The 142,845-nt window shown below is 39.3% G+C and overlaps 8 protein-coding genes, 2 long non-coding RNA genes, 1 other non-coding gene and 3 pseudogenes across 26 annotated transcripts; 7 read left to right on the forward strand and 7 right to left on the reverse strand.

The window, feature by feature from the left end:
* The first annotated feature begins 20,943 nt into the window (after positions 1–20,943).
* Positions 20,944–26,060, forward strand: LOC104591529 (serine/threonine-protein kinase AFC2-like). Of its 7 annotated transcripts, none has more exons than XM_010250391.3 (12): positions 20,944–21,270; positions 22,181–22,373; positions 23,105–23,131; positions 23,417–23,570; positions 23,694–23,742; positions 23,842–23,956; positions 24,236–24,327; positions 24,414–24,570; positions 24,682–24,746; positions 24,862–24,959; positions 25,078–25,180; positions 25,765–26,060. In XM_010250391.3, exons 1-12 carry the CDS (start codon positions 21,172–21,174, stop codon positions 25,912–25,914), a joined length of 1,302 nt encoding a protein of 433 aa, XP_010248693.1. In that variant the 5' UTR covers positions 20,944–21,171; the 3' UTR covers positions 25,915–26,060. The 7 variants fall into 7 exon arrangements, with proteins under 7 accessions (XP_010248693.1, XP_088758638.1, XP_010248692.1 ...); XM_010250390.3 differs by having other exon boundaries at positions 20,945–21,270; positions 24,399–24,570; XM_088902513.1 differs by lacking the exon at positions 22,181–22,373 and having other exon boundaries at positions 20,995–21,270; positions 24,399–24,570.
* A 993-nt stretch (positions 26,061–27,053) lies between these two features.
* Positions 27,054–27,989, reverse strand: LOC104591528 (NDR1/HIN1-like protein 26). Its single transcript, XM_010250389.3, has one exon. The coding sequence runs from the start codon at positions 27,809–27,811 to the stop codon at positions 27,122–27,124; it is 690 nt and encodes a 229-aa protein (XP_010248691.1). The 5' UTR covers positions 27,812–27,989; the 3' UTR covers positions 27,054–27,121.
* A 1,238-nt stretch (positions 27,990–29,227) lies between these two features.
* Positions 29,228–29,656, reverse strand: LOC148792001 (ABC transporter B family member 1 pseudogene; annotated as a pseudogene).
* A 387-nt stretch (positions 29,657–30,043) lies between these two features.
* LOC104591527 (O-fucosyltransferase family protein) lies at positions 30,044–60,026 on the forward strand. Of its 2 annotated transcripts, none has more exons than XM_088902495.1 (11): positions 30,044–30,464; positions 31,227–31,277; positions 31,379–31,469; positions 33,309–33,385; positions 40,206–40,294; positions 54,626–54,745; positions 57,451–57,567; positions 57,697–57,840; positions 57,928–58,051; positions 58,157–58,348; positions 58,994–60,026. In XM_088902495.1, the coding sequence occupies exons 1-11, from the start codon at positions 30,168–30,170 to the stop codon at positions 59,063–59,065; spliced, it is 1,374 nt and encodes a 457-aa protein (XP_088758621.1). In that variant the 5' UTR covers positions 30,044–30,167; the 3' UTR covers positions 59,066–60,026. The 2 variants fall into 2 exon arrangements, with proteins under 2 accessions (XP_088758621.1, XP_010248690.1); XM_010250388.3 differs by having other exon boundaries at positions 59,322–60,026.
* Positions 60,027–61,623: 1,597 nt separating this feature from the next.
* Positions 61,624–72,631, forward strand: LOC104591526 (Melibiase family protein). Of its 6 annotated transcripts, XM_019196723.2 has the most exons (16): positions 61,629–61,939; positions 62,822–62,981; positions 63,275–63,532; positions 63,693–63,867; positions 64,186–64,247; positions 64,370–64,533; positions 64,660–64,757; positions 65,247–65,305; positions 65,396–65,530; positions 65,620–65,873; positions 65,983–66,142; positions 66,563–66,638; positions 66,743–66,793; positions 67,066–67,142; positions 67,693–67,771; positions 68,064–72,631. In XM_019196723.2, exons 1-15 carry the CDS (start codon positions 61,884–61,886, stop codon positions 67,723–67,725), a joined length of 1,818 nt encoding a protein of 605 aa, XP_019052268.1. In that variant the 5' UTR covers positions 61,629–61,883; the 3' UTR covers positions 67,726–67,771; positions 68,064–72,631. The 6 variants fall into 6 exon arrangements, 5 of the variants coding, with proteins under 5 accessions (XP_010248687.1, XP_010248686.1, XP_019052268.1 ...); XM_010250385.3 differs by having other exon boundaries at positions 61,624–61,777; positions 61,850–61,939; positions 67,066–72,631; XR_016085586.1 differs by having other exon boundaries at positions 61,628–61,939; positions 67,066–68,238; positions 68,398–72,631.
* On the forward strand, positions 71,777–77,085 carry LOC104591972 (quinolinate synthase, chloroplastic pseudogene; annotated as a pseudogene). The gene is made up of 3 exons (XR_016085477.1): positions 71,777–72,506; positions 74,251–74,528; positions 76,246–77,085. The product of XR_016085477.1 is annotated as a quinolinate synthase, chloroplastic pseudogene (transcript).
* Positions 77,086–87,127: 10,042 nt separating this feature from the next.
* Positions 87,128–90,412, reverse strand: LOC104591525 (putative serine/threonine-protein kinase WNK11; annotated as a pseudogene). The gene is made up of 7 exons (XR_016085587.1): positions 90,299–90,412; positions 90,043–90,080; positions 89,657–89,884; positions 89,353–89,576; positions 89,121–89,268; positions 88,432–88,616; positions 87,128–88,085 (listed from the first exon to the last, which is right to left on the reverse strand). The product of XR_016085587.1 is annotated as a putative serine/threonine-protein kinase WNK11 (transcript).
* Positions 90,413–92,956: 2,544 nt separating this feature from the next.
* Positions 92,957–101,805, forward strand: LOC104591523 (uncharacterized). Its single transcript, XM_010250382.3, has 6 exons — positions 92,957–93,648; positions 93,947–94,117; positions 95,513–95,683; positions 95,782–95,961; positions 97,289–97,755; positions 100,248–101,805. Exons 1-6 carry the CDS (start codon positions 93,241–93,243, stop codon positions 101,197–101,199), a joined length of 2,349 nt encoding a protein of 782 aa, XP_010248684.1. The 5' UTR covers positions 92,957–93,240; the 3' UTR covers positions 101,200–101,805.
* On the reverse strand, positions 99,601–100,250 carry LOC148792002 (uncharacterized). Its single transcript, XR_016085868.1, has 2 exons — positions 99,918–100,250; positions 99,601–99,753 (listed from the first exon to the last, which is right to left on the reverse strand). It is a non-coding gene; the product is annotated as an uncharacterized LOC148792002 (long non-coding RNA).
* A 5,553-nt stretch (positions 101,806–107,358) lies between the features above and the next one.
* Positions 107,359–110,774, reverse strand: LOC104591522 (GDSL-like Lipase/Acylhydrolase superfamily protein). Of its 2 annotated transcripts, none has more exons than XM_010250381.3 (5): positions 110,248–110,774; positions 108,477–108,686; positions 108,210–108,379; positions 107,837–108,107; positions 107,359–107,752 (listed from the first exon to the last, which is right to left on the reverse strand). In XM_010250381.3, exons 1-5 carry the CDS (start codon positions 110,486–110,488, stop codon positions 107,493–107,495), a joined length of 1,152 nt encoding a protein of 383 aa, XP_010248683.1. In that variant the 5' UTR covers positions 110,489–110,774; the 3' UTR covers positions 107,359–107,492. The 2 variants fall into 2 exon arrangements, with proteins under 2 accessions (XP_010248683.1, XP_088742668.1); XM_088886542.1 differs by having other exon boundaries at positions 108,210–108,376; positions 110,248–110,772.
* Positions 110,775–111,071: 297 nt separating this feature from the next.
* On the forward strand, positions 111,072–111,144 carry TRNAR-ACG (transfer RNA arginine (anticodon ACG)). The gene has a single exon. It is a non-coding gene; the product is annotated as a tRNA-Arg (tRNA).
* Positions 111,145–114,258: 3,114 nt separating this feature from the next.
* Positions 114,259–116,478, reverse strand: LOC104591521 (GDSL-like Lipase/Acylhydrolase superfamily protein). Its single transcript, XM_010250380.3, has 5 exons — positions 116,128–116,478; positions 115,710–115,907; positions 115,433–115,608; positions 114,651–114,924; positions 114,259–114,564 (listed from the first exon to the last, which is right to left on the reverse strand). Exons 1-5 carry the CDS (start codon positions 116,378–116,380, stop codon positions 114,308–114,310), a joined length of 1,158 nt encoding a protein of 385 aa, XP_010248682.1. The 5' UTR covers positions 116,381–116,478; the 3' UTR covers positions 114,259–114,307.
* Positions 116,479–129,648: 13,170 nt separating this feature from the next.
* LOC104591520 (uncharacterized) lies at positions 129,649–131,598 on the forward strand. Its single transcript, XR_016085629.1, has 2 exons — positions 129,649–130,480; positions 130,775–131,598. It is a non-coding gene; the product is annotated as an uncharacterized LOC104591520 (long non-coding RNA).
* Positions 131,599–132,331: 733 nt separating this feature from the next.
* LOC104591519 (eukaryotic translation initiation factor 4B2) lies at positions 132,332–141,247 on the reverse strand. Its single transcript, XM_010250376.3, has 3 exons — positions 139,824–141,247; positions 133,264–133,692; positions 132,332–132,664 (listed from the first exon to the last, which is right to left on the reverse strand). Exons 1-3 carry the CDS (start codon positions 140,975–140,977, stop codon positions 132,640–132,642), a joined length of 1,608 nt encoding a protein of 535 aa, XP_010248678.1. The 5' UTR covers positions 140,978–141,247; the 3' UTR covers positions 132,332–132,639.
* Positions 141,248–142,845: the final 1,598 nt, after the last annotated feature.

Here is a 142,845-nt window from a genome sequence, read left to right on the forward strand (position 1 = left end):
GTTATCAACAAAGCCATCAGCCATCTGTAATTGACTTTCTTCTGTCTTCGATTTCTTCCTTTTTTCGGTAATTGATTTCTTTTATGATGATGTGCGATCTGGAAGCTCCTAGCTGGAGAATTGTCTGAACATATTCGCATGGTGAGCTAGATCAATCTGCAAAACAGTGCTCAGAGGGACCGGGGTGGAAGACCCAGTGAGGTCGCTCTGATGCTTAAGTCAGTATTCTGTGTGTTTGCAAACTAAGTATGAATGCTAGAGATATTGAATGTGAGTAATCGTGTGTACCTTCGCCTTGAAAAGGAGAGCAATACGTCTAGTTGAATGCTAGATAAGATCCGTTCCATTTCCAAAGAAGAGCAATCCGCCAGTTGATAAGGTTTATCACTTTCCTCTGATTCAGACGGGGTGAGGATGAGCCATGTTACTAGACGTCGTGATCCCGGGAGATTCGGAGTCCGTTGGGGAAGTTTCTGGAGTCGCTTACGTGGCGCTTCTGTTCTTTGGTCCCAAACTAGCATCTCGGCTCTTTGGCTCCGAACTGGCACTTTAGTCCTTTGGCCCTGAACTGAATTAGGTGTCGAGGTGCTCAAGGTCCCGAGCTCCTGAGTTGCTGGTGAGGCTCCCTTGCTGAGTTGTCACCCTACTGGCTGATCGCATTCATGTGTACCTCGGTCGCTAGGTCAGGCCAAATTACCCCTCATCAATTGCCCCCCACTCCCTGTGCCAGGGGTCGCAACCTCGGTGTGGGGAGTTTACAGTCAGTACAAGCAGGTTGGCCTGATTTCTTCTTGGCTCACCTCCCGATTTTATGGTTGGACTGATGTAACCCATGTGGCTCAATGGAAAAACCAGGTCGCGTGTTGGGGACGCGCGGACGCCAAAAATCGTGCTCAGCTGAAATCTTTCCTCGAAGAGAGTGCGGTCGGTTTTCACGAGAGCCATAGGATCGCGTTGATCTGAACCGTCAGTTCCTGGATATGGTGGCTATAAATAGGGGGACCCAGGTTCCCTTTCCTTCGTCTTTCGAAGTGCATCCGAGAGTTGAGGTCGCGCATCCGTTCTTCAGCTCGCGTCTTGTATCCAAGGCAGTTCGCTTCCTCTTTTGTCTTTTGGTGAATTCGTCTGTTTCCTTTTAATTCATTATGTCTGACCTTAGTTTAGATAGCCTTCTAGATAGGAGTGGTGAGTCCGCTGGGGCTGAGGTGGGTACCTCGGTATAAACTATGGAGCCTCATCCTACCGAGGTGGGCACTTCGAAATAGGATGAGGACCCCAATCCGTCTGACGTAGACTCACCTCGGCGAGAGCGAGAAGCTTCTGGCAAATCGGCCTCCTCCTCACACCGAGGTCGCCTGCCAGACAGCTTCGGTCTGTCTACAATGACAGCGGACAAGCTCCTCTCCTTAGTTGATCGCTATAGACTTCCTAACGACCTCGCTTATGGTATCTACTTAGGAAATTTTCCTTGGGATCATGGTCACGACGAGATCGTGGTCTTCGAGGAATAGCTCATGGCTGGCCTTCGTTTTCAACTCTACCCTTTCATAATCGAGATCGTCAAATTTTTTGACATCGCCATAGACCAGCTCCACCCGAACTCCATTCGCAATATTGTAGGTACCATCTCCCTTTTTCACGACTATAATCGACCTCTTGACCTCGACATTTTTTCCTCGATCCTTTCCATCAAGAAGAATTTTGTCTGTGTTCTACCCGAGCATAGGCGTAGTTACTACATGTCTCCTCGTCTCGAGTACAAGTTGTTACACAAGCTCCCCAACAAAGTCCCAGCCTGGAAGAGGCGTTACTTCGTAGTTCGTAACGCAGAAGGGTTGCCTTTTCCAACCCACTAGAGACCCGCCATCCAGGATCCCGACGTTAGGCTAGATAAAAAGGTGCGGGAGGAAGTCTGGGCTTGGGCGAAGCTAGGCTTGAAGTTTGAGAACTTCGTGACTGAAGAGAAGCTTGCGCAGGCCGGCCTAAGTCCTCCCGGTAGGTCGCTAACTGTTGTACTCTTTTTCTTATTTTATTTTACTTTGATGTTGCAGCTGACTCTGCTCATTGCTTTCTTGTAGTCATCATGGCCGACTTCTCTACCGACGAGCTCTTCAAAGGCATGCAGAAGGGCAAGAAGAAGAAGAGGGCCTCCAAGAAGGCCTGCATTCAAGAGGAGGTTCCCACTTTTGGGCATTGGTGTCACCACCTCCAAACCCCTAGCCAGGACCGAACAACCCCTAGTAATTGACCTGGTCGAAAAGGACCGGGATAGGGCTTCCCCACACCAATTGCTTGAGGAAACTACATCTTCCGAGGCCCAGCAAGCTCAGGAGGCTGCCCCATCGGGCAGCGATATCCCATCTCAGAGCGTCTTGAGCCCGAAACTTGGTCTCCTCAACAACAATGATGCGGTCTTCCCTGAAGAGGTTACTCGGTGGGCTAAACTACCGGCCGCTCAGCTCGGGGGAAGAGAGACGATACACTACATGGTGGTATGTACCCAACCATCAATCCTTCTATACTTAGATTTTTTTCTCAATACTTATGTCTCGATTTTTCTCTTGTCAGGTGAATTCTTCGATCCACGCCCTGGTCTACCAGTCCGAAATGAACTTGAAGCAAGCTCTTGAGGCCGAGGAGTCATCTCACAAGGCTCACTCCGACCTGAACTTGGCTCACAGCGAGAACAACAAATTATTGAGGGATGCGCGAGCTCAGAAAGAATTGTTAACTATTCTGATGGCGAAGCAGGAGGAGCTGAAAAAGTGTGAGGCGACCCTTAAGAGAAAAGTCCAAAGCCTCGAGGAGTTGGTGAAGGAGCAGACTGACATCCTGCTTCGTTTAATGGAGGAGGCGAAGATCAAGGCTGTCAAGGAGTATAAGTCTTCGGCGGAACAATGCGAGCTGCTCTTTGAGACCGAAACAGCGGGCTACCGCAAAGGCTTCAAACTCAACAGGTGGTTGACCCAACGTAAGTTTCCTCACCTCGACATCAGCGCCATCACAACATCAAAGATCACCGAGGAGATGGCCCTCGAGGCAGCTAATGACCCCAACTCCGAGGAGGAGGAGAGCGACGACCTCCTCGGCGAAGAGACTGTGGAAGGGGAAGAGGGAGATGACGCCGCCGATGACCACATGGAGACCGATCAGCCTACCGACGCTGCTACTAGGGATGAAGGGCCCCAGATTAATTGATACCTCTTGCCTCTTTTCTTGGACCCCCCGTATATAGTGTATGTCTTGGGCTTCCGAGCTCAGCTGTAGTTGTTTTTTTTTTCGCCATGTACTCGGAACTTTTTGTTAATGAAGCATAGTGATTCAAAGAACCTTTTGTGTGCAAAAAAATTTCTAAGTGTTGGTTGTCCCGAAATTTTTTCTAAGTGTTGGTTATCCCGAAGTGCCAAGCTAACGAGCTGGACTCCAAGTAGGAATAACCCAGTATTGTTGTATGCCAAGGTAGATGGGCACTGTAGGGTATGTACCCGACCTGTCTATGCACGGGCTACTCTCTTGCCCAAGCCGAAGAGGCGATTGAGACTTGTCGCGCCTATGCCGAGGAGGCAACTAGGACTTATCTGCCCATGTCGAAGAGGCGATTGGGATTTGTCTACCTATGCCAAAGAGGCGACTAGGACTTATTGTAGTGCCGAGATCTTCTATCAGATCGGCATCGTGGCCCTTAGGCTTCTAGGAGTGACTCATAGTCCTCTCTCCAGCTCGTCATCTTTTTGACCAATTCGGTGGCCCCATGGACTTAGGGGAATTTTACCTTAGAGTCGTGGACTCATAAATAGTACCTTCTTAGGTTGTCGATGTTCCATGCTCGAGGTACCTGCTTCCCTTCCAAAGTCTCGAGCTCATATATGCCTTCCCCGAACACCCGTCTTATACGGTACGGACCTTTCCAGTTCGGTCCGAGCTTACCTATGCAGGCTCAGGTACCATAACTTTCCGGAGAACTAGGTCACTGACACGAAACTGTCGCTTCTTGACCCGGGCGTTATAATACCGAGCTACTCTCTGCTGGTATGCCGTAGTCTAGATGTAGGCCAGGTTTCGCACCTCCTCTACCAGGTCCAATTTGGTATGGAGCTCGTCGTCGTTTGCTTCCTCATCATAGGCCTCAAGTCGCAATGTGGGTACCTCGATCTCTGCCAGGATCACCGCCTCTGTACTATACGTGAGGTTGAAGGGAGTCTCACTCGTCGCGGTCTTGACAGTAGTTCGGTAGGCCCAAAGGACACTGGGTAGCTCATCCACCCATAATCCCTTTGCTCAGGCTAGGCGAGCTTTCAATCCGCGAAGTATCGCTCTGTTAGTTACTTCTGCTTGTCCGTTCGCTTGAGGGTGTGCCACCGAGGTGAAGTTTTGTTGAATCCCCATCTCTACACACCAGTTTTGGAACTTAATATCTTCGAACTACTTCCCATTGTCGGATATCAGCACCCGGGATAGTCTGAAGTGGCATACTATGCTCCTCCAGAATAAATTCTGTATGCTATGATCTGTGATGGTTACTAGAGGCTCGGCTTCCACCCACTTCGTAAAGTAGTCTACTACCACAACCAGGAACCTCCTTTGCCCGGTTACCGGCGGAAAAGGACCGAGGATGTCAATTCCCCACTGCACGAAGAGACACGAGCAGATAAGGTATTTCAAATCGGCAGCAAGTTAATGGTGAATATTGGCATGCCTTTGACATCTGTCACACTTTTTGACGAGTTCAAGTGTGTCTGCCTTCATTGTGGGCCAATAGTAACCCTGCCAAGTGTCCACCGCACAAGCCTTCATGGGTGTTGTGAAGTACGAACTCAGCTTCTGAGGATCGCAAGCAACGCAGGTAGGGGAACGTGAAGAATCTCCTATACAGCCATCCGTTTATGAGGACGTACTTGGTTGATTGGCGCTCTACCCTCTGAGCTGCATTGTGTTCTACAGGTAAGGTCCCATAGAGCAGGTAATCAACGAGCGGATTGATCTAGCTCGGTTCCGCTTGCAACACGGGAGCGACATCTTCTGCACCCCCGAGAATGCTGGACCGAGGTAGGTCCTCTATGTACACAATTTGCATAGTGTTGTCGCTCGTGCTCACTTGGCGTGATAAGGTGTCGGCCTTAGTGTTCTTCGACCTCGGAATTTGCTTCATGAAACAGGAGCTGAAGCTATGCAAGATCTCTCTGACTTTGGCCATGTAAGCTGCCATATTTGGGTTGCGGGCTTCATAGTCGCCAGTGACTTGGTTGACCACTACTTGTGAATCGCTGCATACGATAAGGTGTTTTGCTCTCATTTCCTTTGCTAAGTTCAGCCCGATGATCAGCGCTTCATACTCTACCTCGTTGTTCAACACCTCGAATCCAAACCGGAGAGCATACTCCAGCTTCACCACGCTTGGGCCGTACAATAGCAGTCCTGCACCACTTCCTCGCTGGTTGGATGAGCCGTCAACGTGGAGAATCCAAGGCTCCTCGTCCCAGGTCAGTACTACTTTGATCGGGTCCGGTGCCTCACTGGTTGATGCCTCCGATGTGTGAGCGAGCTCGATCAATTCAGGGGTCGGTGCATCGAACGTGCACTCTGCTACGAAGTTTGCCAAGGTATGGGCTTTGATTGCTGGTCATGGATCAAACCGAATGTCATATTTGTTGAGCTCGATGGACCACTTCGTTAATCTTCCAGACACCTCAGGCTTAAGCAGAGTCTGCCTCAGGGGTCTATTGGTGAGAACAACGATAGTGTGGGCCTATAAGTATGGGCGTAGTTTCCGGGCTGCTATGACCAGCGCGTATGCTAATTTCTCGATTTCCTGATACCTAGTCTTTGCATCCTACAAAACTTTACTAACATAGTAGATGGGTCATTGGACCCAATCTACTTCTTTGATCAGTACCAAACTAACTACTTCGTCACTCATGGGGAGGTATAGTTTTAACTCGTCCCCTTATTTAGGTCGAGTTAAAATCGGTGTGGTACTTAGGTACCTTTTCAGCTCGTCAAAGGCAAGCTGGCACTCTTCGGTCCATTTGAAATTCTTGCTCTTTTTTATTGCTTTAAAAAAGGGGAGGCATCGACCCACCGATTTAGACATGAAGCGGCTTAGGGCTGCTATCTGGCCAGTCAGCCTCTGGACTTCTTTTATTTTTTGAGGTGGTCTCATATCTAGGATTGCCTTTATTTTTTCTGGGTTGACTTCGATGCCACATCGGTTGACTATGTAACCTAGGAATTTACCCGAAGTGACTCCGAAGATACACTTATTCGGATTTAATTTCATATTATATCTTCTTAAAATTTGAAAAACATCATTTAAATCAATTAACAAAGATTTCGAAAACTAGTTCTTCATGACCATGTCATCAACATAACATTCTACTTTATTGCTGATCAACGGCTCAAAAACTTTATTTACAAGGTGTTGGAATGTTGCCCCATCGTTTTTCAATCCAAAGGGCATAGCCTTATAACAATATAGCCCGAGCTTAGTTACAAATGCGGTCTTGTCCTGGTTAGCAGGATCCATCCTAATCTAGTTGTAACTGGAATAGGCGTCTAGAAAACTCAGCAACTTGTGCCTTGAAGTCGCGTCCACTAGGCGGTCAATCTTGGGTAGTGGGAAGCAGTCTTTCGGGCAGACTCTATTTAGGTCGGTGTAGTCGACGCACATGCGCCACTTGCTGTTGGCCTTCTTCACCAGAACCGGGTTGGCCACCCAACTCGGGTAATGGACTTTCTTAATGAAGTCTGTCGCAAGGAGCTTCCCGACCTCCTCACCAGAACCGGGTTGTGAGTTCCCGGGCATCTCTACCGCATACCAAACAAAAATATCTAAATTTTTAAGTAAAAAACATACTAGTTGAGTTTGAAGTGGCTCGCTAATCAAGGCACCGATCTAAAGAGTTTTGGTCGGTTCGGCGTTAGAGACCGGTATGTGGACCATTTCTTCTGTCTTGGCAGCTCGCTCTTCGGTGTACTTTGTTGGTTGCTCGAGCTCAACGTCTTTCGCTAGCTTTGCTTTTCCTTTCCGAGTGGCCATGTAACATTTACGGGATTTGAGCCGATCACCTCGCACGACCCCCACGTCGTAGTCAGTTGGGAACTTCATCGCTAAGTAGTAATTGAGCACTATCGCACGTAAAACGTGTGTGATAGGCCGACCTACTATCGCATTGTAGGGGGATGGAGTCGTGACCACCAAGAATGTGTGCTCAAATCGTACAATGTTTGGCCATGTGCCTTTCTCCACGGGTACTATGACTCAACCAAGAGGCCTGACCTCTTCGCCGTTGAACCCTACAAAGGGTGTATCTGTCGGCTTCAGGTCGCTTTTCTACAATTGCAATTTGTCGAAGGTCTCCTTGAAGAGTATATTTGTTGAGCTGCCTGAGTCCACTAAAATGTGTTTCACCTCGAAGTCATCGATCCTTAGCTTCACTACTAAATCATCATCATGCAGGTATTGGATCCTGTGCGCATCGTCCTCAGTGAAGTAGATAGGTTCTTCAAGTCAATGTCGCTTTGGCGAGTTTTCGCCTTAATTCTCCAATTCGCGAACCAAAGTCCTCCCAGCTGCTGATGTACATCCCACGATGATGGACCTGCTGGTGATCATATTGATCACTCTGCGATCTGGCCTCCCCTCTGGTAGTTGCCGAGGTGGCTGCTCATTCTTCCTGTTAGTCTCGGGGGCATTCCTCCTCTGGTCCCCCTAATGATCCCCCTGTCAGTCTGCCTGCCCCTCTCTCCTCTCGCAGGATGTAATTCTTCAGGTACCCGCAGCGGATAAGCTCTTCGATCTCGTCGCGGAGATTCCTGCAATTTTCTGTGTTGTGTCCATGATTTCGGTGGAAATGGTAGTAGACATTCGGGTTTCTTGTTGTCGGGTCTCCCCTTAGCCTGGGCGACCATCTGAAAAAGGAGGAGTCCTTAATGGCCATTAAGATCTCTCCTTAGTATTCAGAGGTGTGTAGTTCGCTCTCTCTATTGGCAGAGTCCTGGAATGCCGACCTGACTTGTGGCCGCGCGAGGGGGACCTGTTTCTTGACTTGCTTCTTCCCCTGCTCGGGGACTTACTCTTCTTCCTTTTCTGCCCACTGTTGCTCGTCCCTTCATTCTCTCTCTTCCTCTTTTTAGCCGGTGGATTATCAGTCTTCTAGTTAATCTCCTCCTCGGTACCGATGAACTGGTCTGCCAATTTAAGAAATTCAGTGATATCTTTTGGTTTGTTGGCTACCACATGCCACTTGAACTCTCTGTGGCTGATTTCCTTTTTCGTTGCTGTGAGACGCACCGTTGGATCGAGGTTCGGTATTTGCAGGCAAGTATCGTTGAAGTGTTTGATGTAGCTTTTGCGACTTTGGACATTTCTTTATAGTAACTAAATGCACAGTGAACAGCTCGACAAACTGCACCCATCTCTTGATGGAGCCCGATGCGAGGTTCCTATACCAGGTTCGAACTACCCCCCTGAATGTGGTGGAGAAGGCCACACACATGCAGGCTTCGTCAGCCCCGTCTAGGTGCATCTGAGACTGGAAAGAATCCATGTGCTCATTGGGGTCGAATGACCTATCATAGTTGTCTAGTGGTGGAACCTTAAAATCTTTCGGCATTGGGGTTGCTAGAAGCTCGGGAGACAGAGGAGATGACCGGCTAAGCAAGGGAGGCGCAATCTTCATTGCCATCGAGCTCGCTTCTTCCTTTTCGTTAACTCTCTTTACTTGTTGGCTTGGCTTCGCTGGCGAACTGTTTCTGGCCGATGAGCGACGAGTCTTGCGGCGTCGCCGTTGTTGCTTCTTCACAGGCTTGGCGTTGGTGCTGCTGACCTCGGTCTAGTTTGGTATCTCGGCATTGTCACGAACATTGTTGCGAGGTGGGTCTTGGTTCCTTCTCGCTGAGTTCTCCTGGTTGTGGAGTTCGCATCGGCTATCACGAGGCACAGAAGGGACTGGCCTCGAGTTCGCGCCTCTGACTCTGGGCTGGTTGTTATCTCCCCATGATCCATTGTTCTTCTGCTGGGAGTGTCGTGGTGGGTTGGCCTTGTTGAGATGACTATCCTCAGGCCTATTTCTAAGGTTTCCTTGTAATACTGGGGGAGTGTGTTGACCGTCCCTCTTCCCACGAGGTGGAGTCTGACCCCTGGGAGGGACTAGCACCTACGAGGTCCCCTCACCCTGATGAGGGGATTGGCGGATGTTTTGATTGGTTCTGGACCGGTTTTGGTTCTAGCCCTGGCATAACCTTGGGTGCCGGGGTGGAATAGGCTGCTGGTTCGGCTGCAGTGGTGGGAAATGCTGTTGATACTGCTGGTACAGGTAGTACTGCTGATATTGTTGAATCCCCTTTCATTAAGTTACTTAAGGTATTAAATCCTATATTTTTAAGTTATTTTCACTAATAAATGCTACTAATTAGATCTATGTCAATATTTTTAACAATATAAACCCATATATTTTAAAACTGACTAAAAAACAAAACCATTCTTTATCCAATTGGTGGATAAACAATTCAACCATCTGAATCAAATTGATCAACCAATGAAATCATAGTTAGGTAATAAAATTATTAAAACAAAAATAAATATAAAATTTACAAAAATGTAGAAAAAAATTAGACAATTTATGATATTTTTTAATCAAATTAAAAAAATAAGTGTAATAAACAAAAATTATTTTTATTACTAATAAAAATGAAATACATAATTTAGAACTCACCAAAAATGAAATATAAAAATTAACAATAAATAGTTTAACTTTTGGGTTAAATGTGTTAACCTTTAATGTCATAAATAAATAATAAAAGTTAATAAAATATAAAAATATAAAAATGAAACAAATACATAAATTTTGCCCAAAAAAAAAGCATTCACGCACATGTATAATATCATGTATTTTATCATATTAAATAAAAATTAAGTGTGACGTATCAGAATTATTTTTACACACAGAAAATTATAAAAAAATATTAAATGCATCTATAATTCTATATTTACACTACTATTAGAAATATGAATAAGGTTGTGGAACTTTCTTTTAACTAAAATAAATGTTTTAAAAGCCAACCCAAAACAGAATCGCTTTGGCTTCCGATTTCCGGGTCAGTGGTTCAATCGTCGAGTTTGAGTGGGTCAAACTGATAAGATGTAAAATATAATGTAACTTTTTACTTTGATCGTTAGATTGGGGTTAGGTCAAAGACAACCATATATATATATATATTATTATGAGAGGGGAGTGTGAGACTTTGAGAAGGAGGCGACTAGACAAAGTTGAGAAATGAGAAAGAAGAAGAAGAAGAAAATGAAGCGTCGTCAGAGATGGTAGTCATCATGTTCATCGATCGTTGTTACAAAACTATTTTGCCCTAAGAAGGAGAAGGAGAAGGAACCACCGTCAGCGGCTATCTCTATGTTTATCATCACGACCACTATAGCATTGTTTGCCCTCTTCTTACATCTCTCTTATCTCTCTAAATCTCTCTCGAATCCTAGATCATTTGTTTTATTGGTGTATCTTAGATTTTAATATAAGTTAAATGTTTTATCATCTCTTATCATCTCTTACATTGATTTTTCAATTTATGCATTGGAGTTGCAATTTTTTTTGTTACAACTGAAAAGGAATCACATAAATGAGAAAACTCAAAATCGAAATAGAAAAACTAAAACCATAACTAATTTTGGCCATTAGGAATAATCAAAGAAGATTATGAGATATGAAAGTTTCTTTTTTTAATTATTTTTATTTTCTAATTTATATTTTAAAATAAATAAAAGATTTGGAATTAGTTTGAAAGCAACCTAAGAACCATTAACCGGGTCAAACATTTTAACGGTTAAATCGTCCGAGTCAGTGGTTCTTTGACCATTTCAACAGTTTTTTGTAAAAATAGCGGTTCAGGGCCAAAACGAAACCGATGAACTAACTGGTTCCCGAGCCAAAATGTTCGATTGTCCGGTCTAGTCCATCTTTTTAGAACATTGACTAAAATATTCAATTTTTAATTTAGTTCATATTTAATTGTAAGGTTTAAATTGTAAACTGAACTAATAATTTCCACCTCATTAAATTCCCTCTATTTAAATCTTACATTTTTTGTAAATGAACAAAAGAAAAAAAAAAGATACACCAAAAAGATAAAACACTACCAAAAACAGAGTCTGGCCAAGTAGGTAGGCCTGTCAATGATACTTGAAACTTCACAATTCATTTTGATTATCACATATTTGGATGATGTGTTTATGTAATCAGATTTGGATTTTGCAATATGCATCTGATTAATAATAAAAAACAAAAAATAAAAATACATAAAATTTATAAAAAAATTTGGATATATTATTACTATAATTGTCATCATCTAGAATTACCAGATGCAAAGCACATACACACTTACTAATCCTATTAGAAGTGGTATTAACTTCTTATTACACATAGAATTCATAAGATTTTGGTTTGGTTGGATTGTCAATTAAAAACCAATCTATTGACAGATCTGGTTTGCGGTTTGGGTTTGGCTTAGAAATAAAAACCCAATTCAAAGCTATTTCCATCCTACCAAAAAAAAAGAGAATGTTGAACCCTACCCTCTTGTCATATGAATAGCAGCATCCTTATACTTAATTACTTAAAAGACTACTTTTGCAAATATTCTCATGCGTCATATCTCAAATCTCAACGGGTCAGGTTTAGTATGATGGTAATTTAACCCTCAACCCTTGATGGGGGCAACTTTTTTTTGCTGTTGATCGGATTTGGTTTTGGTTTCAGAGAAACCCAGAACTTGGTAATTGTAGATGGGTGGGAGTCTATCCCACCCAAACCCAACCTTGAACCTATCTAATAGATAATATATGTCTAATTTGTTATTCTATATTATATTTTATAGTTTATATATAAATATTATATATAGCATGGCACCTATAATAATTTTATGTTGTATAATATATTAAATAAATTTTATACATATATTATATAACATATTATAACATATGTATATATGCTTATCTCAAAAAATAGGTTTGCACACAGGAGAGTAGCTGGGGTGGGGTGGGGCAAATTCTGGGATCCCCATTCCCTGCTATGACAAGGATGGAGACATGGAGCTGAGATTTTTAGCCCTGGCGGGGTATGGGGTGAGGACAGAGTGCAGTTCATATGTTAGGGGTTAGAGATAGGGTATGCAAAAAACTGGCCCCGCCCCAATGCGTTGGATCAGGTTCAACTCAAAACCCGATTAAGACTAACTTCACCCTTTTATCTTAGCTATTCAAATAAACATTAGCCATTCAAACAATATATCAAGATTTCAATTAATCTTACCCGTTCAAAAACAAGAAAAATGAACCACATCAAAATGGCCTCATGACTCATGAGAAAGCCTCAACCATGTAAATAATGTATCAAGTGTCAACTAATATGGTTTATTCAAACAAGGCTTAGTTTAGGAAGAGTATAGATAAAAATATGTATAGTGCAAAATAATGTATTTTGTATGTATTTATACTGTATATATTTGTATTTGCACTCTTTTCATACTGAGCCTAACTTGTGTTTGATTGCAGTGCAATTTTATTTGTAGTAGAAAAATGTGTGGGAGTGCAAATGTAAAAAATGCAAATTCTTTTTTTTTTATTTTGTTTTGAATTTTACTTTATTTTGTTTTATGCCTTAATTTACTTCATTTATACTGCAATCAAACAAAATAAACTAAAATTTGATAAAAAAATAGGTCAGAATTTACGCTCAAATCATTTGTAGTACTACCATGATTTTGCATCAGTGCAAATTTATTTACATTGCAACCAAACACAGCCTAAGGAACAAATCAAATAGGTTATTAAAATGGTCTCCTAATATTAGTGAATTAAACTCAACCATTTAAGTGATGTAAAAAGATTCTAATTAATCGAGATTGTCTAGCTAGTATATTGAAACAACCCAAAAACATATCCATCGATAAGTTGGGAGGGGGGAGTAATTAGTCAATGAGAAAATTGGCTAAAGTTTTTCACATTTGTTTTTTGGTTATTGTGGGACCCATGATAAATCAAATTTTCATTTGGGGGCGTTCTTTTTTTGGATTTTGAGAGTGAAGAAAGTTGGTTAATGGGATTTTGGTTCCCATTGACCAAGAATCCCATGTTCATTTTTCAGATTAATGTAGGGACCAGGGAAAGTTCATTTTCCTAGGTATACCCATCTCCTATGTGGAAAATTCCTACATAGGAGAAAAGTTGCTAATACTTGAATGGGATAAAAATGCCCCTTTTTAATAATGGATTTTTATGACTAAAATGGTCATTACCTTATTTACCTGGAACACGGGTAAATGCGCTTATCCAGGTAATTGCATTTACCTGGGTAAGTAATTTACTGAAAAGCAAACGGGGCCTTGCTATCATTTATTTGGGAATGTGATATCCATCTTCTAGGTGAGAGGAGAAAATGTTAAAATACAAATGGACAAATTTGCCTCTTGTAATAATAGATAGGTAAATTGCCTAATTTACCCAAGTAAATTTCATGATTAAAAATTGGTTAAATGCATTTACTCAGACAAGTCTTATTTAGGAAACATTACCCATGTCAATGCACTTAACTAGGTAAATAACTTATCAAAAAATGAATGGGGCCTATATGAGAAATAACTAAGGTAGGAGGAAGGTGGTGCAACTTTTGCATTTCTGTTTTTGGGATGCACAATTTGTATTGTCTCTAAGTGTAAATAAAACAAAATGTACATGTCTTGTATCAGGTAGGAGTGCACAATCATAACTATGAAGAACATATTGTAAAACTGAACCAAGTACAAAATTTATATCTAGTTCAAATTGGCATCACAAACAAATAGAGCTTTAGTGTCACGAAAGATAGTTGTTTTGAATATGAGCGAACAAGTCAGAAAATGTTGTAGAATGAAATCAATGTTTGCCATAGCAAAACATGACATCCTTCCATTTGTTTTACTTGAATCTTGGTCTCCACAAATGTTTTGGATAAGTTACCCATTCTAATTGGTTTTATTGGTATATCAGCATTTGTTACACCAACCGGTTTTCCAATTGATCCGAACTATGTGGTGACCATGATTTTGAAAACCGACTGGATCGGATGGTCGGACCAGTTGATCTGAGACTGGCCATGGATCTAAGTATAGTTTTGGGCCCTAAAACCGCCCAATGGCCAGATTAGTACCAGATGGTTGGACCGTTTGACCCGAAAACTGATGGCCACAATGGTTTCATTTCCGGTCTTCTTTTCAAAACCATGGTGGCTAGCATGCTCAAATGAAGACCTCACTATTAATTTTGCTTACAATTTTTTGCTCAATTAATGCCTATGGTATTGTTCAAACTAGCCCTTGGTGGCAATAGTTTAGGCATCTCTAGATTCCACCAAAGAATTATTTACGTATAAAGCAATAGCAATGGTTTCAACAAGAGCTTCCCATAACAGTGTACCTTCATCAAAGCTTCAAGGTTTGCTATCATTTGATTAGAGTCAACATGTATCGACTTTTGATAGTTTCAAACAGTCATACTACTTGTCCCACATTTGCACTCCTTTTTCTTAAGCTACGTTTGTTTTAAGTGTAAATTCAATTTTACACGAATGGAAAATATGATCCAGTTCAATGATGGATGAAAAATTAGAACCGATTGTTTTTTAATATTTACATTGATGATGTTTGGTTATCAAGGTGTAAATTTTGATAAAAATTTTTGTCGATATTCGAAATACACACCGATATTTGGAGCTGGAGATGCAATAATGGATTTGACTGACTTCGACTGATATCCTCACCCATGTGAATCCTTTTGTAGCTTTTACAATTAACCAAGTAACCAAGAGTAGCTGATGAGAAATCATATAGAAGAAGAGAGATATCTGCATCTTGACGGGTTGTTGTCGGCATCATCAAAAGAGCAACTGAATATCAATATATTAAGGAGGGGTGAGAGAGTAAAGTGAACAAACTTGGGGTGGAAGAAAAGTGAGATGGAATTTGACATGTGGCGGTTATGTCCGAAAGGGCTAAGCTCTTCATTGTCCAGTACATCCAACAACGGGTTCTTCTACAATGTTGGTACTAGCCAACAACAACCGTGTGATTGATTGTAAATCCAATGTTCCACATTAAGCCAGTGGTAGGCAAGTGATCCCAGTCGTAAATGCAGCTTCGGAGTGGGTTTCGCAAGGAGTGAAGAAACAAAAAAGATGAGATTAGAGTAAAAACAAAGAGAATAAAAGTTGAGTGGGAGAGAATGCGAAAATAGAGAAGGCGAGGAGAAGGTCGAGAGAATAAGCAAAAGCTGAAAATTTGTTTCTTCGACCTTTTTTTGTAAACCCGTTCGGAAGAGTTTGACAGTACAATTGTTTTTCTGGTCCGAGGAGGGCATGAATCTGAAGTTTTCTTCCACTGAATCCGACGACGAATGGATTGTCGAGAAGGAGACAAAGGAACAACAATATGAGGTATTTGCCTGGTTCAGATTTCTCTAATCTATCTTTGGTACTGCTTGTATGACCTTTTTATGTTTATTGGTTTGTTCGGAGAGAGAGTAGATTCTCATACCGGATATTCCACAGAGAAGCAGCGGGACCAACGAGAGATAAATCAAATGGAAAATTGGAGAAGGTATACGTTAGAGTGAGATGAGTTTTACTTGAATGGTAGAAACGAATAAGTTTTACATCAATAATTTTGATGTATTTTTTTTACATTGATTATCAATTTAAAGGATTTCAGAATGGAGTTTTACACTGATTTAAGGTATAAATATACACTCTATCCATTTGCTTGCAAAATCAAACCGGAATGTACAGTTTACCTTGGTTTGATTTACACCTGAAACAAGCGCAACCTTAGCAAATGCCAAGCCCATTTCTTTGAACAAATAAATCCAATCCATTATACATCCAAAACCTCTTAATGCATCTAAGGGTTGGGTTAGAGAATAAAAACTTATTCAGGGACCTCACTTAATAGGCACCGATATGTCTCAAAAATGAAAGAACCATTCAATCAAAAAGCTTATGCCAATCAAAACATCACACAATGAATTTTGATAAGTACTAATTGATTGCTTACCATTTCTATGAAACCGTCATAAATTTTCGGATATCACGTCTTTCCTACAGCCAAATACTAGAAACAAAGATTTCAAAGTTTAGATGTCGGTTAAATGTTACCAACCTTGGATGAGTGTGGCATCTACTGATCTACCCCAATGTAAAAGATCTTAAATTCAACTTAATCAAGACAAGATCAAGAAAACATTAAAAAATGAGTCATGATGCTTAGGCAGGTTCAATTTATATGATATATTCAGGTTTATGTGATCTGATTGGTTGTTCACCGATAAATTTGGTTTAAACCGTAGCGAGCAGAATCCCAGTGTGCTTGGTTATGGGTATGTACAAAAAGATTGGGTCTCAGATGGAACTGCGTCTAGCTGGGATTTGGGCCTACCTCGTTAAATACATTACATACTCATAGAGTGTTTATGGTTCAATTAATTAAATCATGAGTATTTTTCAGAAACCAAACCGATCCTATCAGATTTTATATTTTCCCGAATTAAAATCGAACTGGTATCACTGGTTAATTGGTTGATCGGTTTCAGTTTTTGATCAGTTCAGTTCTTTAATTTTTCAGTTTTTTTACATTTCTAACATATATTTTAAATAAATATATAATATAATATATTATAAATAATAAATGATATATAACATTTTATAAATACTATAAAAAGGGCTTTTTACAAAAAAAATAATAATAAAGTTAGTTGAATCAACAAAATCCGATATGTTTACAAACAAATAACAAAAACAATGAGTGAGAAAAAAAGGTTAACTTTTATTGACCAAATTACCCTCCTCGATTCAATTTTTTCTCTCTTTTTACTTATTATTTTTCTTTCCATCGACACTGTCAAACATGGTGTTGAAGGGAGATTCAAATTTTATTGAGTGCATGGGAAGAATCTTTGTTCCACATTGTTTGGGAAAGGAGTGGAAGTAGAGTATATTTGTAGTTTTGCTCTCTCTATGGGTAGAGACCCATAGGAGGAGAGCATTATAGATATTCTATGCATGTAAGAGGGGGTTGGGGGTGCTTTTAACACGTGCGCGTCGAGCCGGGTCAGGTCGGGATGTGAGTGTGAGCGTGGGCATGGGCTCGGGTGCGTGTACGTGTACACACGCGCAATATACCGAATTGTTTTTTGCTTTTAATCGGATTTGATTTTCGAATTAAATGGTTTTGTGTCCATTCAAACAGGTATCAAACTTAATGTTTTTAAAAAACTTTTTATCTTTCTTTCGTGTCTCTTCTTCCTCCCTGTGCCTCTTCGAACATGTGCACTGTTTTGAAGAGGCTCCTTTCTAAAATGACACATCTGTGTCCATTTGGGTCTGAGACCAATCTATAAAAGGGATGTTAGTCGACCTAGTTTATACACAACAATTTTCCTATCCTTTGTCTTCTTTGAAATATGAGCACCAATCTTCTGTGGTTCGTGGATGTCTGATAAGCAAATGCATGCCTACCGGTGGATTGTGGGTTATTTTATCTTGGCGACCGATTTGCGATCACCCGGCTGTACCGTAGGGAGCAAATGCGGTTTTAAGGAGAATAACCAAGTGGCATGACTTAGCACGACTTGGTCCTGCAATTCCCAGTTCCGAATTTCTACAACAACATCGCAGCATTGCAAATTCGATTTAAAAAGCAAGTATCGATAAGTTCCATTATGCCTCTTTATTATTTTTACCACACATGGTGACCACCACCAGTTTGGTGGTTGCCCCTTCTTCTTCTTCTACCTCTCTCTCTCTCCCCCTTTTTTTTCCTGTTCTTCTTCTTCCTTCCTCTTACGCTGTAACAAAATCGTAATCAGAATCTTGAACTAGAGTATTGACTCGCCATTGTTGAAAAAGCAACTTCTCTATTACCCATTATTTGAAAAAATCAGAAGAAATTTCCTCCCATCTTCTTCTTCCCCTTATTCCTCTATGAAATCCTACAAATTTCACCTTTGAAAGATGCCTAGAAAAAATCAAGCCTGTAATTCATGGGGAAATTAAATCTTTCCAAATGAGCAAGTTTATTCTGAATTTAAGAAATGGTAGGCGAACAATCATGTGTTGAATCATTAAAACATAGCATACTTCACATGGGATTTTGCCAAGTCCTGAATTGGGAATAATTGAAAATTCCTTCAATACTAATTCTAATGTGCTCCCATCCGTCAAATATATATTTTAAATCACGGTTTTAAAAAATGACTTCGAAATGGAATGTTCTGGCCATTGGTTTTCGGGTCGATGGTTCGATCGTTTGGTTCGAATGGAAGCTTATTTTGATAATAAAAATTTAAAAAATAATAAAAAAAGCAAAAAACCGTTGTATGATAGACAGTTTGACCGCCTAGGTCAACGGATTGTTAATCGATTCAACAATTTTTTGCTAATGACCAATTTTGGGATAAAACAAAACCAGTTGCCTAGACGGTTTCTGGGTCGAATTGTCCAACTGTCCAGATCAGCCACGGTTTGAAAACCATGTTCCAAATTTCTAATCATGAATCGGTGCAAGCAATATTCATTCACCACCATGAACCGGTTATAATAATACTTGTAAAACTCCATTTGAGTAGCTGAGCCCTAATGTCTTGGAAAGTTGCTTGCCTAGCTTACACCCATGGCTCTAGTGCTACCTTCACCTCAAGTTCGACTCTTCCACACAAGGTTTTCAAAATCGGACCGGACTGGACGGTCAGACCGAAAACTTGAGAACCAGTCAGATGATTGATTCCGTTTTTCTCCAAAACTGGATATTTGCAAAAATAAAAATGTTGATTTGGTCAACAAATTGTTGACCCGATTGGTTGAACCGTTTGAATCGTTCAACGATTTTGACATTTTAATTTTTTTATTAAAACGGATCGATCATTCGATTCAAGCGGTTGAACCCTTTGACCCAGCAACCAGACCCCTGACCGGTTCGTTCTCCGGGTCAATTTTAAAAACCTTGCTTCCACATATACTAAATGTGAAATTAGTCTGAATAGCCAAGCATGGTATGTCATCCACCCCACTCCCTTATCCTCACAGCACCTAAATTATCGAATAACGAAGACCCACAATGCATATATAGATAATTAGATACACTAAGTAACTGGACACCTGGTTTGGTGGTTACCGTATTAAATGGTAAAAAAATTTGGTGGAGTCAAGACGATAGTTCAAAATTCTGATGGCCGTTTTGCTATAGTGGAAGAAGAAATAGAATGAGTAAGGAAGATAAAAATTAGAATTGGGGAGGGTAATTTTGTCCATAAAAGTTATTTTTTTTTCTCGCTCACTATTTTTGTAATTTGTTTACAAACATGTCTGATTTTGTTGATTCAACCAACTTTATTTTTTGTAAAAAACCCTTATAAAAATATATAATATATAATATATTTATAAATATAATATATACATATATTTATATATAATATATAGATAATATATGATATATATTAAATATAATACATATAAATATATACCGCTTGATTTAGTTAACCATCATTTTTTTAGATTAATAAAAAATCAAACCGATCCTTTGATTTCTCATAAAATACCGAGTCAAAATTGAATCGATCGATTCAATTAACCACATTTCTGAATTGGTTTTTAGGTTTTTGTGAGCACCCCATTATATAGTGATCTCTGTAGTCTGGAATTTTTGGGTCGTGCTAGTCCGAACCAAAAATGATCTCCTATAGTACGTAGAACCAAGTGTGTCTAGCACCAAGGAGACATCGCATCAACTCGGATTATAGTCGTGCATTAGGAATGTCCTAGATAGGTGTAGAGAGTGCTCTCGTGGGTGTTAGGAATGTCAATGTACTGGTTTTTGGATTGGACCCTTGTTCAAATCAACATTATTTTGGATGGATCAATATGATATATTGAATTAGACCGGTCCAGATTTTATGGTCCAAAGAATTAATTAGATTGGATTGGACCTGGTTCATCTATAATGAATTAATATTGGATTGAGTTAGATTGAGCCAATATTGATCCATTGATAAAAGATAAGAATATAGGTGTCGGATTTGGGTATTTGAACAGATTGGAAAGTCCAAACATTGAATTGGACTGATCTATTCTGTTTCTCTTTCAATGAATCATGTTCTCTACCAAAAAAATTGGACGGATTCAAATTGGTCCAAAAATATTCATTAGATTGAATTCAACCTGATCCATTTATAATGAATTCACATTGGGCTGGATTGAATTGGACCAAATCCAGTCCAATTGACACTCCTACATGGGTAGTAGATCCGGATTTTATGACATATGGGTCTTGTGTGTTCGAGACCGGATCTGCTCCTCACACCTCGCGCCTCACACGCACATCGCATTGAGAACATCTGTGAGGAGCAGTGGACGTGCCTGTGAGGCGCCCATTTGTGAGGAGCAGATCCCGTCACCATGTGTCCTCCCAAACCTGTATATAGTGCACTTGCTAAAATGACATCAGTACCCTAACTTCATACATGACGACTTCGATATAAAACACAAAGTTTTGTAATAATGTGCGAATAAAGAAGGTATTCGTGTAATGTTATTTTTGTGAAAGGGTATTTATGTATTTTGAGTTTCGCTCCTTTCATATTAGGATGATAGTATGATACTTCTCCCTTAAGCGGGATATGCTCTTCACAAATAGGCGCGTCACAGAAACATTAACGTGCATTGGAAACATTTTTGATGAATAATAACTAATAAGTAGGGAGATATTTTCAATGTATGATAGAACGTGCGTGTGAGTAGCAAATCCGATGTGGGGGAGGAGATCCGGTCTCCCCTTTTATGCGTAGCCACGTGGGTGGGGCTAAAAGTCGAGGGAATCAATGCTATAAAGCTAGCTCATCTAACTATGGTTAAAACCATAACTAGGGTTAATTCCAACAAGGATGAGAGGGCTGAGGAGTGGTCGAGCGGTCAACATTAGGGTTTGAAACTAGTCGCGAGTCGCGAGTCGCGAGTCGCGAGTACGCCAATCTCAGGACTACCGCTGCCTTTGCTAGGGTTAGGGTTTCCTCCTCTCCCGAAAACATTCATCCCGTCATATTTTCTATATCTTCAATCATATTTTCTGTAATATTTTTTCGCGATCATGGAGATGGAGTTCTTGACGGAGTTTCCGCACACGCACATGGATCGACGCCCCCGAAAGAGGCCAAAGCTAGCTTGGGATGTCCCTCAGATGCCTAAGGTAGTTGCTAATTACATTTTGATTCTACTGGTTTTCTATCTTCTGGTTTTTCTTGATAGATCTGGTGGATTTCTTTTGGGTGCATCTTGTTTGATCCGGTAAGGTCCGTAATTTTGTTGTTTCTTAAATTTCGTGGAACTATTTGTCAGATTCTGCAAAGCTATTTGTATGTTTTGGGCGCATCTACTAATATTGTGTTTGGTCCTTCCAAGATCTGATACTCGTTAGCTTAGATCAGGCCATATGATTTTATGTGTTCGGATTTCTATTCGTTTTTTATTGTTTTTTTTGCATAAAATAATATTCCTTGCAAAGAGCAAGTTTTTTAACCTAATTAGTTATATTTCCTCCAGGATCTGACAACTCTAAATGTTTTACTTGCTTCGCCATTAGATCTATATGTATTCATTATTTGCTTCTTGGATTTGATTAACTTTTTCTCTGCTCCACTTTTGTCTCTTCATCTGCTTATGCAGTTTCATCATTTACTTTGTATTTTAATGAAAAAGAATTTTAAAGGTTAAAAATGTTTATATCTTTCTCGAGTATAACTTACTGGAGTTCCATATTTGTAAGACAGCAAGATAGATGCTCGTGTGCGTGTATTCACTTTTTATTAGATAGTTTCTTGCTAGAAGGGAACATCGTTGTAGTCTTTCAACTCTTGATTCTTTTCTACTGTTTTTAACTTCCTGTGAAACTGTACCTGTTTTTGTTTTTTGCTCTTCTATTTCTTGCAATGGATTCTCCGCGTGTTTGGTAAGCTTTCCTTATTTTCATCCTACAAAATTATTGTTTCTTTATTGGGTGTTCAGAATCACTTGGGGATTTTGTTGGGAGGGGATAGTAAAGTGAGGGAAAAAATTATTCTTATGTTTGTTGAGTGGTATGAATGGATGGCTGTGTGTAGGCTCAGCCAGGAAATTTTTGTGGGCAAGAGGTTGGAAACTTGACAAGCTTTGCACCTTCAAGGGCACCCTCAGACCATACTAGCTCTTCTCTGTTAATAAAGGGAGTGGCTCGAAATGGTTCTCCCCCATGGCGAGATGATGACAAAGATGGACATTACATGTTTGCGCTTGGAGAAAATTTAACTTCTCGCTGTAATTACACTTAATCACCATTAAAGAAATGCTCTTTACATTTATGTTACATGGTTTGATCTTCTGGTAGATTATATTTACTGTTTGTTGTTCACTTGTTCCTGTTTTTGTTTTTCCTATTCTCACCCTTTTAATGTATTTTCCCTTACTTTTTCTGTTTTGCAGTTTTCAAAGGTTTCTACATCCCTTATTTCTAGCTTTTTGTTTTTTTATCTCATCTTTACATGTTCAGTTGTTCACCATGGTTTTCATTCTTTTTTGGTTTATTAACAGAGTTGTGCTTAATTATTTTTGTTCAGTAGAGTTCCTTAAACCAATTTACAGTTGAAATTCCGTGTTCATGCCTTCATGGACATCCAATATTTTAAATTGGGCTTTAAGCTAGCTATAGTGTCAAGTTGGATTGGTTACAGAATTCTTATATATATATATATATATATATATATATATATATTAAATTGGGCATAGTGGGTTTGGTTTTCCAAAATTGCATGCATATGGTAATTTGATAGTTTTATTGAAAAATTGTTTTTTTTTTCAAGAAAAAAGGCTTATTCTGGGTTTTAAGTGCTTGCCATTTTGTTGGCTTCTGCTTAGATGTTTTTCATGTAAAGAACTCAAATGAGAATGTCTGTAGATAAAATCTTGAAAAATTTAATATTCATTCTGTATATTTGGATGCCACATTGCCTAACTTTTCTGTTTGTGTTTTTTTTGTGTGTGTGTTACAGATCGAATTCATAGCAAAATGGGTGAAGGTCTGTTCTCTTGTCTAAATAACATGCTAATTCAAAAAAAAAAATTCATGCCTTTTAGTTTTGTTGTTTCCAGTGCAATTAAGTGAGTCTGTTGTTTATACTCTTTGGTAGTGAATGCTGCAATCACGGGCCATTGCTAAGTTTTTATATTATTTCACCTTTCTTGTACTGTGATGTAGAATATCTTTACATGTATGTATAGACTTATTGCATATATGCACGTTCAGAAGCTTCATCATTTTTCCTCTCATATTAAGTGTCCTTTTATGTATTTCTGTTATCCAGGGACATTTGGACAGGTTTTGGAATGCTGGGACAGCGTAAGGAAGGAAATGGTTGCCATCAAAATTGTACGTGGTATTAAGAAATATCGTGAAGCTGCAATGATAGAAATTGAAGTCCTTCAACAACTGGCAAAACATGACAAAAGTGGCAGTCGGTTAGTTCTATTTCCATTAATATGACACAATTATCTTTATATTGTATGCTATTTTGCTGCTTGTTGGTGCTGTAGTAGTTTTAAGGTGAAGTTTGTGTGGTTAAGTGGGTTTGTTCCTTGCAGTTGTGTGCAAATACGGAACTGGTTTGACTATCGTAATCATATCTGTATTGTAAGTATATAATTGATTTGTGATGGCTTGATTTCCCCAATTTCACAAATGTTTTGGGGGTTAAGACTTGTCCATGGATCTAAATGATTTAACTAACAGGTATTTGAGAAGCTTGGACCAAGCTTATACGATTTTCTTCGGAAAAACAATTATCGCTCATTTCCCATTGATCTTGTTCGTGAGATTGGAAGACAACTGTTGGAATGTGTTGCATGTGTGTAGTCATCCTGCCAATTCCTTCTATTGATTTCAAGTTGTATTGCAACAATTATAGGAGATATATTACCTCTTCCCTTAAACTGGCTTGGGAATGAATAATCAACAACTAGTCTCTCTAGGTGTTCTTTTCTATATTTTTTTGGAAGTTACTACATGGTTAAATCGCTTGTCATTTTGTTTAATGGGCCTGATTATAGAGAGGGAAAGCTGAGTATCTGCAACTTTATTCCTCAGTATTATAAATGCTAATTCAGATTTCTGTTTGTATATTCAGTCATGCACGATTTGCGCCTCATTCATACTGACCTAAAGCCTGAAAATGTTCTACTTGTCTCTCCAGAATATGTTAAAATTCCTGACTACAAGGTATCTGCTTTCTTGCTTATATCTTTGCTGAAGTGTTTGACACGGAATTTTAGGTGTTAAAAATTTTCCAGTTTTTGCTATTGCAGGGTTCCTCTCGATCACCCAGGGATGGTTCCTATTTCAAAAGGTTGCCGAAGTCAAGTGCTATCAAGGTAATTGATTTTGGTAGCACCACATATGAGCATCAGGATCACAGCTATATAGTGTCAACACGACATTACCGTGCACCTGAGGTCATTCTTGGTATGTTTTTGTTTGTAGCATCATATTTTAAATTTTGACAAATTATTGATATTTATGATGAATTGATGATCAAAGGGGAATATTATTAGATCTGTCTTAATATTTGTGTAGGACTTGGGTGGAGTTTTCCATGTGATATATGGAGTGTTGGTTGCATGTTGGTGGAGTTATGCTCGGTACTGTATCTTCTTTTTGTAGGGAATTATTGGCATTTTAGCAAATCCTAATTGGGTTGTTAAGTTGGAACTTAGTCTGCAATTGTTAATCTCAAATCCCATGTATCATGTTCAGGGGGAAGCCTTGTTTCAGACCCATGAAAATTTGGAACATCTTGCCATGATGGAGCGCGTTTTAGGTCCATTGCCTCAACACATGTTGAAGCGAGTAGAGTAAGTGCTCTTGTTAGAAACATGTATATTTTGCGTTTGCCTTCCTCTATTTCAGTCTTTGTGGTTTACCTCGGTAACTACTAACCTCTTTTTTTGGGTCTTTGTTTGCAATTTTTAGTCGGCATGCGGAGAAGTACATTAGAAGGGGTAGACTTGATTGGCCCGAAGGCGCGACATCAAGGGAAAGCATTAAAGCTGTCATGAAGCTTCCCCGTCTTCAGGTAAATACTTTTATGTCCTGCTCTTGCATGTCACGAAGATGTCTAGTGCAACTTGGGCCGCGTCCCAACCTGATTTTTTGGGCTGTGGGCTGGGCTGATCCAAAAGAACTCGGGACTGTTTTAAACTTTGGTCGAGACCTTGTGTCGTCGGATTCAGGCCTAATCCAACCTGAGCCCGACTGAACAAGTAAATGCATAATAGTTGGGTTTGGATCGGGTAAATAGTGGGTAGTATAGTGTGGGAGATGGGGAGCATTTGCACCAAGGTAGACACAAGTTTCAAACTCGGTTTAATATTTTGTGTTACTTAACGAGGCCGACACCTGGCGCAAAATGTTGAGATTTCTTCCACTTGCGTATTTGATTTGATACTTCTTGGCCTCGCTACCAAAATTATAGATTCCTAGGCTGTTGCAGCAGTATAATGTTCGCAAACTCATTTGCTTCTCTCTATTTCTTAATTAATGCAGCAGTATAATGTTCGCAAGCCCATTTGCTTCTCTCTATTTCTTAATTAATCCATGCATCATTTCAATCTCCTCTAGCTCTTCCTAATCCCTTTTTTTTATCATTTGTTTTTGTAGAACCTAGTTATGCAGCATGTTGACCACTCTGCTGGGGATGTTATAGACTTGTTGCAAGGTTTGCTCAAGTATGACCCCATGGATCGGCTAACCGCACGCGAAGCCCTCAGACATCCTTTCTTTACAAGGGATTATCACAGGAGATTATAATGTACAGTAGTAGGTTGTATAGATAAACTTTGGCCCGTGAATGATTTTTATGATGCGGGGTGCCGAAGCTTTTTGGTTATCTCCCGAATGTATAGAAAACAGTTTCTGTTCTTATGATGTTCAAGAGGAGAGAATGTTTGAGTGAATTTTTTCATTTATCTTTCATTTGTCAGCGAAAGCTTTCACCCGTGCGCATTTGTTGATACAAGGTAACATTTGCGTATGAGCAGTAGGATCCCCCACTCAAACGAGAAAAAAAGCTCAATCAGCAGCATGCGACGAGTTGCATGCTATTTTTCTTGTGTTGCGGAGTCCCATGTTTGAATAGGATTCTCGGTTGTCTTTTCCGGTTCCTGATTATGCATTTTTCATTCGTAGAATGAGCACGCAATAGCCGTGGCAATGTTTTAAGCTTTTGTATTAGATTTTACATAAATGAATTAAAATGGATGATTTTCTTTTTTTTGTAATTCATATACAATAGGTAAAGAAACCTAGTTGCTTGTTTATACGGGTTTCTGAGCTGTCTTGCAAGGCTCAAGTGAGTTACTGAGGTGGTCAAGGATTAATACATGTTCAAAAGTGACAAGTGGAAAATTTATAATAATGTGAATTTAGAAAATCCAATTTAGTACTAGCAAAGAGGGTTTTTTTTGGAGTGTTCGGTATGAACTGTGGTCGTTTAATAGTTATGTTTATAAACGTATTGATTAAGGAGCTAGCATGAAATCACAGGTTATAGAATTCTGTCATTGTGTTCCTAAATATTGGGATTTAAGATTTATTGTATATTCGGTGAGATGTAACTGATCAATCCTTGGAGAGGCAAGATATGGTGGATTGGTGGTGTATTTATTATCTGATGCAAGTGGTGTGTTGCTGGGATGATTATAGATGCAACGTTTTGGAGATGATTATACACTTTAGCATATTCAAAAGCTTAAGTTATCTCAATTCTCAAGATTCCATCGCTAATCCTATATTCGCCCAAAATAACTTTTTAAGATGTACGCCGGTAACTCTTCGAATGAAGGCAACCTTAGATGTTAGATCCAGAACAAGATGAAACTAGCTCCCTGGAGGCCTGGATGCCTGGTTAAGTGTAAGTTTCAGCGTAGGAAGAGGGAGGCATACTGGGCTTTCCACAAAAAAATTCATCTGTCATTCTAATTTTACATTTTAGATACGACATTTTGTTGCTTAATTGCTAACGCTTTGTTCTGCATCTGTGGGACTGCAAGATCCCAGTGGGGGGGCCGTTGAGCACAATAGTACATCGACTATACAACCAATATGAATAATGAAATATAGTACCGAAATTAGAACGCGTTCTGAACAACCCTCGGACGTCCAGTACGACCCTATTCTCTTCCATCTGTTGCTTAAGTTGTCCACTGTCACCCGACGGGAGCCGAACCTGGCTAGACACCATATGAACATCCAGCAGCTTCGACTCTGCCCTCGTTGCGGAGAAGGGGTCGATGGCTTGGGTGGCAATCTGGGTTTCCCCATAGTAGAGATCAATGACCATGTAATGGAAGTCCACGTCGATCTTCCTGTTTGGGTTGGTGAAGTTTGCGAGGATGGTGAGGTCGGCATTCAGGAGATATCCCATGTCGATGTAGGCGGCATTCAGTGTTGCGCTCGATATGTCGAACCGGGGACTCCGAGGCCTGTAGACAAGGTAGACTATGAGGACCATTAGGCCACCCAGTATGATGATCATCCACAAGATTGCACAGAAGATTGCTGTGAACCATGTAATGGGCTTGGTTCTACGAGGTTGCGGGACCTTCAGTCCGTGCATCGGGTAGTAATTAGGGTCATGTTGTGGTTGCTGCTGGAAATAGGGATTGTTCTCATGGTGTTGGGGGTGGGGAGAGGAGTTTGGTGACATGGGGGCGCCTGACACGGAGGGATCTGAAATGGTTTGCGCGCGACCCGGCGGGGGAGATGGATGGGTGGGACTTGGGAGGAGTTGATGAAATTGATGATGAAGAAAAGGAAAAATTCGGGAGAACGAAAAGAATCGAACATTCTTTGAATTGCGAGTCAAGTTTGGGATATATAGCCTACTAGCCTACTTAATTAATTAGCCTCTATTCTAATGCTATACCAGTTCAATCCACATAAACAAGGATTGATTAAGGAAATAATATTCCTGGCCATTACCGGATCTCAATGCTTGAAAGACTTATATTAAAGTGGAGAAATAAAGCAGCCAAGAAAGGATTCCGTTACTGATCAACAGTGTAGCTCAGTGCCGAGTTCTCTAGAATAGTAGAAAGGGGTGGAGGGGGGGGGGGGGTTGTTTCTTCTTCACATTCTTTGAGATCTCCGGCTTGAGTATCACAGTATCAGATTGGCGTGGCCCCAAAATAATCCGATCATGCCGCTCACCGTAACTAGCGGTACCGTGTCACCGACACCGAACCAGAGCAACATTCAAGTACGCAAGTGACCAATCAGAAGTCAAAACCACCATTAACTGGATCCAAAATCACCCCAATCTCCATGATCAATGTCTACTTGGATGGTCACGATTGGCAATTCAGTGAATTAACTGCGGTATATAGTAAGTGCGAATGTTAAATAGTTCAACTACCAAAAAAAAGGATAAATTATAAATACCCCCTGTAATATAGGGTCTGTGACAAAAACCCTTTATATTTTATTTTGCAACAAAGACCCCTATACTAGGATCATGAGACAATAACCCCCTTTTATTGAAGTCTGTTGTTACAATATTTTTTAATTTCTATACTACCCTTCACTGTTCATCTTTCCTGACCTCACAAACACGAACAACAGCGGCGGCGGACTTCCGTTGAAGTCCTCCCTCTCTCTTCTTCCGCCACCTTCCCAGCCTTGCGAGGATTGCAGCAAGGCTGGCTCTTGAAGCCAAGCGCAATAACAGAGCTCTTGCCACACCCACTTGGACCAACAAGGGCGAGTGTTTTGCCCGCTTGGGCACGTAAGTTGAGGTCTCGGAAGACTTGCACGTCTGCTAAATCGACATGCTTGAATTCGACTTCCCTTTTTAGGTTGTCCGGTGCAGGTGTAGAATCAGGGACATCTGGTTCAATTTCTGTCTTCCAATCAAGGAGGTCGAAGACTGAGCTCATGGCACGACCACCCTTGATGAAGTCAGGAGCGAGAGTGAGCGTCTCAACCGCGCCATTGGCAGACACCATGAGGACCATGAACACTCTTGATTGTTTTTTGAGAAATCAGAGATATCCTGCTTCACCAGCCAGGACGCATACCACAATCCAAGGGCATACGAGGCATAGAGTAAGAACTGTGGTACTCCCTAGCAACTTCCAGAAGTCTGTCCCTTCCAAAAACAGCGTCTCAAGGGTGAATCGAGGCTGGAGGAGAAGAGGCAGACTATGTTTGCCTCTGAACTGAATGCGGCAACAGTTCTGACATTTGCCACAGCCTCGCCTACTAACTGCGTTGCCTTGGCATGGGCAACTTCCAAGTCACCCGAGAAACCTTTCATGAACATCTTCTGCGGCCATAAATAAACAGGTGGAACAGTTCATTCCATCTTTTGTTTTAATACAATGTAATTTGCAGCAGAACACGCCCAGGAAATCTATTTATTTGAATTTTCCATTACCTGCAAAACGGTGGCAGCAACGACAACATGGAATACAGCAATGAGGACGAGGGAAAGTTGCCACTGCAGAATGAACCCAGCTGTGCAAGCAACGAGCATGAGGGCTGAATTTTGCATGATGACAACAAGAGCCAGCCTTGCTGCAATCCTCGCAAGTCTGGGAAGGTGGCGGAAGAAGAGAGATTGGGAGAGAGGGAGGACTTCAACGGAAGTCCGCCGCCGCTGCAGCAGCTTGCCACTGCTGTTCGTGTATGAAGTCAGGGAAGATGAACAGTGAAGGATAATATGGAGATTAAAAAATATTGTAACGGCAGACTTTAACAGAAAACTAACGGAAAGGGGTTTTTGTCTCACGGTCATAATACATGGGGCCTTTATCGCAAAACAAAGTAAAGTACAGGGGTCTTACGGGGTTTTGTAATTTACCTAAAAAAACAAAAGTACTTAAATACCGAAAATACCCTCCCCTTGGCGAACAATTTTCGATCATGGCCTGAGGTGGGGTGGGGTGGGGAGAGAGAGAGAGAGAGTTGTGCCACTTGTGTGATCTGACCCGAAGAACTCAAAACTCAAGAACAGTAGCAGTAACATAACCACACAAAAGCAAGAATTCAGTCCAAAGCGAGAGATGGTGGAGTTACGGCATTCGAGCTCGATGGGAACCCGTGCATCGTCGTCTCCGATGAAGCGCGAAGAAGACACAACACCTCTGGTACTTAAAAACCAGGCGGACGATGACGAGGACGACCATGATCGTCACTCCAGAGATCGAGACAGACCATTCTGTCTCGGTCTTCAATCTCTCTTTCCGTATTTTAGTGATGAAACGAGGGTTTCTCTGCAACACTCCAAGATCTCACTTGCGGTGCTCCCATTAATTCTCATTGCTGGATTGATCTCCATCCCTTCCATCTGGAACCGATTGGTAGGTTTCTCCACTTTTCTTCTTTTATTTAACTTTCACACATTTAGGGTTGTACCGGCGTAATCATATTCTTTAGATTCCATATTCATTTTCCTCGTTAATCTTATTCTGTTTTCTCTATATAGTTGAGTTTTGTTCATCCACCCCTTGAATTGCAACTAATTGTTGTACGTATCCAGTAAATTGATGTTTTTCTTAGCTACATTTCTCCCTCAAACTCAATGCTGGTGGGCAATTTTCCATGGTAAAATGATTTGAACAATATATAAGCTCCGGCCAGAAAGAGTTTTTCCTTTGATGTCTTTTATTCATTTCCATGTGCTTCATTTACGTCAGTCTTCTTGGAATTAATATATCGGACGATGTGATCCAGTAGCTGAAACAGGTAGGAGTTTCGAGTGGCAACTGTCTATTAACATAATTTACTCGATGAGAACGTAGTTTGTATAACCTATTGCCATGTTCCACTTTAGAGTTTCCATGCTAGCAGATGGATGCTTAAAGCACTTAATGCCATTGAAGGTTTAACATTTGGCACTACAGAGTTTTGTGTAAGAACATCATTCAAGTTTATTTTTGATCAATAGGTCATCATTCAAACTTCAGGTTGTCATCAGTGTTCTTGTTTCAAATTGTGAAGAAATAGTTTTGTTCTATAGCTTCTGCAGTTACATGGTTTGGCATGTATGATGCCGATCACTGGATCACTTTGCAATTGCGGAAATTATTGGCGTTACTAATTTCCCATTTACTTAATTGTAGAATGCTCCATATTTGTGTAGAAAAGATGGTATCGTCCTCCACTGCCCACGTGTAAGTTTCAAAGGACCCTAATTTGGTTATATGATCTATCTTTGATCTTATGTTTATGTTTCCTATCATTGACTTCTGGACTTGCATTTCTTCTCTTTTAGGTAAAAGAGGCACCTTCACTTTGGGAGAATCCTTATTCAGCCACCACCTCCTGGAAACCATGTGCCGAGCGACGTGATGGTGGAATCTCAGGTAATCTTGTAACACTTTTGAATAAAGTTTCTTTTCACTTGTACTATTCTCCACAGTTTATGAAGACCCAGAGTTTTTTAGCATATCATAGGTGATTTTTTTAAGAGAAAATTCACTAAGTAGGTGCTGCTGAAAATTTGATACTATACATGAATAATTGATATGGGGGATTTCACTATGTCAATGGGAGGAACAAAAAAGTTCAAATTTCAAGCATGTTGATGTGGATTTGACCATTAATACCTAAGTAAATGTTGCTAAATGCCTAGGATAAATTGGAAGGTGATGATTTTTTGGGCATGGGACTTTTGCTTCTTCATCTTCTCTGTCTGTGATCAGGCCTGTACAGGATAACTATTGGTGTATTTTTCTGATAATACATGTAGTACTAAAAGGGGAGTTTCAGACCTTCCTGGTTGCTAGACATCTGTGTATCATAGAGATAAGCTGCTAGCACCAAAGAAAGGGGTCATGTGGCTCCCACCCCCTGTTTTATTTAATTTCTGGACTTCCTTGGAATGAATAATCTTGCTAACCTCTCTTTTCAAGCATTGCCACTCGTGGTCAAAATGCATCATGATGTATTCTTAGTGGGTACAGCATACTTTTTGTTCGTTTAGGAAGGATGAATCCTATTTTGAGAAAGGGGTCAAAATGCATCATGATGTATTCCAAATCATGCTTATTCTAAATCTTTCAAAAAATGCATTGAGGTTGATTGTGGTCATGCTTCTATTGGTTTCATGATTTATGGCTTTGAGTTCCCAAGATCATGCTATTGTATTCTAGGGTTCAAAAATTTTATTGGAAGATATTATTATACAATAGCTACCAATTTGTTTTGTTGCAATTGGGTGTTATGCTTATCCAAAAGGTCCATAGAAAAAGGATCCCCCTCCCCCCACCCTCAAATTTAGCTTGTTGTTTTGCATTCCTGCCCAAGTTCTGGCAATCTAATTTTGTATGGTTATTGAGAAGTCTAACTATGAATAAATAGGGTAGAAAAGGGTCTTCCAATGATTCAATCCACAGTTATTGATCAAAAAAAAAAAGAAAAGAAAAAAAAAAGAAAAGGGTCTTCCAATGAGAACATGCTTCATTTAACGTAGCTATTCATTTCTTGAGTATTTCAAGTAATGGCACAATTTTTTAATTAAAAAGAAGCAACTTAGAGTAATGACCTTTAAATTGTGAGTGTCCTGGGTGTTTCCAGAAATAGTGTAAAATTTTCAATTTAAAATTAGGGATTATTGACACAAGGCCTTGGACAGAAGACCTCTATTTGCAGTCTGTGTCCTTATCACAAGGGAAATATAAGAGCAGGAATGCAGGATCCATCACTGTATGAGTCACACCCAAGAGAGAGCCTACACCAAATTCAGCATGATCAGATGTCTCTATATTGTCTGGTCCATGTATTGTTTTCAGAACTTTCCAAGAGCTCAATTAGAAATTTGACATTATCCAAATATTTGCTTGAAAGCATGCATTTTGGATAAGAACTTATGCAGAATCTGACCCAGTCTATCTTCAAGGTGGAATTATTAAATGGTTGATCCTGATCATCCTAATCTAGGACCTGAGCTTTTGCCTTAAAAACAAGCAGGTTGAGAGTTGATGAGGAAATAATGTACATCTTATATAGAAATATGGTATATATATATGTATGTATGTGTATATATGATTTGTGCAAGCAAAATACTTCAAGTTATTGACTGAAGAAATCAAGACAAGGTTGTCAGGCTAATTTGGTAAATCTAATATACACATTTTGTCTTGAATCTCTAATTTGTTATGCTTCTTTTTTCAATCTAACAATTTTATTTTGGATCTGTGCAGATCTTCCTCCAGAGAATGAAACAACTGGTTATATTTTTATCCATGCAGAAGGTGGTCTAAATCAGCAAAGAATTGCGGTAAGGTTTTCTGTTCATGTTATTCATTTAGGTTATGTTTAGATAAGCTTTTCCAAAGTACTTTTGTGCTTCGACATCAAAAAAAAATCTCCAGAGTTTGGTAATGTGTGTTTTTCAAAGCAAAAACACCCAAAGCAGAAATACTTGTGCAACAAAAAGCATGAAATCATAATTTAACTAAACTAATTTATTGTAGTTATGCTTTAATGAACTTCCCCTAGTGTATGCTGTGTTGTGTTGGATCTACTTAAACACTATTTCCCAGGCTTTAGTGTTTGGCACACTAATTTATGATTTTATTATTTTATAAACATTACTTTTGCTAGCTCTAAAGGGAGGTATATTATATAGTTTATTATGTAGTACTATGCATAAATGCTTTTAATGGTTATCTTCTATTTGGTGAAAAGCCTTCTTTGTACAGGTTGTTGAGCTGGAACATTCTCAATTCATACTGCAAATGCAAATATACCAAGATTTATGTCCTTGACCTTGTGTAGTCCATCCATCTATCATAGACTTGAGGCCTACCTATGCCTTTGTCCTCCAAATACACTGTCATGCTTTTAGATTTGGGAGCGATGATATTTTCTTTCAGATCTTCCCATTGTTCTATCTAATCCATTTGCACTTGTGGTGGCAATTTTACTGTTCATAAGTTGTAGCATGAAGATTGATTCTTTGGCATTCCATTTGTTACTGTCTTCAACTATGTGTCTTGTGGGTTTTGCTTTCCCATTCTCAAATCTTCATCCCTAGGGGTGCAAGTCGGGCGGGTTGGGCTGGGTTTATGGTTAACCCAGGCCCGACCTTAAAATTTGGACTTAAGGCCCGAGCCTGGACCGAGCCCGAGGTCAAGCCCGACCTTCCCAACCCTAGCCCAGCCCGCATTATAATTTGATGCACTTGGGTTGGGCTTGGGCCCTGGTCGGGCTTGGGTTGGTCAATGAATCCACCCTAATATTATATATATATATATAATGCGGGCTATTATTTATGCAAACATGTATGCAAAACATATATGTACATATGTATGTATGAATGTGTATAGTTAAGCCGGGCTCGGGATATCTAAGGGCTAGGCCCGACCCGAAAAATTAAAAAGACTGACTTCTTGGGCCCGAGCTCGGCCCGAGGACCAAAAATCCATGCCCAGCTTGTGTAAAATTTCAGGCTGGGTTAGTTCAGGCTTGGGCTGGACCCGCCCAAGTTGCACCCCTACTTTCTGCTAACTTTTGTTTTGTTTTATTTTTTGCATAGGCTCAGTTTGGAAGGAGTAGAAATACAAATATGTAGAGTACAAAATGTTGTATTTCGTATGTATTTTTTTTGATCAATAATTGTGGATTGAATTAATATTAAAAGTATGAGAAAATTACAGGGCAAGGGGGCTAAACAATCTTAGCTCCGAAGAACAACCATTAAACATCAAAAGAACAAAAATTACAAGAGAGCCCAAAAAATAGAATGCCTGTTCACCCCTTGTCTAGCTAGACCATCTGCCAAAGAGTTCACACTTCTTTTTACCCATTTGTATTGAATTTCCATGTCCTTAGTCAACCACTTGAATTTCCTCTTTTCATTACTGTAATTCCAAAGTCTAAGACTATCCTCTTTCAGCCAGTTTACCACCACTTCAAAATCTCCTTCTATGATCAGCTTGTTAATATGCATATCCTTGATTCTTTGTACCCCTTAAAGAGCTGCAAGAATCTCAGCTCTCAAAGAATCTCCCACCCCAACTGGTCCAGAATACATAGCTAACAGATTTCCTTGTTCATCTCTTATTACTCCTATTTCGGATGGCCCCGGATTGCCCAAGCTGCTGCCATCAAAGTTCAGTTTAACAAAGTCATGGGGTGGGGGGATCCAACAAACATTTGAGGCCTTCCTCATTGGAACAAGTTCTGCTATCTCCTCCCACTTTCTTTGCAGCTCATCAACTGAGAATTATGTAAACAGAGCCAAGGTTTTCAGCCAGTGTATAACCCTAATGTGGATGACCTCCAGCATTGCTTCCAAACTTCTCTCCTTATCTGTAAATATTCATGAATTTCTCTCCTCACAAATAGTCCAACAAACTGCAGCCCTCATACACCTCCAGATAAAGTTGGCCCTTTTTGTTGGCCGAAACGGCATAAATGTGAATAGGCTTTGCACATTCGAAGGGGGGGTCCACTTGCATCCAAACAAAGAAGTACACCACTCCCAAATGATGTTAGTGAACCGACAAGAGATTAGTAAGTGATATCCAGACTCATCATCAGCTTTACAGAGGACACACCAGTGAGGACAAAAACAACTATTGGGTCTTTTTCTTTGAAGTAAATCTGCTATGTTAACTCTTTCCAAAAAGGCTTACCAACAGAAACTCCCAACCTTAGGAGGTATAGGATGACACTACACCTCTTTAACAGGGAAAGACAAGCCAGAAGAAGAAGAATGTGTGAGAGCACGAAAGAAAGAGGCACAAGTGAAAGAACTAGGGGGGTGAGAGTCCAAATTCCACTATCTGCCTTTGTTGGCTCTAGGAACACCCCTTCAAGAATGGATAACAGTGATGAGATACCATCAAGCTCTATGTCCCTAATATCTCTTTGTAGGCCCAAGTTCCAGCCGACCCCAGAAATAGATTTAGAAGGAACAACGAATGAAGACACCGGTTCATTTTTAAAAGTGGAAAGGGCAAAAAGGCTTGGGAGTTGGTCTTTTAGGGTGGAGTCCCCAATCCAAACATGTTCCCAAAAATTAATGAGATTGCTTGATCCATGGAGAAAACAAAGGTAGAATAGCTTGAATAGCTTTCCAAGGAGATGCTCTTGTACTCCTTGCCAGAATCCTAGAGTCCCTTCCATTTGCTGCAACCCCATGAATACTTCCCACTATCTTCACCCAAAGTTTGTCCTTCTCCAGTGAGAACCTCCAAAGCCATTTCCCTAGAAGAGCCAAGTTCCTATTCCTTATGTTCCCGATACCCAAACCTCCCTCCCTCTTACTCCTACAAACCATCTCCCACCCCACCCTATGGTCCTTCTTCTCCTCCCCCGGCTCCTAGAGAAAGTCTCTCATTAGTTTTTCTAATCTACTAGCCACCTTTGTCGGAATCTTGAAGATTGACAAAAAGTAAACAGGAAGGTTAGCTAAAGTAGACCTAATTAGAGTGGTTCTCCCTCCAAGAGAAATAATTTTTCTTCCAAGTTGCTAAATTCTTTTCAAACCTCTCCACAACCGGAACCCAAAACTCACCTTTATGAGGGTTATCACCCAATGGCAAACCGAGGTAATTAAGGGGCCAATTTGCTATTGCACGTTCTAAGATATCTGCAGCCTCAGAGATCTCCCCCGCGCCCATATTTACCCCAACTATACAACGCTTCTCAAAATTCACCTTAAGGTTTGACATTTGCTCAAAAAGTCATATAGTAAGCTTCAAATTTCTAATCCTGTTAAGGTTTGACATTTGCAAATGCGTGAGTGACACAAGCTCCCTCCCAACTCTCCAACCTCTGATTAAGCCCCTGGAATCTGCTCTATAAATTAGTCTCCCCAGAACTTCAGCTACCAAAGTAAATAAAAAGGGGGAGAGGGGGTCTCCTTGCTTAATCCCTCTCAAGGCTGTGAAGAAATCGACCACTGTCCCATTTACCAGTATGGAGTAATGGCAGTTCCTGATACAACCCAAGACCCATTTGCACCAATTATCCCCATAACCAAAATTGGTCATCACCTCCATCAAGAAAGACCAATCCACCAAATCCAATTTACAAATCACCCCTTTTTTCTTGGATCTCTTAAACTCCTCCAGGCTCTCATTTTCTATTAGAATCTGATCTGTTATCTGTCTCCCCTTCATAAAAGCTCCTTGAATATCTGCTATAATTGTTGGGAGCACTTTCCTTATTCTGATGGACAACACCTTGGTGATAATCTTGTAAAGGCTACTAGGCTGATCGGCCTGAAATCCTTTGGGTGACATGCATTCCTCTTCTTAGGAATCAGTGCAATAAAAGTGGAGTTCAGCCCTGGGTTGATCACCCCTCTAGAGTGGAATTCATCAAACACAGTCCACAGATCTTCCTTTAATATCTCTCAGCAATCTTGATAAAAAGCCATTATAAAACCATTTGGGCCTGGTGCCTTTTATCTATCCATAGAGAATATTGCCTCCCTTATCTCTTCCACTTCAAATTTCCTTTCCAACCAATCCCTATCTTCTATTTGCAAAGTTGGCCATTCCACACCCTCAATCCACACCCTACTATTTAGGGGTTTTCTAAAGATAGACCTAAAGTGATTTGCAAAAGCCCCTGTTATTTCTCTTTGGGTGGATTTTGTAACCCCTTCAATCTCCAGACTAGATACAAAATTCCTTCTTCTTCCACTTGCCACCGCATGAAAAAATTTGGTATTCCTATCCCCCTCCTTCAGCCATTTACACCTTGATTTTTGTCTCCAACTTATTTCCTCCTGAAGAAGATAATCCTCTAATTGTTTATGCAATTTCCATCTTAGCTCCTTATCTTCTTCTGTTAGTCAACCCCTTTCTTCCTTGCCATCTAGGTCCTCAATTTGTGCAGTCACTATTTGCTTTCTTTCCTCTAATCTCCCAAATTCTAATAGATTCCACTCCTTGATTTTGCCTTTCAAATACTGGAGCTTTTTATGAAACCTCATTCCACTCCATTTCACTGTTTGATTGCTTTCTAGCCACCACTCTTTGACTTTCTTTATTAACCCCGGGTGTCCTAGCCACATGTTTTCAAACCTAAAGGGAGCAGGACCAGCACTTCTCACTTCCTCCCTACAGATTACAATAGGCCAATGGTTAGAAGTCACCATTGGATATGCTCTAGAGTTTAGATTCCCCCAATGTTCTTCCCATTCATTTGAGAATAGAAATCTATCCAACTTAGAGCAAATCGGGTTCACTTGGAGATTGACCAAGTAAAACAGCCGTGTGATATTGGGATCTCTTTAAGCTCGTAAACATCCACAAATTGATTGAATTTCCTCATACTCAAGGTCGATCTCCGCTTTGGACTGTTTGTCTTTTCTAGGAATCTTATAACATTAAAGTCACCTCCAAGGCACCAAGGCCCTTCCCATAGTCCCCTTATATCGGCCAGTTCTTCCCACAACTTCCTTCTCTCTCTATAATCATTTGGACCATATACATTGGTAAGCACCCATTCAAACCCATCCTCCACTTGTTTAAACTTCAAGGAAATTGAAAATTGGCCTATTAACTCTTCCTGACCTATGAGTACTTCATTCTTCCACATTGTGACAACACCCCCCACAGACCCCCAAGAAGGCAGAGCCGCCCAGCTAATCCCCCTGCCACTCCTTGCCCACCTAATGTCAAAATCTGCTCTCTTGGTCTCCTGCAAAAGTACCACATCTGGGTCTGTTTTCTTGATGGCCTCTTTTATTACTTCTCTCTTCCTAGCACTTCCCAAACCTCTGATATTCCAGCTTAAGATCCTCATCTAACTATCTTCTTTCCCCTTAGACCCTCCTGCCCTCAGGTATTCCTCTTCCTTCTTTCTCCTTTGACCTTCAAACCTCTATCTCCTCCCACCTCCTTTAGCAGCCTTTCAACCTCACTCACTCTTCTCCTTTTAGATTTTGCTTCTTCTTTCTTTGTTTTCAAAAATACTTTGAGAGCATTTGGATCTTTCAATTTGCACCCCAATTTCTGTACAAAACCCACCACAGAATCCTCACTAATTACACCTCTTACACGACTTTCTACTTCCCTCCCCTGTTTTTGTCTCCCCCCTTCTATCTCTTTCCTCCTCAGAACCCTCTACTCTAACTCCCTCTAACCCTTCCTTTTGACTGTTTTCCACCACTGCTTTAACAGACACTCTAGGATTTCCAGGATTCTTTTCTTTTTTTCTATTTCTCCTTCATTCCCTACTTCTCTCCTGACCCTCCTTGTCGCTTCTATTTTCTCTCACCCCATCCCCTCCTTCAAGGACTGCAGCCTCTGGGTTGGGATCTGTATTTGGCACGGAAGTCAAAGAGCAACAGTTAGTATCACAAAATGAAAGGACACGGTTACCTGGGTTGTGGTGGGGAAGACTGGGAGTGCTGGAGTTGGATACAGAAACAGTCTGGCCCTGACAAGGAATGTGGGTTCCAAGGCTTGGTTCTGATTAGTTAGCCTTTCCGGTCACCTCTGTTAAATAGAGATCACATCTCTTACCCACCTGTTTATGCCTCCCCACTGAGCCTTTATGATTTCGTTGTGTATTTGCATGCCTTTCTTTTCTTCTTTTTTTTTCCCATTATTACTATGTCTTTCATATTTTAAATAAATCTAAAGCAGCCCTTTGCCCTCTGAAGTCTATATATTGCTTCTAGAAATGCGGAAGCAGTAGTCCTGGTTTTGTGGAAATCCTTGATATAATGCTTCTAAAATTCTTTTGTGGTTTTCTTTGCTAAAAAATGCTTCAAGTTGGTTGAGAATCCAGTCCTTAAGTGTATGTGTGTTTCTTTTGAAATGAGAAACTATCATAAATAAAGTCCTTTTAATAAATTTATGGTTGTTAAGTGGATAATTTGCGTGATTTTAACAGCTGTTTCTTGGACAAAACTTGTTATATTTCTTTTCTTTGGCACTGATATGAATCCTGTAAAATGCTTTTTCATGATGTGAATTATTCCACTGTTTTCATTTATTGCTTCCATATGCTTTTAACTGTATGTGAAAAAATAATATTCTATGAATGATAGTTATGAGAAACTGTTATGTTTCAATTTGACATGGTTAGCTATGCAACTAGCTTACTGCCTGTGCCTTTTTTTTTTGCAGATATGTAATGCTGTGGCTGTGGCTAAAATTATGAATGCCACCCTTATTTTGCCATTGCTAAAGCAGGACCAGATCTGGAAAGATCAAACGTGAGATGTCATGACTGCTCTTTGTTATGTTCCTAACTGCAGCTCCTAAATTAATGAATGTAGTATACAGGATACTGCATGGATACTTCTAGAATTTTTTTTGAAGGCCATGGATACTTCTAGATGTATTCCATAGCATTAACACTTTTAATTTGTGTAAAATGGTATGTTTTAACAAATCATAATATAAAAAATCTGCATATGTTATAATTTCATTTAAATTGGCAAGTTTTTTTTTTTTTTTTGATAGATTAAACTGGCAAGTATAAGTCTTGAGAAATGACATTAGCTTTAAAAAACTAGATATAAGCATATTACGTGGGATACCAATATCCTTACCCTTATCCCCATCCAAACTTCACCTCAAACTGGTGGTGTCAACATCAGTTGTCTACAAGAAACTCATACGAGCATGTGTCATAGATTTAGTGAAGAGATCAGCAAGTTGAAGTTCCGAGGAGAAATGCAGAAGGGTGTTAGTGCCTGTAAGAAGCTGATTGGGGATGAAGTTACAATCAACCTTAGTGTGTTTGGCGCATTCATGAAAAACAGGATTGGAGGCAATATGAATAGCACTCATGTTGTCTATATAAAGTGGAGGGTGAGAAGAAGATGAAGTTATTGAAGAAGGCACATTAGTCATAATCTCGCTACATGTAGCAGACATGGCACAATATTCAGCCTTTGCAGATGATTTTGAGACTGCTGGTTGTTTCTTACACTTCCATGAAATAAGAGATTGTCTAGAAAGATACATCAACCAGTTGTGGAGCAATATGTATCAGTGCAGCTAGCCCTATCAACATCTGAGTGTGCACAAAGATGAATTGTTAAGATGGAAAAAATAAGCATCACTCTGATGTTTCATGTGGATACCAAATAATCTGACGAATAGTTGTGAGATGTGGATGACGAGGAGAAGAGACCAACTGACTAACGACTTGAACAACATGAACAATGTTGGTGCAAATCATGGTGAGATAAATAAGACTTCTAACAAGATTTTTATGTGAGGAAGGATCTTGTAGAGGTTCTCCATCATCATGAGAAAGTTTGGCATTGAGTTCCACGGGGGTGTCAACTTGCTTGGAGTCCATGATATGAACAAGTTGAATGAGATCCATTGTATACTTCTGTTTATTGCCTAAATGACCATGGGAGGAAGAGTGTGCCTTCAAACTAAGGAAGTAAATCATGGGCCCAGGGTCTTTCCTTTTGAAGGATTGCTATAATAGTACTTTAAGCTGTTGAATACCATCAACATCATCCCCTGTGATGAGAATACCATCCACATAAACAAGCAAAGGGATTGAGGGCTCGGGAACAGTGAGGAATGAATAGAGAGGAGTCATAGCTGCTCTATTGATAGCCTACCTCCACAAGTACATGACAAAATTCTCAAACCAAGAATGAAGAGCCTGTTTTAAATCATAAAGTGATTTCTTCATATGACACACAAGGTGTTGATGTGTATAATACCTATGAGGAGGTTTCATGTAAACAGTTTCCTTTAGAGTACCATGAATGAAATCATCTTTTTTGACAAGTGCCAGGAAGGAAAGCATCTTTTTTGAAAAGTGCTATGAAGGAAAGCATCTTTTTTGACAAGTGCCATGAAGGAAAGCATTGGTGACATCCATTTGAAACAAAGCCATAGAGCAGATAAAGCAAGAATGAGATGGACAATGGTCATCTTCACAACTGGAGCAATGGTGTCTCTTCATAATCTATCCCAGATTCTTGAGTGTAACCTTGAACCACCAAGTGAGCTTTGCATGTATCAATACTTCCGTATAACTTGAGTTTGACAGAGAATACCCATCTGCTACCAATAGCAGTAGTATTGGAGGGAAAGGGACCATATCCCAACTATCATTTTCAATTGGAGCAAGCATCTCATAATCCATAGCCTTTATGGATATGGTTTCTTGGTGCTAGCTACTGCTGGTAGCTGGCTGATTTTCTATTGTATATAGCATTTTTTCATATTTAATGAAAGTTTCTCGCTACCCATAAAAAAAGGCCTTGCAGAATCACATAGCTTGGAATAACCCAGAAATTTTCAGGTGTCAAAATAGGGCAAAAGGAGATGCTAACAACCCCACTTAACAAAGCACAATCCCTTGTTGCATTCAATGGTCCAAAAGGTCTACAAAAAATGGTAAGGAATCTAAGTTCCCTTTTCCAAACACCATCAAACAAGTGAGATACATGAGAGAGATCAGAACTTCTGTTTGTGTATTTTCTGTTTTTAGCAGATCTGTAGATCTGATGTTTTACCCCAAAAGTGAGATCAGAAATTTCAGAAAAAAATGTCTAATAATCCTTTAAAAATACCTTTTATCAAAACCTAAACTGAAACTTGGATTCAAACACAACTTTAATCCTCTCTCAACAGTACCTGGTCCAGTGATTTAAAAGGTGCGCCTGAGGCGCGCCTAGGCACATTTTGGGGTATGCGCCTCGCCCAGGTCCTAGGCGCACCTCTTTCAAAAGGCGCGCGCCTAGGCGTGCACCCGATGCGCCTTGTGCCTTTTTAAAATTTTGCACTTTTTGCTGTTTTTTGAGTCTAACGGCTGGGCCGGGGGCTCCGCCCCCGGACCCCCGACCACACCCCTCAAGGCAAGCTCGAACAAGTCTATGTTAGGGTCTGAAATTCTTATTTCTCACATAAAAAATAATGATTTTACAACTTTCATTGCCTTTTAAGAAGATATTTTATTGCAATGAATGAATGAACAACATAAGCAAATAGGGGGTTCTCGAAGCTTCGGTGAGTGAGCGAACCTAACATAGACTTGTTCAGGCTTGCCTCGAGGGGCGTGCTACAAAGGCGACTCATAGAATCAAGAATGCAATTTTTAGATCACATTAACTACTTGAAGCAATGCACTTAAGGAAAAAAAGAGATTACGGGTTTTACATGCTTGAAAATGCTTTATATGTTTGCTTTTATTTTTAAATTTTCATTTGAATACACTTTACATGTTATGTTTATGTATTTTAATTTTAGATAATAGGTCTTTTAAATCATTTATTTTAAAATTTAAGTTTATATTTTTATTAACATTATGTTTAATATTTTTGCATTTTTTTTAAATTTTTGGCATGTTTTTGGAATTTTCTGACTTTTTTTTTTATTTTTAAGCTTTTTTTTTGGGAATTTTGCGCCTTTCTTAAAAAGGCGCGCGCCTCGCCTTGCACCTTGCGCCTCAGGCGCAAATTGGCCCTTGCGCTTTTTTTGCGCCTGTGCTTTTAAAACACTGACCTGGTCCTTACAGTCATTGCAATGCTAGCTGCTAGTTTATACTGAGAAAACCCTATTCTCAGTATAATCTAGAACCCTATTCCTGCTGCACATAGGTCGAACCATATTCTCTCATAGGATGCAAGCAAATAATCTAGAACCAACCAGACTCTGAGACCATATCAACATATCAACGTATATAGGGTTTCAGTAAGAAATGAAGAAAGGAGGTGTATTCAATGAATACCACACACCTCCAAAAAGGGTTGTTTTATTAGAAGGGCAAAACATGTATACATACAAAACTGCCCCTGAATCTGATAAGTCAAATACATATAGAAGCCAATATGTACAGGGTAATATCAATACATCAAGATAAAATAAAATGTTATTTACAATACTGTCTGCACAAATAAATGTTTTTAGTTAATTATCAAAAATATAAGGGTAAATTTCTGAAACCTCCCCTGAACTTTCTGACAGTTGCAAGCAGACCCCCTCTGGTAGAACCGTAGAATCTTCTAAAAAGAGGCATAAAAATGTCTAAAATACCCATGCAGTTGCTTTTGACAAAAATGTTTATTTTCCAAATTTTCTATTCATATGAATCACTACCCCAAACCCTTCCAATCTCTTTTCTGAAATTGATTTATTTTTCAAATTTGCCCATCATATCAATCACTCAAAGGGATGCAACTTTAAATTCTCTTTGTTTTTATTGTTCATAAAGTTTGTATTATTTTTTTGGTAAAAACCAGCTTCAATAGTAACTGAATGGATATTTTGCGCATTTTCATGCCCTTTTTAGAAGATTCTATCAGAGGGGGTCTAATTGCAACTATATCAGAAAATTCAGGGAGGTGATTGCAATAACTAAACTTCAGGGGAGGTTTCAGCAATTTACCCAAAAAATAAATTTATTTTGTTGCAATATCAGGAGGGCCCATTGGTGTTTTTTTTTTTTTTTATGTATAGGTAACGGTAACTTTCATTAGATAAAACCATAAGAAACAACTGTCACCTTCCAAAGTAAAAGGTGACCCCTGAATTGTTGGTTCGACTGTTATGAGTGTTTAAGTTGGTCTTATTTGTGTCTTATGTTCTTAGTTATTGGGCTTAAATCTGTTTAATGTTTTAATTGTTTATTTGTCTAGGTGTCCCATCACTAATCAGGGGCATTCTAGTCCGTTCATGTAATATTATTTTATAATCATCTATGTAAACTTGTTGGGTCGGCTGAAGAGTTTAAGCCGCCTCTCTCAGATCTTCTTCTCTTCTTCTTCCTCTCCCTCTTCTTCGACTGCTGTAATCCAGCAAACATGGTATCAGAGCAAGGTTCGTTTGTCTGATTACAGCCGTCACCTTTTGGTCCTTCTCTTTTTTTCCTTTCTTTTCCTTTCTCTCTTCTGTCTTGGTCGCTGTGAAGAAACCCTAGGGCTGACCGTAGAGCACAGCAAGGTCTGTATCTAGGGTTTCCCTTGGTTGTAGGGCCCAAGGGGAGTTTGTTCCAGAAATCGATGCCCTACTAGACACCTTACAGCAGGTAGTAGCCATTCGGCTGCTAAGAGAGATCTGTGTGGAACAGATCTAGGTGGAAGGGCCGACTTCGACAGTCCTAGTTCAGTTCATACAGTTGGTCACAGTCTACTACAGCAGAAATCAAAGTCCAGTCCAGTCCAGAAGAGTTCTGCACTGTACAGAAGTGGAATGTTCTTGGTTTCAGTTCTGTTACAAGGAGTTTTCAGGCCTGCAACAGCTTCGGTAAGTCTGAAACTGTGCTCTTTGCACTGAGTTTTTCAATTGTGATCACTGTAAGAGGAAGGAGATATCTTCAATATCGGGGGAAGTGTCTTCTAGGGATAATAGACCTGGTGGGAGGTCTCCTAATCTGGAAAATCCAAATCTGCACAGCTTGCAGATCACCATTGTACTGTTAGATGAATATAATTTCAGAGAATGGTCTGTTTCAGAGAATGGTCTGTTTCGGCTGAAGAGTTTAAGCCGCCTCTCTCAGATCTTCTTCTCTTCTTCTTCCTCTCCCTCTTCTTCGACTGCTGTAATCCAGCAAACATGAATAACAAAAATCTTACAACACTGCACAAAACAAAAACTCCGGATTCACCCCCTGTTTTGCTAGGTAGTCAGCTAAAGCATTTGCTGACCTCCTAGATCAATACACTTTTGCATCCAGCTCCCTTGTGAGGCTCAATAATTCCCTTACCTGTTGTCTAAGGGACCACATTCCCAAACTGCTTGATTGCAGCCCTCCTACTACTAATTTTGAATCCCCCTCCACTTCCAACTGTTGGAAACCCAATTGCTTGGCCCATCTGAGCCCCTAGAGGAGTGCCAAAACTTCAGCTCTAAGCGAGTCCCCCACACCTATTGGGCAAGAATACAAAGCTAGGATTTTTCCTTCCGTATCTCGAAACACACCCCCTATTTCAGAAGGTCCGGGGTTCCCAATAGAGCTGGCATCAAAGTTCAGTTTGACATGACACTGCAAAGGAGGGGATCAAACTGCTTGTATGGTAGGTGATGAAGTAGAAGATCTTGCTAAAATATTCCAGCCTCTAATCAAATCATCTGTGAGACATCCTTGAACAAGTCAAGAGTTCTCAGCCAATGTACAGCCTTGATGGCGATCCCTTCAATAACTTCAGGAGCTGATTTTTCTTTCCCTTGGAAAATCCTATTGTTTCTCTCTTCCCATACTGCCCACAAGATAGCTGCCCTCGTTGTTCTCCACATCACCCTTCCTTTCTTCTTTGGTTGTCGGAAAAAGCTAGGGTCAAATAAATCCGCTACACTTGTGGGAGGATTCCACCTACAATCAAAGAGAGAGGAGAACCAATCCCAAATTAGAGCACTAAAAGGACAAGAAATTAATAGGTGATTCACCGTCTCACCATTCCTCAAACAAAGGCTATAGACATGAGGTGACAAGCACCAATTTGGTCTCTTTCTTTGAAGCACCTCCAAGGTATTGATTTTTTGGAGAATCACTTCCCAACAAAAAGCCCTTACTTTTGGGGGGACCGGAGCGCTCCAAACTTCTTTAACAGGAAAAGAGGAAACCAGGTTAGAAGGAAGGACCAAAGCATTGAAAAACGAAGAACAAGAAAAACTACCTGTAGAAGTTTCTGCCCAAACTCTACTGTCCGGAGAGGAGTGGTCTAGAAAAACTGAACTTAGAAGAAAAAAAATTTCAATTGCTGACTCCACTTCTGAGTCCCTAATCCGCAAGTCCTCCCAAAAAAGAATTTTATTACCCACACAAACATCATACCTGATGAAAGGATAGAAGAAAGGTAAGATACCAACAATATCTTTCCACGGGGAAAAACACGAAGCCCTTGGGTCGAGTCCAGCATCCCATCCATTTGTTGCCATTCCATGAATACTTCTTGTCACCCTATGCCACAGACTCTCTTGCTCCTTAGGAAACCTCCATAACATTTGCCTAACAAAGCTGCATTTCTTATTCTAATATTTCCAATCCCTAAACCCCCTTTGTCTTTCTTTCTAGACATCACTTCCCATTTTACCCTATGATCCTTTTTGGTATCTCCAGTCTCCCACAGAAAATCTCTCATTATTTTTTCAATCTGGTTTGCAATCTTAACAGGCAATTTGAAGGTAGACAAAAAGTACACTGGCAAATTTGCTAGTGTTGACTTAATTAGAGTGATTCTACCCCCCAAAGAAATGTAGTTCCTTTTCCTACCCGCTAGTCTTTTTGAGAATCTTTCCAAGACTGGGTACCAAAAGCTAACAGACCTCGGATTTCCTCCCAAATGTAAGCCTAAATACTTAAAAGGGCCATTCACTTACCTCACAACCTAGAGATCTAGCGAACGATGCCCCCTGACCTTCTTGCCTATTAATTCCAGCTACACAACTTTTATTCCAATTTACTCTCAAGTTGGAGACCTTTTCAAAATTCTCTACCAAGACCTTTAAATTTTCCAACTCCTCCGGATCTCCTTCACAAAAGAGAATCAAGTCATCGACAAATTGAAGGTGGATTACAACTATTTCCTCCCTCCCTACTCTCCACCCTCTAATCAAATTTCTAGCATCAGCTCTAGTAATCCGGGCACTCAACACATCTACTATCAGGGACAAATACCTTAGAAATGAATATTCAAAATTAAGTTTATGGACAAATACCTTAGAAATAGGAGGTTTTAGAATAAGTTGGATTAAAACAGAATATATGATATCTAAATTAAATAACATGAAGAGTGAAAATCAGGGTATACTTAGGATTAGAGATCAAGGGATAACTCAGTGTGACCTTTTCCAGATTCCAGTAACTTGGTTTGATAATCCATAACAAGGGAGAGAGGTTTAGGAGGATGTCATCCATGGGATTATAGTAGGGTGGGAAAAATGGAGTGCATCTGGAATCTTATGTGATAGGTGAATATCACTTAGATTAAAAGGAAAATTCTAGAAAACTATTGTAATGCCTGCTTTGTTGTATGGAGTAGAGTGTTGGGCAGTCAAGAAACAACATGATCGAAAAATGTGTGGGGCAGAAATGCATATGCTGACTTGCTGAGATGGATGACTAGAAAAATCGGAAAGGATAGGGTGAAAAATGATGTCATTTGAAAGAACCTAGGAATAGCTCCAATAAGTGATAAAATGAGAGAAAGTAGACTAAGATGGTTTGGTCACATGCAATGAAGACCTTTATCTGTTGCAAGTTAAAGGGGCTAGAAGGGGTAGGGTTGACCAATGTTATGATTCGGCCTGCCTTAGAATTCTATCTGTTTGAGATCGGTTAGGTAGAAAGAGGTAGAAAGGTGGAAGAAAGAGAGAAAGAGAGAAGGGGAAATTCTGGTTCGAACTGGAAGTTTCAACATAACCTTCTCCCAATCGGCCAGACAGAACTTATATTATTAAAAATGATTGAAAAGACATATGTGCCCTTATTTAAGTTAGGAGCACTGGTTTCAACACAACATTACAGATCAGCAACATTAATCTAGGTATAAAGACAGAAATACCCCTACGCTAACACTCCCCTCAAGCTTGTTACATATGTAGTCCACTCTTCCCCGACTCAAGCCTTTTGTAAATAAATCAGCCCACTGATTTCCTGTATTAACATGTGTAGTGTCTAGTTCTCCATTCAGCACCTTCTCCCTCACAAAGTGGCAGTCAACTTCAATGTGCTTGGTTCTTTCATGAAACACCGAATTAGAGGAAATATGAACTGCAGCCTAATTATCACAATAGAGCTTCATTGGAGTGTTGATGTTGTACCCTACTTCCTGTCAAAGGTTCCTTAGCCACACTAATTCCTAATTCACAAGCGGTGTGCGCCATAGCCCTGTATTCTGCTTCTTACCACAACCGTCTGCTTCTTACTTTTCCATGTCACCAGGTTACCTCCCAGGAAAGTGCAATAGCCTGTAGTAGACCGCCTATCAGACATAGAACCGGCCTAGTCAGAATCAGAATACCCTTCTATTTCAAGTTTTCCGCCACTCTTGTATATCAGACTGCGACTCGGAGCCCCTTTTAGATACCTCACAATTCTCAAAACTGCATTCCAATGAGGAATCAAAGGTTTTTGCATGAACTGACTTACCACACTAACTGCAGATGAGATGTTTGGTCTAGTAATGGTTAGGTAGTTTAGTTTACCCACAAGTCGTCGGTATCTGCCAGGGTCTTCAAACACTTCACCCATATCACTACTTAGCTTGGTATTTGTGTCCATGGGTGTTTCAGCTGGTTTGGCAGCCAACAAGCCTGTTTCTTCCAGCAAATCAAGCACATATTTTCTCTGGCGTAGGTTAATACCATACTTGGATCATGCTACCTCTATCCCCAAGAAGTATTTCAGCTTACCAAGATCCTTTGTTTGAAAATGATCTTGCAGATAAGTCTTCAGCCTGTCAATACCCATGTTATCATTTCCAGTAATAACAATATCATCTACATACACCACCAACAGTATTTTTCCTCCCGGAGAGTCATGACTAAATACAGAATGGTCAACTTTGCACTGTTTCATACCAAACTTCTTTACCACCTCACTGAACCTACCAAACCATGCTTGAGGAGACTGTTTAAGCCCATATATAACCTTCCTTAGTCTGCACACCTTACCATCCTCCCCCTGAGCAACAAACCCTAGAGGTTGCTCCATGTAGACCTCCTCGAGTAAGTCACCATGCAAAAAGGCATTCTTGATATCAAGCTGATATAGTGGCCACTCATACATGGCTGCAAGAGAGATCACATCATGAACTGACCCTATCTTAGCAACCGGTGAGAAGGTCTCTGTGTAGTCAATACCATAGGTTTGGGAGTATCCTTTTGCAACCAATCACGCTTTCAGGCGTTCAACACTACCATCAGGCAAATACTTAACCGTATAAACCCATTTACAACCAACATCTTGCTTCTTAGGAGGAAGAGCAGTGAGGTCCCAAGTATGATTATGATGAAGGGCAGAGAGTTCTTCTTCCATGGCTCGACACCACCCTGGAGAGGCAAGGGCTTCCTGGACATCCTTAGGGACAACAACCGATGATAACAAGGTGACAAACTGGCGATGGGAAGCGGAAAGGTGAGTAAGTGAAACATAATTAGAAATAGGATGAAGGGTGCAAGTGCGTTTACCTTTCCGCAAAGCAATGGGGAGGTCAAGCTCAGATGCTGAGTGCGGGTCTGGTGCCGGATCCGTCGACGGAGATGTAGCCGGAGGAGTAGTAGCTGGTACGCGTGGGCGATGTGTATACACATGTATACACATGACAGATAGGTGGGCGTTCAATAGGTGGTGGTACCAGAGGCAAGGGTTTGGTCACAGCTAGAACCAAGGGAAGAGGGTCGACAACGGGAAGTGGAAGAGGAGGAGGTGATGAGGAGGAAGAAGCATCACCGGACCCCAAAAAGAACGGAGTAGACTCAAAGAAGGTGACATCAGCACACACAAAGGACCGTCGAGAACTAGGATGGTAACACCTATACCCTTTCTGGGTCCGAGAATAGCCAAGGAAGATGCACTTAAGAGAGCGGGCATCGAACTTGTCATTCCCGGGACCCAGATTATGGACGAAGTAGACACACCCAAACGGAGACAAAGTGAGAAATAAGACCTAAAATGGAGAATGACCATCAAGGATGAATGTGGGCATCCGATTAATCAAAAAGCACGAAGTAAGCACTGCATCACTCCAAAAGGGTTTGGGAACATGCATGTGATGCATGAGGGATCTTGCTGTTTCCAGGAGATGGCGATTCTTTCTCTCAGCCACCCTGTTTTGTTGTGGGGTGTAGGTACATGAGATCTGATGTATAATGTCGTGTTGGTCCAGGTATTCCTGAAATGATGAGGATAAATATTCGCGGCCATTATCAGAACGAAAAACTTTGATGTGGGTACCAAATTGGTTACGAATCTCAGCATAAAATTTCTGAAAAATGGTAAACAATTCACTTCTTTCTTTCATTAGATAGAGCCACGTCATCCTTGAAAAATCATCTACAAAAATGACAAAATATCTGTATCCATTATATGACATCACTTTATAAGGACCCCAAACATCTGAATGAATTAAAGAAAAAGGACTCGACACACGGTTATCAACCCTAGAACTAAAGGGAACACGATGGTGTTTCCCAAACTGACATGACTCACAATCCAAAACAGAAAGCTGACTCAAGGACGAAACCAAAGACTTCAAGACTTTTAGCGACGGATGACCAAATCAGCAGTGCCACTGGAGAGGAGAAAGGGATGATTGGAGAGCTGTTGAAGTTCTACCACCACCACCATCAAGATAGTACAGTCCACCAGCTTCATGCCCTCCACCAATCTTCATCCCCGTCTTGAGATCTTGAAAAACACACATAGAAGGATAAAAGGTAATGGAGCAGTTAAGTGATTTGGTCAGCTTACTAACAGACATAAGATTAAAAGGTAATTTAGGAACATACAAAACTGGGGAGAGGGATATAGGATCTAGGTCAACATTACCAACACCACAAATTGAGGATGTGGAACCATTAGCAAGGGTGACAGATTGTGATGTTGAGCAATGAGATAAGGAAGAAAACACACTTGGAGTTCCAGTCATGTGATCGGAGGCTCTAGAGTCAATGATCCAGGGATTGGGTGTGGATGCCAGACAAGCCATACCTGAGTGAGCGAAAGTCACCGTGTTCTGCTGTGATTGGATAAACCTCTCATATTCATCACAGGGAACACTCACCATCTCCTTCACGGGACCATCTATGGGTGTAGGAGGTATCTGATCAGATGAATGATTCTCCTGTCTAAAGCTGGAGCTTGAGTCACCGGTCGCGGCATGATTGGCCCAGGTTGAGGGTGGACCATGTAGATCATAACAATAGTTAATGGTATGTCCATCCATACCACAATGAGTGCACTTCCTCAGGTCTGAGCCACGTCCTCTACCACGGGCTCCCCCTGAATCTCTGCCCCCAGTACGACCACCACCACGATTATAAGTAGGCCCACCATTGCCACTTCGGCCATACATAGAACCACTACCACCACCACGGCCAGACTGAGCTCCCCTAGCTCCACCTCTAGTACCACGGCCTCTCGATACAACAAAGGCAGATCTATTTGAGATATTAGAGTTCTCAGTAGATCCGATAGAAATCCTCCGGAGTCGAGCAAATACCTCTTCTAAGGAGGGAAGAGCCGATCCTCCTAATATCTGAGCCCGTACTGGTTCATATTCAAACTTCAGTCCCACCAAAAATCTAGTCACATCAAGTTGTTCTCTCTGTTGTTGCTGAATCTTGACGTCAGAAGTGAGAGGGTGATAGACATTCAACTCATTACATATGTTTCTCATGTTGGCATAGTACTCCTCAAGACTCTGATTGCCCTGTTGCAGGTTAAAGTACTCTTGATACAGCTGATACACTCTGGTTGTATTGTCCTGACCCAAATACAATTTCTTCGCATGGTCCCACATATTCTTGGCAGTGTCAAGAAACATGAAGTTTACACTAATCCTGGGTTCCATACTATTCCACAACCATGTGATGATCTGAGCATCCTCTTGCTCCCAGTCTTCATACTCGTGAGAGTCAATGGAGGGTTTCTCCTCTCTTATGTGTTTTACCTTCTTCTTTGCCTTTAGAAAGACTTCGACGGATTTAGGCCAAGGCACATAATTCTCTTCATTTAGTTTAATGGAGGTCATCTGAACATTCAGGTAGTCTGTAGGCACCATCACACTAGGTTTACAATCACTGTTATCTCCCATTATGTTATCACCGATTCTGCACACTTGCTGAATTCTATTACCACTGAATTCTGCACACTGCACACAACTAGATCACACCTGTCACACTGGTTTCAGCACTTGTTGCTGAAAAGTGTGCTCTTTACACCACAAACCCTACTCCTACGACTACCTGAAATCTCACCACTATATGATCATAACTCTTCCTTCGAAATACACAAAAACCAGCATAAACCCTAGCACATTACTGTCTGAAACCCTAGCATATGGTCTGAAACACACTTCCTATTTGATCCATAACAGATATCATGCACTGAGATTTCTTACCTTATCACTGAAGTAACAACCACACGAGCAGGAAATCAGTCCACACATGACAGCCACTGCACCACATAGATCGGCCCTCTATTCTTCATCGATTAGGGGAGGGCGATCTTAGAAACCACAGCAACCGACCACACACGACCTGACTAGAGGCATAGAAACCTCCAAGGGAAGAGGGCGATCACTCCTTTTCAGCCCTTTCCCTTATCTCCAGTCGAATGCAGAAAAAAAAAGGAGAAACCCTAGAAGGGTGTGCAGAGAATAGAAATCTAGGCAGATTCAATCAGCTCTGATACCATGTTATGATTCGGCCTGCCTTAGAATTCTATCTGTCTGAGATCGGTTAGGTAGAAAGAGGTAGAAAGGTGGAAGAAAGAGAGAAAGAGAGAAGGGGGAATTCTGGTTCGAACTGGAAGTCTCAACATAACCTTCTCCCAGTCGGCCAGACAGAACTTATATTATTAAAAATGATTGAAAAGACATATGTGCCCTTATTTAAGTTAGGAGCACTGGTTTCAACACAACATTACAGATCAACAACATTAATCTAGGTATAAAGACAGAAATACCCCTACGCTAACAACCAAAAAGGACATATGTCGAAGTATTAAGAAATGATTTAAGTGCTAATAATTTAACAATAGATATGGCATTAAGCAGAATGGAATGGCGAAACAGGATTCATGTAGCCAACCCCATATAGTTGGGATAAGTCTTGGATGATGATGACATAACCTCAGTTTCCCTAGTCTTATACTGAATTGCTTGAAAAAAAACAACTTATTTTCTGTTTCAGGTCTTAACAATCTCTTGAGCTCCTGAAGTTGTGCAAAATATCCTTCTTGGTGTTTGAAGAAGTGAATAGCTGTAATTGTGCATATCACTTCTTTCACTTGAGAAACTCCTTTGGACATCTTGGGCTAGACCATATAATTTTGATACAGTTAAGTCTGCATAACTTCCCAACCTCATCACATCTCTCAATTCCCTATCCTCTTCCCCATCAATCCCACTTCTAGACTCTCCAGCCTCTCCATTCTCTGAAAATTTTGCAGTATCTTTTAGTTCTCTACTTCTCTTTGCCTGCTTTTGCTTTTTACTACATAAATATTTTTCTTGCAGATTTTTTCCAACTAGAAAAAGCTCAATTCCTTTCCAACTTAAACCTTTCTATCAACCACCATCTTCAAATCCATTTTCCTATTTAACTGAGTAGTTTCAGGCTTTCAGCAAGTGGAATAGCATCTTCATCACCTTCCTGCTTTGTTTCCTCATTTCCTACAATACATCCAAGTTTGAACAACTCATTTTCAGTTTTATTGTCATTCCATACAATATGTCCATTGGATTTCCTGGTTCACTTATGATCCTGTTTTTCAAATATTTGGCAAGATATGCTCAACTCATCAGTTTGGAGAATTGTATCAATAGTTTCTTATTCTTAATATTGTATGATTTCATGAAGTCTTATACGTGCTTTCCTTCATTTCTTTCATGATAATTCCACAGGAAATTTGAGGACATCTTTGATGTAGATCATTTCATTGACTATTTAAAGGATGACGTTCGAATTGTTCGTGACATCCCGGATTGGTTTCCTGACAAATCAGAGTTATTCACAAGTATAAGGTTTTATACCTTCTTATTTCTGGTGCTTATTCTATGTATGATTAGTAAACTAAGTAGTTGGAAACATCCTGTATGTTGAATATAGAATCTTTCTGCTATTTTTATCCCATATGAAGGAGTATCCTTTTCATTTGTTGTGTTGTGTGTGTGTTTGGGGGGGGGGGGGGGTCTTTTACTAGGTTTGGTCTTCTGCTTTGAAGACCACCTACTATACCTATAAAAAGAATTTACATGTTGCAAGTTGAAGGATCCAGAAGAACTAAGGATTTTCCAAAAACGACTTGGTTGGGGACCTTGGGGTAGTGGGAAATGAGTTCGAGAGCTCACTATTTAACAATGAATATGGCCCTTGATAGAGGGAATGGCATAATAGGATTTATGTTCTTTATAAATGGTGAAATTTATTGAAGAAAAAGCAGGGAAAACCCTAAAAGGAAGTACAACAATGGTTAATGAACTAGAACTATGATTGATAATTACAAAGCATTGAACAACATAGAACCCAGCATTAAGAAGTATATCCTCCCAATGATCCCCAATCTGATTATATGTACAGCCATGAAATTCCTTCAAAATGAGAAGCCATTGAACCATTGTACTCTTGATTTTCTGAATTAGGATCTCCCTGAATGCATTTTCAACTAAAAAATCCTTATGTTTCTTGCAAAACATATACCCCAGCATAGAGCAAAAGGAAGCAGATTCCATAGTTGGAACTTGGAACAGTTATTTGTTGAATTGAGTTGAGTGTGTTTCTTTCAGTAATGTTTTTGTTTTGTGCAGTGTGGTGAGACTCGGACCATTTACAAAACCAGAAAGGCCACTCACAGGTCAAATGGTCTGACCACTGAGTTGACCCTGTGATCTGTGATGCAATTTATATAAAACACAATATATTGTATATTCAACATGTGTACTAGTGGTGGTCTGATGGTTATTTTTCTTTTTATTATTCAAGCGATTCAGGTTCAAGTCTTTCAAATCATGTTTTTGCAAAAATATATACATATTCAGTCATATGCATTAAATAAACAAAAACAATAAAAAATGATGTCATGGTTAATGGTAAAACATGATTCTTCATAAGTGACAGGTCATAGGTTTGATTACTTTTATTGTTATTTTATAACTTATGATGAAGCAATGACCCATCCTGGTCATAGGAAACTGTTATGTTGCTCAAATGTGGGTGATTTTCAATGGTTTCGCTGGGTTAATAATAGTAAGCTTGACAGATTTTGGAAATAAAAGCTGGCATTCTAGAAACCGGAAATCCAACTGGCTCCTGAGTCTGACAGTTTTAGCATCTAGTCTGGTCCCAAGTCTAGCAACACTGATTTCATGAATTTAAATAACTTTTTTTTGAACCTTTTTTTTTTACATAGATAATGGGGTAATTTATTTAAAATAAAGGCCTAACCAAAAAAGAGAGGAAAATACAAAGCACAGGTCAATATTCAATACATTGGTGTGGTGGCTTTAGATCACTACATTCAAATTGCTTCATAATCACTAGAGGATAATTAATCCTTCTTTTGTCCTTATCTATCTAAGGAACCCAAAGGAAGTTAGCAGATCTAGGAGTTTTGAAAAATGAGATGTTTATCTTTGAAGCCAAAATTCTAATATGCTTATTACATAATTAATTTGGAAAAAAAAAAGAACCAGGTATGTTTGATAAATCCCACCATTGTCAGCCTAGCGCTGTGTTTTGTGATCCCCTTTTACCGATCTTAAAGGAAATGGGGTCTAATATCATTTTGTTGAAGCTTTGATAAAACTGTTTTGATTGCTGTTGATGATAAAGAAAGAAATATCACCATTGTTTCCTGCCTGAGAAGTTAATTTTGGAAGATGATGCATCAAAAGGTAATAGTAAAGAAGAAGAAATAAACAGTGCAACTTGGGTGGGTCTGGGTTAAGCATGTGTTAAATCTTGTAAGGGGCCTGGCTAAGGCCTGGACCCTGTGCAGTTGAAATTATTCAACTGGGTATGAATTTACATCACTAAATTGTTCATTTTACTAACTTTTGTTTTTCAGTTTCCTTGCTTACAATTTGACAATTACCTTCAGAAAATATCTGATTTTCTTCAGATTAAAAAATGTAAGGTCATGATACACAGAAGCTTGTAGAAGGCAACTAATGCAATCTTCAACAAGAGGGGATACTTAGAGGGATGCTAGCTCCTTCCTTTGTGAATACCAAATGGTGACCATGGACTCCAAGAAACACCTGTAGACAAAGAACCAACTAGTTTTTAAGAGCTAAAAAAGTAAAAAAGAAAAATATTTTGTTCAGAGTGTTCTAGTTTTCCTTCTTTCTTTTAAATGGTTCTTGGCTGGAGAGGTGCTGCTGGTGATCCAAGGGGACCACTGCAAACTTGCATGGTTCACCAGTCATTGCTTCATTGCCTGGGCAACAACTAGTTGATGTAGGCCTAGGGAGGGAAAAATGACTTGGCTGTTGGTAGTGCTTAGCTGCCTTCACTACAGGTGCAGATTCCAGTAACCGATATGTGGCGGGTACATGCTAAAGAAACTTGTCAACATATGCTCTGTCAAAGTGTAGCATGGTTTTTAAGAGAATTTGTGCTTTGTCAACAAATGCTCCCACCTTTTTGTTTTGTCCTTTTAAACTTTACATCTGGAATAACTATACACCAACTTTTTAATTTCTAAGAGAATTTGTGCCATTTGTGGCAGGCGTACAGTTAAAAACATACCAAAATATGCCTCAGCACAATTCTATATTGATAATGTTCTGCCCCGGATTAAGGAGAAGAAGATAATGGCTCTAAAACCTTTTGTTGATCGGCTTGGGTAAGTCATGGATGTTGCAACTCTTATACTTGCTCGCTTGATCAATTTTTGCTAATGTTGCTCAGTTGTGGAACTTTTTTTTTTCTTTTGCTCGCGAGCATACCACCAATATTAATTTGTTTCATTCAGGTATGATAATGTTCCACCAGAGATCAACAGGCTAAGGTGCAGAGTAAATTATCATGCTTTGAAGTTCCTACCAGAGATTGAGCAGATGGCTGATCAATTGGCCTCAAGAATGAGAAACCGTACAGGCAGTTCAAATCCTTACATGTGAGTGACATGGGGCTGCTATCTTCAACAACTCCTCACCATCTTACTTGTAGTTGTTATTTTTGATGTGATAGATCTCTTTAACAGGGCCCTTCATTTGAGGTTTGAGAAGGGGATGGTAGGTCTATCCTTCTGTGATTTTGTTGGAACAAGAGAGGAAAAGGCTAGGATGGCAGAATATAGAAAGAAAGAATGGCCTCGACGGTACAAGGTGACTTGGGATAGAATTAATTTGGCAGTATGGTCTTTGTCAAAATAGAAAGAACCATTGGTGGATAATATGATTTTCCTTTTCTGAAATTACTTTGTCATGCAGAATGGATCCCATCTTTGGCAGTTGGCACTGCAGAAACGGAAGGAAGGCCGATGCCCTCTTGAACCTGGGGAAGTGGCAGTTATTCTTCGAGCCATGGGCTACCCCAAAGAAACACAAATATATGTTGCTTCTGGACAGGTCTATGGTGGACAGAACCGGATGGCACCACTCAGGCACATGTTCCCGAATCTGGTAAGGTTCCATTTGCCAGTTGAAATTCTTTCTATGTGAAGTTGGCTACTTACACCAAAGCCTTAGTCCCAATGTTTTAAGACCCGGACCAGACTGGACAGTCAAAACTGTTAGACCCGGCAGAATTGTTGAAACCGATCCAACTGGTTTCAACGACCCACTCCAGTCAGTAAATTCTCAGAAACCACTAACTCATTTTGTTACTTGTGCTCAAATATTATATCTGTAATTATATATTTTATTAAATACATGTACATTTTTATGAAATGTTAATGGTGAGAATTGAGTTCTGGACATTTGGGACTGAAAATGATAAACTGACCATCGAATCAACATACTTAGACATGTTTTATATATATATATATTAAATATGTGACTCGCAGTCAAACCATTTGACCCATGACCTGGAAGCATTCTGGTTTTGTGTCCGGTCTGAGTCTTACAACATTGCTTAGTCCTGCATGAAAAACTGATTAATGATGGTGTCCTTTCCAATTGTGTTTAGTACCTGATAGGGAATCAACGACCCTATGATGGAATATTTTATGAGTTAGCTGGTGTCTTTCAGAAATTATGAGTCTTACTAACGATCTTATTAAGTTTAAAGAAAAATTCCAGAAATGTTCACATTACTTTTTTTATTAGGGCAAAGAATATTGTGTTACTATAAAAGAGAGCAAGGTGTGCCCGCAAATCTTTACAAAAGGCCATACATGAAAGATGTATCAGTATACAATATAGCAGTGCTCCAATTGGTCAGGTCGCTATTTGTAAATGTATCTTGCCATGGCTGAGTTGTGCAATAGCTTAGAACTGAGTTCAGTTTGCTGCATCAAGGCATTTTACAGAGCCTGATTGAGTAAGCTGATGTTCGTACAGATAGGTGGAGTTGACAGAGGCCAGGTCAAATGGATTCATTAAAATCTTCAATAAATGAAATTGTTAATTTATTCTATTTGGGGGATTATGACAGGTCACCAAAGAAGAATTGGCAAGCAAAGAGGAATTGGATGGTTTCAGAAAGCATGTGACAAGCCTGGCAGCCCTCGACTTCTTGGTCTGCTTGAAGTCAGACGTGTTTGTGATGACCCATGGAGGCAACTTTGCAAAGCTGATAATTGGGGCTCGCAGGTACATGGGGCACAGGCTGAAGTCCATCAAACCAGATAAGGGGCTCATGTCCAAATCTTTTGGGGACCCCTACATGGGCTGGGCCACTTTTGTGGAGGATGTGATTATCACCCACCAGACACGTACGGGATTGCCTGAGGAGACCTTCCCCAACTATGACCTGTGGGAGAACCCTCTTACTCCTTGCATGTGTAAAGCATGATCACATAAAGCATGCAATATTGTGGTTTCTGAGTTGAAGTTTCAGACAGTGACTTCATTAGAGGGAATATTTCTTCTCCAAGAATCACGAGGGATGATCGTAAAAAATTCAAAAGTTTTGTTCCGAGCAAGAAATCAACTAATGTACTTGAGGCGAAAAACTGATCATCATCTTTGTCTGAGACATGGTGCCTGAGGAGCAGGTGAGGTGCCGATTTTTTAATGACCATCTGATTGTGAACATGTTATTACGGATAATTTTGTTGCTCTCTGGAAAGCACTAAATGACTTTCTATGTATTATTTTGATGAATGGGTATCATGTATAAAATTAGGGTATTCAAAAATCGAAAGCAGTTGAGGTCTCTTTCATCCAGAGTGTCCTTGGTTTGATCACTTCATCTTAGTATCCAATTGATTTTTCACTACTTGTACCATCCAACTTTCTTGACTCTGCATTCTAACCGCGAGTGTCTTAAACCTTTTTCCTTTTGCCGTTCAAAGAAGGAAGCCATTCGATATTTGGATTCGAATTGGATGGTTTGATTATCTGGACTTGGAGATGGAGTAGGCCGATCCCAGTCATCTAGAGCCTAGAAGCCTAGAACTGAAAAATGTGCTACATGATGCTCCCCAAACTGTGTTACATCGATTCCTAAAAGCTTGTGATGGACAAAGCCACTTTAGGCATTGCCTTGCAGTTGCAGGTTGCAAACGTGCGACAAACAACCGCTCTTACTCTATGTTCTGTTAAAGAATGTGCAGACACACTTTTTGTCCTCGATGAAGCTTCAACTCTTAATGCCAGATGAAGATTGTGGAATATTTTATTATTTATTTACGCTTAACGCAACACAATTATCACATACCAAACTGTAATCAATGTTCGAATGTAAATTGTAAAGGTATCAACACAGTGGCTAAGAGCCTAGAACGCTGCGAATACAAAATGGATTTACTGCTGAAGCTTCAAAACACCTTGCTTATTGCTTACATATCTTTTCCTATGGATATTCTGCATTTTATTTTTTTTAGAAAAAAAAAAAGGATTGAAGGATTATTATCAATCAGTCGATAAGCAATGCGACGCAAAAGGGACACTGATACACATGAATAATTCTGAGGGTGAGGGTCCCTTGCCCAGTGGATGTCTGGTTTGGCTACACCCGGCTGTAGAGATTAGAGACTACAGGCGCGTATTTATAGGATTAATTACTTACACTACCTATATGATTTAGCAAATGAACAATAACTTATTCCACTATTTGAACAAGTACTTGACAATGAGTCAATGAACAAAATTCTCCCAGTCGCATTAAATTAATCAATCATCTAATTAAAAATTAGAAAAGACATAATATAATAGAGAATAGAATGAAGTGCAGGGAGAATAGGGGATGGTGTGTTTTCACTTTTCACTGCTTCTTTTTTCTTCACGGTTCACACACTTGTGAGCAACTGCATGAGAAGAGGGACCACCGACCACGAAATGTGGAAAAGAGAATAGGACCGATGAACCATTACCATTTACCAGCCGACAAATAAAACTTAAAGGTGTGTTTGGATCTGCTCCTGCAGAGCGTGCCTTACACCAACCTCACAGCAAATCCCATGGAGTTCGACTTCAGTCGGTGCAAGTCCATATTCATACCTTTCCAATACTCTCTTGACTCTTGTAGTTTTGCTGATTCAGTCACTGTAAAGCCTGTTCGAACAGAGACCGGATCTGCTCCTCACACAAGCGCCTCACATCGACCACACATGCACATCCTATCATATATTGAGAATATCTCCCGTACTTAAAGATTATTATTGAGGAGAGATGTTTCCAATGCACAGTGGATGTGCCTGTGAGGCGCCCATATGTGAGGAGCAGATCCCGTTCCGTTTGAACAACCATTATAGCCTTACATATATCTCCTCCAGAAGTGCGGACAAGGCTGTAAAGGCTGTTACTGAAGCCGATCCGTGCGAGGAGCAGATCGCATAGCGTAGCCCTGCCCGTAGCCCGTAGAACGTGCTTTATGAAATATGAATGAGCGTCGTCAACACTAACATTAACGCCGTTCATTCTCGCTCTTTTACACAACTTACTGCTGTAAGTAAAGCAAGAATGGGTTTATAGAAAAACAAAAGTAAAGCAAGACTGATCCCTGTCTACTCTTGTCAGTGTCTGAATTTCGAAACAGCTAATACCAGAAGCCATGAAAATCTTCGCTTTCACCTCTCTCTTCTTCTTCACTCTTGTTGTTTCTCACAGGTGCTTCTGTTCTTCTTCCTTCTCTATCTATATATGCTTTTGATGTTGCAAACAGTTGGAGCTTTTTGGAGAAATTATTATACCCCTATTCTCTCTCTAAAATGTTTTTTAGTTTAGATGGTTCCTTGTGAAATGATTAATAGCTCAACTTATCAGTTGCATGAAATTAGAAGCATAGGTGACACCCATTCCAAGCAATTGTTTGCAGCAGCTTTGCTTTTCTATTTGTAAATAAATAAACACATTTACCAAATTCTTTGCAGTTCCTATTTGACTACATGGATTAATGCGTTAGAATGCATTCTCAACAAAATTTTTGCAGCATTTGTTTATGTGTATATACTGTACTGCACTAATTCGTTGTATATGGTCCTATATGGATGAAGCTGAATTTGTTACTTTCATGAAACCTTGGGGAATCAAAACAAACTCAATCATTTTCATGAATTTTTTTGAGGCATTAAGCTCCTGCTTCTGGAAATTATCTTGGGGGAATCAAAACAAACTCCATCATTTTCATGAATTTTTTGAGGCATTAAGCTCCTGCTTCTGGAAATTTTTTGCAATGATAGTTCGCTCATGCGTAAGCTAAGTTTGAAAAATTATTTTTGAATTAACCTGCAGGAATAAAGATCTGCCAAATGTCCAGTAAAATAAATACAAAAAAGTTCACTTAGAGTTTGCTATGGTGTAGGAGTAACATTGGCCCATTAAACTCGGTTTATTAAATGACAAACAAATAGCTGCATACCACATTTTCTGCGGTATTTACTTATATAATATATTATATATATTTGCTTGGGCTCCTGGAGTTTAGCAGTTATCATTCGTCAATTTTGATATTTCATGAAGTAATAAGGAATTAAAAGTTATCCATTTCAGGGGATTAACTGAAGCTTTGTCAACAAGACAACAAGAGCAAGCCCACCTCCCTCCGAGAGGTTGGAACTCATATGATTCCTTTTCATGGACCATCTCAGAGGAGGAGTTCCTGCAAAATGCAGAAATCATCTCTCAGAAGTTACTAAGTCACGGATATAAGGTCAGAATTACAGATAATAAACTCATTTAGGGAATATTTTTTAAGCTAGATAGAATGAAACCATTTTCTATTTTTCTATAGCATTTGAATGCAGAAGCGTATAATCTGATATTAGTGTATTTTGATTTTTGTTAGCATCCCAATAATAGTACCATCTTTAGATGTTGGTTTTATGCTTTCAACTAATTAAGTGAATTGATGTTATTTTACTTAGTTATTGGACGCCAGGATTGTTGTCCAAGTAGATGGAATCCTTTTACATGAAACTTAATCTGCTTTTTCTTTCTTTGTAGTACGTTGTGGTGGATTACCTCTGGTATAGGAGAAAGGTGGAAGGTGCTTACACAAATTCACTTGGATATGATGTGATAGATGAATGGGGAAGGGTAATCCCTGATCCCAATAGATGGCCTTCCTCCAGAGGTGGTAAAGGATTCACTGAAGTAGCCAAGAGAGTACATGATATGGGATTGAAGTTTGGGATTCATGTTATGAGAGGAATAAGCACACAGGCAGTCAATGCAAACTCTCCCATCTTAGATGTTTTCAAGGTATGGGTCTTTTTTCCCCTTATATATTAACAAAGAACTGAAAGTAAATGCTCCTTGGCAGGTAAGAATGCTATTGGAGATTGTTTTTTACCAACAAATGAGAAGGGGAAACCTGAATATATGAATCCTCATTATACATAATGACAAGTTTTTCTGTTAGGGAGCTGCATATGAGGAGTCTGGACGTCAGTGGCAGGCAAAAGATATAGGACTGAGAGAGAGGGCTTGCGCATGGATGTCACAGGGTTTCATGAGTGTGGATACCAAGTTGGGAGCTGGAAGAGCCTTCTTGAGGTCATTGTATTACCAGTATGCAGAATGGGGTGTTGATTTTGGTATCAAATTAACAACTAAAATTCTTCCTGTTATTTATTTATTTATTTATTTTGTATTTTCAATGGACATGGAGCATGATAAAATTATGATTCCATACAGATGAACATAAGGAACAGAAATCATTCCCTTTTAATACTTATTGGTAAATATACTAGTGATTGTTGTACAGAAACAACTACATCTGTTATTAAGTACTGTGATATGGAAGTATATGGAATTTGACAAGAACCAAGCATTTGACTAAAGTGATTATGTATTTTGTTAGGTAATTTTTGAGTCCTGAATAGTTTAGTAAATAGATGTTGGTCTTGTTCCAGTAAAGCATGATTGCATATTTGGTGATGACTTGGATGTAGATGAAATAAGTGCTGTTTCAGAGGTAAGCAATAACCTTCTCCTTGTTCCACTGCATTCTTTCTTTCTTTTCCCTTATCATTTTGTCAGGTTATAAATTTCTATTTTGAAGGAGTTATGAATTCATGAGGTGAAACTTCTTGTCAGATCTTGGAGAAGCTTGACCGCCCTATGTTGTATTCTCTCTCTCCTGGAACTAGTGTAACACCTACCATGGCGAAGGATATAAGCAGTCTTGTGAACATGTACAGAATAACAGGGGATGATTGGGATTCATGGGGCGATGTGGCAGCTCACTTTAACATATCAAGGCAAACTGTTGTTCTTTAATTCCGTTTGATTTTTTTTTTATTTGGGTTGAAATTTCCAACTTAAGCTCCGTGTTCCATCTCTCTCTCTCTCTCTCTCTCAGCATCTTATATTTACTGTTCTAACAGGGACTTTGCTGCCACCAATATGATAGGAGCAAATGGCTTGAAAGGGAAGTCTTGGCCAGACCTAGACATGCTACCACTAGGATGGCTTACAGATCCAGGTGATTAATTTTGCAGATATCGGGTATGGAACATTTGTCCTTTCTATGTCAACACCGACCCAGATGACATTTTCCTTCTGGGCTGTGTTTGGTTTGAAAGAAAAGGTAGGGAAAGGTACCTTGTAAAGGTTTCCCTACCTTTTTCCTTCAAACCAAACACAGCCTTGAGGAATGAGTAGGTCGGGTTCAACCCAAAATCTCAAATATGCATGTGCTATTGTCTTCTTGCCAAGATACCATCAAGCAGGTCTTGGATCATTGGAACAGAAGTAAAGATGACCTAGTTACTTTATATTAAGGAGAACTAAATTTCTTTGAACCACTATGCAGCAATTATTGTTTAATCCTTTTTTTTTAGCTATCTAATATGTCATGCCTTGATCTGAACTGTCTAAGCATGCCAAACTTTAAGAGGTTCACAAGTGAGGCATACCTTTTGGTAACATCTGAAGAAAACACTAATTAATTCAGATATTTTCTTACTACTAGGTTCAAATCTAGGTCCCCACAGGAAATGCAATCTCACTCTTGATGAGCAAAGAACTCAGGTATGTAGATGTATTATTTAGTCAACTTGGTGTCCCTTTTAACCATTTGGCTTTGTTTCTTAACCGTGGTAAATTTTATTTCATCAACAGATGACTTTGTGGTCTATAGCCAAGTCCCCTCTCATGTTTGGAGGTGATATGAGGAAGCTAGACAAGAAAACATATGATCTCATCACCAATCCTACCCTATTGGAAATAAACTGGTTTAGTGCAAACAATATGGAGGTATACTCCCTATTTTGCTCAATTAGTGATTTCCATGTAAACCAAATAAGAGGTGCATTATTGGCTCATTTCCCTGTTCTACTTTTCAGTTTCCTTACATCAGAGGTACAGAAGATCTCAGAAATAGCAAAGGAGTCCTGATTCCTCAATCTAAAAGTCTCAAGGATACAGACACATTACATAAACACGTTTTCAATCTTATAAGCTGTAAGGAACATAGAGCAAAAGGTTGGGTCATTGAAGCACTCAATCAAGATATTGAAAGAATTTGCTGGCAAGATTACTTCCTGAAAAGACACAAGCTACCAGTTTGCCTAAACAAGAGAAAACCTCTCCTGACATCGTATGAAAGTTAGCTATTGCCTTTTCTAATCTTTCCATGTAAAAACTAAATATTGTTTATATTATTATTTTATTATTCCTTAAGTTATTCTCATTTGCTGATTATACAGAGATTCAGAGATAATTTACAAAGAGAACCATCAAGGAAAGCTCCATTTACTAGCAACAGGCACCACAGATATATGCTTGGATGCTTCTACAAACAGGAAACTTGCTTCACATGAACTGAGGAGTTGTTCATTGTCCCCTTGCAGATGGGATGCTAATCAGGTAATTCTCCAGTTCTGTCCAAGGTGTGAAATTTCAATTTTGGAGATCCCTTTGAGATATAATTTGCTAAAGTCTAGTGAAAATGTTGGACAAGTGTAACAAAAAAAAAATCCATGCTGACAATAATTTTATTGGCAGTTAAGTTGCATAGTTTGTATTCTTCCAGTAAATTTCATAGTTTCCATTTGGGGTCATATTGAGTCAATGAATCTAATCCAGTTTCAAACAGAACTAAATTAATCGAATAGCTATACATATAGTGGCATTTATTATGTAAGGCAAAAAATGCAATAAATCTGGAAGTCTGAAGTAAAAAAATAACGCATACCTAGTGGATAAAAAAAGGTAAGGAAATGACTTTCTAAGAAGAGGAAATTGTATGACATATTAGATGCAACTAACATTGCCTGTGTTCAACAGATGTGGGAGTTAAACTTTAATGGGACACTTGTGAACAGCTATTCTGGTCTTTGTGCAACAGTAAAGATGGTTGAAGGTGATATATTTAATTGTGTTTGATTCCCTTTTGTGTATATATTTTTCATAGATGGTGCATTTGAAAGCTAATGTTTTGGAATAATTAACTGATCATTCAAGCAGGTAATGATATTTATAATGGAATCCGCTCTTGGGTTGCAACTGGAAGACAAGGTCTGATTGCTTAACATCATCCACCCATTTTCCCTTAATTTTTGTGAGTTTTGTTGGGTGGAGACGCCCTTAAAAAGCTATCCTTTAGCTTTGACATTAATTGTATTTTACGTAGATCCTTGGCATCAACATCACTTTAGCTTTTACTAAGAAAATGGCTAGCCACTAGTTTGCCACTTATATTTTGGACAATCTTCTTGTGCCCAATACTCTAATTTTATGTTTTTTTCCTTTTGGTTTCCCCATCCTTAATATATTTTCTTGCTTTGCAGGAGAGATATACATCTCATTTTTCAATCTGAGCCCTAGCAGAATGATAATATCTGCAAAGATATCAGATCTTCTTAAGGTACTTCCTAATATGAACTTGAGTAAAACTTCATGTACGTACAATGAGGTTTTTAGTGAGAAAGAGTATAGAGTGTCTGAAGAAACGATATCAGCAACAGTTGAGGCACATGCTTCAGCATTATTCATATTGCACTGTAATTAATTCAGCTTGCTTTTTCTTTTCTTTTTTTTTTTTTTTTTTTTTTTTTTTTGGGGGGGGGGGGTAATTATAGTGATTAGATCAGAATGAAAACACCACTTCTACTTGCTGTTGATGAATTTCTGATCGAGTATTTCAACATTTAGCACAAATATCACATACAGAGCATCTGAAACTTGAACTGGAAATATGTTGGGTAATTTATGCAGGATTAAGTTTGCATTTATATCTATAAGCGAGTTTCTAATCTGAGTATTTCAACATTTAGCATAAATATCACATACAGAGCGTCCAAAACTTGAACCGGAAATATGTTGGATAATTTATGCAGGATTAAATTTATATTTATATCTATAAGCGAGTTTCTTGAGATAAGGGGCCATTACTTGGTGTAATTATAAAATTTCAGGTTGACGATTTGAATGAGAGAGTTCAGGTCTGAGAATAGCCAGTGGTCGCTTTGTGCAAGAAAATTCTGAAGACTGAAGGTTTGGTTTTTATCCAGTCCATCCCTCCAAAGCAGTATCTATGAATTCCTTTCAGTTTATCTTAAAAACCAAGAACCTTAGAGCGCTTCTCTGGGAGGGGTAAACCGGATATGAACCCAACCTCGAAGTAACTGCTCACTGCAGGCTGGAAGGAGACCTACAGCAACAGGGAATTCAATTGATAAAAAGTTGACCTTAAATCAATGAGTTTTAAAAAATTCATCAAATTCATACCCTAAATAATTCTGTAAATTGGAAACAATACAGAATCTGATTTGAGGTCAGGTTTCAGATATACCTTTCTTGCTCAAATCCAGATCAGTTGTGGAGGGTGGATTTAGGCCCACTGATCGAATGGAAACATGGCAAAATACTAAAAGTCAGCTGAAAGCTGAGATAGCCGTGGCCCCCCAGATGGCTTCAATGAGACGATTCAAGGAGACGTGGAGATTGGAAAGTGTTTCCCAGTATGTGTTAAATTGTTTTTGTTTCTTCTTCTTTCTCTCGGCTTTGATACCCACGTATTCATGTATATTGTGTTGAGCTCAAAAATTCATTTTTGGTATTTCTATCAACCTATTCATGAGAGTTGACCTCAACTGAAGAACGTGTTTTGATTTTCACAGAAGGGACGAGAGGGATGCATCATGCATGAATGGAAAGTTAAAATGTGTTTGGAGGAAGAAGGTGTTTTCTGTTTTCAGAGAGTTTCTACTTTTTAGGCGTTTGTTTGCGTGCACGTTTATTTTTGTTGCAAATTTTGTCGTGTGATTAAATTGCTTTCGCCTTTCGGTTTTCCGATCAAAATTGGAGTGGCAATTGGCAAATGGACGGGTTATACTGGAATCTGGATGTATGCTTGTAGGCGTAGGAATAGGATGAAGTAAAGAATTCACTCAATTCAGAGAGAGAGAGAGGGTGGGTGGGGTGGTGGTCCAAGAACATGGGTGGCCGGCTTATCAGATGTCATCACTGATGTCATGTATGATGTAGATGCCATGCCATCATCATTCGCATTGATTCATTGATGGGGCTCTATTTTATGATACATCTTTTAGTTTTTCATGGAAATTATAAGAATGCCACTCTTTACCAATTCTTTTGTTTTTTTTTCTTTCAAATTACAAGAATGCCACTCTTTCTTATCAACTCTCTCGCTCTTGATTTTTTCTTTCAAATTATAAGAATGCCATTCCCTTCTACCAATTCTCTCTTTCTCTTCTCTTTTTCTTACAAATTATAAGAATGTCATCTCTTTTTTTAAATTACAAGAATGTCACTCTCTCTCAAATTGAGGGAGACCTTAGCTCGGCATCTCGCCTGTTTGGGGATCTGTAGTCAAAGGTTGTCGAGACCTCAGTTCGGCATCTCGCCTACTGGGGGACCTGTAATCAAAGGTAGTCAAGTTCGAGCTGAGCCGAACTCGAACTTCTGAGCTCAAACTCAAGTTTCTAATTCGAATCGAGCTCGAGCTAGACGACACCTCGACCATTGAGGAAGACCTCGGCTCAACACCTCGATCACTGAAGAAGATCTCGGCTCAGCATCTCGACAATTGAGGGAGACCTCAGCTCAGCACCTTGTCAAGTAAGGGAGACCATAGCTCGACCCCTCGCCTACTAAGGAAACCTCAACTCAACACTTCAGTAGATGAGGGAGACCTCGGTTTGGCACCTCGGCACTTGAGAGACTTCGGCTCAGCACCTTGGCTACTTGAGAGAGCTGCAATCAAAAGTAGGCGAGCTCGAATTTTCAAGCTTTTGACTTGAGCCGAGCTTGAACTCGAACTCAAATCTCTAATTCGAATCAAGCTCAAACCTGATAGTTTATGAGAGAGCCCCTGCAACACAGAACCCTCTTCGCTAATTTAATATTTAAGCAATATGTGAAAGAGGAGATTGGAGAAGCAGCCCAAAGTCTAACCCAAGCTCCTTATAGGCTTATAGTCTTTTACCCGTATTATATAAATATAATGGAATCTTGGTTGGGCCCAAATTAATCCACTTACATGATTAATTAATAATAATTGTGCACTGTTTTCTTTTCTCTTTTCTAGAAAGGCAATTATAAAATTTGTGTTGGAGATGATAAGGTCTCTTACCCCATAAAATCATGGAAAGACTAAAAGCGTGGGAAGTGGGAACCTTCGAATCTCATCTCATCTCGTATTATTGCACTTTCGTGATCCTGCCCCATAAAAACTCTTTCTCCATTATTTATTAATCTTTTCAACCAACCAGTCACAGTCCTTAATTCCTAAGCACCAAAATAAAACGAGATTCAACAGATTTTAAATCACTTACAATTGCCTTTTTCTTTTATTTTTTACCTTTTTACTGCTCTGCTCTGCTCAGCCTGAGCAGATAGTGGAATTTGAATGGCCAAGCTTGGCTTTCCTTTCTACTTTCCAGGTCCAAGGACTCCAAATAAACATATATTAAAAGATACCGCTAAGTCTGGATCTACTTCTCCACTCACACATAATTCATAAAAATGTGTGTAGTGTAAATATATATCAAAATCGAGAAGACCCCCACCCATTTCTCTTGAATTCTGTATGTCTTCGGTAAATTTCTTAAATTATTCTTATGGTTTAGTTAATTGATTAAGTATACCTTTATTATTTGACTATTATCTAATGTTACCTCTATTGTTTCTAACAATTGATTAGATCTATCCTTATTGTTAACATCTGCCAATATTCCGTCAAAACCTATACACATGTGACACTACGTGACATTTAAATTTTTTTTAAAACCCAATATTACCCTAATCCCCTTCCTCTCAATCGGCAGGTCCAGCACCCCCCTTCCTCCTCCGACCTCTCTCGCTTCCCTCTTTCATTCCCTTTCTTCATTTTCTCCTTCTCTTTCTAAAACAAGAACCCTCCTCCAACCTCTCTTCCCTCTGTTTGTTTGTGTAGGATAGGAGAACAACAACAACTCTCATAGCAATCATAGTGGATAGAGCCACTGGAGAGATCGGCAACAGCAGAGAAGAAATCATGAAGACCATGTTCGAATTGGAAAAATCCTCTCCTGCTAAGATATTCTCTAGCGCTCTTTCATTTCCTTCATCTTTGTAAGCCCTAGATGAGATTACTTCTCTTCTTTATGATCTTAGATTGAACTGGTTTGATTTGGGGAGAGATGTATTAGATTAGGGTTAGGTAGGGGAAATGATAAAGCAGAGGCGGAATTTGCAGAAAGTAGAAAGTAGCAAGCATCGCCACCAACAATAACGTCAATAGCAAAGTAGAGGCAGAAGTAGGAAAAAAAATCTCATTTTTTTCCTTTTTTATGGCTTAGGTCTTGTTCATTATCTGCTCTCTAAGAAATCTCTAGCACCAAGCTCTAATTCTACCCCAAGGAGGTTCTTTAAGAAGCCTTTTCCACCACCATCTCTCTCCAAGCATATCCAGGCAGTGTTGGATCTTCTTCAAGAGCCTCCCTTTCTTAGATCTCTCTATTTCTATTTTTGCAACCTTCGATCTTCTTGGACAGGATTTGAACGAGTTAGAGAAAAAAGTGTGTTGAAAGAGAGAGAGACTTCATTGTGCGTAGGTGAAGAGTGAGAAAATGAGAGATAGGAGAGAAAACTGTTTTTAAAGGGATTTAACAGAAGGGTAAAATTGAGATTTTAGCCCTTCCGTCAATATTTAAAGATATTTAAAGACAATGACAATTTTTTTTTGAGAGAATAGGGGTAGCGTTAGAGAATAGTCAAAGAAATTTGCCCAATAAATAAATCAAAGTACCAACAACCAAGTGAGTCCCGTATTTATATAAATCAAAGCCAAAGGTTGCTCGCAAGGTTTCATTTCAGCTTATCACAGAAACGAGGAGAGGAGAAGACTGGAGAGGGTGCTGCATACTCATCTGTGGAGTGTGGAGTGCAGATGCACGCACACCTTCTTCCAAGGCTCTAATTCTAACTTCCTCCTGTTCTTCACTCTTCTCTCTCGCTTCTCTTCCTTTCCAGAAAAGAAAGGTTTTCTTTGATAAAATGGACCTTGCAACGGGAGCTGCTTCTTCTTCCCCTTACTTCACTAGGTTTTCCAATCCCTACTCTTACCGTCGTATTTCTTCCAGCTTGAAAACTTACAGACACAAACATGTCCATTCCCTCGCGGAGCCCATCAAGTGCCATCGAAATCCAAATCCTATTCTTAGCTTCTCCTGTTCCTCCGCCCTCACTGAAACTCCGCTAGGAGTCTCTGAGATTTCCAGTTGCAAGCTTCAACGTTTTGTCTCTGAGTTCCAATCGCTGTCCGAGCCGATTGATCGCGTTAAACGTTTGTTGCATTACGCCACTCTTCTTCCTCCTTTCCATGACACGAAGCGTGTCCCGGCCAATCGAGTCATGGGCTGCACCGCGCAGGTTTGGTTGGACGTCTCCATGGATGACTACGGAAGGATGAGATTCTCCGCCGATAGTGACTCCGAGATCGCCAAGGGCTTCTCTTCCTGCTTGGTTTCCATACTCGACGGAGCGTTCCCCGACGAGGTTCTGGCGTTGAAGACCGAGGATTTCGCCGCACTGAATGTTGGGCTTCCTGGCCGCGCTCATTCCCGGGTGAACACGTGGCATAACGTGTTGATCACTATGCAGAAGAGGACTAAATCTCTGCTTGCTGCGAGAGAAGGGAAGCCTCAAGCCTCCCGTCGATCCTTTCCCATCTCTGGTTGTCACAATCGACGTTATTCATGCCAACGGGAGCTATGCTGAAGCTCAGGTTGGCAACCGCTTGCCTTATTTGTATCCCTGAAATTTCTATTCTATTTCTTGTCTTCTTTCTTTTTCTGTTTCCAGTGTTCTTTGCTTACGAAGGAGAAATAGAAAATGATAAAATCTCCAAAAGAAGTTAGAAGTCTTTTCTCCAACTTCGTTGGGCTCAGCATTTTTTTAACATAATCGTATTTCAGGTGTATGCTCTTACTCACGCATGGCATTCTCGTGAACTCCATTTAAATGGCATAGAATAGGAGTGTAGGCATTAAGAACTTGATGAGCGATAGATGTTGTCAAAATGTATATCGTTGGGTTCAGCATTTTTAAATATATTCGTATTTCAATTGTATGCTTACTCATGTATGTGGTTCAATCTCTGTTTAATTGGCACACTGTAGGCCACAAGAACTTGACGAGTGACGGATGTTGTCAAAATGTAACACCCTTGAGATTTTGACAAGATCTGTTAAAGAAAGAGTAACTTGCACATACTTATCAAAAAAATACAAAAAAGAGTAATTTACACATCAATCAATTTCAGCTAATGGCAATTTCAACATCAGTTTTACATTTGGTCCACGTGATTTGCGTAACAATTAAAGTGGTGTTCAATTCATGGTTGTAAATAAAGGTGGTATGGTTCCAGAACCATATCGGTCTTTTTTTTTTTCTATGAAAATGACAATTTTTTTAGGAACCACAAAATGCAAAAGAGGCTGTTCTATTCATGGTTCAAAAAATGAACCATGATATGTGAGCATTGGTTTTATGATTCATTCACTATCTACTTTTAATTGTACAGTCATCATCAAATAGAGACATTACGACTAGAGCCATAGTGGTTGAGAAAGTTATAAGAAGTTGTGTTAAAAAAGGCCATTTTGCTGTTTCTAGAACCAAGGATTGCTGGTTCTGGAACCAGTAATAACATACAAAATGCTGGCTATGTTTGTGAGCTAGATGAAACACAAACATAACCATGAACTGAAAACCCCTAAATCACCACTTTTAAGAACAAATTTCATGAAGTGCGATCAGTTGAGGTCTTGGTGTAAAATAAGTTCTGCTTGGAGAATGACTGCATTGGTATTAAATCCAAACAAAGTTTGACTAATCTAGTTTTGGACCAATTCAAGGGAAGAAGATTCATCTAATCAAATCCCCACCCAAAAAAAAAAAGAAAAAGAAAGAATGACACAACCTGGTTTTCAGTACAGTTTCCTGGGTCTAGCTCTGCATCAATCTTCAGCTGCTTTATGTGAATATGCTAAAGTTTCTGCACCTCATCAGGTATGACCTTTATAAAATCTTCTCCACTTTCTTGTTTAAACACTCACTATATTTTGGGGAAATATAACTTTTGTTGTGGAATATTTGCTTCTTGTTTAATTTACCTGAAAAATATTTCCCCATTATATCCCTTTTATTACTTATTTTTTGTTGCTTATCTAGTAAATGTAAGTTGACCATATCAAAATTTATTTCAAATAAGTGAAGTTTTATGAGGTCTTCATTATGTTATTGCCAGTCTCTGTTTTTATATTCTTTCATCAAAATTCCATTCTAATGTTGTTACAAAGTTTATTTCCCTTGAGATGAATCTTATTACAAAAATAAGTTTTGATAATGGCATTTACCTTGTATTGTTGCTCTGTTTAACTAAAAAGGAAAGCTATATCACTGTTTTGTTACTCCAATGGATTTCTGAGCAATATAGAATACTAAGTACCACTATTCTGTAAGTGCAGGTTAGGTTTTTGTTCCCTGACCAGTTAAAAGTTAAAGAGCTTTTTGATGTGCTAAAGGAGAAGAGATTAGTGTAATGCATGTTTTTACATAGACAGAGGTCCAAGAGTCTTAACTGCTGTACAGAAGCAGTGGCCTCACATCCATATGTCCGACTCATTAGTTATGGAAGATAGGGCAGCCAAGATGACAGAAGTTGGATGCCAAGTTATTGCAGTTCTGTGTATAGATTTCTTGTCAGAAAATGTGCATGCAATTTGATCAGGCTGACTTCAAAAGGGTACTTCTGTCTCCTCATTCTATACCTTTGGTATTTAAGAATATTATGTTGAATATCTGTACATACACATCCACACACACAAACATATGGATAGACATAGAGTTATATTTATCACTATACATACTAAATCCATCTATAGTTTTGAGATCTTGGAGAGTGAAATACATCAATTTATTTTGGAAGCCTTCTGGCTGTCCGTTTGCTTTGGTGGCATCTCACCTCTTCCCCTTCTTTTCTAATTCTTTTATCTATCAATTGATGTACTTCAAACCCAACAGTCTTTCCCGTGGTTTCATTCCTATGATTGCATGTAGTAGCTTTGAATTCCATGATTTCCTGACCATTGAGATCTGCAAAGGTACATTTAACATGCTTACATTTGCTCCAACTAACTTTGATCCAAATTTTCCTTTTATACATCTTAAAAACTGTTGAATTTAATCTGTTTATGAGCTTGTCCAATATGCTGCCCATTTTGACCCATGTCCTTTTTGGTCTACCCCTAGCCCTTCTAGACCCTTCAACTTGCAACAGATCCCTTTTTCTTACGGGTGTTATCAATGGTCTTCTTTGTATGTTACCAACCGATCTTAGTCTACTTTCTCTCATTTTATCACATATTGGAGGCTGGAGCTACTCCTAGGTTCCTTCAAATGACTTTATTTCTGCCCAATCCTTTCTAGTTTTTCCACATTTCTGTCACACTCATTTGTTGAACATTTTTTTTTTGATTGCCCAACACTTAGCTGCATATAGCATAGTTGGCCTTATAACTGTTTTATAGAATTTTCCTTTTAACCTAAGTAGTATTCATCTATCACATAAGACTCTAGAGTCTGGATGCACCCCTCCATTTGGCCCATTCTGAACTAATTCTATAGGCAACATCCTCCTCAACCTCTCCCTTGTTATGAAATATCAAATCAAAGTACTGGAAAGGATCACATTGATTTATCTCTTGGTCTCCAATCCTATGTGTGGCCTCATTTTCATTCATATTATTATTAAATTTACATAGCATATAATCTATTTTGGTCCTATTTATTTTAAAACCTCTTGTTTCTAAGAAATTTGCCCATAAAGCTAGTTTTGTATTTTATTTATGATTAGTTTCATCAATTAAAATAATGTTTATCAGCAAACAACATGCACCTGAGGTCATTCTTCTGAATATGTCTAGTCTTACCGTTCATCTACTTGTCCATACTTGCTCTTTAAGTAGGGAGTTTGCTTGGTTGTTCAACATTTTGCTTTGTACAGTTTAATTGGATTTCTAATGAAAGCATGGAGTCTTTTAATGTAGGTTAGGATTAGGGTAGTTTTCCATCTAGGAGCATCCAACTGATGTGTCAGTCTATCCAGCTTCAGGGAATCTGAGCTTGGAAATTTGGAGTGTTTCTTGGTACTATTGGCTATACTCTAGGACTTCTTCATATTTATCTTTTGGGTTGATTCCATTGTTTATGTCAAATAATCTGCACTAGTGTGACTATATCATTGAACTTTTACAGTTTGTTTTCTTATTGGAGTTTAAATTCTTCTTGGGTAATCACTGGGATCTTTTCGTTATAGTCCTTTTGAATAATACTATCTAGCCACTACTGTTGTATCATGTAAAATATTCTCTTATGCCCATTGCATTTGCTGCCTTAATGTATTTCCATACTCTATTTGCTTTTTTGCTTAGCTCTGAACTTGTATGGATCTTCTATTGTAGGACAGGACATGCATTGTACACAACTTTTTTGGACAAGAAGTTGTGGAAAACGTACAAAAAGCATGCTGTGATACATTCTTAACAGACAATCTTGAAGTCTCAGGAGAAATGTTTTCCCTGGTAGTGGAGGCAAAGAAAAGAGGAATGGGAGTGGTGGGATCCCACCCAAAACATACTAGATTATTAGATGTCATCAAATCTAGGATCCAAGAGGCTTTGGCCATAAATCTGGATGACCATCTTCAGTTGGTGCTAGGAACAGAATCAGGAATGGTGACCTCAATTGTTGAAGCAATTTGCAAGTTATCAAGTTATGCTGAGTCACTTTCTGGAAGAGCAAGTATTGACATTGAAATTGTCTTTCCTGTTTCATCAGATTTGTTGTCAAGAACATCTTCATTACAGGCCCTTGATTCTTTTGAAGCAGGAGGTCAGCTCCCAGTGGTTCCTGGAGAGGGTAGTGGGAATGCTCCCTTCATGGAGGCTGTGCGTCCTGCCCATACATGAAGGTGAATGCATTTACTGTTGGTAAAGAACCTGCATTGACTTTCTTCCCATATTTAGTGTCAAGCATAATCAGTCATGGCCTCAGAAAAGGTTTGTTGGAATGACATAGCTCACATATATGCTGAAGTAGATTAGTCTAGAAAAAGGCATATATAGTTGAAATAAAGAATTTTTGCTACATTTCTCCTTCAGACTATACTGTGTATACATACTAAACTGTTCATTTTAGCTGTTGCCTGTCATAAAAGCATCAGGCAGTTCCTATATTCATATTAGTTGTAAAAATCTGATATATGCATTAAGAGTATTATTTTAAATATCCATTTTATGGTACTTAAAGGCCTACAAAGTTCTAACTAAGTTGCAGCTCTTTTGTTGATCTAGTGGTTGCATGTACTGTGTAAAGTACACTAGCCTTCACATATGACACAAGTCATATTTTGAGGAGCCTTATTGTTAATTTCAATTTTCTAAGTTCTTAACCTGTGGTCTTTTTACAGTACTGTGCAACCATGCAGGATCTTATTTACTTTTCTTTGGTTACTGTTGAAATCTGTTAGTTAGTTAGTTTCCTTTTTTAATTAATTAACTCTTTGTTATTTTCTGTTCTTTAGTGCCACAGGGGCATTCTTGTAATCTTACTTCCTTTTATTATTAGTTGGGACGCCCTAAATATAAATACTAATGACTGGCGCCGCCAGTCAGAACTTTTGGATCCCAGAGTTCTCTTCATCTCCCTTCTCTTCTCTCTCTTCCTTTCTTCTCCCTTTCTTTTCTGTTTCTCTGATTTGTTCAACCCAGAAAACATGGTATCAGAGCAGGTTTTCTGGGGTTAGAAGCAATGTGACAAGTCTTCTCAGGTTCTTCTTCCTCAATCTCTCAGTTCCTCCTCTACTGTGGATTGAATCTGATTAGGGAGTGGATCGAACTGATCTGAAGGGCTTTTTTTTTAGGTTCTCTTCCTTTCTTTCTTGGTTGTATGCCAAGAAAACCCTAAAAGAAGGGAGCTCTGATGCTGTATCTTCTTAATCCTGTGGATCGTGTGATCCTTTCTTGTACCCAGGTAAGTGGGTTTTAGAGGTCTGGATGACTTGCAACTACTGTTTTTTTTTGGAACTGTGGATCGGGTGATCCTGTTTCTTGTACCCAGACAACTAGGTGGTGTAGGTCTGAATGACCTGTGATTGTGTGACAGTGGTTTGCTAATGTCTCTTGGGGAATTGTAGTGGCTGTGTGCTCAAGTAGTTGATGAAGGGTTATATATAGGGCTGCCGAGTTCCTTAATTGCCTCCTTATATGTGTGTGGTGTTCCTAAAATCTGTTGTTTGACTGAACTGAACTCGGCTGAATTGTGGCTGAACTGAACTGAACTGGGCTGAACCAAGCTGAACTGAACTGTCAAATCAGACCTTGTATCATGTCATCTGAGGATTGTAGTGTGTCTAGTGGACCTTCCAATCAAGGTGGAGTGAGTAGAGGATTTGATATGAGCTTCACCATGGCTGTAATACCGTTTGATGGTCTCAATTACCTAGAATGGTCAAGGGGAATTAAACTGTACATAACTTCTAGGGGGAAGGTGGGCTATATTAATGGTAAAACCAAAGAACCGAGTCTCAGGGTGCAGAGTATGATGGGTGGGATCAGAAAAACAACATGGTGATGTCATGGCTGCTATTTTCCATGCTGCCTCCGGTCAAGAAGACATTCATGTAGGCTGAAACAGCTGTTGAGATTTTGGGAGCAGGCAAAATCTACTTATTCAGAGCAACGCCACTATGCCAAAATATACCAGTTGCAAGGTGCCTCCTCTAATTGTAAGCAGGGGGAAATGAGTCTCATCATATTACTCAGATTTGACCACGACATGGAAAGAACTGGACCACTATCAGAACATAGACTAGAAGTGTGATGCTGATGCTAAGGCCTACAAGTCTATGGTTTCTCAGCAACGGGTCTTTGCTTTCTTCTTGGGGCTGAACCTAGTATATGAGTCTCTTAGAGTTCAGATATTAGGAAGTAAAGATCTTCCTTCAGTACAAGAAGTGTATGCCCTAGTACAATCCTAAGAGAGTAGGCAGAATGTGATGAATAACTCAGAGGGGGAGCAAATTGCCTTAGTGGCAAAAGGGAGTGTGGTGTAGGAGGCAACAATTCTTTTAAGAAGGGTGACTTCCAGAAGAAAGTGGGTGATAAGGATGAGTTATGGTGTACTCATTGCCAGAAGGCTAGACATCAGGGATACATGTTGGGATCTCCACGAGAAGCCAAAGTGGGCTTAGGAGTTGAGTAAGAAATCAGAGCAGAATAAGAAGCCGGTACAGCAAGGTAAAAAAAGGTTCAATACAACAAACTTAGCCTCTCAGGAGTCTCAACAGTCTACCACTAGCAGCCTTCCTGGAACTGGTCCCCGGGAAGATATCATTAACTCTTTTCGTAACCATCTGGAGCTGTATGGGAGGGCAATTCACCAGATGGATTCTGCTCGTCTTGCCTCGACTTCCTTTGCATCTACTTTGGGTAATGGTAACTCTGCCACCACCTTCCATGTGTCCTCTCATTCATCAGATTCCCCTTGGATAATCGACTCTGGAGCCTCAAGTCATATTACGGGTAAGTCAAATTGTTTTCATTCCTATCACCTTTTATTTGGCAGGGACATGGCTCTTTTTCCACCATTGTTGGTCAAGGAACTGTAGCCCTTCCTTTTGAACTTACCCTTTCTAATGTGTTACATGTTCCACAATTGCCTATAAATTTGTTTTCAATTCGTAGCATAACAAACTCATTAAACTGTTCAGTGACCTTTTTACCTTCTTGTGTACTACAGGATTTGGACTCGGGGAAAATGATTGGTAGAGGTTGTATAGTGGATGGTCTTTACATGTTAGAGAACAAAGCTAGTCTTGCTGTTATTGAGTCTACGAGTCAGTCTAGTAAGAGTCGGGTCTATTTATGGCATAGTCATTTGGGTCATTTATCTTTTGAGTCACTAAAGGTCTTGCTTCCATATTTGTTTAAAGCAGTGTCGGTGCTTGAATTTAAATGTCAAACTTGTCAATTGAGCAAACATTGTAGAAATAGTTTTTCTTCAAGAAATAATAAATCTGATTTCTCTTTCCATATTGTTTACTCTGATGTTTGGGGCCCTATTACCTTACCATCTGAGCTTGGCTATAAATACTTCATTACACTTATTGATGACTACTCCAGATATACATGGGTGTATCCCATGCGGTCCAGAGATGAAGTGCCAAAAATTGTAAAAGATTTCCAACGCATGATATTCACTCAGTTTTAGATGGAGATTTGAATTTTTCAATCTGACAATGCGAAAGAGTACTTCCACAGTGACCTCATGGAGTTCTTTGCTTCTTGTGGGACTATGGGTCTATCCACTGTAGCTCTTGTGCCAAAACTCCTCTACAAAATGGTGTTGCAGAAAGGAAAAACTGCTATCTCCTTGAAGTGGCTTGTGGGTTAATTATCCACACGAATGTTCCAAAACGTTTTTGGTTAAATGCTGTGTTATGTGCTGCCTATCTCATCAACTGCATGCCATCTCGCTTGTTAGGGTACAAGGCCCCATTAGCTATCTTTCCTAAAGTTCATCTTTTTTCTATCCCTCTTCGTGTGTTTGGTTGTCATTGTTTTGTTCAAAACTTGTCTCCTACCTGTGATAAACTTGATTATCGTATTATTCCATGTGTATTTTTGGGCTACCATTCTTCACAAAAGGGTTACCGTTGTTTTGACCTTGTTTCCAAGAAATACTAGTTTCTATGGATGTGTCTTTCTTTGAGAGTGGTTCTTTCTTTCCTGTTTCTCTTCAAGGGGAGAATAGGGTGGAGGAGAAACATGTCCAAGTATTACCTCCTTTACCTGACCCTTCTCCATTTCGTGTCTTCCTTTGTCGTCGCAAGGGCCAATCGAGTTCAAAAGTTGTGGTGCAACTTGAAGCTATACCACCAACATCATCAGATCCATTGGGACAAATCCTATCCAACTAAGTACTATTACTCTTATTGATATTCTTGACCCTATTGCTATTGATTCTTCTGCCAATGATCTTGACATCCCTATTGCACAAAAGGAAGGGAGTTAGGTCTTGTACCACCAAACATCTTATCTCCCATTTTGTCTCATGAGAAATCTTACCCTCCTTTTGTGCTTTCCTCTCTTCCATTGATTGTGTCCCTATACCTAAAAATGTGGCAGGGGCTTTTTCAGTACCTAAGTGGACAGATGCAATGGAAGAAGAGATAAATGCCTTACATAAAAATGGTACATGGAAGTTAGTGGATCTTCCTGTGGGTAAGGAATCGGTAGGGTGTAAGTGGGTTTTTATAGTAAAGCACAGGGCAGATGGCACAATAGAAAGGTACAAAGCCCGATTGGTGGCGAAAGGATTTACTTAGGTGTATGGAGTAGACTATGCAAAGAAATTTGCTCTAGTAGCTAAGGTGAATTCTATTAGGGTTCTGTTCTCTCTTGCTGCTAACCTTGATTGGGATCTCCACCAGTTAGATATTAAAAATGCCTTCCTGAATGGTGATCTTGAAGAAGAGGTGTACATGGTGCAACATCCTAGTTTCTATGCCCAAGACCAAGAGCAGAAAGTGTGTAGGTGAAAGAAGTCCTTGTATGGACTAAAGCAGTCACCAAGAGTTTGGCTTAGCAGGTTCCATCTAGCGGTGCAATAGATTGGCTACAAACAGTATCAGGCTGATCATATATTGTTTGTGAAAAAATGAGAAGGGAAAATTGCAGCATTGATAGTGTATGTTGAATCATTGATGACATAGCGATCACGGGCGATTGGAAGGTGGAAATTTTGAGACTAAAGGAATTCCTAGCCACTCAATTTGAGGTGAAGGATCTAGGTCCCTTGAAGTATTTTCTTGGAATTGAAGTGGCCCGTTCATAAAAGGGGATCTTCATTTCTCAAAGAAAATACATCCTAGACTTGTTACAATTACAGGATACAAGAAAACTTTTAAGCCTGTTGACTTTCCCATTGATCCAAACCACAGATTAGGTGATTGCTAAGGTGAGATCATCAAGGATGTAAAGCAATTCCAGAGACTTGTGGGTAGGCTATTATATTTGTCCATGACCCAGCCAAACATTGCTTATACTATGGGGGTTCTTAGTCAATTCATGCATGCCCCCAAGACCACACACTTAGAGGCAGCCGATAGAATCCTTTGGTATCTAAAGAAGTTTCCGGGGGTTGGTTTACTATTCCAAAGAAATGGGCACTTGAAGGTTGAGGTATATATAGATGCTTATTGGGCTGGATCAGTTGATGACAGAAAGTCCACTAGCGGGTATTGTACCTTTATAGGAGGAAACCTAGTCACATGGAGAAACAAGAAACAAAATGGTGTGGCAAGGTCTAGTGCTGAAGCTGAGTATAGAGCAATGTCCCACGAAGTGGCTGAAGTAATGTGGATAAAGAACTTGATGGGTGAACTGGGATTTCCTGTTGACGATTCCATGTCTTGGTATTGTGATAATAAGGCTGCTATTAACATTGTAACCAACTCGGTTTTTCATGATAGAACTAAACATATTGAAGTCGACAAGCATTTTATCATGGAAAAAATTGTAAATGGGGAAGTATGCACTCCATATATCAGTTCCACAAATCAACTTGCGGGCATCTTTACCAATGGATTACATCATCTGTGGCACAATGATTTATGTGACAAGTTGAGCATGATTGACATCTATGTCCCAACTTGAGGGGGAGTGTTGAAATCTGTTAGTTTCCTTTTTTAATTAATTAACTATTTGTTATTTTTCTGTTCTTTAGTGCTGCAGGGGCATTCTTGTAATCTTCTTTTTCATATTAGTTGGGACACCCTAATATAAATACTAATGACTAGCGCCGCCGGTCAGAACTTTTGGATCCCAGAATTCTCTTCCTTTCTTCTCCCTTTCTTTTCTGTTTCTCTGGTTTGTTCAACCCAGAAAACAATTACCATAGAAAAGAAGCGGGTTCACCAACTAGAATGATTTTCTGTGGTGCCATTTCATGAATCCTATGGTGCATACTTGATTCCAAAATTTGGTTATTATGGAATTGATTTCATATGAAGAAAGCATCACTGCTTTCTTTTATGTGAATTGATTCTCCTTTTCTTTCAAGAGGGTCAAAGTCAAACATATTACATCAGCAAAGCGGAGGTAAAGTGGGACTGAAAAAGATGGAAACTAATTTCTAGATCCATGAAACTTCAAATTTCCATTTCCTCACCTCAATCAAGGGAATATTTTCATTTTAGAAGGCATTGGGTTCCACAACAATTTTGGAGGCTGAGGTTCTTTGATCTGCTTTTGGAAGATTTTGGTTCATCTCAATTCTTGAAATGGCAGAAATCAAAATCAACTATGTTTTAAGTCCATCTACTTTTTGAGAATTCCTTGCTTTTGGTTCCAAGTATTTTCTTGCAATACAATTATAATCCTACCAAGAAACTCTTCCTAACCCTGGGAGAAAAGTTTCTTGCTCTATGGCAACTATTTGGTAACTATGGTTTTGGTTTGAAAGTGATCTTGCGGATTTGTGGTTTCTCTGATTTCTAGTCTTCCACAGGAGTCACAGGACATAAGACTATGTTTGGTTTGATAGAAAAGAGAGAAAAAGGATGTCGTGGGAAGTTTCTTAAGGCTTCGTTTGTTTGAGGTGTAAATACAAAAATACAAAAATGATCGGATGGATAAATGCAAAAGTTGAACCGGTTTTGTATTGTTTTTACACTTGTGTACATTTGGAAGAACGGTGGTGTAAAAGTCCACTGCAACCGAGAGATTGCAGTCGTCGGTCAGCCAAGATATAGAGCATCGCAAGCGGCAGGCCAGCAGTGAGCGCCGGTCCCTCTTGTGCCACCGTCGGAGCAGGAGCCGGAGCTGATGAACTAGTCCCATGGTGTTTCGGCGACAGCACGACCACAGTCATCTTCTCTCCCTTCTGGCAGTTCTCCTCAGTTCCACTGATGAAGTAGAACGGCCCCAACCGGTCGAGCTCAAAAAGTTCAGATTTCAGATGGAGAGGATCACCGAGAGAGAACATGAAGTGAGGCATATCTCAGACCACCTTCGAGTCTGCAACTCTGAATTAACAACCTGCCTACCAATTGAGATACCGAGAGAACAAAAAGGGAAGTGTACAGAAATAGCGTTTTTAATGAAAGGAAACCGGCACAAAGAAACCCAACTTCGAAAATTATCTGCAAGACAATAAGTAAACAGATCCTCATTGCAAAAAAATTACGGAGAAGTACAGATACACACGATGCAGAAGTTGGCATCGTGCCCGTGAAGTTGGCATCAATTCACGGTCAGGATGTATTCCCCCTGTACTTTGGGGCTATAAAATTCCGATCTGGGCTGATTGGTCATTCTCCCAAAAAATTATCTACAAGACCGCGAAACTACCAGCACAATAAGTAAATCGACTAAGGCCTCTTTGAATTTGGAATACGAGCATCCAGATTCAGGCGAGATTCCGATTGAAAACAGCTCAAATGGCCGGCAAATCATCGTTTGCATACGCATGAAATAAAAAAGTGGAGTGATCAATAAAAAATGGGAACTAAGAGAGGTTACAAAGGGAAATCGATGAATTGGTCCATACAGTTTTTCGTTAAATCCACACAGTGAACAGGTGTACCTTCCCACGGTCACCCACTTCAATTGTCCTCTCCAAGAACTCAAAAAGTTCTGAAACGGTCATGGGGAAGGCAACCACTGCTGTTCTTGTCGCCGCCTCTATGTTTTCGTCGGAGGAAGATGATGAACAGATAATCACTGCTGTCGCCACCTCCTATTGTTGTCGCTGATGGTCAACCACTGCCATCGCCACCTCTCTGTTCTCATCGGAGGAAGAGAGAGAGAGAGAGAGACCAAGCGAGTGAATGAGAAGGAGAAGAAGAAGAGAGAAGGGGAAGAGAGAGACCAAACGATGTAATAAATACATCAAAAATTTCAATGTATTTATTACATCGATTATCGATGTAATTTAACGGTAAAATGTAATTTTACACTGATTACATGTTTATCAAATGTTTGCAAAAATGAATCGGGGTGAAAAGATTATCCCAATTCGATTTTATACCTCTACCAAACGCAGCCTAAACAAACTTTGTGAAATTTTTTAGGAATTTCCCCTCAAGTTTTTGTTTCGCTTATTTTCTTTCAAAGCAAACACAGCCTAAATGTCTCAATCTCTTTAGTCGTCATTCCTTAGAGAACAGTATTTGAGAATTATAGTTGTAATGTTACTATCTCATAGTATCAGCGGAATTAGCTCTAAACAATTTAAGTCTCAAGCTTGCAGAGTCCCCAGTTGTAACAGATTGGTGAATAACAGAGATTCCATTACAACAATACTTTTGCTGAACTCTAATACCCCTGTTATTCAGTTTTCATGCATACGGGAGACTGAGATTCTCATTTTTAATTTTGTCTTGTGTGCCAGTAAATTCACTCAGCTCCTGAGGGTTTGCCACAATCTACCTGAATACCCGATCAAAAGAATTCGTTCAGCCTATCAAGCAGGATAATTTAAACCCTCTGGAGAACCTGTTGCAGATGTTGGATATGTGAACCCATTCTGCTAGTCAGACACTTCCAGTATTTTTTTATTTTTTATTTTTTTAAGACTACAGTTCGGGGCCTTCATGGATTGGTTTTCGAAGGCAATAAGGGAATTACCGGAACAAGTTCAAGAATCCAGGCGTGGGAAAGAGGTGGTTACAGGACAAGATCAGAAAGCTACGTGTCTAGTGCTGCTCCTTAGGTTAAAGGTTAAAACTTAAAACATGGAACACACGGCATGTAGATGGGTGTACTGGTGCCACATGGCTTGCCAGCTATCCAATATTTCGGAGATCAGGACCCACCTTAAGTTGAGAAACTGGGCTAAAAATTAGCATGCAAGCAAGGTTAAAAATATCAATACGTCCGACGTGCCTGAATTGATACAGCATTTTGTGTTTGTTTTTTTATTTTTTTCGCAATCGGTTCAAGGAAGTCAATTTAGGGCTCCTCTACCCCTGAACCGGTCAAACTTCCGATACACTCACTGTAAAGATATATGAGAAGGGTCCCGAAATGATATGTATTGATTGATACGAGTCGATATGTACTTATTAGCATGTACAGAAATTTATGGCCATGTCTTCATTGGAACGGTGGAGTTTCTTTAAGCTAAAAATTAAAAATTAAAAAAAAAGAAACAAGCCTTGTACATAAAGGCAAGCAGATATTTTAACGATCAGCGGATTGATATTTTATAGTTTGATGTTTGAGATCGGCTTCAGTCAGTGCATGGCCCGTTCGAACACGAACACCGTTCGAACAGTCTTAATCCGGTTTCTGATCTAGCATATAGATTAACTCTGTCCAAACTCAGAGAGTACTTGCACCTCTACCGTTGTTTTTGATGTTTGTACAGAGCGAGAACTCTCCGCTGCTGGGTGCTGACCTAAAATAAGAGTAAGAAAATTAAAACTGAGTAGGACGCTCACCACACCATGGGATAGAAAAATTACACACATGCCTTAAGGGAGTGCATGCAGGGATGCTGCCAATGGGTCAGGTTAAAGAGTAAACCAACTTTGATCACATCCAAATTGGGTTTCAGCTCAGGGCAGCCTTAGTCGTCGGTGTAGGGTTGAAAAACAACAATGAATGTATAACAGTATAAGCTCACATCGAGCTTGGGATTTGCCAACCCTGATGATCTATTGGGTTGTTGAAACACAGTATATAGAGGGATCATATAGATGGTTATGCCAAGTGACGCTTTATTTGATCATTTCATGTTTTGAATCTTTACGCTTTTTCTTAAACTTCACAACATTCCTTTACTTCGGATAAAACTTGAAAATATGTTTATGATATACAGCAAAATAGCAAATAACAAGATATTCACTATGGTATATTCATGAAAATCCTGTAACCCAGCAAAATTGAAGAATTTGTAAAATATAGCCTTCACTAAAGATTTTATTCACGAGGTAGAACACATAGGACTTGGGCAGGTTCAGTAATTCTATTTTATTAAGTTAAGGTAGGACATATTTGGTATAAAGTGCCCTAGGTTTGGGGTCAGGTTAAGGCAAATCATAGCAAAACCCAAATGCAGAAGAGGTGTTCACTTCATTGCCCGGAGCCAACAGAAGGGAAATACATCTAAAACTCAAGAAAGATGCGTTTGAAAGAAAAATCGAAATTCTCATCATGCTAACTGCATCAATAGATCACATACAGTAATAAATGAATTCAAAGTACTGGTGAATCACTGGCCTTTCTTAAGAGAAGACCATGCAATGAAATAAAACAAATTGGAACAAACACAACAACATGTGAAATCAAAATTTCAATGTAATAACTCCTGTACAGTATACACCCAACATAATTATGTACAAGGTCATAAAACTAAAAGAAAACCTGATTATGATAAGTTGTTAATTCTTCCACATGTATAGGCTTTATCTGACTGAAGCCTTTTCCCAGCATCATCATAAGCGAGAATGTACATCTTGTCACACCCCTTCTACCAAGGTCTTTTGATTCAGCATTCAGGGGAGTTCTCTTCACTAATCTAACCTACCATCTAGCAGTATCCCCTAAAATTACAGAAATACCTGTATTGGGAATTTATAATTGCCCTCCTCTTCCAAAAAGTTTGACTTACCTGTGCAGATTGGTCCTTTGACATAACTTTAAGTTAATGAATTCTGCTTCCCAATTCTCCCAACCATGCCAAGAATGTTGGAGCTTTCTGGTGGATCTACAGCCCCCTTGTTGGAAATAGGTATGACCGTATGAGCAAGGAATCATCCCAATTGTTGTTTGTAGGAAATTTAGGTACATATGAGATGGAAAAATATTCATTTGTAAGGACTCTGAATATGAAGAATGCTCAGAATACCAGTGTAACTAACTGTGTAACATATAATCAGGAACCTTCAAGTGGTACATACTAATAACTTTACCATAAGTTTCCGGAGGTAGTTCCTTTAAGAGATCTGCTATGGACAGTTCATGCCTCCTTCTGAGTTCATTTAGCTCCTTCTGCTGCTCCGCCAACAGATGCTGTAAATTCTGCATGACAATTTGAATTTTTTTCTAAATTGTTGTCCATACAATGCTGCTCCAGTGGAACCACACCATCATGTTTGCCATCTTGATTGTTGAAGGCATCTAAATTGTCAGGCATAGCAATGTATTTTTTTCCCCTCATTATCTCATCATCCATGGTTTCATCCTCCTGCTTATTGGCCTCAATATCAAATGGAAGTGGATATTGCGGATTTGACCTGCTTATCCAATGGAAAACTTATCAGTAGCATGTTAACAAAAATCTTATTGAGTTGAGAAGGGGGGAAAAAAAGTAAAATTGAGCTAGGGAAACAAAAAGAAAGCTGGACAACCAGTGGAATCTCCAATGTGTAATGTTTTTTTAACATCTTTCCTTCGACCTTCCACCATGAAGTCTCGACTCACCTCAGGGGCACTATCCATATAAATTGGAGTACCAATCGCAACATCATCTGCATTTGCTATGGTAAAATGTGGGTAAAAAGGCCTTGAGTTCTCTAAACAGAAACAGGTGAGATTGGAAGTCAGGCTCCTTTAAATGTAAAGGTGCCCTGAAATTTTTACCTGAATGACTGGGACTGTCTCGTAAAGACACAGCCCATGCTTTCATTCTCTCCATTTGATTGGGGAAAAGGATCCATCAATAGCTCTCTGGCAGACAGCCTCTCAGATACATTTGCAATACATTTTTCTATAAATGCTCTTAGTCCAGGATCCTTCACCTTTGCTAACGATGCAGGCTTGATTCCCTAAGAGAACCAGACACAATCCAGCAGTAAAGATCACGGATGATTATCTAGCCACTTGCTATAAACAATAAACTTTTGAGAATGTGGCCAATCCAAAGGAGTGACCAGGACTGGAGGAAATCAGGAAACATATTTCATACATGTAAAAGAATATCCACATGAGAACTGGCAAATGAAGTCTGTCATTTGACAGTCTGGATTTTCATCTATGTGATATCCAAACGATATACGCAGTCTGGATGGCTTCATCATAAACAGAAATTGTTTCATTTTATGCATATAGAAACATGACGATTAATATATTTGAGGTTAATTTTATTAGTGTTTGGGGAGGGTGGGGGGGGATTAAATTTTTATAGCTTCATATGACCATTCAAGAGTTTCAAGAGAAACAGGCATGGATAGAAAACATTCTGAGAGTGAGTATGCAAGGCAGATAAACACAACCCAAAGGAGCAGCAATTGCAAGAAAAGAAAATAGGCTAGGAATGTAGTTCGGCTTACTGATGTCACTTTCTTGTAAATTTGAGCTGCATTGGCGCATTCAACGTAGGGATACTCAAACGTCACCAACTCCAATAAGCACATGCCAAAGGCACAAGTTCATTGTATTCTTCCTCGTAAAGCTCTGGTGCCATGAACTCCGGGGTCCCTACACACAGGAATGTCATTTATCTGCTTTTTCGTAAAGCTCTGCTTTCTACCACTTCGTTCCAAGGAACTAGTTGGTGCTCACCAATAACAGTATGAGCAGAACGAGCCTTGTAAAGGATAGCAGCCAATCCAAGGTCACCTATTTTAACTTCGCCATGGTGGCCATTAATAAAAATATTATCGCGCTTTAAGTCTCGATGGATGACCGGTGGGTCATGACTGTGAAGATAGAGAAGACCCTCCAAAATCTGCCTTGACCAATTCTTCAACGCTCTCGTATCGACTTTCTTGTGTTTCTTACGATACCTATAAAAATACGACATTGAAGCTCAGAAGAAGAAATCAAGTAGAAGAAAAGGTGATTATAGACAGAAAAGAAAACCCACTGGCGTAATGTTCCGGATGTGAAAATCTCGGTGATGAAGTTGATGTTTTCGTGTTTGGTGTCGACCCACGAGGTGTAAAACTTGATAATGTTCTTGTGCTTGAGAGTCTTGAGCAAGTGGACTTCGGAGTACAGACGCTCTAAATCTTCAGGGTGGCGTAAAAGGTCAGCCACTCTAACTTGGTTCCAAGCCACTTCAATTCCTTCCAATTCATCAAACGCTCTATATCTGAAAAGGCGGCAAATCATGGAAAGACAGAAAAAAAGAGAGTAGCAATACTGCAATGGTAGTGTTAATCTATCGACGTACTATTATTAACTACTTGTGTAAGGGCTCATAACCATCAAGAATTAATTGGAAAAGAAGAATAGTATACCGATACATACACCGTTTTGAATGCGCCCTTTCTCAACACCTCTCCATACTGCAAAACCATCAAAACAGATTCCCAGAAAGAAACCCAATAAGAAAAACAAGTATAAACAGCAGAGCACCAAATAAGGATATGATAAACAATTTGGGAATTCGTGGATAATAAGATTCAGAGAGCAGAGAATAACAAGAACTTGGATAAATTGGGAGAAGCAGAAATAAACCAAGTGAGAATTAAACAATCGAATAAGCATCCATGAAGACACTAACCCGGCCGTATCTACCACTGGGATCGACCTCAATGAACTCTGAACTTGGATAAGAGTCATAAGACCGCTTGACATGGGTAACCTTTAAAGCAAGTGTCATGTGCACCACACACGAGGCAAGAATAGATTCCGTTTTTGCGGGTGGATAAACAACTTATCGACCCTCTAGGGTAGTATCGATTAACTATGAAAATTATAATCTTTGGAAAATTTGTTTTCTGTGGGACCTATACATATTCATTGATTATAGTTAAGAACATGAAGATTGACTAACTTTTGGTAGTAATGACTGAAGCCGTGGAGCAAGAAATCCCAAGAACAAACCTTTTTCTTTACGTTTGATCAATGTTGTCTTTGGTTCTGAAAATATTAGTCTAATGTGAGTGCAGGAGGTGGTACTGATTAGTGATGAGAACTCCCTTCGTTCTAAAGTCTTGTTGTAAGTTACAATTAAACTCCTTTAGTTCCGATTCTTCCGAAACCACAATGATAATGCAAATATGTCCATGAAGCGCTTTTCACGAAGCGGCTTTTGACATTATTACACTGGAAAGTTGTGAAGCTATGTTTGACTGTTTGATGAAAAACCCACAATGCCCAAAAAGACTTGCGTTGAAATAAGAAATTGACTTTTCGCTGAAATTAGTTTTGATAGCTTATTGAAAGTAGTTCAGGGCTTTGTTCTGTTTTTCTTTTTTTTCTGGTAAAGAAAAAAGTGAGGCTCATCTCAGAATACACTATATTAGCATGGTGTATTCCAATGGATTTAGATTGTTTTTATTTCAATTATTATATTTTTATGATATTTATAGTCTTGTTATTTATTTTCATTACCTCCCTATGTTAAGATACATAATGGGTAATTTGTGTAGTGCTACCTTTTAGAATGTGAGAGTCACTTTTCAAGTTTTCTTCTTTGGAATCGAAGCCTAATTCTCTATGACCCAATTACCACCTTAATAGGCCACTATCAACTACCAAAAGTTGATAGGGCAGAAAATTTGAATGATGCATCATCGATACAAAGGCCGTGCAGCCCATCAAGTTATAATGAATCATCCATAGAACAGACAAATCCCAGATCAACCTTTTATCTAATAAATGCATCCTTCCAGAAGTCAAGGTTTAGTGCATATAACTCTATAATTTGAATGATGCATCATCACACCAAAGGCCATGCAGTCTATAAAATTATCATGAACCATCATAACAATGGACAAAATCCACATTGACCTTTTATCTAATGAATGCATCCCTTCTAGAAGTCAAGGTTTAATGCAAGTATATATTAACTCTAGAATTAATATGGTTATCTAAATAGTAGATATCATAAAACAAACTATAACTAATTAAATGAGTCATTTCCAAATTCACAGTTTGAAATAGTTCACATTTACTACACATGTATCACTTAATCTTTAAAACATGTATATAACTATTGACAAAATCAACCATGTAACATTGGTTCTGGAATGCATCACGCATTCTATAGGAGGTTGTATATGGTGTATTCTGGGATGCGCCATGGTGAGAAATCAGAAATAGGGAATAAGAGACCACGGCTCGTTCTAATATGAAACACACTTTTGAGTTTTGATGTAATGTAGCTAATTCCAGAACGGGATGAAACATGCCAAAACCACATTACCAAACGCCGCCTCGGTCAATACAACCCAAATAACGCCCAAATCCTCCCAAATGGGCTTTATAAGTGTAATTCTACCAGAATGCGAATGCGAGTTGCTTTAATTCTACCACTTTAAGCCCACCTGACTTTAATTCATGAATCATGTTTGAGAGTTCTCAATATCCGCATGGCGCCAAGGCCCATAATTTTCAAGTCTACACTCTACAGTAATGGCAAATTGGCAACAGCCGTACGGTGACGGCACCCGAATTGACTGAACTTTTCTCCCACCTCTCGTCTTCTCTTTCCGACGAGAAATGCTGGTGGTATGGGTTAAGTGGACGGCCGACTCGTATAACGTTAAACGTTCTTTTATGGTGGGTCTCTAATATTACATTCCCTCTCACAAAAAATAAATGGTTCAACGACTTACCACGTGGACACCATGTACAGATTTTTTTCGGTTGTGGTTGTGGTTGTGGAGTAATGATATGCTGGAGTGTTTATACTTTTGATATTTGGATGACCTGTGTTACAAGTTAAGAAAAATAAAACAAATGCATCAATAAGATGGTTCAAAGTCAATATATGTGTTCATGGTTCTTGTTGCAAGGGCTCTCCACCTTGGTGGCTCCTGAATATAATCTCTGCGCTACCAACCGGTCCAACCGTGACAACTCCGAGTTATCAGTTTATAACTTTATACTGCTTCGGACTCGGGCTTGGGGTGGATGGAGGGAGACGGGATCTGCTCATCGCACTCGAGCGCCTCACATGCATATTCACCGTGCATCGGGAATATTTCCCGTGAATAATAACTTTAAGAGTACGGGAAATGTTTTCAATGCATTGTAGGATGTAATTATGAGGCGCGTGTGAGGCGCCTTATGTGAGGAGCAGATCCGGTCTCGGATGGAGGCGGACATATTCAAACTTTTAGCCCGCCCAAGTTGTACCCCCCCACTTGCATTGATTGGTTCCGTGGTTCGGTCCCTCCCTCACCACTTCTTCAAACTTTTTTGACTAAACCCTAACGGCTCGGCGTGGTAACAATTCCGTTGAATCCCTCACTACACTTACAGTCTACGTTTCTGATTTTCTCTCCCTCTCTCAAAAGAGTCAAGGCCCGCCTGAAACTGAAGGGTCTCCACCTCGAAAATTTGTTTTCAACTTGGACCTCTCAACTTCCCCATTTACTGCCCGACTTTCTCCCCTTATTTCTACTTTATAGCCGTTGGAAGTTGGAACCCCCTCCTCCCTTCTCTCTCTCTCTCTCTCTCTCTCTCTCTCTCTCTCGTTCACAGTTCACACACGCAATGGCAAGCATTACAGATACAGTAGATAGAGACCAGATCCAGAAGCCACCAGACAATGTATTTATTGCTCAACTTACTGAACCAAAACACAGCAGTTTATCACATTCGCAAGATACCAGTATGAATAACGTCGAGCACTTCAGTTCTTCGTCTTCATTCTCCAACTCTACTAATTCAACTACATCTTCGTGTTGTTCTTTGAAGAGGAAAAGACCACCCAGGATCGACATCTCACGGGTCTTACGGGAAATTCATCCCGATAAACTCAATTTCAGGGACAAGGTTGTTGAACACGAAACAAACAGTTTCGACGGGGCAGAAGTTGGGGTTTTTTCAATCAAAGGGAAGAAAAAAGTCATGGAGGATACTTACAAGATCGTTTCGCGCTTATGCGGGGATTCCAATAAGGTATACCGATTACACTTTCTTTGAAAAGAAAACAAAATCACACAAGAGATCTGCTTTATCTGCTTTTCTCTTATTTTCTCCTATTCGTGTTTTCCGAATTTTGTTTATCTGTCTTTAAGAGGTGCAAGAATTTGAATTTGGTTTTGACAATTCTGCGGAACAGGGTATAGCTCTTCTTCATCAGATTGTTACCTTCTGATCCAGATTTTTATAACCAATATTGTATTACTCTTGTTGCTTGTGGAAATTACACGTGTGTTTCCAGGAACATGGTAAGATTTTGTTTGTTGCGATGCAGGGTTTCTATGGCGTCTATGATGGACATGGAGGAAGAAAAGCAGCAGACTTTGTTGCGGAGAATTTGCATATTAATATACTCGAAATGCTCGAGAAACACAGGGAAGACACGGGGAAGGAGGACGCCATCAAAGCTGGGTATCTGAAGACGGACCAGGACTTTGTGAAACAAGTAATTGTAATTTTGATAACTTCATTTCCTGAATTTATACTGTTGAAATGTAAGTATGCCCCTTCACGAAAAGATGAAGAAAATGGAAGAAATCAGAACATGCCTTGTGAAATGAACCACATGCCTCTTGAATGGGCCCGGACCCTAACCCAAGCCCGGTTTAGTTGAAGTTCTTAAATTCGGTTACCCAAGATGCACCATGATCTCAACCTTTTTGCATCTTATTTGTTGTTTCTGGTCTATAAAAACTGCTGCCATATATGGTTTTGCTAAAATCTGGTATTACACCCTGCAGCTAGATATGCTAACACACTTGTTGGGGACTTGCACTGAAACCAGGACTTGAGTCCTGGTATTGAACAAGCATTATTCTTAGTCTTGTTTTTCCAACCAAACATTATACTGTTGTATATGCTTTCAGGGCATCTTTTGCGAAGGAAATTTTATGAATGCCTGTGAAAAGCAGAGCTTAGCAATAAACTGGGTAAATTGGTTGCAATAATCTCCTTTTATTAACTCAAATAGATGACTTGTTGGTCTAGGACTCTGGGAAACTGAATTAGTGATCTAACTTTTGGGTTGCTAAAAGATAAGGAACAAATTGGAAGTCAATTGCCTGCTTTGGACTGTGGACCAAAAGCTGGCAAAATTTCACAGGAAGTGATATGGACTGCTACTTTGCTAGGAACATATTGTGGGTGTATCATCCTTTCCAATGGTTGGCCACAAAATTGGTCGGATCCAGTCTTTTTATCATTGAACTGCTGTTGATGGAGATGGTCCGTAAATACATTCTACAGTGGTACTTGAGAGATATCCCTAAGTACTCAAAATGATTTTTGTTGGATGACCATTCTTCTGTTGTATTTTCATTGACATGTATGGCCTAAGTAGATTATGGATTATGTGAGTGAAGCACCTGCTAGATTTTTAAGTTGAATTTTAAACTCTGTTCTATAATCTAGAGTGGAAACTCATCAGTTATTGTCAATGTTTCATAAATGATTCTAAATTAACGGTCTTATTAACCTTAATTATATTGAAAGACAATATATTTATGGTTGTGACATTAAGCATCATCTAATTTATTAACGGTGTTAGCACAGGTTGGTATAGTCCTAACAACCAATACCTGGTAAAGTCTTGGCCTCTTAGTTCAGGATGACGAACTTATGTAAATTTCAATTTTGAAAATCATTCAAACTCGGTCTTATAATTGCCTTCCAGGGATAGTGAATATATCTATTCTTTTTCAAGCTTAATGAATTGAAAACAAAATAGAGAAAGAATGTAAATATCTTACCTGAGATCCTTCTATATCCGATTTTTTTTTTCATTTTTTAGCTTGTTTCTATTCTATGAAAATGTGAATCTGATCTTGGCAAATGGTAACAGGGTTTAAGCAGTGGTTCCTGCTGTGTAACTGCCTTGATTGATGGGAAAGATATTGCTGTTTCAAATCTGGGAGACTGCAGAGCAGTTCTTTGTAGAGGTGGTTCAGCTGAAGTCCTTACAAAAGACCATACAGCCAGTCTAGAGGAGGAAAGGAACAGAATAGAAAGGAAGGTAGTTGATATTACTGCTTGGAAGTTGGAACTCGTTAGTCCAAAGACCAATATAGGAATATGAAAATGACTTTATGCATTCTTTTGAAACTTTGCTAGGGAGGATATGTGGAGATTCACCGAGGAGCCTGGAGAGTTCATGGGATACTTTCTGTTTCTAGGAGCATTGGGGATGTTCATTTGAAGGATTGGGTAATGGCAGAACCTGATACAACAATTCTGCATTTGACTCCTGATATGGAGTTTCTTGTTTTAGCCTCTGATGGACTGTGGGAAAAGGTTAGTAAGAAAAGATAACAACGTACCAATATTCTGGAGGTATGCTTGTGCAAAATGTCCGTACTTAACGCTGAAAAAAATATAAAATGCATCCTTGAAACTCGGTTCTTTTCTGGTCTGGTATCAAGTTCTTTTTTCTGTGCTTCTTTTAGTTTCCTCGTGTGCCTCTTTTAGTTGTTTAATTTCAAGATTACTGTCTTCTTTTTAAATCCATTTCATTTGCCTTTTTCTTTCATGATTTAATAGTTTTTCTGTCTTCTAGCTATTTAACAGAGTTAAGCCGTCAGGGCATGGTACAATGCTCTTACTGCTTTTCAGTTGCATAATGCTCTTTTATCTCTTTTCTTTTTTTTTTCTAAATTTTCATTTTTCTTTACAAGTTTTCATTGGAAAATTGAAACCCACTGGCCACTGGCAAGGCCATCTAAATTTTTGACCAAGCTGTTCTTATAGACATTGCTGTGGTTATGACTAGTTTTTTGAGTATTCCATCTATGTGATCCTTTTAGTGCCTTTTCAGGTGACTTCAATTATCCTAGAAATATCTCACAATAATATAGTTGTTTAGATGCTCAAATAGAACTAATTGTTCTGGAGAAAACAATTTCTTTATTTAATCATTCCTATTACCTGGTCAAGTTTAAGTTGCTGGATTATTGTTTAGCACATGTTCAAGTAGGTTATGATGCAGTCCTGAAACTGTATATTGAGAAATAATTCATGTAAATTCTTATGGAGGTGCCACTGTAGGTAATGATTGGTTCATACAGATCAATATTTTTTCTGATAACATCCAGATTCCTCCCAAAACCATATTATTTTATTACAAGTGGAACTCATTGTGAATAGAGTCATGTAACATCTACACTCTCCTTGCACAATATTTACTGTACTAATTTCTTTTCCATTATTACTCCACTGTTTGCATTTCCATGGTAATTTTTTTTTAATTGGTAATAATTTCCATGATAAGTTTAAATGGTTTACTTGGTATGATCAGTTAAGATGAATTGAATATATGATTCTGTTGGAACTTGATCCCAAATCTTCTTCCAAAACCATTCCTTGCCTAGGACTAGGAGGGTGATCTCACTTTATAATCTTGAGCCATGTGGAGCAATGGTCCCTTTTCAACATAATAGAATACATAGCTTTTCTTTTGTCTTTTTACTCTCCTTTCTTCTGTCAATATCTTTCTGTAACATATTACTCGTTTCAGATCATGTGGTCCCAGCCAAGTATAGTTAGACATTTAAGACTAGTTTAATTGACTGAAAAATACTTGTTTGTTTGACATTGAATCTTTTAAATTGACTGCTTTGCTTAGGTGGGTAATCAGGAAGTTGTTGATACGACAAAGCGCATATTTTCTGTTGCAAAAAGTGAAGGATCTTCAGTTGATTGTTGGCAAGAAGATGGATATGAATTTGGTTATGAAAACATCAGTCCTCCACTAAAGCTGCGGAGGATTTCACAGATCAAGCAACAAGTTATGAGTATCCAGATCCCAAGCGAAGAAAACATTGGGAATAAGAGGAAAAGTGATGATTGGAAAGATAGAGATGACTTTGGTTGTGAAAACCAGAGTTCTCCATTAAAATTGCAGAGGCTTTCACTGATCAAACAACATAACTGGAAGATTAACCTTTCAAGTCAAGATAGTAGCCATTATGAGAAGAGATCAACTACTGGTGTGATCATTGCTGCTTGTAAGGAGCTAGCTAATCTGGCTGTGAGTAGGGGAAGCTTGGATGACATCACTGTGATGATTATTGACCTAAAGCAATTCCAGTTCAAGAGCCGATAAGCACTGTGCATGTTGTGGTTTTCTTTAATTGCTGATTCTACTGTACAAATATTCAACACGGTGGGCAACGAGTTCTGATTGTACTGTACATTTTTTTGGTAAAGCATTACCTGTACATACATTAATAAACGAATGCTTGCTAAATACCAGAATTTTTGTTTCTTTTCCTTCTGTTCTTTTCTGTTGTTTTGGTTCTACTCTCTTTTGTTTCTTCCTTTCTTTCTTTATTTATTTTCCTGTGGACGCCAGTGTAATCATTCTATTTTATGTTTTGCTGGACCACTGCTCTCCTCTTACAAGTGCTGTCAAACAAATTGCATTAATCTGTTTCTTTGCAGAAATTCATTGTTCAGAAACTGGCAAAGATTGGGATTCAAAAGAAGCATCTACATACTAACGGCTCTCCTCTTACAAGTGCTGTCAAACAAATTGCATCAATCTGTTTCTTTGCAGAAATTCATTGTTCAGAAACTGGCAAAGATTGGGATTCAAAAGAACCATCTACATACTATAAAGTCTCAGTCTGTCTAATTACCAACCAACCGAGTGGTGGTTCGGTTAGCATGTAACAGGGTAAGCCCCAGACGCAATGCGGTTTTGCCCCGCTACTAATGGCTCTAAATCCACCTTTGAGAAGAGTGTAATGTTGCTAGATAAGGTTTGTGGTACTATGCCATGAAAATTAAATTAAGGCCCCCTATGGGAGCGAAAGGCGACTAATCAATACCAAAAAAAAGTGTCTAATTACCAAATAAAGAGTGTCTAATTACAGAGACAGAGAAAAAAAAAAAAAGGTGGCTCGGTTAGCATGCAACAGGGTAAGCCCCAGACGCAATGTGGTTTCGCCCCGCTACTAACGGCTCTAAATCTACCTTTGAGAAGAGTGTAATGTTGCTAGATAAAGTTTGTGGTACTATGTCATGAAAATTAAATTAAGGCCCCCCCTATGGGAGCGAAAGGTGACTAATCAATACCAAAAAAAAGTGTCTAATTACCAGAGAGAGAGAGAAATAGGTGGCTCGGTTAGCATGTAACAGGGTAAGTCCCAGATGCAATGCGGTTTCGCCCCGCCCTTTGATAAGAGTGTAATGTTGCTAGATAAAATTTGTGGTACTATGCCATGAAAATTAAATTAAGGCCCCTATGGGAGCGAAAGGCAACTAATCAATACAAAAAAAAAAGTGTCTAATTACCAGAGAGAGAGAGAGAGAGAAATAGTCTAACTCTGTCTATCCACCTCAAATCAACTGAAACTGCACCTCTCCAATTGAAAGTTGAAATATCCCTGATTAAAAGGTTACCATTTGATTTGCAGGATAATCAATCTGAGGTTGTGAAATATGAATAACCAGGTTATAGCCACCAAATAGACAAGCTCATTTAGATTTTACTTGGGCCGTAATTGGCGTCGTTAATCAATCATAATCACCAAAATGATCAGTAACCAATCTCATTGTTTTTCCTTCTTTTTTTGCATTCGTTTTTTTGTAGTTGTTGTTTTTGTTCGTCTTTTTGAGCTGCGGATTCAAGGCTACACTTGTTTATATATTTTCCCTCGTTTTCCACACACTACTAGCATTTGATTTGCCATCTTTTTAAGAATAACTACTCTGCTTAAACTTAAGTGCATATAAGAGCACTGTGAGTTCGACCAGATCTGCAACTGCAACCGCAGATTCCTCAGACTTTTCTGCAACAGCCACACCCTAGATTCCTCCCTACTCTTTACTTTTCTGCAACATCCTACGTTAAGTTGAAGTTAAGGGTAAAAGACTTGATACCTCACAACCCAGTGTACAAAATTAAATAATTTTGAAAAAAAAAACACATCGGAAATCCAACCATTTATTATTTTTTTTTTTTCTGCATATTCTCATTTGACTGGTCTTTCTTTTACTTATCCTTCACATGCTCCTCCAAGGACTCAGCGTACGTAGAAATCTGAACTCCGAATCTGGTGAAAAGGGGCTTCTCTCCTTTTTTACCTTGCATGGAGAACGCATATTTAATAGGGATGAAAATGTTAACAGGAGCAAAAACCCACCTTGAATTCGAAAAGTAGTTTTGGTAGAAAAGAAGGCAAAAAGGAAAAAAAAAAAGGGGAAAGAAACCCAAATTCATCAGCGCACAAAGGTTTATAGATGAGTACCCGTTTATGGATTATTGAATAATATTATAAAGGCTTCTTCTTCCCTCACTGTCACTCTGTCTTATAATTGCCAGTTTGGAAATTGGATCTATTATTCTTTAACCAAAGATAAATGCCGCCACTGACTCTTCTATGGATAGATCTTTTGGATGATCATTTTCTCTGAGTCACTCATGGTAGGATTACAATCCAATTAAATCTAGTCCGGTTCAGCCTTAGCTTTGCAGTTTTCCCCTTTCTTCTCTGATTCAATTCGGTGGTGTTTGCGATACAATAGGCTCTTTTTTTTCCTTTTCTAACAAATTTGGGTATGATGCAAGATCCAATTGGAATTCCTGCTTGCTTTTTATCCGGCGAAAAGCAGAGCGATGACCCGGCCGCCGTGACCAAAGCAGGTCAGAACGTCTTCCTGTCAGTATACAGAACAAAGATTGCCGGCCAGTGCCGTATGATCACAGTAACATGGTGTAAGAATCTGTTACTCCACGGCCTCTGCGTCTCCGTCGAAGGACCGAACGGGGAAAACCAGTACAGTTGCAAAGTTGAGCTCAAACCATGGTACTTCTGGAGGAAGCAAGGTTCCAAGCGATTTATGGTGGAAGGTAAAGCCGTCGACATCTTCTGGGACCTGAAGGCCGCCAAGTTCAATGGAGAGACTGAGCCGCAGTCCGATTACTATGTGGCCGTTGCCTGCGAAGATGAGGTTGTATTGCTTCTCGGTGATCTAAAAAAAGATGCCTACAGAAAGACAGGGTGCCGACCAGCACTAATTGAGCCCAGCATGGTATCAAAGAAGGAGCATATATTTGGCAAGAAGAAACTCACCTCAAGAGTGAAATTTCATGAGAAAGGCAGGCTTCATGAGATCTCCATAGAGTTTAACAACAGCAGCAGCAGCAGTGTTAATACAAACAGTTGTGTTGGTGGGTTCGATCCAGAAATGGAGATAAAGGTAGATGGGAAGCTAGCCATCCATGTCAAACACCTTCACTGGAAATTCAGAGGTAATCAATCCATCTCCGTTCATAAAGTTAGAGTAGAAGTGTATTGGGATGTTCATGACTGGTTATTTAGTCCTGGTTTGAGGCATGCATTGTTCATATTTAAGCCAATAACATCATCATCCACATCGACATCGACTTCATCGTCACCGCCGTCTTCGTCGTTGGCACCGACTCCATTATCATCACAGCAAACGCCGACTTCTGGGTCAACAGAGGGAGATAGTTCTGGTGGGTCATCTGGGTTTTGCTTGTTTATCTATGCTTGGAAGATTGAATGAGCTAAAACACAGATTGTATGACCGATACCGTCATCGTACAGGCATGATCACCCAAAAAGAAAAACTGAAAAGAGTTACATAAAGAAAGCAGTGGATGATGGTGGTGATTAAGATTGGATTGTGCAAGTTTAAGAGTGAGCTAAAGTTGCAGAGAGGGAGAACAGCAGCAAGCTAAGATGGGCATCACGTGGGAGGAGGAGAGGGGTTGGGCAGAAACTTGGAAGTTAGTTACAACTGGGGATGAATTAGTGGACATGATTGGACAGGTCAGAGTGGAACATATCATCTGCATACGGTGCCCAATAATTCTCCCATCTATACATCCATCCTTCTTCTTATCTTCTTCATCTGTTTGAACGTGGATGTGTGAGTATAATATCTTCTGGGTTTTTTATTTTCCCTCGATATGGTATCTTTCTCTATTTATTTATTATTATATTAATACGATTGCATGGGACACAAGAAAGAAGAGATTTTTTTCTTTTTTGTGATTTAAGGGGATTTCAATGGTTGCAAAAGCTTGTGTTTCTGTGCAGTGCACAAACCATGCACATGGAGCTTGTCTTCTCCTTTTTCTCTGTTTAATTCATTGCTTATTCCATTTTATTCTGGGTTTTGATGTATTGATCTCTTTTTATGATTGTTATATTGTGATTTCTATGCTTTTTCTACCGAGGACAAAATGATGTGTACGGCTATGGGATTAATGGGATTAGCTCTCGAGCTTTTCAAAGAAATTCTGCCACAAATGATGATCATCAAATTTAGGGGTGTCAATTGGACTGGATTTGGTCCTATCCGATTCAGTCCAATGTGAGTCTATTATAAATGGACCAGATTCAGTTCAGTTCAATTTATGTGTTGGATCAATTTGGATCGGTCCAATTCAATGTTTGGACTGTTTAATCTGTTCAAATTTATTTTTATTAGATTGGTTTCAGCCCAAATCCGATTCATTGATACATACATTCTTATCTTATATCAATGGATCAGATATTAGCTTAATCCAACCCGATCCAATATAAATTAATTTGTTACGGACAGACCAGGTCCAATCCAATCTGATAAATATTTTGGATCGGATTGATCCAATCCAATATGTCTTATTGATCCATTCAATTCATGTAAATTGATTTTAGACTGAACGGGGATCCAATCTAAAATTGATCCATTGACACCCTTATCATCAACTAGGTAACTGTATTCATTGGATTAATCTCATGTTTAATCCTGAAGGTAACAGTATTCATATGCCCCCGTTTTTTGCGCTGCAACTTTGGCTCTGGATTAGCCCGATTAATTTCAGGTTAGGTTAGGGTTGAACCTTTCACCAATCTGAATCAACTTGAATCCGATTTTTATATATGTATGCATATGACACGCATGTATATATACTTATTTGTCTATATAAATGTGCATTACAATGTCACCAATTTTAAGGTAAACGTTTTCTAAAGCATGATAACTATCTTAATTTATATATAATAATGCTAAAACTGAGTGGATATATAGGAATCCAAATCTGCCGAATCATTCATGTTATGATCTTCTACATCCTAGGTCTTCCCATTTCGTCATCTGGCTTATGTTCTTCATGTAGCATTCAGACCAAATGACTCTATGAAATTACGTCGATACTTCATCATACGATTCATATAAGATCCATCTGTCTAGATCTCATCATATGCATCCAGAAAGTCATATGCTTTGGAAGAAGCTTGTACAGATTGAGAAGGGGTTTTGATTGATCAAAAAGAAGAATCTACTTCAACCGAGATGCCCTTAAGCACGGCCATACATAACATAGAAATCACACTTGGAAAGGGTGGATAATTAGCTAGAGCTGCGGGTGCTGTAGCGAAACTGATTGCAAGTCCAACCCCATTTCCACACAATTCAGAGCTTTTGGATTGAATTAAGAGGTTAAGGTTGGGGATTCCACACTCCACAGCTTGGTTTGGATTAGAGTTAACCTCAACCCAACCTAACCCAGCCGGACTTATACCCTTACCCATTTTGTATCTTAACATATAGTATCACATTTCGTAGGATTCTTAGGCCCTGTTTGTATCGTTGATTCGTTTCTGCCTGTTTTTGTTCTTGAAAAAATTTCTGTTCCAGAACAAAAATTTTGTTTCTTGTTACTGATAATATTTAAGGCGTTTGATAAATCAAACACCCAAAAAGTTTAGACCATTAATAGAGCAACAGACGTCTAACAACATTAGCATCGGAAGGAAAAAAAGATGAATGAGAATACTTTTCTTGTTCTAAAGAAACAAATGAAGATAGAGAGATCATGTCGGTAGGAGAAAACCGACACCGACGACCAACATATATTACATGTATAGGTATACAAAATTCAACAATAAAAAAGGAAAAGGAGAGAAGCATTAATGACGGTCATACCAAGTGATTGTCAGTTTGTCACTGGAGAAGGGGGAGTCGACGAGAAGCGCTCTCTCTCTCTCTCTCTCTCTGCTCTACGCCCTGTGGTGAACAAATTAGGGTCGAAGGAAGGTGACTATTCCATTCGAACGAGCTAGGGATGTCATTGAAATTACATAAACACCCCTGGTTACGCATGAAGAGATTGCCACATGTATTCATTAACTTGAAATGATGTTATAGAAATACCGCATTTCTCATTCAATGGAGACCTGCTCTGAGCACGTTGATGGTAAGCCACTATTGGCCTGTGGTCAATTGGCATTGACTTATTTTTATTAAGCTGTGTTTCTTTGCAGTGCAATTTTATTTGCACTTGTATCAATGCATGAGAGTGCAAATGAAAAAAAAATGCAAATTCTTATTTAATTTTATTTTATTCTGCTTTATGTCTTAATTTACTTTATTTATATTGCAATCAAATAAATAAGTTAAAATTTGACACAAAAATAGGTCATAATTTACATTAAAATTATTTTGCACTGTCATAATTTTGCATCAATATAAATTTATTTGTATTGCAACCAAATAGAGCATTAAGAACCAATGGTGCCCCTATTTAATTTATTATAAAGTATAAACCATCTGAATCACTGAAACACGTTTGAAAATGTTAATATCAAGGATCAAAATTTTAATATTTTTTATATAAACAAAGCTCCGCTCCCATATACTTTAAATGAAGGGTTTTGACCAGTTTGAGGTGTAGGTAGGCCAAAGACTGATACCATAACACTTGATATGCAAGTTCATGCGTAATCGCAGATACTTTTAACCTTGACATAAATGAGATGTGATCTTTGAAAGTTTTTCAAACACGTACTGGACATCCTCTCAATATTATCAAACACCTCATGTCTCTAAATGGAACTCAATAAGAAAAAAAACAATTAGAAATAAGTATGCAAAATTCGTATGGTTCAGTACCGTCCAACACATGGTTTAAAAATCGTGTATATCAAGACGGTTCAACCATTTGACCAGAAAGTCAGTCATGTTCCCAGTTCTTGAAAGAATTTGGGATATGTTACCCGTACCAACCTCACAATCACATCCCATTGTGTGTTGAAAACGTCTCCCATGTATAAGTACGACAGATGTTCCCTATATCCCAAGATGACCGCCATTTGCAATGATAAGCAGCAACCAACATCCCATCCAGTTGTGCCATCACCACCATTTTTACCGGTGGAATCATCAACTCTATCTCTTGTGAAGGAGGCACTGATGCCTATTTTGAACATTAGAAGGTGAAGAAAGAGAACTCGGAAACCAATGGGATAGTTACATATATAACTGGTCAAGATTCCAGGTCCAGTTCAGTCAAGACTCATCAGAGAGCCAAAACTATAGAATTGATCAAGAATTGTTCGACCTGGCCAGTTCACCGTTGACTTGTTTGACCCAATCACTGGATGGTAAGTTGTACACTCAATGTATGCAAACTTTTAAAAGCCATAACTTTGCACTCCGATGTCTAATTAAGGTGATTTTTTTTTTTGGATAACTTTTTGAGATCTATGTGTCCCAAGTGCAGTAGACGCCTTGACCTGCTATTTTCACCAAAAAAAACCCTTTTTGACCTCAAATTGCAATTTTCAATATTTTTATAAATAAAAAAGAATTAAAAGCTGAGTTAAAAAATATAAATTAAATATAAAAATACATATAACATATCTAAAACATATTTATACATTATTTATTGATAAAACATATATTTATACACACATATACATATGTATATAAAAATATATACTTAATACATATATATGATGACGTAGAACTATCTAAACCGTTCAACCTGGTTGGTAGAACCGATGACCCATGACCCAGAGGCAAAACGATTCAGCCTTCGGGTCAGTTTTTAAAACATTGCTTCTCACATTTTTTTGGCTCAGTTTAGAAGGAGTATAAATATGAATTTGTAGTGTAAAACCTTGTATTTTATATTATTTTGTATATATTTATATTTATACTCTTTCAAATAAAACCTTGCGAACAAATATCAGACCTAAGGCCTAGGTGTGTCCCCATTTTAGACAATGGGATGAGCCCAAATCAATCTCTGGCATTTTAAATTATAAATTCCAAGGAATCTTATATGGAGCATAGTTAAACAAACACTCTAATTGGTAACATTTAAGGGTGTATTTGGTTTACAGTAATATGAGTATGGAACAGAATTGCAATGGGTTATTTCAATTCTAACTGTTGGATTGGGAAGAACTGAAATCTTATTTTCATTTTTGATGGAATAGCATTCCCCCATTTGAGTGAATGACTATTCCCTCCCCTTCCCTTAGGAATGAACTCCCATTCCAATTTATTCTAATTCCCATTTTGATTCCTATGTGAATCAAACAGAGTATAAGAATAAATTATTCTGATTTTAATTTCAATTTCAATTATGGTTCAGTCACTTAAAGTGTCTTATTTACAAGAAAATAAAATGGGAAGTGACCATATATAATCACTCTTGAATAATGGGAGACAATGATAACAATAAAAAGAAAAAAGTGCAATTATAGTCAATTATTAAAACTTAAAAAGGCGCTTGGTTAACCCTAAGGCTAAAGATAGGGAAAAGAAGAGAAAGGTAAAGAAAACTATACAAAATTTGTAAAAATTTTCCTATCCTTCTCTGATTTTTCCTACTTTTTCCTTGAAGCCAAATACAACTTAAAGGATTTTATTCTTTTGCTTGACGATGAGTATCATCATCATCTATGAAAGTATGGACTCTGGAGTCGGGATAAAGGTAGCAAGGGATGCGCATTGAGGTCCGTCCAATTGTCAAGTGTACTCAAAAAGTGTTTTTAGGTAAAACAAAGATAATTAAGAGAGGTAAGAAATCTATATAAAAAACAAAACCTTGATTCGATAACAAAAACACGATAAAAGGAAAAAAAAATCAGAATGAAGGAACTTGATATTTTCTTGACAAATGCAAAAAGACAAACAAGATTTTTAGATATATTGAATTGTTTAAGATTAACACATAATATTAGATAGCACTTTGAGGTTATTTGATATTATTAATACATGAGTTATGATAAAGTCATTGTGTCGGCTGAGTGCATATGAATTTCGAAAGTGACACTGTCGACTTATCGAGTGGAGTGCTGCGCACTGGCGACTGGACCAGACGTGAGGCCCACCGCCCATTCCATTTGATTTTTTTTGAGTAACCCCCCTTTGAATTAAGTCCGGTTAGGTGTTGATAAGATAAATGACAATAAGGTGCATCATAGATTGATAGATATTTTGGCTGTTGATCAGCACACACCTTATTTTATTTAAATGAGGTAAGGTGCCAACCGGCTGATTGGTAAGGTTTACTGTTGATTGTAATTGCGACGCGACTTGGGTTTAGTTTGAAAAGAGTTTAGATGCAAATATATAAAGTTTAGAATCATATATATTGTATTATTTTGTATATATTTATATTTGTATTTTTATCAAATTGAATTTTAAGGTTAGTTTAAAAAGAATATAAATATAAATTTGTATAGTATGAATACAAAAACTTTGCTTTTTACATATTTGTATATATACTCCTTACAAACTGAGTCTTAAAATCCCACCTACACTTAGGTTGCATTTGGATACAGATTTATGGGTTTAGAGGATGGATTACCATGTTGTGTAGCTTCTTGGAAAAAAAAACATGTTTATTCCCTGTGTAACCAGAAATAATGCTTATAATTTGAATTTTAAATACCAAGGCCGTTCAGAATGCAATTAATAAGGAAAATAAAAGGAACCATTATAAATGTTGATGGACAGAGAGAGAGGGAGAGAGTAGGAATCAATTAATGGGGAGAGACCACATTTATTGATGTGGTCTAGCGCCTATGGCAAGCAAATTTTAATGGAATGGGCGGGTCAGAGAAAGAACCATCTACAATTTGTTGGAAGACCCATTTGTTGGCAGCCTCAGTGTAGTGAACTCCGTCCCAATTAATCCAAACGGAGGGATCGTTGCATGAACGCCCCAGTAATATCTGTTTGCCATGCATTGAAACCTTTCCTCCGCAACCCACGTTCCTGTTATAATTATACTTTCCACCATGCCCACAGCAAGCACTCAAAGAGTGCTTGAATCCTGCACACCAACCAACACACTATTATTAGTCTATTACTTCCAAATTCCAAATTGTCCGCTATCCAAATTGATGCAGGAGGTTACCGTGCTTGGTGGCCTGGCTGATGAGTGAGTACTTGACGGAGTAGACGTCGACGTAGGTGATAGCGGCGAGTGGGAGTTGATTGCGGAGCTGAACCACTGTCTCTTTTAACTTGATGTTGAAGTACTGAGCCACCTCATTGTAGGGAGTGGCACAGCCAGCTTTGTCCACTTCCGGCGCTCTGACCAACAACCGGTCCAATATGTAAGGCAGGCATCCCACTGGGCCCGTGTTGTGTATCCAGAATGATCTTCCTCCCTGATCATATATGTACTGCACGTGTGTGCGTGGTAAGGTGTAATAGAAATTAGAAATTAATTACTGGATATATGACAGCAGAGGCAGAGGCATGTGAATGAATTGAAGGGCACTCACCTTGATGATGGTACTGAACTGACCCAGAACATCAGGGATGTATGCCCTAACTTGATCGGTGGACATGTTAAGGAAGTAACCGGCGGTTAGATCGTTCTGACCAATGTCCAACGCGTAGAGGGCACGAGAGAAATCCTCCGCCTTGGGCAACAACTTCTGGAATACTTCTCCTATATATATATATATATATATATATATATACAAAATTATGAGAAAGGATAGATCAACATTCAACAAATGAAATGAGATGAATAAATGGAGACGGACCTCGTGTACGAGCAACTTGGGATCTCTGGTGAAAATCGTGGAATTGATAGTATTGGACATTCAAGGAGAAGGGACTGAAGCCACTCTGGGAGAGAGTTGTGTTCTGTGGCCTGATTGTGGATCCGGCCGTCGCGAAATTGGCTCCATGCGTAAAGTTAGACCCCACCGAGTCCAGGTAAGCGCTCAGGTACGGCAATCCAACACTCTCCGCTGAACGACAACAACAAGCAATCAAAAGAAGAAGAGACATTCATCATATATCTATGTCACGTGCCTTCATTTCTTTACAACACGTGTGGAAGAGAACACTCATCTTATATTCCTCTTTCAAACAATAGCCACGTGGCAGATCAAATCGATGATACGCAAGCAGTAGAGCACATTTTCTATTTTTTTTTCCATGCGCAGAAACTGTTGTCAGGATTGGCATAATTAAAAAATGTAAAACAACTTATGAGGAGAAATGCGGGAAAATTCTGGTAGAAGACATTTCAAAAAGGACTTTCGCACGGCTACATTTGGTGCGGTTTAAATTTTCTATGCCCCCATTAGATCTAAAATTCTCACTTTCTCCTTCGTATATTTTCACTTTTCACTACTTCACCGGCGGCAGGCTACAAGCCTACAACGATGTACGATTTCCAATCTTTGTCTTATTCTTCCATTAAAACATGGATCGAATATCGATGCCCACCACTCTATCTTCATCTTTCTTTATGCTTTCTTCTTATATTATTATTTGTTTTTAATGAAACACTTCCAACGGCGGTTTTTGCGATGAATTGGGTATGATTTATATGTTTTGAACCATATTCACAGAAGTCCGTTTTAAACCGAACAATATTGTCAAATAAATGCTTTTTTATTAAAAAAATCACCATACCAACGGTTTTTAAACACTTTTTTTAAAAGTATTTATCAAAAAACGCTGATTAACTTGGTTGGTGGAATTGTAAATCTGATAATACACGAAAACACCCATCAAAAATAAAAACAAAATAATACAGGAGACGAGAAAGAGACCGCCTCTGCCAGTCCGCAAAATCATGTAGTCGGTGGATTCCGATTCCAATTAGTAATTAAAAAAAATAAAAACATGTTCTGTGTTTTGCTTCGAAACAGATTACGCAAAAGGCTATCGAGTCATGGCAGAGACAAATATATATTTTTTAGGTAACAAAGGACGGATAGATTTAAATCCCCATTTGTGATTTGGCTGCCTACTAACGTCAACCCCTTTCTATATATTAAACCAAAGATTTGATCTTGATTTTTGAAAGCAGAATCGCATATTTGTTTACCTTCTTTTGTGTTTGTTCGTAACTTACATACAACTCATTTACAGTCTTCGGATTTGAAATAAATCCTAAAAAAAAAACTCTCTCCTCATAATTTAAGATTCTCACCCCCAAAAGACGACAAGCAAATGTCTACAAGTCCTCCCTCCTTTTGTAAGGATTCCTGCTTCTGTCATTTAGTGTCATTAGATCTACCCTCTCTGTAAATTCGATTAATGGATAAACCACCTCTCTCTCTCTCTCTCTCTCTCTGTGGTTCAGTTGTTTGACTATGCTCTCTCCCTATATCATACTAGTGCTACTGCATTATCATTCTGTTCGCCAGCCCAATGTGTACTAACGAAACGAAGCCTTCTTTTTCCGTCTAGAGTGCTAACTCCTAACTCTGTCGTCGTCATTATCAACCTGAATTGTTCAGCCGAACAGTACAAGAAAAAACGAAGAAAAAGATCATATAAGAGATAGGCAAGTACCTATGAAATCAATCACTAGACGTCCATCTGAATATCGTCCGGCCGGGGTGTGGAAATATGTCTCTCCAGCAGGTGGGCTAGCTTGTCCGAACGCTGCAGATAAACCGCCGGTGTCAGAATTCGAATCACCGAAATTGAAGATTGCCGGAAACTCACAAGGGGTCAAACCAAAGATCAACTTTGGTGCCGACATAGCTGAGATCAATAAAATAACAAAGATGCTGAAAGAATGAGACTCCATGCTGAGATGGAGAAGTAGCCCGAAAGAGGAAGAGAGCAGCAGAAAAGTAGGAGAGGTGGGCTGGTAAGTAAAGGGGGAATAGTGAAGTAATGAATAAACAGAGATGGAGTGCGATGGAGAGAGAGAGAGAAGCAGCCACAGTTCACGGGTTTGCTGTATTTCTTTTGTTCACGGGTTGGTAAGTAAGAGGCCGTAGTACATCTTCCAATTTTCAATTTTCAGATGGTTTAAAAGAAAAAAAAAAAAGAATACAGAGGAAATGAGTTCTGACTCCTGAATTGCAAAATTTTCAGTGATATACTGTTACAAGGAGGTTTTGTAATTGGTAATTTCTGGGTCCCAACGGTATGGCAATAATTAACTTTTTTTCGGCCCCCCTACAACTGTATAGCCAGTATAGGAAATGGAAATCACATCCTCTCTACACTTGACCCTCTATTCTACGCTTTGTCAGATCTTTTCGCTTATCCACAAATCGTGTGGGTTACAACTTACAACTTACAAGGTGGATAACATGTTTTTAAAAAGGGGTCGACCAAAGATTAGCAGTTATTAGTATTTTATCCTTGATTTGAATAACAATGACTCCATGGCCCAATGGATAAGGCGCTGGTCTACGGAACCAGAGATTCTGGGTTCGATCCCCAGTGGAGTCGGCGAACCTTTTTTTCGGGGGCGCATTGTACGGGGGCAGATGTGAATTCATTCTCTTGTTCATTTTTATGGTCCTGGTCCTCCTCGACTCAGCCGCTCATGCTCCAGTCCACTCTCTAATGGCCGGAGAAATAGCTGCAAAGCCGCTTTATACTTTTTATTTATTTTTATGCAGTACCCGTTTGAGAGAGCTTTTATGCAGCGGCTTATGATGTTTTATGACGTGAAAAAAATGCAAATGGATCTAATCGGATTTAAATCAGGATATATTCAAATTCGATCCAATCAGATCTAATAGGATTTGATTTGAATTCGAATCCTATCAGTAAATTGAATTGTCGATCTGATTCGATCAGACGTGTTTTTTTAATTAATAAATTATGAAAAGAAAAATATAATATATTAATTTAAATAAAGTAAAAAACAAAAATATAAATATGTTTTAATTGTTTTCATTATATGTATATATGTTTTTTATAAAAATAAATAAATAATATAATAAATTTATAAAAATATATTTATAAATAAAAAAATAATAGGGCAAATTATAAAGACCCCCCTTTACTTTGTTTTGCGACAAAGACCCCCTTATACTATGACCGTGAGACAAAGACCCCCTTCCATTATCTTCCATTGAAATTCATGGTTGCAATATTTTTTAATTCCCATACTACCCTTGTAATAACTATTCGGAGAAAAATACTGTTCATCTTCTCTAAAGTATTAATATACCCCTTTCAACATATTGGAGTGTATCCGTATCTTGAACCTTGGTACAATTAGCTCATTGTCACAAGTGAAAGTTGAGGCCCTTAAGTTTCATTTTATTTCAAACTGTTGGAGACTGTCGACAGCCCTACTTCCACTACCGCCTAGTGTAAAAATATTAAGAATAAAAGAAAAAAAAAACAAAAACTAGATAATTAGGATTATCTTATAGGTTATTATGAACTTGTGGAGTTATTTGGTGGGGTTCTACCAATGGTTGATTGTAAATTGTGAACACCTTGGTGTGCCATGTTTTGGCAGGTACAGAGGTTCTTCCGTTCTCTCTGTTTGACAAAAGAAAGAGGGAATGAAAGAGAAACGTGCTTATAGATTGACATGCAAATGACATGTATGATGTATCCAACCAGTAGAAAACAGCAATGGGACGACTAAGCCAAGCAAACGAGAATTTTTCAAATCTAATGAGAGAGAGACCACCATACAGCCTTTTGCATCAATTTTGAAACAAACAAGAAGAGAGCAAAATGGGGTTATAACTGTGAACCATTTTGCTTTCAGGAACCAAAGAGAAAATATATATGTAGAGTACATATTTGCCACTGTATCGCAAACAAACGCAACCTAACAAGTTCATAGGAACTAAGCCCTATCATATGTGGCAACATGGCATTAATCAACAATCGTGAATGTACCCATGTGAGTAGAAGTGATCTAGAAGGCTTCAAAAAACTGATGAGCCGAAAATAAATAACCTGATGAAGCAAAAACTTGAGCACATTTGGTTTAGTCTGAACCTGAAGTATATATGGTCCCAGATAAAGTGGAATGGTGAAACAGGATATGTGATTGCATTATCTCAAAGCAGTTTTTAAGGATATCTTCTCTCTACAGTAAGGAAGAAAAGCAAGAGAGTGTGAAATGATCCATTTACTGTAACGTAACTCACATGACTAAGCTGGCAATGATCAGTCTACCCACAGTTTTGATAATATGAAGAAAAAGGGAAAAACAACTAGGTGGCATTTAACCTTAATTGGGTGAAATGGCATTAAGATGCATCATTGGAGTTCTTCTGTGCAGTTTGCATAATAGCTTTGCAATTAAAGGCTGAGGTTGACTATTTCTTTTCATATGCTACATCCTCACCAGCAACAAGTGATGTCGTCAGATAATAAGCTATAACATTAACAAGTTAGGTTTTTTGCAACAGAACAATGAAATACAGTCTAGGAAGGATCTAAAAGCCTGAGTTTTTGGAGGATATGTACAGCTTGAGAAGATAAAGAGTTTGAGTCACTACAGACTCTTTGAGCTTTTGAACTCCTACAATGTTGATCCTGGTGCGCTGGAGTCCTTAGCTTTGTTATTTTCAGGATCTACTACTGTTAAGGAGGATTCTCTGACAAGGTCTTAAAGCAGAGGCAACTAGGAACATGTCATAAAGGGTGTTGATAGGAAGAGATCCTAAAATATCTAAACTCTAAAGCATGCAAAGCAAACTCAATTAGCTATCAGAAAGGCACACCGAGAGTATGAAGAAAAAGGTGGAAGCAGGGAACAAATATATCAACCGAGTAAAACTTGGGTAAAGAGATATCTGATATAAAGACAAAGACCATTATTAATTCTAAAAACAGAAAGGAGAAGGAAAACTAGAGTACCTGAAGCTGAAATATAGTTTAGTTGTTACGAAATTTCCTTGAATATTATTCACAACTAATACTCAAAGATACCGGCCAGGAGATCTCTGGCCTTATGTTAGTCCATCTGGGTGATACTGCTCTACTTTTAATGAATCATTAAATAAACCCTTGTTGTCCACTCATTGTGAGTTTGTGACAAATTGCCCATGCATCCCAGATAGAAAGATCAAAACAAAAAAAAATCCACCCAGCACCACACACTCACCAACAATATAGAGAAATGGTGATAACAAGGATTTGGACCCTTAATCTAAAGTCAATTAATCGATTTTCAGTCCAATTGAGAGTTAACTGTACACCAATAAAGCGAACTGTTCTGGAGAACCCAGCTATAGAACTCCTTTATTTCAAAGTTCAAACCAGAGAAAAGAAGGTAGCTTGAAAACTCTTGAATGCCATGTTTCTTGTATAGGCAACCGTAAATGCTTGAATTGCAATCCCATGTATCATGACTGGTTTACATTCTGTTTCTTTCTCTCGTGTTAAGAGACAATTTAATGGCATCCTTTAATTTTTTTTTTTTTGAAAACTTTGTTCCAGAGTAAAAGAAAGCTAATTGCTAGCTGCAATGATCCATGATCAAGGCCTCGATCACCAAAGTAGTCGACTTTTTTGTATGCACCTTAGACATTGCTGTTTTGAAACCAAGTCCAAACTCTAGAGTCCAGACTGTGCAAGCTCATATTTATTAATAATAAACAAACTAATTAATCTTAATTAAGCACGTTGTCTATTACAGCTGGTGAACCTGCTTGTGACATGCTTGAGTAATGGGAAGGGGCGGGTCAGACAGTGAACCATCAAGAATGTGGTTGGCAACCCAATGGTTTGCAGCTTCGGTGTAATGGATGCTGTCCCAGCTAATGTAGATGGATGGATCTCCACATGGAGCACCGTAGACTTCCGAACCATTGATCATCGCATTCTGCCCACACCACACATGATAACTCTCATGGTGCCCACAGCATATCTTTTGAGGATCAACGAACCCTATATTATACATACACACATCATTATATTGGAATATAAATCATATATATGTATATACCCAATTAAATTTAATTATACATACATACCTTGGCTATTGCTACGGCTGATAAGTCCATATTTTGCAGCATAGACATCAACATATGTCAATGCAGCATGGGAGAGCTCTGATCTTAGTTTCATCACTTTATCCTTCAGTAGCCTGTTAAACTCCATGGCTATGTCATTGTGGGACTTGATGCATCCGTATGGGTCAACCAATCCCGGATCCGGTGGAGGAGAGTATATTCGATAAATGGGCAAGCAACCGATTGGACCGGTGTTATGTATCCAAAATGACCTTGCTCCTCGTTCGTATAGTTGCTGTAACACACCATTTTATTTTTTAAAGTCTTTTTTTTTTAACTAAGGGTAATAATATATATATATATATATATATATATATATATATATATAAAAAGTGAAGATAAGTAGACAACTATTATCAGGGTAACAAGAAGGAAGAGACAAACTGTTCAATGAGGAGGACTAGTTCTGCCCCCACCAAATACAAACCTTATCCTTTTTTTTAATGGGATAAAAATGGACAAAAAACTAAGGGGGTGTTCAACAATGTGAAATGTTTTGTTTTTTGTTTTCTAAATCATATACAACCGTCATGGTCATGTCAGAAAAAACAATCGTTCAAATAAGTTCGGGTTAATATATTGAAACCCGAATTGTCAAATCGTTGACCCAAACCGGCGACTAGACATGATTTGGTACTCTCTAAACCAACCGGTTGGTTTGGTTTGGTCGAACGCCGTCTATCTGTCTGTCTTAAATCTTAAACCTTAATGCAACAGCCGAGCCGGCTACAATTACAACTTACTTGAACCGCTGCAGAGAAATGATCAAGTATGTCAGGAATTGAAGCTCGAATTTGTGAATCGGTCATCTTCCGGAAACCCACGGACAGATCGTTTTGTCCAATATCCAAGATGTAAAGAGCCTTTGAGAACTCCTCCGGCTTCGGAAGCTTACCGCTGTCCTCCGATGTGTTTCTTGCTGAAAACCCATTCTCATGGCGTCAACTAAACTGCTAACACATTAACTAGATAGAGATAGGAGAAAAGAAAGAGTATTTAGATGGGAGATAAGGAGGTGACCTTCGCTGGTGCGTTCTTGGAACTGGTCGAAATGCCAGAGCTGAACATCAAGGGAGAAAGGGCTTATACCGGCCTCGAATATGGTTTCGTTCTGCCGTCGGATGGTGGATCCCCCAGTCGCGAAGTTCGCTCCGTGCCGGAAGTTTGTTCCGATGGAATCCAGATACGCGCTCAAGTAGGGTAACCCCAGGTTCTCAGCTATCATTTCATTTCATTAATTCATAAATTTTGTAAACATAAACACAAATCATCAATTGTTTATTCCAAAATCCAAATATGCACAAATTGACTTAAGCGATCATAATTTATATAATTGACAATACCAAAAATCAGCATGATCACAATAACTGTATTCAGATTTCAGAGGAGTAATATTTAATGTATTGTTGTGTTTTACTTTTATTTTATTTTATTTTACCTATGAAATCAATAATAAGACGTCCATCACAAACCCTCCCGGAAGGTTTACCGAAGAAACTTTGGCCGTTTGGAGGTGGAGTCCTTTGAAATGCCGCGGATATACCACCAGTATCTGAGTTGGAATCGCCAAAGTTGTAAATTGCTGGAAAGTTACAAGGTGCTAACCCATTCACCACCTCTGCTCCTCTTACATTCCCAACGCGAAATAATAGCAGAAGCCCTGCAAGAACAACTCTTCCAAAATACTCCATTGTTGGGCTGCTGCACCACTCCGTATTTCACTGCTGAGGCTGAGCGGATCTCTCCATTTATAGAAGCCCCAGGTCCCCAACCCAATAAACATGCAGAGAGTGTGTGTTTATCCATTCAAAATTCAATATTTCAATTTACGGGAGTGAGTTTGTTTTAACGAATGAAGGAGGTAAAAAGTAAAAGCAGAGAGTACATCTTTATCTTCTTCATTAGTAAAGTTCAACAAACTGACTACTGTTTAGAAGTTTAGAATCAGGATTATATTAGATTATTGACATTAAATTAATGGGATTCGCTTATTGCTCTTTACGCGTGATTGTTGTACGTCAATTGCTTTTGAGTTTTGATGGAAGAACTTTTGGCTTTGGGGCTTCTCTAATGGGAGACGGTTGGAACTTGGAAACTAAACACCACGTACATTTTAGTATTGTACAACCTTCTGATGAGAGAGAGAGGGGGGGGCCAATGGCCATTTGCATTTCCAGATTTCGGTTTCCCGGAAAAAGAAAAGAAAAAGGGGGGTTAGATCGCAAGGTACTCGTTCTCTTGCAGCCTTAATAGGCAAAAAGGCCAGACGAGTAGACCTCACCTCACCTAGTCAACAGTAATCACAACAAAAGCAATATAAAAACCATCATCTCCAACTTGGGCTAGCGTTTGCCTGTTACTGTTGATCTGGGGTCTCCGACAACCACATCCAACCAAAGTCTCTGACAATTTTAAAGGATCTGCTGTAAAGGCGTTAATGAGATTGATAGCTCTCAAATCCCAATCTACTTGTATGCCCTTAGACCAGAACCATCTCAGCCCAATCTGAACTATTGATCCACCATCAAACCCATCAACCCAACCCCCAAGCTAGTCATGTCTTCATCGCCTTGTGCCCATCATGAGCTCTACAAGCCCAACATGTCCAACCTTGTATTGGAATCTTTCCCCAGCTAAAAAAACAAACTGTTAAAAGTTTGGGAATGCTCAAGTGATGGAAACTTGCATCAGGAATATCATGTATAGCATTTCTGAGCTCCCAGCTAATCTGCCACCTGGAAGATTCCTAGTCACTTTGATCATTTTGCTCGGTAAATATATTGGTCTTTCCCATGTCTTGTCTTCAACTGAGGAAGGGCCGAAGGGGGTGTTAAACGAACTCAGTTCTTTTCTTTGCAGTGAAAAACTGATGAAACCCATTAGATGACACGCACTAATCCGGAGAATAGATAGATAGACATAGTAGTTCATCTTTTTCAATTATACTTTGAACAAAGTGAAACTGTTGAATGTAAATTATATTGCATGCAAACACACCTAAATCTAAATCTAAGTAGTAGTATAGTACCTCTGTCAGGCTTTGGAAATGAAAACACGTTTATGGTTTCAGAAACAGTATGTTCTTTGTAGTGCTGCACCTGCACGGCCCAGGGCCCATTAAGAATAATAAGAAGCACTGAGTTCCAGCCTTAATGTCATGTTATGTGTTTTACAAAGGAGGACATCATTGACTGATTCATGTTGAATCCTGAATTTCGGATATATAAGTTGGTTATTTAGAAACCAGAGGAAGATTAGGAATGGAAGCAGAATGATTTGAGTCTGGATTTCCTGCACTAACCAATCGCTGAGTGGCAGGTATCTAGGACTTGGTGTAAACCTCAGTTACTCTCATATGTATTGGCTTTTCACACATATAATGGAATGCCTATCACATTGTGATTCATTAATGCAACAAGTACAGGAATTTCAGACTCGTGATTTTGATACATGATTGGTATCTGAATACAGAAGGTTTCCTGCTACTAAAGTATTATTTTAATTGTACTTTCCTGATACAGTAGGTGATCATTTAGAAACTAGAGAACCGAGGAAGGTTTAGGAATGAAAGCGGGATGATTTATTGACTCATAAAAAAAAGGATGAATTTGGCTTTTGGAATTCATATCTGAATTTGAAGGTTCTTGAACCTGAGCTTTATTTCCCTAAGGTAAAGGCATAAAGCTACTCCATCTAGAGTAACATATGCTCAGCATCCTCTTTGGAATGCATGGAGACAAGAGCCACTGGTCACAGGGTTTCATAAAAACAATCATCAGATTGGAACAACATTTTAATTTTTACATGTTTAGCTGACATATTCCCTTAGATGCCATTCATTGACTGGAAGAGCCTTATGGATCCCCATTTGATAAGAAATAGACAGAGAAAAGACAGTTAATACCATTCTTCAACACAAATTTTGCTCATCAATCAGATGTCAATTTGTTAATATATCTCAAAAAGTAAAAGTGAAAATAAAATCACTTACAAGCACTCCCTCCCTTATATCCTCCACAAGCATCTGAAACCTTGTCCCAGTTCTTGATTGTTTAGTCTTATTTCATATTTCATATCTCCATTTTCCTCCTATGGAAAACAAGAGCCCAAGCTCTCTTTCAACTTCATTGTAGAAAATGAAAACATCAGTTGTGAATTAATAAGATAAGATTTGTTCAGGTAAACATAACTCACAAAACCAAATGAGACCTGCGGCTTCTTCTTGTTTTCACCGTGCATAACTGGTTTTCCCTATGGGTCAGCACATATACGGACTTTGAAGTTTCTCTCCATGGGTTTGCCTCCAATACTAGAAATAAAGAAAACAGGTTATAGATGTTAAAGTAGAAACAAAATGAACACAAATGTTTAAAATGTTTTCAGTTCCTTTAGGCTGAATTTGGAAGGAGTAGAAATGCAAATATGTAGTGTAAAACCTTATATTTTGTATTATTTTGTATGTATTTAGGCTGTACATATTTGCATTTGTACTCTTTCCAAACTGAGCCTTATGGATCTGCATGCTAAGAGCCTGAGACATACTAAAATATCACCAAAGAGGAAAAGTGAACCCATACTCTTCACCAGTGGGAGAAATTGAATGTTGTTTTTAAATGGTCACATATTAAAATTAAATATAGCAAAGCTCATTTGTCAAAGGAAACTACAACATAATATTGGGAGAAAAGGTAAATACACTAGTTTAACTGATTCGGTTATAGTACAGTTAAATTCAATCAGCAATAGATGATCCAAAGCATGTAGCCCTCCTACATTCAGATACCTGTCCTTTCAAGAGACCTTTAACTTGCAAACTAAAAAAGCCCACTAACAAAGCCTAATTTGAAGCCCCCTCCTAGTCCCCCCCCCCCTAAACCACATGAATTTGGCATAAATCCACAGGTAGTATTCAGTCCACCCCTAGTCTACTAGTAGCTCCACGTGATATTGTAATTCTTCTCAATCCAATCCTAAAACAAGCGGAAAATGCAAATCAGTTTACAACTGAGAGACTGAGAAAACCAGAGCCTCTACAAGAACCAGACCTCCGCACTGAGAAACATCCTTGATCAAGTTAGTTGCTTTCTTAATACATGCTTTGATTTTACAGTTTATAGTTTACTATTCAAGTTTGTAATACATGCTTTGATTTTACAGTTTATAGTTTTTTACCAAAAAAAAAAAAAGATTTTACAGTTTGTAGTTTGATTTTACAGTTTATAATTTATTGTTCGTAATACATGCTTTGATTCATTCGTGTTTAATCAGTTTTCCGTTTCACTTCTCTATAGTAGTTCATGTATCTTCTTCTGTTGTATTAGAAGTTCAACATAGATTAATGTGTAGGTATTTAGAATGCAAAACCATTTTTGGGTTACCCACAGTGGTCGGGATTGTTATACAGTCGCTGTTGATGAAGGTATCATTGTCGAATTTCCGATGACCGGCTCTTTTTTGAGCTTGGATGAGATCGCCGACCACCAACGATCATTTAGGGGGGGGGGGGGGGGGGGGGGGGGGGGGGGGGGGGGGGGGGGGGGGGGGGGGGGGGGGGGGGGGGGGGGGGGGGGGGGGGGGGGGGGGGGGGGGGGGGGGGGGGGGGGGGGGGGGGGGGGGGGGGGGGGGGGGGGGGGGGGGGGGGTGGGGGGGGGGGGGGGGGGGGGGGGGGGGGGTGGGGGGGGGGGGGGGGGGGGGGGGGGGGGGGGGGGGGGGTGGGGGGGGGGGGTGGGGGGGGGGGGGGGGGGGGGGGGGTGGGGGGGGGGGGGGGGGGGGGGGGGGGGGGGGGGGGGGGTGGGGGGGGGGGGGGGGGGGGGGTGGGGGGGGGTGGGGGGGGGGGGGGGGGGGGGGGTGGGGGGGGGGGGGGGGGGGGGGGGGGGGGGGGGGGGGGGGGGGGGGGGGGGGGGGGGGGGGGGGGGGGGGGGGGGGTGGGGGGGGGGGGGGGGGGGGGGGGGGGGGGGGGGGGGGGGGGGGGGGGGGGGGGGGGGGGGGGGGGGGGGGGGGGGGGGGGGGGGGGGGGGGGGGGGGGGGGGGGGGGGGGGGGGGGGGGGGGGGGGGGTGGGGGGGGGGGGGGGGGGGGGGGGGGGGGGGGGGGGGGGGGGGGGGGGGGGGGGGGGGGGGGGGGGGGGGGGGGGGGGGGGGGGGGGGGGGGGGGGGGGGGTGTGTAGTTGACGGTGGCCGGGACCATCCTACCATCCATGTGGATGAAGCCGTCGGTGGTCGAGTTTTAGCTAGACAATGGATTTTTTTTTTTTTAAATACAGGCGACCACCGGCTCTTCATTAATATCTAATGAGATCACCGACAACCGGAGATCAATTACGTTTGGACGCCGGTGACCGGGAGGCTCATACGGTGGTGTTTATCAAGCCGCTGGTGGTCGAGTTTCAGCCAGACAGGGGATTTTTGTTTTTAATACAGACGACCACCGGCTCTTCATATATATCTGATGAGATCACCGACCACCGGCGATTTTACGTTTGGCCGCTGGTGACCGGGAGACTCATAAGATGGTGTTTATCAAGCCACCGGTGGTCGACTTTCAGCCAGACGGGATGTTTTTTTTTTAATACAGGCGACCACCGGCTCTTCATATATCTAATGAGATCACCGATCACCGACGATCATTTACGTTTGGCGGCCAGTGACCGGGAGGCTCATACGATGGTGTTTATCAAGCCGCCGATGGTCGAGTTTCAACCAGACAGGGGATGCTTTTTTTTAATGCAGGCGACCACCGGTTCTTCATATATATCTGATGAGATCACCAACCATCGGCAATCATTTACGTTTGGCGCCGGTAACCGGGAAGCTCATATGATGGTGTTTATGAAGCCGCCGGTGGTCGAGTTTTGGCTGTGATCACAACCCAACATTCGCATATTGAAGTCGGGTTAAGAAGGTGACAATGTATGGGTCGTCGGGTCGGGTCTGCCCCGATTTGAAGTCTTTTTTTTTGTGAGAATGCTACTTATTAGCGACTCGGTTCGGTTTAACCATATTTAAGTCGGTCCAATTTCCAACAGGCCGTGGTTTTAGTGTTTTCTGATAATTTAAACCAAATCCGATTTAATTAAATACTGATAATTTATAACAAGTACTTATATTTAATTATTGATAATTAATAACGATGTTAATAATAATTAACATTAATTAATTCCGTTTGTTTTTGAACCAAACCAGGTTTAATTAAATACTGATAATTAATAACGATGTTAATAATAATTAACATTAATTAATTCCATTTGTTTTTGAACCAAACCAGGTTTAATTAAATACTGATAATTAATAACGATGTTAATAATAATTAGTTAATATTCATATTAATTAATAATAGTTATTTAATATTCATATATGATGTAACCGGTTCTGGTCACGTACTAATTTTTTTTTTATTTTTTGGCTAAGTATCTCGTCATTTGACCTACTCCCAGGAGAGGATGGTGGAGCTCCCTGGTGGTGAACTGCTTGGGAGAGAGCTATGCCGAGCTCCCTGATGGTGAGTTACCTTGGTGGACTCGTCATTTGACCTGCTCCTAGGCGGCCTATAACTCAGAGGATGGTGGAGCTCCCTGGTGTAGCGCAACCCGATTGCCCTCTGCATGAGGTGATCTCCTCTCCTTTGTAGGCGGCGAGAGCTGAGGGACCTGCGAGAACTGAACCAGGGGGCCCGGGGGTATTTACCTGGCGGGGACTCTCCGATGCCTAAGTTAGCACTCTGATTGTAGAGAGCTTGAAGATGATATTAGAGAAATGAGAGAGCTAGAGAGCAGGGATTACCTCCATTTTTTCATTCTCTCCCCCCTTGTCTTTGGGGGTCGGAGTCCTTATATAGTGGTGTCCTGTCAAATCAGGCGTAACAGCCTCTGTCAAGTCAGACATAACCGCCTCTATCTCTCTGCCGCAGCCGTTACTGCCAGAGATGAGGTGGCGTGTGCAGGCAGTTGATGCAGAGTACGGCTCTGCCAGTCAAGAGACAGCTCTCAGGGCTGGCAGGCACGGCGCCGCTTGACAAGAGATGTGGGCGCAAGTCTTCGGATCTGTCAGGTACGATTGTCAGGCAAGAGATCTTCCTATGATATGCCGAACTGCTCTTCTGTACCGAGCTACTCTACAAGTGGCGAGCTGCCTATGGTGAGCTGCCTAGGGGGGGGGAGTTATGCCGAGCTCCCTGAGCTATGCCGAGCTGCTTGTGGCGAGATCTGTCGAGCTGCCTGTGGTGAGTTATGTCGAGCTGCCTGTGGCGAGCTATGCCGAGCTGCCCAATTGTCAAGAGGCTGCACTTGGTTTGCATGAGTTGCCAGGTGTCACAATTTCATTGGAGGGCCAAATCTGCCCTCATCAATATGAATTAATAATAATTAAATGATAATTATATCAATAATGTCAATTATTAATATTATTAATATTATTATTCTCAATTAATAATTATTAATATATTATTAACATTTCTGATTTTATAATTATTAATATTAATATTAAAATTTCTCAGTTAAATGACAATTTTTTTTCATTATTATTTCTCTATTGAGGACCATGAATACATATAATTGCAATTATCAAATAATTTTAAATTTGAAAACTTAGTATATTCAAAAAAAGATGATCAATATATAAATAACTTTAATTATTAATTTCCCCGTACTTAGTATGGGGTCATTCACATACGTACCTAACAATAACCATATATATTAAACGAAGGTTTTCTTTTCTTTACATTTACATTAATTTTGAAATTATAAGTAATTTTTAGCAATAAGTAGTTATTAATATTTCCAGTAACTTTGGTCAATTATTACTGAAAAATTAATAATTAATTACAATATTAATAAATATAAATTTCATAATTAAGATTTATTGATAAAATTTCATTGGAAAATTCATTTCAGTAAAATTAAAATTATATCTTTAACATTGACATTAGTTTTCATATTATCAGTAATTTTTTAGTAATAAGTAGTTATTGATATTTACAGTAATTTTGGTCAATTTATTAATAAAAGAACCACTTTCGCTCATTTATGGTTTTCAATATTATTATTACCATTACTGCTATTAAAATTAGTAATTTTAATATTATAATTATTTCTATTATTAATATTCATATTCATTAATAATCTTAATAACCGATTTATAATTACTAACACTCGATATATAATAAAGATTATTTAATATCAATAATTATAAATAATAATATTATTTTTAGCAGTTAATATACCATTAACATTATTGGTTTTCAAATCATTAACATTAATATCTATCTTATAATATCAGTAATATAAGTAATTATTCCAGTAATAATATATTATTAACATTATTGATTTTCAAATCATTAACATTAATAAGATGGTAAATAGGAAAATTTAATTACTAAATATGACTTGCTGAAAATTACTGAGTTAGGTAATTTATTCATTTAACTGGATCCAATTTCCAACAAACTCCGGTTTATACGTTATACTGATCATTAATTGAAATATTATTAATATTAGTGATTTTACAATCACTAATTATATAACTTTGTAAATAAAAAAAAAATTAATTTATAGAAATTATTTGCTGAAAATTACTGATTTTGGTACTTTAATTTCATGAAGTGTGTCTAAATTAATTATTGAAATAAATGATTACTAATAAATTAATATAAATTTTCATTAGAAAATTTAATTCAATAAATATACATTTATTTCATTTTTAGATTTACATTATTTTTTATATTATCACTAATTTTTTAGCAAAAAGTAGTTATTGATATAATCAGTAATTTTGTTCAAATTATTAATAAAAAATACCACTTATATTAATTTATTTTAGTGAAAATTATATCATAAAAATTTGAATTTTTCAAATAAATAATTGGAAGTTTTAATTATTCCCATAAGTACTGGATAGTACATTTATAATTACCATACTTATTGGAACTAATAGTTATATTATATTATATTAATATAATTAAAATTATTATATTAATTAATATAATTATATTATTATTATCAATAATTATAATTAATTATTACTAATAATAATGATTTCTCATAAAAATTAATTACTGATTATAATTACTTACTGATAATTAATTTCTTATTTATAATAATGTTAATTATTAATTAGAACGTAATCATTTTATATTTATATTAATTCATATTAATTATTTTATAAATATATAATTAGTGCTAATTATTTACAAAGACCCCCCTATACTATGGGGTCTGTGACAAAGACCCCCCTGTACTTTGTTTTGTGACAAAGACCCCCTGTACTATGACCGTGAGACAAAGACCCCCTTTCGTTAGCCCCTTCCGTTGAAATCCGCCGTTACAAACAGCAGCGATTTGGTCTGTTGTTCATCTTCTCCAATCTCATGATACACAAACAGCAACGACAGACTTTCGAAGTCCTCCCCCTCTCTCTCTCTCCCAAAGACGATCTCTTGAATTATCGTGCTATTGAATTCTCTTCGCAATCAAGAAAAGTGGCCATAAACATAGAGTGGAGGTCTAAAATGACGTCGGGCTTAGCACAGTCGCTTATCGTCTTTTCCTCCAGTATCTCGTCAGGGTGAAAGAGAGGTTGATGAGAAATGAAAATCAATTTTTTGTGCTAAGTACCTCATGATTTGGTTTGCTTCCAAGTGGTCGATGACTCAGAGGCCAAAGTGAACTTTTGTTGGTTGAGGACCTGGATGCCGAGCTGACCAGAGGGCCGAGCTGCCTGGTGGCGAGCTGGATTGATTGTTGAGCTTCGTAGTTCTTTAGAGACCTACAAGGAATCAATGTCAGAGGACCCGGGGTGCCTAACCCGGCGAGGTCGCTCCGATGCTTAAGTCAGTATTCTCATAGTAGACTGCAAGCTAAAAATCACAAAGTACGAGAGATAGAATATGCTTATTTGCCCCCCTATGCCATTGGGGTTGATGCCTTTATATAGGCATTGTTTGGCGTAGGCTTCACGCACCGCATCCGAGATTTCCGAGAAGTCATCTAAGTGGTCCGAGATTCCCTGAGGCAACCGCCATGCACGTCGACCACCCTCTGGATCGTTCGGAACGTGGGCCAACTTCCAAGGATCGTGGGAGTGTTAGGATATGCATGCCAAATTTGTCGACGAGCACGTCTTGCAAGTCGCCAGATCGGCGCCTGTGCCAGGCCGCCATGTCGGCGCCTATGCCAGGCCACCAGGTCGGCGCCTGGGCCAGGCCACCAGTTCGCGCCTGTGCCAGGCCACCAGTTCATGCTGGGCTAGGCCGCCAGGTGGGACACCATCAAGTTGGCTAAAGTAAGTTGTTGCCTAAGTGGTTTCAAGTGTCACCTAATTGTTCCGATTTGCCATGTATCACAATATCATTGGAGGGCAAAATCCGCCCTAATCGGAAAGATAGAGTTAACTCATTGTTGTCGTCATAGCACCAGCCAGCCTTCCCCGCCATATGTCAATTATCGAACTGGAAAAGCTGGAACAAGTTAGAATTGATTAGATCAGATAGGCAAAACTCGGCCGCATTGAGACCCATCATAAAATCCACTTAATTATCTTCCCCCAGAGTGAACGACGACAGCCCGTCGTAGAATTCTGAGTCCATCGCTGTGGAGGTCGCAACGTCGACGCCAACCGTGGAGGTGGAGGGCACTACCGCAGCACTGGCATCATTAATGTTGACGTGTTCAACTAGCTGGTTGCATGGTGGACTGAGAAAAACTTTGATGCACCTCACTGCCTTGGGCCGAACCACTCTAGATTCCGTGTCGGCCGTCGGTGATGGCTCGATTGGCTTCTTTTTCTTGTTGTTGTCGTCGTCGTCATCTTTAGACACGTTTGAGTGCCTATGAGTAGTAGTTATTGTTTTAGGATGGTCTTTTACCTTCTTTACTAATTTAGTGTTCCAGTAGTTCTTGATTTCATTGTCTGTTCATCCTGGAAGCCTCCTTGCTATCAGCGACCATCTGCACATTATAACACAACCAGTTGCTCCTCACACCGTTCAGAAGATTATTATGGCAATTAAACGGATTTCAAAGAATAAAACGCCCTAGTTGAGCTGATCTGGAGGTTGTGATCATCGTCATCCCTCATCGCATGACAGGAACCCGAACTTGTGAACCATTCCTCATAATGCCCACTCCACCCTGCATGCTACTACGAATCTCAATCTGGGCAGGACAGACCGAGAACTGCGGGCAGCTCTCATCCCTTGTGACATCAGAGCAGGATGTGGCAGAGCCACCTGCAGTCCCAGTGTCCGACCGAAGAACTTCAGATTCCGATTGATTTCCACCCTGTTGTAGAGAAGCAGTCTGAGACATCATGGCCACCCTACAGTAGGCTTGGCTCCACTCTCCCTCATTTAAAATATTCATATTAATTAATAAATAATTAAATACGATTAATATTTAATCCCACCTATATCAAAGAGTATTAAATAGTGTTATTATCAAAAGTTAAGGAATACAGTTAGTAAATTAGCAAAAATTAAATATTTTTATTAGTACAGTTAGTAAATTACCAGAAATTAATAAATATTGTTATTAACTAACTCATTAACAACACTTTATAAGAAATTAAAAAATCTTTAACTAATTTATATAAAATTGAGAAATATAATTAATACATATCAAAAAGTATAAAATTTTAGTTATTGTTATTATTATAATTAATAACCAAATACAAATGGGGAATAAAATATTATAATGTTAGAAAATAAAATTATTAATTAATTTATATTGAAAAATAAAAGATAAATTAGTGTAATTTTGTTAGTAAACTACCAAATAAAAATATATATTTAATAACAATTTAAAAAAATCAATAAATCCCCATAGTTACACAAATGTAATAAATTTTTCAAAAATTTTCATAAAACCACATTTTTGTACAATAACATTTTTGAAATTAAAAGATATAAAGTATTTGAAAATTTATTTAAAATGCATTAAATAATTATTGAAAATTATTAGAAAATTTTGGAAAATTTAGGAAATTTTATTACATTTGATAGATTTTGGAAAACCATTGAAAAATTATGTAATTTTCATCGCAAATTATTGAAAACTATTAAAGATAGATGACTATGGGAAATGGAAAACTATAATTTAAACAAATAATTACACAAATTATTAAGATAAATTAGTATAATATTGGAAAAAGAAAATTATTGGTTTGTTTATATTAGAAATTATAAGATAAATTAGTATAATTCTGTAAGTAAACCATTTAAAAAGAAAATAAATTATTTAATAAAAAATTAAATAAATTTTCAAAATTACACAAGTACAATAAATTTTCCAAAATTTTCATAAAATTAGATTTTTGAATATTAAAGACAATTTAGTATACTTTTAGAAATTTACCATGTGATTGATACTCAATATATCCTTTTGATCATTTCTATCATCAAATTGAATATTGGGTTCATGGGTTGACAGGGACAATGTTTTCATATCTGGATCAAACCAGTTGGTTAGACCGGAAAAATTGGGAATCGTACACCATTTCACCTCAAAACCGCACTTTTGTCCAAATACCATTTATTTGGTTAGCGAACCGCTAACCTAGGCAGCTAAACCATCAACCTAGACAACTGTTTTTGGCTTTTTTATGTTTTTCTAATTTTTTATTTTTTTTTTGTCAAAGTGAGTCATCCTTTCAGACCGAATAGTCAGACCATTCGACCCCAGAACAGTTCCCTATCCGGTCCAATTTTGAAAACCTTGGATGGGGATTGGGTGTCTTGCCTTGAGCCCGGCTTGGTGTGCAGCATGGCCTGGGCCAAGGTTCAGCCCATGGACCAACCCGACCCACGGCACGGCATGGGCCTGTGCGGGTTTGGGCCATGGGCCATGCCGAACCAATCCCCAAATTATCCTAGAGGAGGGAGGCACAACCTAGGATGCCTCGTGGGCCAGCATGACACGACTTGCACTTTGTGCGGGCCACATGCGGGTCGTGTCGTGTCGTCCCAGCATGACCCAATTTACACCTCTACTTGAACCCACCTAATACTGGGGACAGGGTAGGGAAATTCGAGGATTGTCCATTCTTGATGAGGAATGGGGTGCCTTGCCCCTGAACTCGCCCGACATTGAGTAGTGGTTACCTTGCCCTGAATCCGCGTGACACTGGGGACGGGGCAGGGATGGGGTAGAGTGTCTTGACTATGGGGAAAGTCAATGGATGGGGTGCCCTACCCTGAACTCACCCCATTGTCTTTCCTATATAATTGTTAATTATTAGTGGAATTAATAAAAATGTTAGCTTTTATAATTATTTTTATTTATTTAAAATTAATCAAAACTTCATTTAAAAATAAAAAAGAATAAAAATTATTAAATTACTACAAATTATTAATAAAACTAATTTTATTAAAAAATATTTGTTCACATTCAATTAACAATAATTATTTTTTATAAATCAACATTAAATGAAAAATAAAATTATTAAATCTTTTAGATTTTCCCGTGCATCGCACGGGTCCCTGCTAGTATATATTAAAGGAAGGTTTTCAGGTTACAACCCCCGCCATTCAGACATGTGGCTTCTTCAAATTTAAACATGGCATTTTCTGAAATGTTGTTGTTAAAGCCCACAACCCACTACCACCATTCAGACAACTGGCCTTTCCATTTTCTAGAAAGTTAGACAAATAGCAATTTCTGAGAAATTCCTGCTAAAGCCCACAACCCCCACCATTCAGACACATGGCTTTCTCATTTTTTTGGAAAGCTAGACACATGGCATTTTCTGAGAAGTTGCTGCTAAAGCCCACAACCCAATACCATCATTTTCAATCCATTCCTAAAAAATGCAAAAGTGGTAGTGATTGCAAGTTATCCACGTACATTCTATCAATCATAACAAAAGAAAATTATCCATATTCTAATAATTATTGAAAACCTATTTTTTGAAATAAATATTTCTTGAAATTTTAATTATTTAAAATATTAATAAATATAAATTTAACATCGCTGAATCCATAATGTAAATTTAACATTATTGATTCCCCGTACTTGGTATGGGGTCAATCACTAGTTGGAATAGAGTACACAATACCAAAAAAGAAGGTAGTGATTGCAAGAATGATGGTCATCGGATTTCCTCTTTCATGGAAGGTCTCTTTTGTGGAATGTAAGCTTTCGTTCGGATTCCAAAACAGAGCCATGGAGGGCAAGACAGAGAGAGCAAAAGAGAACTTCTTCCTCGAAGGTCACCAGAAAGGATAGGGAAACTTGTTTGTTCTCCTTCTCCCTTCGCAACAGCAGGGAAACTCAAAACAGTTTGTGAAGAGACTCGAAAGGCTGAGCTCTCTCGAAGAGACTCAAAACCCATGTTCCTTCTCCCTACAACAAGCAATTTGTGAAGTCTTGGCCAAAGCCTTGGCTTCGAAAGTCGAAAGGCATGCTCTGTTTAGATTCATCTACACGCACAAAATGTTTGCACATGAGACCACTAATCTACTCACACGATTTATTCCGTTTACTGAATGGAAAGCGCATCCATTCCGTAATGATATAGAGTAGATAGATAACCAAGCGAAACTTGTGATACACCAAATCAAAATCACTTGTGCTTAACTTAGCATCGGAGATCAGCATCTCATCTAGGTTGATTTCTCAAAGAAAAATAAAAAGAAAAGAAAAAAAGCATATGAGCATGCACTCAGGAATGAAACCAAATTGTTAATTGTGAATCTGTTGCATCTGTTGTATTGGAAATAAAGAGAGGATGCTGCCCAGAAGAAAAGGAAAACAAACCGAATTTCCGGAGAAGGGGAACAACCAATGTTTCGAAATATGAAAAATCAGGTCGACAATCAACCTAAAACGTTGAGCGTGATGATAAATATTAAATAATTTTAATATGAATGAGAAAAAATATGTAAATATTATAAAATAAAAATCCAGAATTCAACTGATCAAGTTATTAATGCTGACAATATTTCCTCTCAAAAAGAAACAACAGTAGTTAAGAACTCAAGATTTTGGTCGGAATTTCAATATCTTGTCCATTTATTTTTACCTAAAATTTGGGTCTTTTCGTGAACGAAGCAAATTTTTCTGCTTTTTGTTTGTCGTTGATTAGCTTTTTTTGATATCCAGCATTTGAGTCGGCGGTTACACACTCATGCATATCGGAACCCGAAAAATGGCGGGGCGGGAGAATGAGCATGAGCAGAGCGAAGCAACGCTGAAACTGACAGTTATCGGTGCAGAAGGCTTAAAGGGGATTCGATTTCTAGGAAGAATGAAATCGTTTACAGTCGCTTGGGTCGACCCACAAGTCAAGAGATCCACCAGAATCTTAAACAGTTCCTCCACGAGCCCCATTTGGAACGAGCAGCTCTCATTCCCCTTATCTTATCAAACCCTACAAAACCCTAATTCCCGCATCATGATCCAGGTCCTCTCGCCTTCGTTCCTAGTCCACAATCAGAAGGTCATTGGGTCCACGGTTCTCTCCCTCTCCCAGATCCAATACGAAGGAGAGCTATTTACTTTGCAGCTGTGGAGACCGTCAGGGAGGGCTCAGGGTTTGATTAGAGTATCCGCTTGCATCGAGCGTATCCCTGGAGCTGGAGGTTTGTATCCACTGCCACTGGTAGGTTGCGTTACGGGGATTCCTGTTGTTGACAACAATACAATATATTCGTTTGTTCCTGATCAAACGGCCCCGATGGAAATTGGATCCGTTCCTCCTGTTCCATCTGCACCGCCGATGCCGCCGGCTGGCGGTGATGTACGGAAGAATATTTTTATCGGTTTTCTCAGTGGAGCTGTTGCTGTTATATTGCTTGGACTTAGCGCTTCTATTGACAGCTGAGAGGGAGGGAGAGAGAGAGAGTGCGTGTGTTTCTATGTTCCTGTAATCATCATCTCTTCAGTTCGAGAAAGGATACTTCGATCTATTTCGTGTTTTCAGTTTATTTTGTTTCCATTTCCTGTGAAAAGGGAATATGGCATTATTCAAAGGGAACCCCTACCCCCTAGTAGGGCAGTAGCATCCAAGTTAAAGCAACTTGGATTGGATGTAGAAGCAATCGCACTCCCTTGACCATGGAAAATCCATGTTCTTTAGGGTTAGGGGGACAAGTCCTAATCACATCACATTTATGCAAATGTGGGCATGGCATCCAATTTTTTGAATTGAGGTAGAGGTGCTCTTAGTCCTACCGTACTGATCTCCAGAGACGACAGTGCCTACGTTAAAAGCCATGATGCATCAGGTTCAGGAATCAGGACCAGGCATGCCCACAGATACGTAAAAGCAAAACACGAAACATGTCATTAAGCCTTCCATTGCTTGAATGCCTTAAACTTTGCATTTTTTACTCCGGATTGAATCCATCGATACCATTATCAAGGTTGAGTTTCGAAGGAGTACAGGAGTACAAATACAAATATGTAGAGTGCAAAACCTTGTATTTTGTATGTATTTGCACTGTACATATTTGCATTTGTACTCCACGGTAACAGACTGCCTATCACAGAGCGTATCGAGCATGCTTGTAACAGGACTTTATTAGCATAGCATAGCAATGACTGGCAGATATAAACAAACAAGCTTTACTTTAGGCAAAGATTGATCGACTACTAATCCACCATTTCAAATGTTCCAACCACGGCAGTGTAACCATCTCCAGCAACAAAGAAGGGATGTAAGTCTCACAATGACAATGTGCATTAAAATTTTAATTAGGAGAGGGAGTCTAAGAAGACTACAGGCTGGTTGCCTCATCATGAGAGGAAAAAATTTGCAATTTTACACTGTATCAGGAGGTAACAATAAATTATGCAAGGTTTTTCTGGTATTGGATGCTTTTCGCCTGCCTTTCTCCAGTGCAAAACCCATAGAGGAGGAAAAGAGAGCAAAACAAAACAAAATGGAACAAAGAAAGGGTAAACATTATTCTGTTTGGTGTCAAAAAAGAACAAGAAAATCCAAGGAACCCACACCAACAGACTTCTCACCATCTCTCCCTAGATTTAGACCTGCCAAAATAACAAAACCAAACAATTGCAGACATCAGCATCTTGAAAATTGAAAACATCCGAAATCAATCCAAATGTAATAAGTAGGAAACATACAAACACCGACTCATCGCATGCAATTGATTCTCACATGGCATTCTTGTAGAAATATGCAATAAAAGAATTGTGGTTTTCTGTTCTGATTTTAATTTCAACTTTTTTTGGTAAGTCAATTCCAATTTAAGTGATCGAGCCCATGGAGAGAGGGGAAGAAAAGAAAGAAACAAACCTTCAAGTCCATAGAAAAAAATCAAGACAGAGACGCCCATCCCCACAAAATGGATGTATATGTAGGTTGACAAATAATCCTAGTTGCTCCACATACAGGAAGACAACTTTGAGCCCTTGTCAGCAAGGTTTGAAGTATCATTACGATACGTCCAATGCAGGGATACCACATGGCGTATCGTATTGGTTTTCAGGGTCACCCATACGGAAAATGATAGGGGTTGGGAGATATGAATGTTTTCAAATGTTAAAAGGTGATGTGAAAGAGCCCCTGTCAAATTATGAAACCAAACAATTAAAAAGTATATATCCGAGTTGTTGTCATGCTGTACCTGCCTATGTCCCTATTACCAAGGAAACCTCTTTCCCTTCCTCCCTGAAACCCTCTCCTGTCGTCTCCAGGCCTTATCCATACATCTCCAGTGCCACGGGATCTAGGTCTTTCCATGAATTCCATGCTTCTAGACTCCTCTGATAAACTAGATTGGGAGGGTGGCCTCTCAGGAAAGGAAGCAGACCTGCCTGATCCTGAGCCAGGCCTATCAACAACCTTTTGCCCAAACCGAATCTTGTCATCTAAATCACGAATAAGCAGTTCTAGGTCCCTCTCTTTGTGAAGTATCAATTCACGTAATGTAGTTTGCTCTCCTCCAGACGCTTCTTGCAGAGATTCCCCATTTGCATCAATAGCTACTTTCTCTAGCTCCTTCCTAAGGTGGTCAATCTCTTCTTTAAGCATCTTTTCTTCCTCTGTCTCAGGCCTGAACAAAATAGCTTTAGTTACAAATAGATGTTACGAAAAATCATTCATCCAGTTTATATGATATCCATGCATATTCAAACATACAAGCATTTGATGATAGACAAGCAGGTGACAGACTGACAGGGATAGAGTAAATCTACATTGAAGCATAGGCAATTAGGCAACACCTGGAAAAGGTTTGCATCCACAAAGTCAACTGATAAATTGGGTCATTAATTCTCATGAAAGAGAGTCGAAAAGGAAGGAGGGGGCCCTCACAGGCATATCCTAAGGAAGTTCACCATCCAAGAAGCCTTAATGGTCAATTTAGGTCATTAAGAAAGGCACAAAGATGTAGGACTTTTCTTAATGTACAATCAATTAGAAAGAAGAGGAGAATTCGTAGGAACCTGATCCCCAGTCCCCACATACTTGTTTCACCCTGTATGATTGGTCAATTATTGTATTTTTACCAAGATGTGTTCTTTATTAAAAAAATTAAGATGTCTCTAAATCACCACTATAATAAGAATTAATGAACTACTAGAGAGATTTAATGCAAGCTAAAAACACTTATGGATAAGGAAAAGCTAAACAGATTTGAACATGTAAACACAGAATAGATATTACCCTAGATGGACTGCATGATAGAATTATATTCTTGTACCCAACCTCAAATGGTTGGAATAAGGTGTCGATGATGGACATGAATACATGATGATATCAATGACAAAAACGATAACATCCTAAAGAATCTTTTCAAATATTTCAACACAAACTTGTAAAACATGGAAGAGACAATGCATAATAAACAAAAGCCAGCAAGAACAAATGAAATCACAATACGCCAACTTCTCAGGCTATTTTCACATTCGTGCTTTAAAGAGTTAATGAGTTTAATTTCTAATTATTTGCTCTTGGAATATAAAAAGTTTTTTTTTTATGAATGTCTTGGAATATAAAAAGTTACAGAAATAATAAACAAATAACAGATCTTAAAGCAACCAATTGTGACATATGCACCATTAACTACATCAAACTTTGATTTTGGCATTTACCCAAACTAATAATACAATAACCATTTAAGATATTTCAGCTTCTACATGAGAATGTTGATTCAGGTCTGACAGCAACCACTCTATGAAAGAAAATGACAAAGGCTAGCTCTACATCCAGTCCATCCCCTCCCAAGACCCCAGATAGTTAGGACCAGCATTGGGTCATGCCCCTTTACTGGAATTATTACATATTGTTCTCACAATTTCATCAAAAAGCCTTAACTTATGTTACTTAAAATCTTCTCCGTCATCAAAAAGCTTTTCAACAACTTTTTCTTTTTTTTTTTTGGCAACTATTCAAGGGATTCATATTGTTTTTGATATCCCCCATAAATAATATTAGTCCCAAAAGAATTTGAAAGAGGAAGAGTCCATGGATCGTTTATGTATTCATTGCTCCTTGACTTGTAGAGTTTGGTCACACTTCTTTCATGCAATGGGCATTTACTGGGTGATGCCAAGATCGATTCAGGAACTACACAGCTTCGTATATTCTGGGTCTTTCCAAAAGAGGAAAAATCATTTGGAGGACCACTCCAGCTGCAGTGATCAGCTCGGATTGGTCTGAGAGGAATAACAGAGTTTTTAGTGATCTTTGTAAAAGTTCTGATGAGTTGATCAATAGTATTGTGGCTAAACTAGCTTCTTGGTTATCAGTTGTTCCTGAGTTTAGAAATCAGAATATGTTCCTGATTCTAAATTCAGTTAGTTTATGGGACATCTGATGCTGGGGGAGGCAGTCTTGTTTGCTCCTTCATGTGTATGTATTTCTTCAGAATTAATATTACATTACCTTTTTTTCAATATATATTAGTCCCAAAAGAAAGAAAGGCAAAATAGCCCAGGGGTAAGCCCCAAAAATCAAATACAAATCCTATCAATAAACAGCCTCTCTTGCAAGAGAGTCAGCAGGAGAATTGCTAACGTGAACACCTCAACAAATAAGGCATTCAAGTTGTTTGACAAAGCCTTGGATTCCCAAATGAAGCATCCCAATTTCCATGGAACCACTGCTCCAATCTTCATCCATTGAAATTGCTATTTGTCAATTTCTCTCCACCTCTAGCTTAGAAAAACCCATAGAAGGAACCTAATCTTTAGCCCCCCTTAGCTAGCAGTGAATGAAGCTCAATCTTTATTAAGTCACTTGGCCAAATAGGACATAAATAGACCAGCAGAACACCACCCTGATCATTCCTATATGATCCAAATATCCAATACCTGAATTGTACAGGCTTCTAAAGCACAAGTTTTATCTGTAGTTCCATACATGATTGAGTGGAAGAGATCAATGCTGAACTCTAAAACCTCTTATTATTGATGATGAGGCCACTGATTTCCAGTTCCTGATAATAACATCCGATGAGGTGTACATCATAAAGACATCTGTAGTCCATACCTGATGAGCCACTTAAATAGAAATAGTCTAAATCAAATAAAGGCATCCACAGTTTGCTCCTTGCAAGTGAAGATTCTTTATGCTCCTTGCACACAAACCAAATAGAAGCCCATGTGCATCTCCATAGGTCTTGCCACTCTTTTCTAGGAGAAGAATGAAGGTCAAAACAAAATTTCAATGTTCCAGAAAAGGCATCTAGGTGAACCCAAATAAGAAGAAAAATGCTCCCAATACCAGTCACAAATAGCAGGAAATTAGCAAGTCAAATGTGATTTCACAACTTGCCTTAGATAATGACCAGATGAGGACAAAGGTACCAATTACTACAATGTTGAAGAAATCAAAGGTATTAATCCTTTGACATTAGGGGGAACAGGGCAAAACCAAATAGACTTGTATGGAAAATCCAAGGGAGCAAGGGCTGAATGAATGAGAACATCAAAATAAAATAAAAGAAAAAGAAAAAGAGGCACACAATAATGAACCATAGGAGTCCACAGCCCACAACCTACCATGATCCAAGATGGAATAGAAGCACCTTCTTGGGAATCAACCAGTGACAAGGCATCAATTGATTCATGATCCCTCTCAAGCCTTTCCAAAACCAAGAACCCAAGAAAGACCAGTAAAAGAACTAGAAACATTAGGAGGCAAATCAACTTACAAGTTTGGTTCCTATTTAAATAGCATGGAATATTTTGCCGCTTCACTAAGAAGCCATACTAAATAAATGGAAAAAAAAATTCTAGTTAAAACTAGACAAAATTATTCAAAAAAGAAAACCAGAAACTTAATAGGGATATTTAGATAAGCTTAACATCTGATGTAATAAATGCTTAGTGACAGTCACAATTTTTGCTTTTTATCTATCTTTCTTCTTTACTATGATGATCATGCATGTATGAAGGTAGATTGATGGCCTCATACTCAGAAGCAATTTGTCATGGAGACTATTTGAGGGCAGAAATACTTGCTCTTCAGCAAAGATTGCGGATTGCAAAACCACTTGGCTTCAGAAATCTTGAGGTTGAAGGTGATTCCTTGTTAGTTGTAAATTGGATGCAACTGGACAGCTTAGGTCTGTGGAATCACAAACTGGCTATGAGAGGAGTGAGGTACCTAACAATATGAATTGGGAGTCAGCTTCAAATGGGTTAGAAGATCAGCTAATGGCCTGGATGATAGTCTTGCTAAACAAGGGATTAATAGGGTTTAGTTGTTGTCATGGTTTTTGAACTGTCGTTGACCTGGACGGTCGGACCATTCGGCCTGGGAACCATTCAGGCAACTGGTTCCGTTTTCCCCAAACCCGGTCCCTGGCCAAAAACCGTTGAATCAGTCAACGACCCATTGACCCGAGCGGTCAAACCGTCAACCCGTCGACCCGTTCAATGGTTTTTGGCCTTTTTATTTGTAATTATTTTTTTAACTTTTTTGTCAGAATGGACCGTCCATTCGAACCGGACAGTGGAACCGTCAACCTGGAAACCAGCGGCCAGACCAGTTACGTTTCCGGGTAGTTTTTTAAAACCATGGTTGTTGTGGCTTCCTTGTAATGTATCCTTGCATCTAAAGGGCTGTATTGCTCTCTTGTATCTCTTTTTGAGTGATTTAATAAAACTATCTGTTACTGATAAAAAATGATCACGCATGTAAAGTATAAAAGTGCCTGCCAGCTGTATGAATGCATCAATCGCCCCAAGAGGCCAAAATCCAAATAAAGAGTTAGCCCTAGCCAAGTAATCCAAACCATGAAGATACAATGAGTACACCAATGAAGCCAATTATTTAATAAGAAATTGGGGATTCTAGAAAGAGAAAGAAGCAATAGAAGATTAGGAAAATAATGCATTGTGAAGTGTTAAAAGAATCATTGTATATATTCCATGTTGAGGGGGGGGACCAGTAACATCAAATAGAATTTCTGTGGTTTATTGGATAAATGAACTTTTTTTTTTGATCCATAACAGTGAATTTCATTGAGTTGAAGATGTAAGTACAAAAACAGAAAAAACAAGACAGTCACTGGCTGACAATGTCACACTATAACATAAGTAAACAGTTATACATTAAAACTTGCTCTGGCATTTCTCATTCTAACTCATTCTTGTTGATTCCCATCCTTGCTAAATTATCTATGCAACTGTTGACAGAACTGTGAATACATCTGAACAAACAATTCATATTGGATGATAAAACCAGTGCTTTTCCGATGAGAGATGAAATCTCTTAGGCCCCAAAAACCCTCAGCATTAATTGCAGCCAGTTTACAACTACCCGAGTCACCTTCAAGCACAAGCCCATTCCTTTCCAATGCCATATACTATCTTCTGCCCTTGTAGAAATTCTAACAGTTAACCCTCACAAAGTTGTCCACCCCAACCAGACCCAAAGGACTCATTAAAACATTACCATCATGGCCTCTAATAAACGAAATTTTATTTCATAGCTCAACATATATTCAGAGCTCCTTTTTTCTCAGAAAACCATTGCTTGTGTTGTCACTGGCAGAGTAACAAATGCCTCAAATTAAATACTTCTTTATCAGTAACTAAAAAAAATTGGGTCAATTAGCCAATAGTAGTTTTTTGATGGTAAGGTATTGACTTCACTTTTTGGTTGAGAAACAGGAAAGAGATAAACATTATGTTGGGGTAACCTAGCCCCTTGTCATCAAATACTATGAATAAAACCCACTGGAAAGACATTGAACTAATCTCCATGTACAACCCTTGCCATGAAGTTTGCCACTTAATTGTATATCAAGAAAAGGGGCGGCATCCCATATAGTGGTCAAAATCATTAAGATGGATTTAAAATGATATCACTACTATCCACTGTCATCCAAGAAGAGTTACTCAATCGCAAGTAAAACAAGTTTACACCAAACTGTTCACAACAAATTGACATGAGCAGAGATTTCAATCCAATGTACTCAAAAATCCCCACTACACTGCAAATTGTTGACACTCATGTAAGAATAAGAGATAAGAGGATGACACCAAGCTCTCCACCACAAAATTCCAAGAACACTAATCAAGTAGTCCTGTCTGTAAGTGACAAACTAACTTGTTGTCAAGGAAATTGCATCAAGCTTAAATTTCGTCAATGGAAATTACATGGTAATCTATCAAGATTTCTAATTTCAAAGGCCTTTTTTACCACATCCCCGTAGTCCCATTTGACAAATTATTTGCATAGCTTCCATCTTAAAAGTTAAACCACACAGCAACTGGCCACCAAACGAATATCAAGGATTCACCATCCACATCAATTATTGTGATTTCGCATCCTAAGAATCACTGGGTATGTTTATTCAGGACCCCTATGGATATTATGAAGATTGTTGCATCTTATTTTCACTCTTAGTCGCACTAATAAGTAATTTATTCTGCAACAACAAACAATCAACTGCTGAAGTGGTCTTAAAAGTTGTACCATAAAATTGACTAAACACATTTATATATTAATAGCGAAGGAGAATGAAAGAAGAAGACGGAAAGCTCCACCTCCCAAGAGCCAAAAGCAGGGCAGATATGCTAGCCAAGAGATGTTATTTCGGTAGGCATTTATAAGTTGTCAAATGATTGACCATGCAGCAAGAAAAAACATATATGTCCACACAAATAACACTCCGTGGAGATAAAACTCAAAAGAACAGAATGCGCTCCTAGATAAGGAAAGAATAAGAACCTGTCAACACCACGATGCTCCAACTCTAAGTCAATCTTTCGCCAATCTTTCCCTTTCTCTTCCAATAAAACTTCTCGGGGCTTGGCATCTCCAAAAGGATTAATCTTTGGCCGAGTTTTTGGTGCTCCCTCCGGTGCCTGCGCGGCAGGGCTCTCTGGACGGCTCGATTGTGCACTTGAAGGCCTACTAGAATGAGAACTTGTCGGCTGACTCGCCTTCCGGCTGTCAATCTCCAAATCTAACTTCCTCCAGTCCATTCCTTTCTCAGCTAAAACCTCCTCTCTTGGGCGTGCGACACCGAATGGGTTGGATCTATTCGTTCTCACAGGTTCATTGGGAGCTACATCGCCCTTTGGCGGATCCAAAACAAGCCGCGGTCGCTCACGATCCCCGTCACGCAATCCTCCCCTGCCCCACCGATCTGAATCCGGAGTGGAATCCCTGAAACCTGAACCAAAAGATGTAGATCTAGCAGGAAGTGGCTTTTTACCAATAGTCCAGTTATCAGCTTCGTCAGCCCTAGAACCACCACTTCCGGTACCAAGAGAGCCATACCGATCACGATCATGTCGTCCAGAATCCGCGGAAGAAAGGGGGAGCGGTTTCTTTGCCGCTGCCCAATTATCGACCTCGTCAGCTCTAGAAGGCTGATCGAAATCAGGAGTCCTAGGTGGGGGAGCCCTCCGTTCGTCGTCAAAACCCCCATAAGATCTCCGACCGCCACCACCACCCCAAGAGCCATCAGTGTCGTCGCCTCTGTCCCGCAAGCGTCCCGGAGGAGGCCCGGTACGGCCATAAGATCGAAATCCACCTCCAAGACGACCGTATTCCATCTCTTCGGGAGTCCTTTCTTTGGGTCCAGTAGGCAAGCGGAGCATCTCATCGGCAGTTAAACCCTTGGGCTCCAGAGAAGAATCCCGACGGGAAGCTCCTCCGACACCGACGTAAGTGCCAGTGGTGAACTCAGACAAGGTCATCTTCTTCTTCTTGGGTTTGGTAGCGGCGGCTTCCTTAAGACTGGGAAAATTCTGGGATTCAACAGCGCCGGCGGCAAGTTTGGAATTGGCATCGGCGGCAGCACTCTCGCGCTCTTCGGCCTCGGCACGTTCGGCATCGGCAGCCCAAGCACCGATTCCACCCCAAGGTTTGGACATATTTGTTGTTGGGTGAGGTTGTTAATGCAGAAGAGATCTGAAAGCAGTAGGTAGAAACGCACAGAGAATCAGAAGCCTAACTTTTGCTTTGTAGCGTTGCTTCTCTTTACTATGCTATGGTAATGGTAATGGTAATGGTAATGGTAACAGACTAACAGACAAAGACAGGGCTCCTCCAGCGGAGCCGAGCTCAGCTCCGGTGACATGCGACAAAACGAGAGGGTTGGAGGGTAGTAATGTGTGATATACTGATATTGATATCCTTCTCTGTGTTGGTGTGTATAATTTAGAGCTGCGAATTGGACCGGACTGTGCCGGCCGCGATATGGACCGTCCCGAGGCCCGGCCCATACCCTGGTCCGTGTGGTGCTTGGGTTCGGCCCATATTATTTTATTTCAATTCAAAAATAATTGTATATATCAAAATTTCAAGATTTTTTATCTATCTTGTTAGTTTATTTTAATTTTTTAAAAAAGCATTTATGCTGTCCACAGAATGGGCCCACTGGGTTTGTGGTGTGGGGCCATGCCGGGCTTCCCATTTGAGTGATTATGGACTAAACAAGCACCCAAACCCCTCGTACGGCCCGTTACAGTAAGGGTGGGTGGCCCACAAAAGTGGGCTATTGTTACACCTCTAATATAATTTATTTGTCCGTAAATATTACACCTCTAATATAATTTACACCCGGGCTTCCCATTTGTTATTTAGGGTTGGTTTGATTTGCAGTGAAATCGGAATCGGATACCAACTATTTGCTTGAGCGGAATGGGAATTCCATTTCCATTTTCATTCGAGGGAATGGCCATTCCCTACTATCTTTTTTTTGGAAATAAAATTCCTTTTTTACTATTTTAATTTTCATTTTTATTCTTCACTGAATCAAACAGATTATGAGAATAAACCATAAAAGACTTCAATTCCGATTCTAACTACAAACCAATCGGACCATTAAATTTAAAATAAAAAATAAAATATTAACTTACATTACAACATTGTAGTTATAGAATGAAAACCATATAAGTACTCAAGCCTTAATTTCAAGGAGGCGTATTCAATTACTTGTCATCCAATAAGGCTAGGGTTAAGCAAAGATATGCTTATGCTTATGCTTATTATAATTTAATTTAATAATTTATACGTCCGTCCACGACCACGACCAGAAAGTAGAAACGATACTCTTTTCTCCTCCGCTCCTCAACTCGAGAGTGAATAGAAGATGCCAAGTGGGGGTGGTGGAGCTGGTGGAAGTGAATGGAACCCACCAACACCAAGGGGATATGACGGATCATGGCATGGGTCATGGATGGTCCAAACCACTGCCCTTTTCATCCATATTAATGGTCTCCCATTCTGAGGCAAGGAAACCTAAAGAAATAAAAACAAAAACAGAGATCCAAGTATACTTGCTCACCCTCGTATGGAAGGATAGGGGTGTAAGTCGGGCGGGTTGGGCCTACTTTATGGTCAATCCGAGTTCAATTCTAAAATTTGAACTTAAAGACCGAGTCTGAGATCAAGTCCGATTTTTTTAATTTGAGCCTAGCTTATAATATGTTGTATTTAGATTGGGCTCAAGCTTGGACCGTGCTCAAGTTGATCAATAATTTCATTATGAAATTATACATATATGTATATTTATGCAAATATGTATACATATATTTATGTATATATGTAAATATGTATGTAATATATATTTATATATATCAATATATATATATATGTATGTATATATATATATGTATATATATATATATATGTATGTATGTATGTATGTATGTATGTATAAATGTGTATATTTAGGCCGGGCTCAGGCTAAGTAAGGGCTAAGTCCGAGCCTGGCCTGAAAAATAAAAAAATAGCCCGA

Source organism: Nelumbo nucifera, chromosome 4, assembly GCF_055504915.1.
Source record: "Nelumbo nucifera cultivar China Antique chromosome 4, China Antique-T2T, whole genome shotgun sequence".
Classification (NCBI taxonomy): Eukaryota; Viridiplantae; Streptophyta; class Magnoliopsida; order Proteales; family Nelumbonaceae; genus Nelumbo; species Nelumbo nucifera.

Coding starts and splice junctions, on each gene's coding strand:
- LOC104591529 (XM_010250390.3), top strand. CDS start 21,172: ATGGAGATGGAGTTCTTGACGGAGTTTCCGCACACGCACATGGATCGA. Junction 23,957..24,235: donor ACTGTTGGAATGTGTTGCAT/GTGTGTAGTCAT, acceptor TTGTATATTCAG/TCATGCACGATTTGCGCCTC. Junction 24,328..24,398: donor TTAAAATTCCTGACTACAAG/GTATCTGCTTTC, acceptor AAAATTTTCCAG/TTTTTGCTATTGCAGGGTTC.
- LOC104591528 (XM_010250389.3), bottom strand. CDS start 27,811: ATGTCACCAAACTCCTCTCCCCACCCCCAACACCATGAGAACAATCCC.
- LOC104591527 (XM_010250388.3), top strand. CDS start 30,168: ATGGTGGAGTTACGGCATTCGAGCTCGATGGGAACCCGTGCATCGTCG. Junction 30,465..31,226: donor CTTCCATCTGGAACCGATTG/GTAGGTTTCTCC, acceptor ACTTAATTGTAG/AATGCTCCATATTTGTGTAG. Junction 58,349..59,321: donor GGCACATGTTCCCGAATCTG/GTAAGGTTCCAT, acceptor GGATTATGACAG/GTCACCAAAGAAGAATTGGC.
- LOC104591526 (XM_010250385.3), top strand. CDS start 61,884: ATGAAAATCTTCGCTTTCACCTCTCTCTTCTTCTTCACTCTTGTTGTT. Junction 63,533..63,692: donor CCATCTTAGATGTTTTCAAG/GTATGGGTCTTT, acceptor TTTTTCTGTTAG/GGAGCTGCATATGAGGAGTC. Junction 65,306..65,395: donor TTGATGAGCAAAGAACTCAG/GTATGTAGATGT, acceptor TTTCATCAACAG/ATGACTTTGTGGTCTATAGC.
- LOC104591523 (XM_010250382.3), top strand. CDS start 93,241: ATGGCAAGCATTACAGATACAGTAGATAGAGACCAGATCCAGAAGCCA. Junction 93,649..93,946: donor TATGCGGGGATTCCAATAAG/GTATACCGATTA, acceptor GTTGCGATGCAG/GGTTTCTATGGCGTCTATGA. Junction 97,756..100,247: donor GACCTAAAGCAATTCCAGTT/CAAGAGCCGATA, acceptor AGATCCAATTGG/AATTCCTGCTTGCTTTTTAT.
- LOC104591522 (XM_010250381.3), bottom strand. CDS start 110,488: ATGGAGTCTCATTCTTTCAGCATCTTTGTTATTTTATTGATCTCAGCT. Junction 108,687..110,247: donor TCTAGTGATTGATTTCATAG/GTACTTGCCTAT, acceptor GTTGTCGTTCAG/CGGAGAGTGTTGGATTGCCG. Junction 108,108..108,209: donor AGTTCAGTACCATCATCAAG/GTGAGTGCCCTT, acceptor ACACACGTGCAG/TACATATATGATCAGGGAGG.
- LOC104591521 (XM_010250380.3), bottom strand. CDS start 116,380: ATGGAGTATTTTGGAAGAGTTGTTCTTGCAGGGCTTCTGCTATTATTT. Junction 115,908..116,127: donor TCTTATTATTGATTTCATAG/GTAAAATAAAAT, acceptor ATGAAATGATAG/CTGAGAACCTGGGGTTACCC. Junction 114,565..114,650: donor CAGCCGTAGCAATAGCCAAG/GTATGTATGTAT, acceptor TGTATAATATAG/GGTTCGTTGATCCTCAAAAG.
- LOC104591519 (XM_010250376.3), bottom strand. CDS start 140,977: ATGTCCAAACCTTGGGGTGGAATCGGTGCTTGGGCTGCCGATGCCGAA. Junction 133,693..139,823: donor GAGCATCGTGGTGTTGACAG/GTTCTTATTCTT, acceptor TATTTTGTTCAG/GCCTGAGACAGAGGAAGAAA. Junction 132,665..133,263: donor GGTAATAGGGACATAGGCAG/GTACAGCATGAC, acceptor TTATTTTGGCAG/GTCTAAATCTAGGGAGAGAT.